At 40.9% G+C, this 124,862-nt stretch overlaps 7 protein-coding genes across 20 annotated transcripts in view; 3 read left to right on the top strand and 4 right to left on the bottom strand.

Moving 5' to 3' along the window:
* Window positions 1-4,525: 4,525 nt before the first annotated feature.
* Window positions 4,526-12,591, bottom strand: zgc:110366 (uncharacterized protein LOC550476 homolog). Of its 7 annotated transcripts, none has more exons than XM_040143912.1 (12): window positions 12,311-12,591; window positions 12,004-12,124; window positions 11,070-11,318; window positions 10,772-10,873; window positions 10,544-10,635; window positions 9,913-10,095; window positions 9,745-9,804; window positions 6,401-8,831; window positions 6,040-6,141; window positions 5,754-5,845; window positions 5,262-5,321; window positions 4,526-5,106 (listed from the first exon to the last, which is right to left on the bottom strand). In XM_040143912.1, the coding sequence occupies exons 1-8, from the start codon at window positions 12,443-12,445 to the stop codon at window positions 8,736-8,738; spliced, it is 1,038 nt and encodes a 345-aa protein (XP_039999846.1). In that variant the 5' UTR covers window positions 12,446-12,591; the 3' UTR covers window positions 4,526-5,106; window positions 5,262-5,321; window positions 5,754-5,845; window positions 6,040-6,141; window positions 6,401-8,735. The 7 variants fall into 7 exon arrangements, with proteins under 7 accessions (XP_039999846.1, XP_039999847.1, XP_039999848.1 ...); XM_040143913.1 differs by having other exon boundaries at window positions 6,040-6,589; window positions 8,715-8,831; XM_040143914.1 differs by having other exon boundaries at window positions 8,715-8,831.
* On the top strand, window positions 12,477-15,809 carry extl2 (exostosin-like glycosyltransferase 2). Of its 4 annotated transcripts, none has more exons than XM_040143909.1 (6): window positions 12,477-12,556; window positions 13,487-13,935; window positions 14,092-14,162; window positions 14,327-14,442; window positions 14,595-15,060; window positions 15,257-15,809. In XM_040143909.1, exons 1-5 carry the CDS (start codon window positions 12,537-12,539, stop codon window positions 14,998-15,000), a joined length of 1,062 nt encoding a protein of 353 aa, XP_039999843.1. In that variant the 5' UTR covers window positions 12,477-12,536; the 3' UTR covers window positions 15,001-15,060; window positions 15,257-15,809. The 4 variants fall into 4 exon arrangements, with proteins under 4 accessions (XP_039999843.1, XP_039999841.1, XP_039999842.1 ...); XM_040143907.1 differs by having other exon boundaries at window positions 12,526-12,613; XM_040143910.1 differs by having other exon boundaries at window positions 12,532-12,840.
* A 690-nt stretch (window positions 15,810-16,499) lies between these two features.
* Window positions 16,500-20,761, bottom strand: parla (presenilin associated, rhomboid-like a). Of its 3 annotated transcripts, none has more exons than XM_040143899.1 (10): window positions 20,583-20,759; window positions 19,810-19,993; window positions 19,565-19,669; window positions 19,329-19,461; window positions 19,093-19,188; window positions 18,789-18,938; window positions 18,574-18,644; window positions 18,349-18,450; window positions 17,936-18,033; window positions 16,500-17,117 (listed from the first exon to the last, which is right to left on the bottom strand). In XM_040143899.1, the coding sequence occupies exons 1-10, from the start codon at window positions 20,660-20,662 to the stop codon at window positions 16,931-16,933; spliced, it is 1,206 nt and encodes a 401-aa protein (XP_039999833.1). In that variant the 5' UTR covers window positions 20,663-20,759; the 3' UTR covers window positions 16,500-16,930. The 3 variants fall into 3 exon arrangements, with proteins under 3 accessions (XP_039999833.1, XP_039999834.1, XP_039999835.1); XM_040143900.1 differs by lacking the exon at window positions 20,583-20,759 and adding an exon at window positions 20,273-20,556; XM_040143901.1 differs by lacking the exon at window positions 16,500-17,117 and adding an exon at window positions 18,134-18,197 and having other exon boundaries at window positions 20,583-20,761.
* An 11,598-nt stretch (window positions 20,762-32,359) lies between these two features.
* Window positions 32,360-61,948, top strand: fgf12a (fibroblast growth factor 12a). Of its 3 annotated transcripts, none has more exons than XM_040143920.1 (5): window positions 32,360-32,450; window positions 43,415-43,525; window positions 47,660-47,763; window positions 57,395-57,593; window positions 59,091-61,948. In XM_040143920.1, exons 1-5 carry the CDS (start codon window positions 32,360-32,362, stop codon window positions 59,204-59,206), a joined length of 621 nt encoding a protein of 206 aa, XP_039999854.1. In that variant the 3' UTR covers window positions 59,207-61,948. The 3 variants fall into 3 exon arrangements, with proteins under 3 accessions (XP_039999854.1, XP_039999853.1, XP_039999855.1); XM_040143919.1 differs by lacking the exon at window positions 32,360-32,450 and adding an exon at window positions 38,221-38,760; XM_040143921.1 differs by lacking the exon at window positions 32,360-32,450 and adding an exon at window positions 42,209-42,290.
* A 10,511-nt stretch (window positions 61,949-72,459) lies between these two features.
* On the bottom strand, window positions 72,460-97,864 carry LOC120799051 (collagen alpha-5(IV) chain-like). Its single transcript, XM_040143892.1, has 52 exons — window positions 97,502-97,864; window positions 95,084-95,137; window positions 93,351-93,440; window positions 93,184-93,228; window positions 92,984-93,028; window positions 92,796-92,858; window positions 92,531-92,584; window positions 92,334-92,360; window positions 90,386-90,454; window positions 90,219-90,281; window positions 90,082-90,117; window positions 89,557-89,601; window positions 89,284-89,367; window positions 88,461-88,514; window positions 88,196-88,261; window positions 87,272-87,316; window positions 86,829-86,882; window positions 86,693-86,734; window positions 86,375-86,459; window positions 86,146-86,181; window positions 85,734-85,910; window positions 84,470-84,559; window positions 84,116-84,199; window positions 83,889-83,959; window positions 83,609-83,797; window positions 83,328-83,499; window positions 83,109-83,198; window positions 82,877-82,984; window positions 82,476-82,570; window positions 81,725-81,875; window positions 81,455-81,565; window positions 81,047-81,211; window positions 80,659-80,745; window positions 80,283-80,423; window positions 79,922-80,020; window positions 79,703-79,801; window positions 79,410-79,549; window positions 79,139-79,265; window positions 78,945-79,025; window positions 78,369-78,467; window positions 78,126-78,173; window positions 77,194-77,376; window positions 76,710-76,840; window positions 76,469-76,541; window positions 76,118-76,192; window positions 75,734-75,859; window positions 75,329-75,424; window positions 74,718-74,933; window positions 74,448-74,625; window positions 74,134-74,248; window positions 73,869-74,041; window positions 72,460-73,470 (listed from the first exon to the last, which is right to left on the bottom strand). The coding sequence occupies exons 1-52, from the start codon at window positions 97,571-97,573 to the stop codon at window positions 73,353-73,355; spliced, it is 5,037 nt and encodes a 1,678-aa protein (XP_039999826.1). The 5' UTR covers window positions 97,574-97,864; the 3' UTR covers window positions 72,460-73,352.
* LOC120799052 (collagen alpha-4(IV) chain-like) lies at window positions 97,610-117,489 on the top strand. Its single transcript, XM_040143894.1, has 48 exons — window positions 97,610-98,016; window positions 98,249-98,341; window positions 99,164-99,206; window positions 99,828-99,899; window positions 100,346-100,480; window positions 100,686-100,730; window positions 101,337-101,453; window positions 103,167-103,232; window positions 103,394-103,429; window positions 103,604-103,666; window positions 103,867-103,902; window positions 104,026-104,067; window positions 104,300-104,383; window positions 104,620-104,664; window positions 104,751-104,822; window positions 104,893-104,937; window positions 105,023-105,076; window positions 105,480-105,543; window positions 106,083-106,187; window positions 106,294-106,443; window positions 106,677-106,685; window positions 106,813-106,902; window positions 106,998-107,149; window positions 107,273-107,345; window positions 107,608-107,714; window positions 107,845-108,028; window positions 108,138-108,209; window positions 108,540-108,647; window positions 108,828-109,046; window positions 109,229-109,393; window positions 109,565-109,732; window positions 110,200-110,343; window positions 110,579-110,686; window positions 110,830-111,008; window positions 111,364-111,427; window positions 111,662-111,736; window positions 111,920-112,027; window positions 112,511-112,615; window positions 112,967-113,038; window positions 113,346-113,474; window positions 113,946-114,053; window positions 114,198-114,353; window positions 114,431-114,538; window positions 114,660-114,797; window positions 114,966-115,082; window positions 115,408-115,596; window positions 115,720-116,003; window positions 116,093-117,489. The coding sequence occupies exons 2-48, from the start codon at window positions 98,301-98,303 to the stop codon at window positions 116,351-116,353; spliced, it is 5,007 nt and encodes a 1,668-aa protein (XP_039999828.1). The 5' UTR covers window positions 97,610-98,016; window positions 98,249-98,300; the 3' UTR covers window positions 116,354-117,489.
* Window positions 117,490-118,968: 1,479 nt separating this feature from the next.
* nyap2b (neuronal tyrosine-phosphorylated phosphoinositide-3-kinase adaptor 2b) overlaps window positions 118,969-124,862 on the bottom strand; it is a 13,950-nt gene continuing 8,056 nt past the window's right edge. Inside the window, exons 4-9 of the mRNA XM_040143896.1 lie at window positions 123,868-124,862; window positions 120,868-120,996; window positions 120,243-120,789; window positions 119,701-120,122; window positions 119,462-119,565; window positions 118,969-119,256 (exon numbers count right to left, since the gene is read on the bottom strand). The exon at window positions 123,868-124,862 is cut by the window's right edge and continues 82 nt beyond it. Coding sequence (XP_039999830.1) covers window positions 118,969-119,256; window positions 119,462-119,565; window positions 119,701-120,122; window positions 120,243-120,789; window positions 120,868-120,996; window positions 123,868-124,862 — 2,485 coding nt within the window. The remainder of the gene's footprint in view (window positions 119,257-119,461; window positions 119,566-119,700; window positions 120,123-120,242; window positions 120,790-120,867; window positions 120,997-123,867) is intronic.

Below are 124,862 nucleotides of genomic sequence, written 5' to 3'. Positions count from 1 at the left end.
GATGTTTTTTTTTTTTTTGTTTTTTTTTTTTTTTAAAGTTTTTCCAACCATACTTCAAGCCTCTGGTTTTTCTTGCTACATTTATTGTTTAGGTACACAGCTCACTTATACATATGAGTATGTATACATACATTAATATACTAAAGCACTATTAACGTGCCACCTCTTATTCTACTCGCTCAGCATTTATATTAAATGATCTCTACTTAGAATCAGCAAAAGTTTTTTTTTTTTTTTTTTTGGTTGGTGTTTGATTTGTTTTCTGTCCACTGGTTGCCAACACAGACTTTATCCTTTCCCAGACGAAGGACTTCTGTGCGCATTGATGTGTGTTCACTTAATCGTTTGTGTTCAAACAAAGATGTTCTTAATAGACTATGCTTCCAAAGAAGACAAAATTCTGTAACTTTGGAAAATTTATGGAGAAGTTTTGTGTGTGCTAGATTGTATTGTAGAAAATGTACCCTGACTTTTTTTTTTTTTTTTGGGTCCCCTCAAAGTGTGCTCTACTGGGTGATAGTGTTGAGGTATTAGAAAAGTGTTGGGGGTTTTTTCCCATCCCCCACCCCAAGGATATTCAGGAAGTCTCCAATGAAAGGTTGGCCTTAAATCCTCTTGCAATGCTCCTTTACCTTGTTTGCTTTAGGAGCATGAGATGACCTCAAAATATACTAACACTGAATTGGCATGATTTAGAGTCATATAGATGGACTCTAGCAGGACCCCCCCCCTTTCAAAATATCATACAAAACAGCAACAACGCAATAATGCAAATCTCTCAAGGTTTGAAGCAAAATGTAATTTTACTGTTTTGGTTTTTTTTTTGTTTTTGTTTTTTTTTTTTTTTAAGGAAATGTTGTCAACATAGCTGGGTTTGTAGTTTTTTCTCTCTCTCTTTTTGTTTGTTTTGTTTTGTTTCTGCAATAGTTGAGTGAATTTACTGACCTGCAAGTCTTACAGTCTTGAATGCATCAACTGACCTGATGTGTAGTCAACAGCGAGTGAGATACAAGAGTATCCGAGTGACAGTCACACAATAGTTTTGTTCCTCTTTGACAACTAATCTCACAAAATTGGCAACCTAGCTTAATTCTGCTGTCATAAACTTTAAGAAACTCAGTATATTGACTTATGAAATAAGGAAATGGGGTTTGGCCATGAATTGTCAATATCGAATGGTGTTAATTCAATATGTTGTTTCTCATTCTCTCTTAAGTGCAAGTCAACCAAAACTATCACAGTGCTGATTCTACCTGATGGGTCTATGCAGGTCTGAATGAGCCCAAAACGCCTTTAGCTTAGCAGAACTGACATACAATGACTTATGGGGTGGTTTACTATCTATTAAGTAGCAAAAACTGTTCATTTCAATCTCCTGTGTGTTTTTGTTTCTGAGTGGAACTGCTGCCTCTAGCCCTCGTTTACATAAACAGTTAACCCCTCCACTCCCACCCTTGACCACTGAACTCTGTTACTGCTGTTTGAGGCTCACATTTTATTCCCTGACTTTCTGGGGAAATTCGCAAAAGGATTTTTTATATGATTACTCCCTTGTAAAATATCTCTTAAATTAAGGTACAGGTTTGATTTCAGCAAGAAAAAAGAAGTTTTTATATGTATATTATACTCCATTAAGGAATGTCTAGAATTATCTTCCTCCAATGTGGATGTAGCCATTATTACGCCATTTTATGACTTTGTAAGAGAATTCACTGTGTGAAAATTGGTTTGCATTTTTGTATAATACAATCTGCTTTTTTTTGTTTGATACAAGAGGGAGGTCAAACTGGAAGTTTGAAGAGAAAAAAATGAACCTGTGAAATTGAGAAAAACAAAATGTAACTTATGTACAACAGTGATTCTAAGCTGAGGGGGAAAGATTAAATGATATTGCTAACTCTGAGTGTTTTTTGTCATTGTTTTATTTTTAACAGAGTTCATGTTAAAGAGCAACTTTAAAGTAGCCGAAAATCTTTTTCCAGCCCCCAGCGGTGAAGTTCTCACATTTCTGCAATGATGTAAAGCGTGCTCAGGGTGTGGTCAGAACATTTGGACATCATGTTGGGTGTGACTACAGGTGCAGCATGAGAGGTCAGAGAAACACTACTTTTCTGTCTTGTCTGCCTGAAGTTACACAAAAGCTACTCAATAACTAGTCGCTTAACACTTAAATTACTACAGAGCTGAATCAACACCTATTTAACCAATTCTCATCAAAAAAAAACTGTCAGTTTATTATTGACCTCAGAAACAGCAGTTGACAGAACAATCTCAACTCATGTCAACTTACTTGTTCTGGAGCTTTTGACCATACCACTGTCTTCACCAGTAGATGGAGTTTGCTAAACTTATTAAAGAACTCTAGGCGTTCAAACATTCCATGATTCTCAGCACCTACAGGACTACCGTCCATGTTGACTTAACTTTTAATGTCTTCCTCTGCTGACAAAGACTGTGCAGTATGGTTGAAAGGTCCAGAACGAGCAAGTAAGGGGACCTTGAGTTGATTGTTTTCTCAAATCATCAAAAACTGTATGCTGAGTGCTACAAAACATTTATGGCAGGGCTTAAATACAAATTAAGTGGAGGAAGACACATAATTTGCTTTAAAAAAACAAAAACAAAAAAACAAAACCTTGACCTGGGAACAAAGGAGAAAATGTGTCTTTCTGCTTTTGGACAGATTCAATTTGGAGAGAGCAAGCGGTTGTGTACAATAGGATTCCTAGTTGCATTGGTTATCTCGTTATCTCGTAAACAGACAGATGTTTTGAAATCACCCATTCAGAACATTACTAAACTTTGAAGGAAATATCTTTGAGAAAGTGCAGTAAGAAATAGAGTAAAGAATAACACCCACTACTCATGGTTTAGCGCTTGTGCGACAGGACTTCGAGAAGCATTGAATCTGTTCTTTGGGAAAGGGTGGCAGTACTCCTTTAAGGGTCTTAATATTTGTATATTGGAAGGTATGTATTTTGTCACTCTGAGCTTTTCTTTTTAGAACAGTGCTGAAGACTTAATGTGAAATATGTCAGAGCCACTACTGTGATACTGATGTAACAGGATCTTTTCTTCAAGTACCCTCAATGGTGTTGTGGGTGATTGTTCTTCCTTCGGCTCACATGTGCTTGAATGTTTGAGCAAATAAGTTCCATAAAATTACAAATATGCAGACCATAAAATAAACTGTACATACACTAACTGAACTGCTCTGTTTAAATAGCCAGGAATCAAAGTCTGTTATGCAAGATCAAGCCCACACTGCCCCTCTCCTTGAGATAGTTTGCAAATCAACTGTTACCACTGGTTGAGTTAAGGTGCGGGCGTCGCTGTACAAAGAGGGGAAAACACCAGAGAAATGCAGCTAACGTAGCAGATTGTTGATGGGAACTGAGCATGGTTGCGAAAGACTTAAGAGGTGGTGGTGAGTTGACAGGAAGTACTTTGCAGGGTATCCCTTGAGAAGAATTATCATATGTACGTTTGACTTTTTTTCATTCCTCTCCTAAACCTGCTGCACGGGTTCTAATCTACAAGACAGATGTAGATGTGTTTAAGACCCGCCTTACCTTAAGGGTGACACCTTCTTCCCACATCATACTGTGCTGTTTGTCATCTGCATGTGCCCCTGAAAAGCCTTTGTTTGGGTTGATTTTCACATTTGGAGAGACAAACACTGTTTTTTGTTTTTTGTCCAGAGTAGGTCCCAGTTTACACTGCTCTCAGTTTTCACTGGAACACAACACCCTTTTGACCTAATCTGGAAGCAAACTGCTCTAGGTTCGGTGCTGGAAATACCGTGATGACCTTTAGCAAGCCCTTGCTTGAAGAACTAAAATGAAACATACACATAGAGTCAGCCTTGGTAGTAAGTATGTACACTGACCCATACACTGGACTTAAGAACAAATTTAGGTTTTCATACTCGAGCATTTCAGTTTGTCATGGAGCACATGTCATGATATCGTTAGGTTTGAAGATTGATACCACTCTAATGGCTGTACAGAAAATATGTAACGTTAGCCTGAACCAGAAGCCAGTTAGCTTAGCTTAGCAAAAAGACTGAAAACGAGGAAACAGTTCATCTTGCTCTGTCCAAAAGTAACAAAACTGTCGTTTGATTAATCCGTATTAAAAACAAATTATAAAAAATGTTATCTGGCATATAATGGGTGGTTATGTGCAGAACAATTTCTTAACAAGGAGCAGTTACCAAGCAACCAGTGGATTTTGACAGAGCCAGGCTAGCTTTTCCCCCTTGTTGCCAGTCTTTGTGCTAAGCTAAGCTAACTGGCTGCTGGCTTTAGCTTTGTATTTATCAGACAGATATGAGTGGTATCAATCTTATCTAACTCTTGGCAAGCAAGTGAAAAAGTATAATTGTAAAAATGTCAAGCAATTGCTATAAATTAAACATCAGAATACTTCTTCCACTACTGACAATCAGTAATAATCATTTTAATTATTATGAATTGCTCAGGCACCAGCCTTGCTCAGCAACACACATGCACCATTTGAGTCAATTATTTGTATTTTCTTTTAAAATACAAGTAAAAAAGCTACATTTGTTCTTTGTTTAGAGATGCCAAAACAACACAGTGCCCAAAGTATGAGAACTTCTTTATGATGGAAGATTTGGCTAAGCTATATTATTAGCATTGAATAAAACTACAAGGTATCTGTGTTACTTTAGTGTCATCCACTAATGAAACATATTCATCCAATCCAGTTGCAAAATTAAATATGCAAAATAAATATGTGCAATTTCATAACCTCCGTAACCCAAGGAAATGAGAATAATAATTGATATGATAGAAAGTAAAATAGTAGAAAAAAAGTTTCTATCATTATTATTCTCTCTTATGCATCCTCACGTGGACATTGAATATACACTACACGTTAAATCAATTGTAGTTTATGCAGGAGTTAATGTTTAGTCTTTAATCTCTCATTGAAGAGTTATCGAGCTGAGGGCATTAGTGAATTTTTCTGCCGCAAGCATTCCTTGTGTCACTCCACATTTGTTGGATCCCAGGGCACATGTCTCCCACCATGCAACTTTATAGCCTCCATGTCTTCCTCCTCCAGCTGGAAGCCAAACACCTAAAAGGGTGTAAATAGCAGGAAAAAACGAGCAGAGGTGGTGCTACAAATTAAAAAAAAAAAAATCAATAGGGTATTGATTGTAAAAAGTACAAGTTGTAAAAGTAATTGATAATTCAAATTTCAAAACTGATCATTTTATTTTTATAACTCACCTGACAGTTTTCAACCACACACCCCTTTTTTGTTGACTTTGGAATTGTAATGACTCCATTCTAAGAGGAATACAAGAATTAATAACACTGCGATGAAAGAAATCTGACCAAAAAGGATTTTTAAAAAGTTGATACTAGCATTCGTTTTCTAAGTGTGTGCCTATATTTTGTACAAATATATATAATTTGACTCCTTCTAAATCTAAATCTGACACTAGTCTAACGCTGTCACAAACTGATACATTTTTCTTCTCCCTAGTACAACTCCTATGGCCAGAGGGCAGTAACCCTGACATGCGATGCCCTCGTGACGGCAGTATTCGATCAGCTTATTGGGCTGCTGGAACGGATGGTACTCCGCTTGATGATGGATGTTATTAGTTTATGTAACAATACTGATAATAATATCAGGCATGTTTTAGGCCAAGGTCGTGTCTTTTTTTTCAAAGGGAAAACATTTTCTTCCTACTATGGGCTTTGTGGAATACTTACTTGGTTAACATGTGGCACCAAGGAGCAGTCTTGCTTTAACTGTTCCAGGTGGTGAATCATAAAGTTGCTAACCCTGATAAAACGACACGACCCTGCAGGAACAGAGAGCGAGAGAGAGATGTTACATAGAGAAAATGAAACGTGTCTCACACAAAGATTTTTGGCCTAGTAATTTTGCAGGTTGAGATGACCATTGTATCCCAAAAAATTAAAACATACATTTCTTACCAACTCTAGTGAATAAATTAACTGCTACAAGTTATGTTGTGTTTCATTGTATTTTTACCCTCTTCTTAAAGTTCTTCCAAGGCCTTCCACGCCTCGGCTCTCAGTTCTCTCTTAGAGCGGCCAGGTTGCATTGACGCTGGCCAGTGCAACGTGTAGAGGTCTGAAATGGACAGGTAATGACTTCATCAGCGGGGGAGGCAATGGCGAGATAAGTTGGAGAAAGAGCAGAAAAATAGACAATAAATAATATCAAAATAGCAATGTTGGTAATAAAGAAGTGAAGTAATTCTGCCAGGAGCTTCCTCCTCATTGCTCTTTTTATAACTTAGGCCCTACCCACCTTAAACCCATATTATCATGATTATGTTATTGATAGGCATCAGTGGCCCTCGGTACTTGCACATACTTTAGGTACATACCTTCAGACAACGGACAGTCAGATCCAGAACAACCTATGCAGTGACAACTCACTTCCCCACCCCCTGAAAATGGTAAAGGATTGGGGGTCATTCCACTGCACAAGTTGTTCTGGGTCTTGTGGTGGCAATTTTCTGTTCAATAAAGCACTTAGAGTCCACTCCGGTCTTTCTGAAAATTTAATTCAGCATCTGCAGATGGTCTCAAGCATACAGAGATCAAAGGTCACACAGCGATAGGCAGTGCATGGCAGTTAGCAAAAAGCACAGGACTTAGTAGAGCATTTATACCCCTTAGTCAGTACGGAAAGGGGGGGTTGCCGTGTAACTGTTCAAAGACATAGAACACACACATGTACTTCACAGTTAATTGGTGAGATAGATTGCAGCTCAGGGATGAAGGAAAACTGTCTGGTACCAACCGCTTCGTTTTATCCCTGAGGGTCAGGCTGCACATTTCAACTGAACAGTGAGCAATCAGTGCATTCCACAGACAATATAACTACAGCTTAACAGGTGAATCGTATTTAAATTTTCCATTACAGTTTGGATCTGGCTCCCTCTTGGAAATTGTATAAGGCACTCTCTTAAGAACTGTCAATAAATAATTGCCTACTATGAATTTCACAAATGTTTTCTTTCAATACCATCACGCTGACTTACAAACTAAAAAAAATCTTACAAACTGTCTTATGGTGCAGATTTATTTTTATTGTCCAAATGTAACTCATTTATTTTATATAAAAAGTTTATAGGAAATATGTTTTATATCTTGCAGGCAAATCAGTAGCTAAAAATCAACAAAATGTTTTCTTAGATGGACCATAGTTCATTTGTTTTACGTTAATATTTTCATAAACACTAAAAGTTTTTCCTATAATAGCTTACAGGGAATATAACCCAATAACTCAAAACCAGTACCAAAATGTATTTACAGCAAGCGTCTTTACATTGGCTTTACAATGCTTTCTCTACCTTATTAAAACACTTTCATGAAAAGTTCCAATTTTTTTCTCAATAGCTTATGTGTCAGTGAATCGGAATCAGAGAAACAATTTTACGCAACAGTTTACAGTCACTTTTATTGGGCCAGATCTGGCATGCTTTTCACTTGAGCCTTTTTCTTTCCTGTGGTTTTTGCCATCCAGCACCACCCTGTTGCTTCAATGAACTGGGCTGACAGTTGAGTGGTGTGACATGCTCGTTAGTAAGCTGAGGAGACAGTGTTATGATAAATTGATAGTCTGGGTCATCCTCATCTGATTTGAAAGATTCTAAGTCCAGCTCATCACTGATTCCTCACAGTCGAACTGCAGCTACTAAGGTAAGTAGCTTTTGAATACCTATAAAGTAGGCTAATCTAAATGCAATAGCGGGCACTCTCTAACATGATTGTAATCAAAGTGTAAACACTACGTAAAACAGCTATCAATTTAGTGACAGCATTTCTTCTGAAATGAAAAATACAGTGTAGATACTTACTGATACTTAAATGTATCAAATGTACAACTTTCTGTCAGTGGGGGGGGGGTTGTATCACAAGATTTTGCAATTAAAAAATGGGCCAACCAAGTAATTTTTACACATGGAAAGTATACTTCTCAGTGCTCTCTAGAGGACAAATTATGTAATGGAGATATTGTTTATAGACTACCTCAAATATATATGTTATATTTCGTACTGGACTGCAACATCTTGTTACTTATCGGCTGACATATAGGCTGACACTGATATATCTGTGATAAGATCGTATCGGCCAGCATATGGGCTCGGCCAATTATTGTCAATCCAAAATCTGTCCTGCTTTTACCCACCGGCCTCATTCAGAAGAACGGAAACAATAATGGTAAATAAAACATAAATGCATCTATGTGCTCTACCCGTTTAGTCTTATCCAATGCAAGTCCTCCGGCAAGGCCTGTGGGTTTCGGATTTAGGTAATCCTGAAAATTTGAAAAGAACTTGAGGGCTCTTGTCGACACAAATTCATGTCCTCAGTGGGCAGCTGTTCTCCAAATGCAAATATTTATTTACAAATTAATCTTTTTACAAAAATGCTCAGAATGACTTTCCTGTATTACCTATGATTTTAACATAGAGTCTCTCTTGCTTTATATAAAATTGTAAGTAGACATTTCTAGAAAGTAAGGCACTTGATAACTCCAGCACTTGTGTCTAGAGATAGCTGAAAAGAATGAACTCCCCATCATAGTAGAGTCTCCTTCCAGGCAAACCTTGACACCCAAAGATAATGATGAATCAATATTAGTTCTTCAGCCAGCTGTTACTGACAAGATTAGTTCCAGGAGAAACACACCTTGTGTTTTCACACATCTTGTTACTCCACATTTGTTGGATCCCAAGTCACGTGTCTTCCATCATGCAATCTTCCTAATACGGCCATGTCCCCCTCCTCCAGCTGGAACCCAAACACCTATGTGTGCAGAGGAAGAGGAGGAGGAAGAGGTAATGGGGGAAATGAGAAAATGAGTGGCTGTGTCAATGCAGATTATAAGTAAGAGTTGGCTTCTGATTGCCTTGCTGCCTGTGTTCTGAGAGAAACCTAGAGTTGTTTATTGCCACTAATTTTCACAAAAAATATTTCAAATTAATTCATACTTTGATACAAATGTAAATCATGCCATAAAACATCTTGCCCTCATAATAATAACTCTCTTTACAATCTACTGGATAATCAGTATTCTGTTAAATATATATTTTTTTAATTCAAACTGCAGTGGAAATTACACATATGATTTTCTTCTGTTACTTTTTTTGACTGATGGCAAATTTACAGAATGTCACCAATGACTGGACTTGTGATGGTGCATTAATTAACACATGGTCACCAGGAACTGATCTCCTCAGGTTGTCAGATAGTCAGTAACCCCCTTTCTGTTGTCAAAAATGAAGAAATGCAGATGTGAAACCGTAATTATACAATTACGTTAGTTACGTTAGTCTGACACTTACAATATTGTTGCCTTAATGGGATCCTACATGGTGAAAGATTTAAACTTTTTAGGAATGAACAAAACTACCTGACCCGTGGATATCTCATTTTACAGTGAACCTCATTAAACCCCTTCTCAAACCTTAAGTTAAATTTTCCATTTATAGTCTGTCTTTGGACCCAGAGTAGCTGCATTTTTTTTTTATTTTTTTTTCCATTGTCTTTAAAGTAAGCTTTTTATGGGAACTTTTACCTTTAAATGTACTCTGTGATGCCATGGCTACTTGCTTGTTCCATCAGAACATAATTATCCTTTCTTAACATTTCTTAATTTGGAAAACTGTCCAGATTTTCTGACACTTGAAAAAAACTGCGCAGTGGACTTTTAACTCACTTGACAGTTCTCGAGTATCCTGTTCTTTCTGATGGACTTTGGTATTGTGACGACTCCGTTCTGAGGAAAATTAAAGATAAAGTTGCAGTAGAAAGGTATTCACAGAAGCATAGTTTATGTGTCAGGCCAAAGATCTTAGGCCAGGAAAAATCTGAACAGTGTGACAACCTGAATACTCCAGCGGATGCAGATCTGAGCAGGTGTGCGTCGGTGCTTTTCTGCTATCTGGAGAACAGTGGGATTGCTGAGGACTTGACCCTTGGCCAGTGGACTGTACCCTTCAAACACAATCTCCTCCTGACGACAGTACTCTATCAGGTGATTGGGCTGATGGAAAGGATGGTACTCCACCTGGTGGGTCAAACCATTTTTAAGATACATCATAGGCAAGTTATTGTATATAGACACTTCGGATTAACGCTGTGGTTTAACAGCACACCAAAGATTCACGTTGTGAAGCATCTCTGAAAGGAGTACATTAATTACATAATTCATCCCCGATCATGTTGGTGAAGTTTTCTCTTTCTATTATTGAACCATTTATTTTTTTATGTTGTCTAAATTGCACGCGAAAAGATTCAGGCACCATATGAATATTATCTGGGCAGGGGGGAGGGAATAATCTCCCAATAAAGTAAATCTCACTATGGAAGGCTCATGTAAAATTTAAATCTGTCTTGAGAAAATGTTAAAAGACCCTCCATTGCTCTCCCGGGGGTCATTTAGACCACCTGTCTTTCAGCAAAAGACAAAAATACACAACCATCGAGTTGAAGACTTTCTGGGGGAAAAAAACTACCTGGTTAACATGTGGCATTACAGTACAGTCTTCCTTTAACTGCTCCAGGTGGTGGACCAGAAAGTTGCTCACTCCAATAGCACGGCAAACCCCTATAGTAACAGACACAGAGTTCTGACCTTTGAAATACCCCAACTCTGTCACTAATGTTTCATAGTGACACTTGCTGTAGCCACTTTTTTGCACACTTTCCAACTGTTCTCTGTCATGTTCTTCCTTGTTCTGTACCTTCTTTATAAAGTTCTTCCAAAGCCTTCCACGTCTCAGCTCTCATCTCCCTGTTAGAGTAACCAGGTTGCAGTGACTCCGGCCAGTGCATCAGGTAGAGATCTGAAAACAGGCAGATATGATTTAGTGAGAGACTTTAATGAACGACTACAAGAGACAGGGAGACAAGAAACTGCATTCTACAATATGTTGGAGAATGAAGACGATCATGATAATACAGACAATGCACTGAAAAAACAGTAGTTTCTGCTATCTTTCTGTTTTTCTTTCCCAATTCTTTATCAATTGCAGGCCATACCAAAAGATTCCACCCCCACCAGTGAGCAGGAGTCAAGGCAGGCCTTCTTTGCAGCTTTGTATCCGTAGTCTCCTGGCCACAGTTTATTGGTGAGCCACAGATCACGTCGTGCTATCCCACTTTCTCGGATGGCTTTACCCAGTTTCTTCTCACAGCCGTAGCGCTTTGCCGTGTCAATGTGACGCACACCACACTCAGTGAGTGCGTACACAATGGCATCATGGGAGTATCCGCCATCATGTGATGTGCCTGGCATTGAGAGAAAATATCAGACAAGGTCTAGGCCTTCAAAAGCAATGTCGATTCATTTCATTTTTTTCCTTTCTTTGGCATTATTGGCATTTTTAGAAAGAGTATTGCCAAACCATTGTATGAATATTGACATAATGTCATAATATACTCAGAAAAGGTAAAAATATAAATACATGCAATATTTAGCAGTTCAGACAAAAAAAGTGAGGAATTTGCAGATTTAACTTTTTTTGAAAATACTAGAAAAATATGCAATATAAGAAAAAAAGGACAGAATTTAGTTTGTGTGTGTGAATATTTGTGAGTTACCAATGGACCCTAATCATCATCTTCATCATTATTTTTTTTTAATAAGTCTGAGGCCTGATGTAGATCAGTCATGCTCATGTGGATTTCATCCTGAAAGCCATTATAAGACTTTCAATAAACCTTGAGTCATGCTATACCTTAGATAACATGTATTTAGCACAGTACATATTTTTTGTGTAAACATATAATGTCTGTATTTGAGGGTTATGTGATGTTTATATAAACATTTCGTCACATTTTTTCAGTAGGATTTCATCCATTTGAAAAAAATCTTTAATAAAAATAAAAGAATAACCGTAAAACATGATGAAATGATTTTGTATTTCGTGTTTTGTATTTGCATTAGTGTTACTATTAGAAAGGCAGGATTTACCGAAGTAAAACGCACCTAATCCAAATATCGGTATCTGCAAACCATTGGAAAGTGGGACAGTAGGACAACTCAGCGCTGGTCCAAACGACATGTCCCCTCTTATTACGCAGTGATGGGCAACCTGAATTACAGAGACGTTTCATTCTTTGTTTTTGTCTCTTCTCTTCGTGGTCTAGTTAATAAAGACAATTTGTGTCCCACTCCTTCACGAATCTGCTAAATTCTACAACTAACCAAAACTTTCCAAGCACAAAATGTTACGAGAACATTCAAGCAAACGAAGCACTGCGCCACTAACGACACGTACCTGAGCTTTGCCGTGAGCAGTATTAGAGTACTTATGAGAGACTTTGGTAACGTGGACTTTAAAGTTAAATGTTTGGATTTTGAAGTTGTTATGAAAGTGTGCGTTTTGTTCTTTCCGATCCAAGGGGGTTAGCATCTCTGTTGACAGCGGAGATACGCCTCCATCGGAAAATCAAATGACATGATGTTCAAGCCTGCGGCCAATCCGTCGGTTTAGTCCAGCAAAGATGGCGTCGGTTTCTAACGGGTAAAAAGTATGCTCAAGTGAATGAAAACTAATGTACGAAACTGTAACTAAGAGAATGTAAGCACACAGACTTAAACGAAGCATGTTTATGGAAGTATTTTGGCAATTTTCCGATTTTGTAACAACACAGCGCTTAATTTTTGAGCTGTGACCGCCAATTCATACTACGTCGGAGCTAATGTTAGCTCGTCACAGCTCTTTTCCTCTCAGGCTCTTTGGTAAGAGTCTGCCAACATGGCGACTAGGTAGAGGGAACGGTTTGTTTGCAGAGCCAACAAAATGAGGTCAGTTCAGAGTTATGGAAACCAATACAACATAGCTTTTACTGAATGGTCAATGTACGGAAATCGCTCTATGATGAGGGAGTTCGGTTAACTCCGGGTATGGCGTGTATTAAAAGAAAAGAAAAAAATACTGGCACACGAATGGTGTATGTTAAACATAAAATAATGGTTTCTTTAAACAATAATGTTTTGTGTAAGCTAACATTTAATTGGATTTGCTCGCAGAACGAATTCAGTACGCGGAGGGATGTAGCCAGTGATTCTGGACCCCTCAAGGAAAACTATTATGGGACTCTTCAGCTGTTCCCCTATAACCAGTAACAGTTTTCATCCTGCTGGCAGCATTGTGTATGGGCGCCAGGCTATTGTTATTTAGTAATTTTCTGATAGACCCAGTGTGTCCAGAAAGCCTAACGTGGACATGCAGTCCTTGGGCTGAATCCAGGGGAGTGTTTCCACAAGTTACAACTCACTCGGGTGTAAAGACATGCCTCGCTCTCATAGCAGGTGTTCATCATAGCCAATTTAAATGTTGGTATTCTGGGAGACCTTGAACTGAGAGAAGAGGGAAAAAAATAAAAATAAACAAGCCTGAAGGGCATTGTATTGTGATGTGTTGCACGTCTCTGTGCCTCCTCTGATGCAGGGTCCTTCGTTTCTGCGCGGGGCTCCGGAGAACATATTTGGTTTGGCCAGTGGTGTTCATCCTCCTGGTTGGCGCAGCCTTGACAGCTCTGCTTCCCCCTGCAGAGGACCAAAGAGGCCTTGACGCCCTGGGAGTGCTACGCAGGGAAACAGAACAGAAAGAGAATCCTGCACAGGGCAACGATGGTGACAGAACAGAGGGGGAGCATGAGTTTACCATCATCATTCAGACATACAATCGCACAGACATTCTGCTCAAACTACTTAACCATTACCAGGCAGTGCCTCATCTTCAGCGGATTATCATAGTCTGGAACAACGTTGGGGAGCAGACACCCCTAAAGTTATGGAACTCCTTGGGGCCTCATCCGGTCCCTTTGGTCTTCAAGGAGCAGACTAGCAATCGAATGCGCAACAGACTACAGTCATTCCCCGAGATTGACACTGATGGTCAGTGTATCTGTCAGCTTGCAAAATGCGCTGTTTGAGCTATTCAAAGATATTTATACAGACCTATAAGTTTTTTCTATGTCATCATTTTTCTCAGTCGAGTGTGTTCGATTTAAAAAAAAAAAAAATTTTTTGGCTCTTTTTTTGGATCTTTAGCTGTGTTGATGCTGGATGACGACACTCTGGTCAGTGTCCCTGACATCAGCTTTGCTTTCTCAGTCTGGAAGGTAATGAGCTTTACAGACAATGTAGATGAGACTGAGCAACATTCTGTACCTAAATATATTTTGGTTTAGCTTGATTTTAAAGTGATCATGTAAATAAAAATGCATCAAAATTATATGGTGCTTTCAACTGCACACATACACATATTTTATCTTTGGCTCCGCAGCAATTTCCAGACCAGATTGTTGGCTTTGTACCCCGAAAACATGTCTCAACACCAGGAGGAGTGTACAGCTATGGCAGCTTTGAACTGCAGGATCCGGAAACAGCGGGAGGTGACAAGTAAGTTGTGCTTTTTATTTTTCATCATAGGGTAAACCTCCTCATACAGTGTACCATCATGCTTTGTATCAGCCAGGACTCTTGTCTTGTTTGGCCTTGTTTTGATGTGAAAGGCCATTTTATGTACTTATATCTCAATCCTCTCACTGCAGATACTCCATGGTGTTAATTGGTGCTGCCTTTTTCCACCACCGCTACCTGCAGCTCTTCCAGGACCAACCCCAAGCAGTGCATGCACTGGTGGACGAAACACAGAACTGTGATGATATTGCCATGAACTTTGCTATAGCACAGTATTTGAAGAAACACTTGAAGTCTATAGGCAGCGTTAACAAACCCTCCGGGGTCTTTGTCAAACCTGTGGACCTTCGCAACCTGGAAAAGGATGCCAGCAGTGGGTACCAGGGTATGTGGCATCGTCCTGAACACCTTCTTCAGAGGTCCTACTGTCTGAACAGGCTGACGCAGATTTATGGCTTCATGCCACTCTGCTTCTCCAACCTGATGGTTTCCCAGTTTGGCTTCCCTAGCTATGCCAACCACAAGAGTAGGGGCTGAAGATGTGCCTCATTGCTGACTGTTTTGGATTGAAAGAAGAAAAACTCAAGTAGCAGTCTGGTAAGTCTGTTTGGTTGATAATACATCGAAAGTCTGAGCTGAGGATTAGGTTACTCACCTGGTGTAGTGCTGATATTGTCATGTTTGTGTGACCGTTTGAGCAGTGAATAGGGTTTGGATAAGAACATTTAGCTTGTCTGCTTAGTATTTTTCAAAGGTGTTTTCTCTATTTTTTGTATTTCATGATACTGGGCAGTTTCACCTTGAAATTAGCAGGACAATGATGGACTTTCCTCCTTTGACCAGAGCAAGAATTGTTACAGAAATTTCTACCCGTGGCCCAGTCTGACGAAGTGTCCATATTTGATAAGGTAATCTATATTGTTGCCAAAGCTGCCTTTCCTTCAGCATTCCTTCAACCCTCTAACTGGATTGTAATGCAGTTACTTTATATTCAGCGGGTGTCAGGCTTAGATCTGCTTTGCCAGTTTGCCTTGTTTGTAACTTGGATTTACTACATTTATCATTTTTATGGAATGTGTCATTTTCTGTAGAGCTTGTGTACAGTCCCTTAAACTTAAGAATAAATGTTAGAAGATATAGGTATATAGTTCTTTGCGGAAAAAAAACACTCCCCAGCAGAATGAGACAGAGAATTATTGCAAGTATTATGTACATTTAAACCTAATCAGTATGTACAGTACTATGTATGCATGGACAATCCATATTTTAAAAATATATGCACATTGTTAAACTTGAAGGACTGTATCATGTGATTCAGTTAAATAAAGCCAACACTATTTCTCTGAACAGAATTTGTGGATGAATTCATAATTATATCAGTAAATAATAGTTAAGTCTGGAAACAGGTGAATACGAGTCAAGATCCTGAGATGAACTGAATGATTCAAGGGTCATGTGATAGAGCCAAATTCAGGAGTTCGTGGTGTCCTTGCTCTAAACTTCAGCAAAAGCGACTGTAGTATCAGGGCTTCCAAGCAAAAGGACTGACATATTGATGCATCCTATTTCTGACAAACAGTATGGCTACTTAACAGCTTTTGTTTTAAGCATATGTTCCTTTGGGTAGAAGTCACCCCCCACACAGGTAAATATATCCTTGACCAAGTGATTAATTGATTGAGAAAATAACTGGAAAATTAACTTAAATAAAGATAATTATTCGTTGCAATCCTAGAATCAGCTTTATGGTACGTGTGAGAAATGTTTACTTAGAAAACATTAATCCACTTTGCAAGAGGTGCAGCCCTTCAGGGTCAGTCTGTCTGTTTCAAACCCCTTTTTAAATCTACACCTTAAGGTATTTTGGCTAACTCAAGGCAACGAGTTGATTTTAATCACTAATGTGTAAAAGTAGTTCCCACTTGTCAGAAATAATGAAGTAAGTTCTTGATTAATCCCCCACTTCATTATATAAAAATAATTGCTGTTGATTTTTGAAACTCCATTTTAAATGGCAACAAAAGACCAGCCCACGGGACTGTATATTACCTTTAATTCAGCAACTGATTTTATCCTCTGATTGGCTCAGCACTCTTAATTTTTCCATCCAGAATAATACAATTTCTTTAACTAATATGACCAGGGAAAAAAAAACTGACATGAAGGCTGAAGGTTAAACATCTTCAGATTATTAAGAGGTAGGAAAGTGATGAGATTTCCATTTTTTAGCTTGAAGGGGTTACTTGTAGGCCAGCAGATGTAATCACTGCACGAGGTAAACATCTGGATTGCAACATCAGGTCTGACTTGTTTTTTCAAATTTCAGGTCTCTGCATACCATTAAATCATCTTATGCTCATTACTAAACTAGAGTGAAAAACTATATTTATTGATAAATGATAACATCCCATTCCATCTCAGTGGATAAAAGTGTCCTTGCATATTTTGAGGTAACTGCAGACTCCAGTTATTTTTTCAAAGAGGGACCTTGCAGTGTTTTATTCTGGTCTGGGTCCCCACCACCACCACCGCTGACCCCAGGACCACCTCTAGGCCTGGATCCACCAGCACCTGGAGAACGCATGTCATGCCACAGCTTCACAAGGGGCTCCCTCTTCCTCCAAATGAGTTTGTGACCGTATGCCACATACCATCTGTAGGACAAGATACAGTATACTGAGACATTTAAAATGTAATGACAGCAGAGCGAGGTACTTCTACCAAACCGCACTTAAAGCCCAAAAGCATCTACATCAGACCTGTTCAAGGATTGAGGCAGCTGTAAGTAGTGTAAAACCTGAGTTCCAACTACAACAATAAGTGTAAAAACATCCAGTAACAATACATGGTATTGTGGCTTAAGTAGCAACAACGTATTTTTACAGCATATAGCTATCTTTGTAGTAATTGATCTGTTTATGAACAGGCTTTTAGAATGTATTTCATTCTCCATCTGGACTGTTAAAAATGCGGTTTTGATTGTTGGGTGTTGGGCTACAAGAAGAACTATAGCATGGAAACAGTAGTTCAACCAAATAATCTTAGCTCTAAGTCCAAAGCTTTTTCAGGAGCTTTCAGCTTCATCAGCGGTTATCACCTGACCCATGTTCCATGCTTATGCCATGTGATGAATATTGAGCCATCGCGTGACGGAGAGAACTGAGCAAAATCCATCTATTTATGAAACCAATGAGAGGGGTTTGAAAGCTCTGGAAAAAGTAAGTAAAGCAGGTTTTGAATCGAGACTATTTTGTTGACCTGCTATTTCACTACATTTCTTACCATTTAATGCTGACACATTTTGAGTGAAAGATAAAAATAAGACTTGAAGACATTTCAACATGAAACACTGATCATTCTGTATTTTTGGCCATGGCCCATCATTTATCAATTATTTGTTCCTTGTTTGGGGAAAAAAAAAAAATTTTTTCTTTTTTGTCAGTCTAAAATGAATGAACACTGTGACACTTACACTCCAAAGAGGGCTCCACCAAGGTGAGCTGCATGGTCCAAGAGCCGCCATCCCAGTATAAGCCCTGCGGTATCTATGGCAATGAGCGCTTTCAGAGCCTAAAGACGGACCATTAACAGGGACCTGAAGTTCCATTCAAAATTACTGAAGCACATCAACAACTGTCTCTTTACCATGCGTTCAGACATGCATACTTACACATTCACTCATTCATACATGGGACTTTGTCCATTTTGCTCATGAACAGATTTACATCTCTTGCCTGCAGTGAAAACAACACGGGAATGTCAACACCCTATTAAATGTACCAAGGCCATGAGTGCACACAAGGAGACACAAAGACACACACACACAAAGACACACACACAAACACACACAGACAGACACAGATACACATGGTGTGCCTCACTTACATTTCCTGCTGTGAAAGTCACCATAGGGAGGAAGATTATGCCTAGTTTGGCCTCTGGCACCTTTGCACAGACTGCGGCCAGGACCGCCATGACAGCACCTGACTATAGATCAAACAGAAAGATAAATCAAAACACTAGAATTATTTTATTATTATATTATTATTATTATTATTATATTATATTATTTTCTTTTAGGCTGTATCAAGATTTTAGCAAATGTCTTACTGCTCCTAATGATGGATAGAGACGTCCAGAGGCTGTTTTACACATGTAGCTAACCATTGTGGAAATCACACCTGAAAATACACACGATAAGTGAGAACGAGATATAACATTTTCTCCCTCCATAGCAAATATATATATTATAAACCTAAATAGATTCAGTAAAGGATACAAACATCTATTAGATTTAACAGATGCAGTAATGATACTTAACTCACCGGCAGACAGGTAGACTGCAAGAAACTGCTCCTTCCCTAAGAGAGAAACGATTCCTGAGGAGAATGTCCACAGGACATACATGTTGGCCACCATGTGGATAATGGAGTAGTGGCTGAAGGAGGACAGGACCATGGGGAGGCACCGCGTTTCTGGTGGAGGAGACAGAAATGGACAAGAACATTAAATGTGTCGCTTGGAACATGCCGGTGACTCCAGCTCCAAATTTTACACTTGCAAGAACACGAATACCCTTATTGTCCTCGTGTAAGCAGTTTGTATTATTTATTACACAGGCATACTCACTGGAGGCTGGGTTGGACGTGAAGTACTTAATCATGCTTCTTTGCATTGAAGGGATCCGCCACAAACCCAGAACCACAGCATTTACTGCAATAATACCTGGAAAACATTCACAAGCAAGGCTCCTGACTACGATGATAGGTGGGATTATATTAAACACGTGCAACTGTTTTCATGCCAGCCATTAAATTTGAAGACACACAGGAACAAAATGAATCTGTGTCTGCAAAATAAGATACCTGTGACCGTCCTCTGTCCCTCTGTGAGGCTGCTCCAGAAGTCATCCACCATGGACATCAGGAGGATGAGCTGTCGCTGGAAGCCTGACAGCTGGTTCCACCAGTCATGCCAGTACGCCATGTCCTGGGACCCCTGGTAATACGTGAATGGTAAAATGATTCACCGGTTACACTGGTAATACAAGCTGACAGCAGGGGAAGAGAGAGACAGCAGTCTGTATCAATTAAAACCTCACCTGTAAGAATTTTTCTGACTCCTCTTCATCTTTTGCAGTCTGAACTCTTGACTTCAGGGTCTCATATTGCAGGATGGCTGCCGCACCAAAGGAGCAGCCTGTAAACTGGCATGGAGTCAGACAACATCCAGCGCCATCACACTGCCCCAAACCTCATCATGGCATGCACGCATGTCCTCACTTTCATTTAAACATCAGAATTAAAGAGAGTTAATCATTCTGGTAGAAAAATGGGGAGGACCTACCCCTACTGTGAACATCAGCGGCTTGAAGAGTGTCGGCCTGGGGATTCTGGGAGGAGGTGGGCGCCCTGGTGTGCCGGCTTCAGGGGCTGAAGGGTTTGTTTCTTGGCTGACATTGCCTTTCTTTGTGTCCGGCCTTTTGGCTTCCCGACGAAAACCACACCTCTGCTGGTTGTAGAGACCAAGTCTGTCAAATAATTTGCAGACAAAAGGAAGGGGTATTAAAACTAAATTTACAGATAGACAGCTTTGGTAAACAGACAGAAAAACAGGAACACTCATTATAACATAAGACAACGAAAAGCAACTAATTCTCATAGTTGAGTGGAACCAGTGAATATTTGGGATTAATTGATTAATCGATTGGTTGAGTATGTAGGTGCTACATTATATTGCAGTGTTACTGCTACAGTGACCAAACCCTTTTGGTTTCCCTGATACTTGAACTCGAGCACCAGCTACTTACTTATGGGGCTCTAGGTTCAATGGGCTAAAGAGTGGGCAGTAGGAAAAGCGGGGCATACTGCTCTTAGCAGCCCAGCCCATTTTTTTGATAACCCGTAAAAGAGGTAACACCAACGGCGCCGGGCTTGCAGATTTTTGCCTGCAAACAGATGGGACGTGGAGCTGTCATCAGCCCCGTGGATCGCCGTACAATGACAGGGGGAACGGTTAGGTAATCCCACGCTGCTGGTCGAGAGGCGCCACACGCATCCCGCCGGCGCTGTTCTCGTCGGGGCGGACACTGTGAGCTGAACGGCTTTCTATTTGCTCACCTGGAGTTCCGTGCGGTCGCGTTGTGGGGTCTGAGGAACTCTGTTTTGGCCCATTTCTTTACGCATCCTCTCCACGCCATGTTTTGTGATGACCTCCCGTTCAAGCCCGTCCCACTGCCAACCCGCAGCCGATGCTGCGTTCAGGGACCCGTCTAAAAGCTCCGACTTCTAAAACCCACCCGGGAGCTCGAACATTTTCTAGTTCGTGAACAAAATGCGAAAATACGGGAAAACATAACATATAAAGTTCCTGTGAATACTAAAATGGCGGGCAATTGCATTAGCAAGCACATACTCTTCATTTATTGTCAAACATAAGTCTAAGCAGATTTTATATAGTCTACTGAGAGCGCCTAGAAACCAATGACTCAAATTCCCCGGTGTGTCTAAATTTACCCGAGGCCGATTCTAATTCTCACATTATAGTATAAGGCACTCGAACGCACCAGAGGGTGTACGTCTCTGTGTTACAGCCACGTAGGTAGCGCTTCACTTCCCTCTAGTGGCGTTTCAAAGTACAGAATTGCGTGGTCACTGATGGACAGGGGTGGAAAGTAATATTTACTCAAGTCATGTCGAGCTCGAGTAGAATTTTGATTCACTTGCACGGTTATCCTTTCATCATTTCAACTGACACACTGTCAGGGCTCCACTGGGGCGCTTGGAGAGAACGGAGACATCATTAATTTTATTAGTAACACCTGGGTTTTTCCTACTTTGACAAGTCAAATGCATCCTGTCAATATGGCCTGTTGCTATAAATCACCAAACTGTATAAAGCAGTTGAAATTACATATTAATTTATCAGTAATAAATATCTTTTACTTTTGATTCTTTATGTATATTTCAATACTTTTGTACGTTTACTTGAGTAAGATTTAAATGCAGCACTTTTACTTGTGACATTGTTTTTTTTCCCGCCATTGTTTTATTGCTACTTTTACTTTAGTAAAGGGACCAAATTCTTCTTCCACCATTGCAGATCAATTTCCAAAATGAGAGAAAGAAAACAGTAAATGATTGCAAAAGCTTCGAGCCTAGAGGAGAATAAGATGGAGAAAGTGTGAGCACTGTAAAACAACATGTGTGTTGATTTATCATATATTCTTTAGAATATCAAAATTATAATAATCTAATAACTTTTTCTTTTTATTCTACTTATTTTAATAAATCATTTGGTAAGCACACTGAAGTTTGTTTTATGAAAACAAAACAAGAGACCGAGTAGTGGAAGCCTTGGACAGTGTAGCTGAGCACCATTAATGGCACTAGGTGTTGCTATTGGCATCTGGACAGGTTCCACAGACTTCTCATAAGCCTGCCAGTGACTCCAGAAATGCGCGAAGAAGGTAGAATTTACCACGAGAAGGCTGCACTGCAGTGTCTGCAGAGTAACCGGGACTCTCCTCCAGTGCAATATCTGCACTTGACATCCTGGGCTACCCTTAGCTGTGGACAATATTGCACCAAAAAAATGCTGTAATAGAGCTCTAACGAAATAAAAGAAGTGTAGGGGTAACTACAGGTAATTAATCAAAACCGAAGCAGACAATGCATCCCGCAGTGACATTATAATACGATCTCACCTCTGCGGGAAAATGATATAGTCGTACAGAAAAGTGGGGGTGGTGATGTTTCAGGGCAAAGATACAGTGTGCAAAGGAAAGAGAGCAATATGCCTTTGTCACTGTAGGGACCCAAGGACACACTGCCAAGTTAGATGATATCCTATGGGTACAGGTCTGGGGCAAGGGAGGACAGGGAGATGTGGGAGAGGATGAAGTAGGAGGAGGAGGGAAGAGGGGAGCAGAGGAAGGAAGGGAGGGAGGGATGACAGTGATGGAAGCAAAGACAGGACAGATTGAGGTGGGGAGGCCAAAGTTAAGAACAGAAAAAGGGAGGGGAGAAGATAAAAAGAGGCTGAGAATCATAAATATTTGAGTAGCAGCCTGAGCTAACTCGGGTAAAAGCTGTGTGTGATTTCGATTTTGGTCAAAGAGCTGTACTGGGCTGCAACCCTGCAATGCAAAAACACAACCCCTCACAAAAACATTCATCTCTCTCTGAATCTGTAGAGGACTTCAAGTTCCTTTGTGATCAATGCAGCGCATTTTTTCCCCAGCAGAGGTGTCCTCTTTCAGGTCCTCTCATCGATTTGCTGTGAACCGACGCCAGCCAGGATTCGCCTGTGTCGGCAGCGGGGCATGCAGGGCCTCGGTCTTGTGACAGGAAGTGTGATGTCTGAAGTCAGAACAACTTGACATTCATCTACGTCCACCATTCATTTCGCTTCAACTATGTACACGAAGAGTGAAAAATTAAAGTCACTCTGATGTTCAAATCTTGTACCCGTGCTGTGGTTTGGATCCACACACATGATGCTGAACGTCATTTGGCCTTGAGGCTTCTATTTCAGCCCAAAGGCTAGAAACATCTTATACCAGCAGCACGGTCTTTTTATACCATCAGAGGAAACTCTAGCTGTTATCATAGCGTCCCATCAGAGTGCTGACAGGAAGCTTTCTGAGACGCTGATCAATGGACCAGCTAGATAATACCAATACTCGTTTTCTGTTTTCTTTTTCCTGCATAGATTTTGAGACTCGGTGGTCGGTGTGTGATTGTGCTATTCAGAAGTCAAGAAGCTGCTTTCCCCAGTCATGCTATGTAAAATGGACACTGAGTGGGATTTCAGATAATGGCAAAGTCCTGATGTTTATTTCACCCAAAAATACCAGAGGATAGTGCACAGCATGACAGCATTAACCTCTCACTACTCTAAATGAATGAGTATTACAAAAAAGGTGCTTTTGTAAAGTTGTTTTTCAAAATTTGGGATTGAAAAAATTATTACAGAATGAGAGGGGCACTTGAATAAATGTGAGAGTGACACACTCTTATGCACACACCGTACCTCTGCGTGCATATCTGCCCTGGCAATCCACACCGACATGATTTGGTTGCACAACACGAGCAAGTTCCTCAAGAGCTTTTTGCACGAACCCATTACACTGGAACAGCCGGCTCCTTCGGAATGCATGTCTTTGTATATACTGACCACAAATGAGCATCAGAATCCTGCCACAGTGTAATCAAATAACACAATAACGAGTCAGATGCTCAGGACGTGACTGTTGATCTGCGATTCACTCATTAAATACTGATGTCTCTCAGCGAAATATCACCTTCCTTTGCTACGACTAAAGCAACATGGTACAGTATGTGGTCAGCAGGTGCCCGAGGACAGAGCTCATCGCTGTAGGCTGGAAGTGGAAATTATTTGTTGTTAATTTAGCAGAAAATGCTTAAAAAAGAAAAAAGATTACATGTAAAAGTGTAACACTGGCACTTGGTCAGTTTGGAATACATAGGAGTACATGATACTGCAATCATGCTCTCACTGGCCTTGCCGGAGCATGTGCTTAAGTATTACACATTTTAATTCCCATCGAGTGGCTCAACAAAACCCTGCAACATTCTGTTGTACAAATATTGGAATGGCCATTCATTTTTTATGTGTCTCAAAAGCCTGGAGAGGAAGGAAAATTTGGATGATTAAATTTGTATTTGCTCAGATTTCTCCAGTGTTATACATGTTTTACGAGCCACTAGTGAATTTTGTGGTAGACACGAAGGTCTGAAAATCTGAAATGTATTTACAGCATTCTGGTTTGTATGAGTTTGTGGTGTCATGTAGGTCCGTGTAGGACTTCATTCATTCATTCATTCATTCATTCAAGTGATGGCACAAAACTGTAACAGCACCCTCCTAAAAACGTCTAAAACCAAATTAAGTTGAGCAAACTTTGAACAGAAATACAGAACTGATCCGGGTCTATCTACATGAAATGGCACATTTTTCTCAGCACAGTCATCGGTAAGAAACTGTGAGCCCGAGGCCTCACTGCCAGTTTGAAAGGAAATAAAAATCTCCTCTGTTTTGCTCCACTTCTTTCGGCACAACGTTGGAAGAACAGCTCCTGACAAAAACAACCCTTCTGCGCTCCTGCATCAAGACACAACGCTCACCCTGCATCCGAACAGCGCTGCAAAACACACACACACACACACGCACGCATGCACACACACACACACACACACACACACACACACACACACACACACACACACACACATACCTCCCTTATTCCCTAACCTGACTCCTCGGTTCACCTTACTCAGAAACTCTTGCAAACACCAGGTGGTATAAGCACGAGCTCACTTAAGAGCTCTGCATCCAGTGTCTCTCCCACGCGCTTCGGTGGGTGGGGGTAGGGGGTGGGGGTGGGGAGGATGGGTGGGGGGTGTCCCAGAAGTAGCTCATTTTACAGTCTATTACCTGAAACCAGCAACTCGCCTCTCCGCTCTCGTTGCCCGGCTGTCCCAGCTGAAGAAGCGAGCGCGCACCGCCTCCAAGCGCATTCCCTCCGACTACGTCGCCGGTATCTTCAACTTCTGCGCCGCAAGGGGACATGGGTGACAAAAACGCCGGTAAGAAACTTCCACGCGCACGCGTATGAATAAGTTATGAGCTCTTTTTGGTTTGGCGTCTAGTTTTAGTTTTAATTTTAGTTTTTTTGTTTGTTTGTGTTTTTGGACCTAGCCTTGCTTACTCGTGTGGACTCTTTGAGCACAAGCCGCGGGACACGAGACGCCTTCTAACTCGGTTACTGTACCGGCGCAGTACACGCGGCACAGCGCTTTCGTAGCCTGAGCCGGGGGACGCCTCCGGTGCGGTGCACGAGCGGCGACCGAGCGCGGATCAGCGCGTGCCTCGGTGCTGCAGCGCGACGCCGCTGCTGTATCCCGGCTGCGTGGCTCGGATAGTTTGGCTCTGTCCCGTGAGCACCGAGCACCTTGCCAGCACGGGCTGAGATCAAGACTTATCCACACTACTAGTCCACGCGTATTGAAGAGCGTCTCAATCTCTTATCAGACACAACCTGTGTAAATATTATTATTACACTGCCCCCGAGTGAACGGCTCTAGTCTCCCTGCCGGAGCTTTCCTTTGCTCTATCAGTGCTGTCAGCTGATTTGGACAAAAGCTGCCTGCTTCCCACTTTATTATTATTATTATTATTATTATTATTATTATTATTATTATTATTTATTTATTTATCAGTGAGATGAATGTGCTGCTTTTCCCCGTGCAGCGTTGTGGCTTCAACGACCAGCAGACGTGTTGTTGTTGACAAAGCTTTTCAACTCTGCCAGTAATGAACTGTAAAGGCTGTTCTTTACATCTGTAAGATACAGAGTCTGCTGCATTAAAAAAAAAAGAAAGAAATAGATGCTGCCCTATGGTTAAAATATGTAACTCCCTCTAAAACTTCCCGTGAAGTCCTGTCGTTGCGTTTTGTATGGATGCATGGGGTTAAAGTACAAAACCAGCGGATTGAAATATATCTGGATGAGGGACGGGCTGCCCGTGTTAAAAGCCACGAGGCAAAAATACAAAAGTCATGGGGCGTGCGGTGCATGTCAAGGTGGCTGGGCAGGGGGCTACTGCCTTGTGTCGAGCTTACGTTTCACTCACATCCTCTGGGCTAGGAACCTGACTTTCACCTCTCTTAAACCCACACTGGGATCTGCGGAGTTTAAGGCCTCGTCCGTTGATCCCACTCAAGGGAAATGAAGCGTCCACTGCCACAAATAATCATAAATGCTTCAAGCCCCACTGTCGTGCATGATGTCTATCCTGCACGGTTGTTAATACTTCCCACCACAACGCAGCGTTTGCATCCTCGTATCGGACCTCGGGACTGGAGGCGGGGGGCACCAGCAGCTTCACGATGCAGGTCATCTCACTGGGTCTTCTGGGTCTTTTTCTTTCACCTCTGTTCGGGTGAACTTTTCTTTTTTTTTTACGCCACACGTGCACTTTAACTGTGGAACCACCAGGACAGTAATAACAATATAAATCAGCTGAATCAGTCACATAGCTTATATCCACTATAACCAGCCAATAATAGCTCGATACAGTACATTCATTCGATCTGGTGAGGTGTCTTCCTTATAGACCAACAGCATCCACTCTCTTGCTGTGACTAACTCAGTGTTTTTGTCTCTCTGGCTCTTGCATGATGACCGCAAGGCTTCTTTATTTACTAAGCCTATTCATTTAATATTTATTTCCTGTTTTATTCATCCTTTTTTAAAGATCATTACTTATTGTAAGCTTTTTATTGACTTTTTAATTGATTAAACTATAGATAAAAATTATTAGTTAGTTTGTGAGTTGTTGTGTTAGTGTCTGCTGTAGGACTTGTGTCTTTTGTTATTTGTAGCACTTTGCACGGGTTACAAAACTAGTTTCCTCTCTGGGGAGTAATAAAATTTTCTAATCTAATCTAAAGGCAGGATTACAGACTGGCAAAGTGGGCAACTGTTCTGGGACCCTAAAAGCCCTCGATTCACTGTGTAAGAATTGGTTTGTGATAATTTGATGAATTCTAATTTTGTTGGGGAATACGGGAATATGCACCACTGAAGCACAATATCAACTGACACAATAAGAGCCTTATGGGTCCTCCTGTATCACCTGATCTCGAGGCCCTGTCTCGAAGCTTGTTTCCAGTTGATGCTGATACTGTTCTTACATGGTGCACATTCACAAATTAATTTGTGTTTGATTAAACACAAGTCAAATGTGGGGTTATGTGATAGTCCAGCATAGGAATACTGCACACAGTGCACTGCGAGAGGGCGGAATGGGGGGTTAATTGGGGCCCAGTAGCTCATAATTGCCCTGGAGCCCTCAAACCAGCTAATCCAGCCAATAGAGACACAGTATACACTTGTACATCATGGCTGGTTAAGTACTGGCATTTTTCTGTTTAAAAAACAGACAAACAAAAAAAAACCCTTCCATGCTGTAAATACACCATAGGTGAAGATAATGCAAATTTCAGTGTGAGTGTGACTGCATTCCACTGATGTGGCGTTTCTCATTGACCCAGGGGTGTCCTGGTCAAATCCCCTCTTTCTGCATCATGCACACGGCAGCAATCTTAACCTCTCATTTCTTACCCCCCATATGTTTGCAGTCTTGACTATCACATGATTTAAAAATCCTCCTTCCCTTCTCTCTTTGTCTTTCTGACTTTCTCTCACTCCCTCTTTCACTGAGAGCTGCAATGTCAGCATTTTGAGTTAATCTGAAGTTTGGGATTGGCTGGTAATTTGCTGTGCTAGTTGTTACTAAAACCTGTCACCAAGAAACAGGGAACACTATAGACACTATTAGTGATTCCCCCACACATCCCCCATGAAAATACACACATAATATACATGTAGCATTCCTTATTGGGCCAGAGGACTACACAGCAATCTAGTTGTGTCTTTGATTTTGAGATGCTCATACGTTATCAGTGACAAGTATCTTGTCGCAGACTGAGTCCCGAACCTCAAGTTTGCACGCTTCTCATTTTGCACGAGATTGTTGGAAGCTTCACTTAGTGCAACCTTTAACGGTTTTTTGCAGTGCCACGCAGACCTTGCCCTCGCTTTGCAGGATACGAGAATGCTTTCTGGCGTTTCAGCCAACGGTAGTTGCCATCAGCAGGGACTCAGTGCTGTTGTAAACGCGATATATTTTACTCCCTTCTACTGATTTAAGCTTCGTCTTCTTCTCTGCAAATTCTGTTGTAGCTGATGTAGAATACTGTACTGATGCAGTACTGATGTAGAATTTAGTGCGACAGATGCCTTGTAAAATTGTAAAATTAAGTACTGCTGTGAGAATATTCTGCATAACATGACTCTCACATGCCAGGTTTTAAACGAGTAAGTGGCTTTTTCATATGTTTTGTAACGATCTGTTTTTCTCCTCCTGCGTGCCCCACTGTGGGCAGCTCTGCTGTAAACACTTACTAATAACTGACTCATCCTAACAGTAATTTTACATTTGGATTAGTTTGTTAACAATTTACCGTGTTCTGTACTTAAATTTTACCTATAAATTTAATGTTAGAAAAAACACCTCTCCACAATATATATATACCGTTTATCGTATTTCTGCTTGTTCTAATACTTTATTGAAGCTATACTAAAATGAGTGAAATATCAGATCTAGTTTGATCACTGCTTGGCTGTACAGCATGAATTTGTAATGATGGAGCCACGAAAGCATTTGCTGGGCTGGATAGTTTGATGTTAAATATTCTTGAAACACAGCAGTTTTGCAGAAACAAACAACTGGCCCTCTTGCGGAGAAGTAGTAAATCAAACTGAACCATTGAACTAAAAGCACGCAGCCCTTTTCTTTCAAATGAAATGGTGTGGAAGAAAAGGACATCTAAATATAAATTCGTAGTTACCTTTCTAAATTGGACATCTTTTTTTGTTATAATTACAGTACATTTCTACATGATACAATGTGATTGCAGTTGCATTCAAAGCTAGTATCATCTTCCAAGGTGAACATTTTAACCTCACTTCCGTTGACATATATAGGAAGGTGAAATGAAAGCTGGCTTGTCTAGTACCTTTCCACAGTGTCATCACAGACAGGTCTGAGTTTGCTCAAATACAGATAGGACAGATCTTTTTTTGGACAAGGTACAGTTACGACACATGTGGCTCTAATGGAGAAGGGTCGAGAAGTGGGGGGTGTTTACATCTTAAATCAGTACTTGATATGGTTCTAATGTAGATATAATCTTCTACTGGGAGAGAAGGATTAATCTTTAATTTCTTATTTTCTGTAGTGTATCTGTAAATCTGTACTGTATAGTTATGCACTATGAGCCTGTCCAAATGAGTAAGTGATTTTTACTTTATTCATCTACCTATTTACTATTTAAAAATGCTGAAGTCTGGTGGTGGATGGTCATATTCTCTTTTTTTCCCCGAACGCAAGGACAATTTGGAAAGTGTTATCGCTCCTTCTAGTGTGGCAATAATTGATCGAATACGTGGGACCTGAGAGGATTTAGCTGGATTTGATTGCATTTTAGTTCCTCACCTTGCACTCTGTGCAATAGCCCTCTTTTCTTCTCCTTTCCTTCTCCTATTCTGTCTATTTGGCTATCCCTGCATGTAGTGGTGATTGGTTCTGCAGCGAGAGAGTACAAAGGGAGCAGACTATACAGCACCATCACCATATCTGTGACTCTGGGTCTAATGCCAGCTCCCTCCCTCCCACCACCCACTCTTTACTCCTCTCTGACCTCTCTTATTTGCATGGAGGCTGTTGTTGAGGTATTTCGCTGACCTAAAATGTCCTTTTATGTACATTGTATATATTATACATTGTCAGGGCATGTTTTCAAGGTAGTGGTTGCCATATAATTTGTTGTCCTTGTGGTGCAAGGTTATGTGAATGCAAGAAACGAGGAATGTTTGACAAAATAATGGTATGATACAAAAAGTCCTTAAATGCAGCAGGGTGTAAAATGATTGCTGCAATAAAGGTTCTGCGGCACGTCTTTGGTCACTACGCAGCCTCAAGAAACACACAACAAAACCAAACATTAGTGTTTTGTCTTCAGTGAATCTGAATACTTTAAAGATTAGAGATGATGCTTTCACTATCTGTCTCCTCTTCTCTCTGTTACATGGTGAAATTTCAGTCTCTCTCCAACTTATTTAAAACTTGGTCCTTTATGTTATGGCTCCCCCTAGAGTAAAAAGTTGCACAATGTCTTGCCTTTAGTCTTGCAACTCAGAGCAGTGCTAGTCATCCTGGGCCAAAATGCATAATGAGATGTTCAATCTTGGTTTTTGGATCCTGAGTCGTTACCAACATATAACATTTAGAGCAAACCGAAAGGTGATTCCATGTTAAATAACATGTGATTGGTGCTATTTCTAGCTCATATTTGTAGCCATTTGTGAGCTGCTAAATCTCGATGGTGGCATTATTCCAAGTGTCTTATTTAGTTTAGCACAACATATTTGACTGTTGCAAGTGTTGTCTGTGATGCTCCCACAGTTCCCAGTCCAAGAAGTGTCCCAAAAGTGATAAGCCATACTGCACATAAACCTAATTTGAAAGGGCAGCTAATGTTGTGGTGAAACAAAGTTGGTCACTTCTGTTTTAGTTCTATGTTGTTGTTCCTCTTCGTGTTACTATCCTGCCTGTTTCCTTGCTTTTAATTTTAAGCACTTCTTGCTTTTATTTTGAAAAGTGCTATTAAAATAATATTTTAGGCTACTTCCTTACTAACTTACTCCAAAATGTCTGTAGTGTAGAGTGGTGGAATGTTACTAAGTACAATTGTCTGTACAATTTTAATGTACTTAATGTACTGCTTCTGTTTTGTACTTATTCCACTGCAAGTGAGATAGAAAAAATTCTTTACTTTTTAATCCACTATAATCATTGGGCAACTTTGGTTACTTTGCAAATTGAGGTCTTACAAGCAAAACATATGACGATGTTTTAAATGTTATTGCATTGTTACCGAATAAACAAATCAACACTATATAAAATAATTAAAGTTAGCTCCACCTTGACCAACAGCAAAAACGAAAAGCCACTTATACATTGATGCATCAGTATTAATAATCTAATGATATAATGTGGAATACAACAACACATTTCTGAGTACATTTACATTTCCTTACTGATACTTAATATTGATAAGTACATTCTGCTAATAATACAATGCGTGTTCTTAATTATGTAGGACTTTCAATGCAGGACTATTACTTGTAATGGAGTACTTCTGCAGTGTGGTATTTCTGCTTACGTGAGGGACCCACCTACATAACTGGCGCTACAGGCCGAGGCTACGCAGCACTGTCAACAAGTGCCAACGACGACTTTTGCCTCGTCCCCCGTGCAGGACAACGTCCCGGTCAACTTCCTTCACGCAAAGTCGTCATGCAGAATCACGTGACGGCTTTATGTAACCCAGCACGCGTGCACCGGCGTTAAGTGTGCACATAGGAAGCCGTAATTCCGTATGATGTTAATGTAGGTTCCCTTTTTCTTTTCTTGCCCTGTTAATACACGTCTGGTGAAGGCGCAGCTGCCGCACTGGTCGGACCCCGGGCTGACCGCTGCTGACACCCGGTCTTCCATGGCCCAGTGACTTGAGTCATAAACTTTCTGGTAGGGATCAGGCGCCGAGGAAAACGCCGTTTGTCCTCAAAGCGGTGGGCCGCAGCCGACGGAGGCTCTGCGTTGTCCGCATGTTCGCCAGGATGGACAGTGAAAAAGAAACAAAGAGAAAAAAACAAACATCTGTGCAGCGCTTGTCGCCTTTTCATTGTCAGCTCCGAATGACCTCACTCGCGGCCGGCCACTTACCCCTGCAGTTCAACTTTGGCTTGAATGCTTTCTCTCTCTCTCTCTCTCTCTCCCTCTCTCTCTCTCTCTCTGCCCCCCCTCGCTCCCTTCCTCCCTCCTTTTCTGCTATTACGTCCGCTGCTGGTAAAGACGCGGAGACAGGGGTTGGGGGGTGGGGGTGCACAATTAAGAGCACATTGTAACGTCCTTGCGTTTGCCTGCCGTGACGGAAGAGGAGTGTGCCGTGAACGCGAATGACCGACAGTGGACAAGAGGAGGATAGACAGAGAGAGAGAGAGAGAGAGAGAGAGAGAGGGCTAGAGAAGGAGAGAGAGAGAGAGAGAGGGGGGGATCACTCAAGATGCCTCGTTTTAGCGTAATTTGTCCTGCAGACAGTGCCCTTCCGGCGTTTTGAGGGCTGCTGAGAGCCTGTAGAGAGAGGCTGGCTGGCTGGCTACGCTATGCTGCCTGACCCTGCTGTGTTGTGATAGCGTTGTCCGATTGTTTGGATTGAGGAAGGCTCCCATCAACCCAAATCAATGAGGATTCTGAGGCCATTCCTTCAGAAAGGAGCGCATATGCTGCAGTGTTTCTGTGGACAACGATCGAAGTCGACCACTATCACCAACGGTGAGAGACAAACATAGCACCATAGCTTTATAGCTACCTTTTGCTTTGCATGCTTTCTCTCTTGAGTGATGAAAAAAGAGAAGGGGGGGGTTCATTGGCCACACGAGTGTGTGAGTAACATCTTCCGAGTCTGCAGTGGAGAGAGCCTCTCCTTGTGCTCCTCGCATCTGTCCCGAGTTTTGTGTGCATTCCTCGGCTGCCGCGGATGAGCTGCTGGCAGTCGGCACCCAGCCGCACTACTCCGGAGAGCAGAGGAGAGGAGAGGAGAGGAGAGGGCTCCGGATACTCTACCAGACCGAGCTATATTTGCAGGCGAGCGGGTTCCAGTGCTGCAGCTGAAGTGGGCCAAAAATGGACAATGCAGGGATCAAGTCATTAAACTTCAGGGGCCTGGAGAGGCAGCCTTGTTTTAGGGCCCCAACCAAGCAGCGCGGCTCAGCACCACGGATAGCGCCATAGGAGAAGGACCCCAGGGCAGAGGCTCCCAAACTTTTCATTAAATCTGTCCCTATAAAACTCAATTTGAACCCCAGTTTGATGACATTTAGTCCACAGAACCCTACCTGACAGCACAGAGTTTAACAGTCGATACTCTTACTGGATAGCTGCAATTTGAAATCAGTTGAAACAGGAACAGTCTCTCCTTTCTTTGCTGATTTCTGTAAGTATGATTAAACTACCCCTTATTTTGGGGGCCTCCTCACAACCTCTCTAGGACCCCTGGAAGACCCCAGACTCCATGAAGTGCATCACAGTGTAGGTTTATAGTTTCGGGGGAAGTTGCATTCCCCCCCCAGCTGTAAATGAACCGTTACTTTTGAAAGTGACTTACTTTGCAATTTGTCCTCTACAAAACATACTACACCTGGTGACGTGGAATCTCAATGACACACACTTGCGTGTGCACACAGACACCCAACAGTCTTTCACAATACGCTTAAGGAGCCTGCCATGTCCTCTAGTCACTTCTCAGCAATTCGCTGCATTGCTGCTCTTCACTCATAACAAAACTACACCTCCTGACACATTTAAACGTACGGATCTCCGGTAGATTCAGCTGGAGCAGCTCTCGAATTCAGGGCAGACAATTAGAAACTCCATCAAGCACAGTTGATTCCTCTGAGGTGGTTGGACCAAAAGCAGCACGCACACTGGGATCTGTAGGACTCGGATATAAAACACTATCAGTCCTTATCCTGCATCTCTGCTCACTGTTAGGTGAACCTCATGACCTCAATCAAAACTTTATGAGTCAGCTCATTTGTGTGGCCAGGAAACGATGCAAAACATGAGTGCATGAGTCTAGTGGAAGCTGTTTGATATGAAGATGTGTCGAGCCGAGACTTTGTAGTTTGTTTCACGTTTGCCAACTTGCTGCTTCATTTGCAAGTTTCATCTTTCTCAATTTGATTCTCTGTTTTTCAATTGTTGTGGTTCCTTTGCTCCTAGAGAGGAGTTCCACTGTGTCTCTGTTGCTCATCTCAGACTAGAACATGTCAAGTCAAAATAGAGACAAAATATGATGACGGCGTGCGTTTTGGATTTAGAACAGACACTACCCTGCTCATGGATGATGAAACAGCCAATTTTAACTAGTATCTGAGCTTGTTGGTCTGTTATATGCCGGCAGTTACCTCATTGGCGTCTCTGATACTTGAAGATAACTCAAGAGTGTTCTCCATAACTGAGCATATTTCACATACACAGGCTCAGTGAATCACTGGTCCAGCAAAGAGGGATCACAAACTTAACTTTCTAGTAGAACGGGCCAAAACCTTGGCTTCCTGCATGGCGGTCTCATTGCATCATTCACTGCTCCACTGTACTTTGGCCCATGCAGGAGCATGTGAAGCAGGAGGAGTAGAAAGTGTTAAGCTCTGCAGATTCAGGCGCTATGCAAAAAAATTACCTCAGAGGGATTTTCGGTCAGAGATGTTTCTGAGTAGGCTTAAATGTTTGCACCTGCTTTCCTTTGTAGTGTCAAGTTTTACACCCGGCTTTCCCTGTATCGAGGTTAAATACAGTAGTTGAGACGTCTGGATCGCAGGGCACTTGTATGATGGGTGACATAATAGAGAAACAACCAGTGGGAAGACCTTGTCCTCATGCGTGGCTATATCCATTTCTCTTAATGGCACCGTAATGCTTTACAGGTGTCATTCTGTCAGTTTTCACGTGACTGTTTAATTCATATAAATCAGTTGTCATTTAAATTACTTTTGGGACTGCTTTGTACTTCTTATAAGGTTTTGTAAAATGAGCTTTGAAACATACAGTATAAGCTTTTGTCCTTGTAGACTGATCTGTGGCACTTTTAGTAGAATAAAACATCCAAATCTTTTCTGCAGATTTGAACACTTTTGTCCTTGTTGTCACACTTTTTGTTTTTATGACTAACTTAATTTTTCTTTATAGTCTTCATCAGCAGTTGGTTATCATTGCTCTGCTTGTGCTTATCTGTTTTTGTGGCACTTTCTGCTCATTAGTAAGACCAACACTAAGATTAGTGGCAAAAGTTGTTGCTAATGTACTGTACACAACAGTAAATGTTGAAAACGATCTTTCTTGCCATGCGTGGATCTTGTCTTTGCCTTACACTTGCTGTGCTAAATGAAACTGAAATGAGAATCACTTTGTTTTATTCATTCATACAACTTTAGCTTGTTGCATTAGTATATACCTATTGAAGTGTTAACAGTAAGCTGTGGTTGTACTAGAAGCGTTGTAATGAGTACCGTGAGCCACAGCGTCGCCATTATTCTCGCACATTTCTGCTCTTTGCCTCCTGTCGAGTTGGCAGGCTGGTTAAGCATTACATTACACAATGAAAACTAGTTCCAGCTATTGTGAGTCAACAAATCTGTGACGTGTCCCAAGGACACAATGAAGTGTCAAACTTCAGAGAAGGGAAACATCCACTAGTTTCTCTCTGAGCACCTGTGGTTAATTCTTCCTCCACAAGGTGGCAGCAGGTATAAGGAAATCGCTCTCCAACAACCAGCTACTCCTGTAGTGGTGGCGCCAAAGGAAGAGCCACAGGGACGCTGGGGCTTTGGTTCAATTCTGTCAGTTTTCACAGATATTTAGTCGCTACTGGTTCCGCTTCCAATGATTAGATCTCGTACACAAGACCTAGCCCAGTCTGATGAAACAAAAACACACTAACTGTACACGCAACACACGCTTGCTTCATTTTTACACAATAATGAGACGTTTTATACGTAAAGGCAAGTAACACAGGTGATACACAACCTTCTCTGAGTCAAAATCATTTCAACTGACAATTCAAATGATTGCAATATGCTATCTGCAGTGCGTTTCATAGCAGCAGTGTTGTATCGCCTGTGGATGTATCTCTGCTGGAATGAAGTGAACAGCAATTGTCTCTGGTAGAGGGAAAAGGCTTAGCAGATCCTCATTAGGGTATACTTTATCTTTTCCTGACAGAGATATATGTCCTACGTCTCTATAGCGCTCTACGACACAACGTCCCTCCCATCTATGAGAAAGCTCACTTCACGTTGCAAACCACCACCAGCTGATTTTTTTTTTTTTCTAAGTAGTGTATATCACACTCCTGCATTTCCACTGGAATGATAAATGCTATTATTGAAGTTGTTATTGATATTTCTTTGTGCTGCAGTGACATACTTATTTGTACCGCTCACTTGCAACTGGCAACTCAATAGGAATACAAAGCTGGATTAAGGGTTTTGATTCAGACTCTCTGACTGACTCAAGCCATTAGTTTCAACACTTCGCCTCTGCTGTCTTTATTCTCTAGGTCTGTCTGTCTTACTCTGATTACATCTGCCCCCCCCCACCTCTGACACACAGGAACATAACCATGTATAAGCACACAAAGGACTACCCAGGGCAGCAGTGCTTCATATTCAACACTTTCATCCATTATATCCAAATCTTACATAAGTAGGGGGTGGAGGGGGTGGGGGGTAGGGGGTGTTCAAAAGAAATTCTTCCTTTCTCTGTTCTCTTCCCCCCTCTCTCGATCTCTCTCCGGATTCAGTTTGGAGAGAGAATGTCAAACCAAAGAAAAAGGCTCTAAATGTTTCATGCTCTTTCATCACAGGGAAGAGAGAGGTTTGCCGTTCTGCTGAAGACTCACGAGTTCTTCCTCCCACAGTGTGTGTGTGTGTGTGTGTGTGTGTGTGTGTGTGTGTGTGTGTGTGTGTGTGTGTGTGTGTGTGTGTGGTGTGTGTGCTCCCCTGCCCATGCTATAATAGACATAAAACCAGAGGCATGGTCACATTAACTCAGACTGGTACACCTTAGGTGACAGTCATCCCCTTATGCAATGTAGAAAGAACTGTTTAAGACTGTGCTGAATACAGCTGCAGTGAAAACAAGCAATTTCTCCCCAGATGTGCTCTGTGACAGAAACACACTTGCTCTCATCAGGGAGCAATGAAAGGGCAGTAGTCTCAGCTTTGGTGTTACACTATTTCTTATATATGACAGGAACTATTGTGCTGTTGTTATTGAAGTTATTCGTAATGTTTTGGTGCGCCACATGGCAGCTCATTTCATTTTCATAAGTCCTAAATCATATTTTTCCATGTTTGGTGTCCATGTGTGGGCTCTGCGGTGTAGCATTGGTGATTAGTGCTCATACCATGTGTGCTGAAACCTGTGGCAGGTAATCCTTTTAATCATATTTAACATTTTCTTTACGGCATGTGTGGCAAAGGGGCTTTAGAAATTAAAAGCCCTACCTATAAGCTATGAGAATGAGAATACTGTGTCGTTTCAGCCAAAACTGATTATGATTTCTCTCTTTATGCCCACTGCTTCCTTAACAGTTTAATCTAGCATTCTTGCTGCCACAAGTGCCCCATTTGAAAACTGGTTTGCATTGTAGGATTTAAAGTGTAGTTCCAAGAGACGTCCGTGAGATCACCCGCCCCCCTGTCAGACGTGCACATTACCCCAAAGGACTAAAAATCACGTGCGCACGCACCCACTTCCCCTCTGCATAAACACCCACGCAGCATTTACCCCCCCCTTTTGTGTTTTACAGATTTTACATTCACATCTTCTTCTTCATAGAGAACATCTGTCTTTCCCTGTGCGACCCCTGAGAATTCCTAATACGAACCTCAATCACGTATGATTGCGTTAGAATAGTTGGAGAGAGAGAGAGAGAGAGAGAGAGAGAGAGAGAGGGAGAGGAGGCTATGGACCGGGACTGTTCGCTCTCGCTGTCGGCGATGTAACACACCTACAGCATCCATTCGGGACGCACTGGAATTAATGCTTAGGGTACTTTATTATTTGTGGGCCACAACAAAACGCACTCTGGCCTGTGTTCGCCTCAACTAATTGTTGCTTTTCGGACTAGAATCCCTCCCCGGTGGGCTGAAATCACATCTCTGCAGCATCCGTGCAGAGTATCCTCTGCTGCCAGTTCAATTTTTCTCCGGCTGCATTTAGAGGGGCCATCGACGGAACCGGAGACTGGGCTCAGACATCTGGGCTCCAGCTCGGCATTCCTGGACCAGCCGCGGACGGTCTCGGTCATCGGAGTGGAGTAAATAATTAGAAAGAAAAAAAGTTCGGCTCGTTTCTCCAGCCTCGCACGAGCGTCCTGTGCATGCATGTAGGTCGATGCAAAGGTTTAAAAGGCGTCAGGGAGCCAGAGGATAGGCTGGTGTGCAGATGAGGATTGGCCGAAATCGGGCTCGTCAGACGCGGCGCTGTTCACCTGGAATACCTGAAGCTCTCCAATGACGCGCAGCTGCATCAACTTATCAACACTGTTGCATGTTTTCACGAGTGATACGTCGGCCCCTGTGGCCTAGTCCGTAGATTAATGCTTCATATAGGCTAAGGTCGGTTGCTGTTGATTCGCAGCCCCGAGTGCCGTAAACGCGCAGCAGCAGATTTACACGCTACGGTCCCCCTCAAGAGGATGCTACCTGAAGCTCAATGATGCACGGAACTCGGAGGATTTCGTGATCAGGATGACATTTGGTTGAAACACTCGTGGGCCGAGACACAGAACAAAACTCTCTTATTTTTTCTGCGGCAAGAAGCTGCTTCAAGATCCGACCTCTGCCGAACTAGACTCTCGGTTTTCAGTCTCGGTTCGGGGAGATGGCCGCGATCGCCAGCTCCCTGATCCGGCAGAAACGCCAGGCGAGGGAGTCGAACAGCGACCGGGTCTCGACTTCGAAACGTCGCCCCAGCCCCAGCAAAGACCCCCGCTCTCTCTGCGAGAGGCATTTCTTGGGGGTCTTCAGCAAAGTCCGTTTCTGCAGTGGCAAGAAAAGACCCGTTCGGCGGCGACCAGGTCAGTGCTGTAGATTCTTTTTACTGATGTGTGTTATGTGTGCGTATGGAAGCGCCCCCCCAACCCCCAACCCCCACACCCCACCCCGCCCCTCTCTGGAGCAGCAGAGGCATTATACTGCAGTCAAGGGCTCCAATCCGAACCGGAGGAGAAGGTAGATTTTTCTCCGCGGTGCGAAAAATCCACCTGTTCCATTAGGTCTTCTTGTTGTCTGTCCATGACACAGCCCCCCCCCCCCCATACCGTAAAGCAGCAGCCTGGTTGTATAGGAAATTATCTATATGCTGTGACGCTACCCCTTTATTTGTGATACTGCTCCGGTCAGAATAATCAATTACCCTGAAGCAAAACTGATGCTACTGTGTCCCAGTCAAAGCTTGAGCAGGTTTTGTTCCGGCAGCCATATAGTATACTTGACACTTCTATTTCGCACACTTAATTTTTGCACCCCCCCCGTCCCCCCACCCCCACCCTCAACCCCCCCCTCACCCTCCAAACACACACATACACACAACTTGAATACAGTGAAATAAAGGCTGCTTTAAATTGTCTCATTCAATATTAATGCAGATTGGGGTACAGGGGAGACAAGTTGCACTGCAGTGCACCAAGGCTCTTTTGAGATGAAATGTTATAATGGTAAATGTTTATTGCAGAGAGGGAGCTTTACTGCAGTGAAGGGAGGTATAGCTTTAGTGATTAAGAGCTACTCTGGCTGTATTGATAGACATAGGCTCCGTGCCTACTACAATCCATGGTGTAGCCTTCCCCTTTTTATTCTCCTGGTTCTGTCCTGGTGCACAGACAACAAGCCAGCGGTGCAAGTCACCCTTCCCTGCATCCAGATAGTTCCGTCGTGTGATGAAACGACAGTCAGGTCCAGTCAGAGTCCTGCAGACAGACTGGTGAGGAGTGAGGCGGGCGGACAGACAGACATCAATTTTTAAGGCAGCGAGGGAGGACAACAGCGGCAGACACGCAGCCAGCCAGACAGACCAAATTGAAACCCTGTCGTTGAGCAGCCTCGTCGGACAGGCAAACAGTCCCAGTGCCAAGACTGGCATAAAATGCCTGAACAGAAATATAAGTAGACAGACAGACAGACAGACAGACAGACAGGCAACAAACCAGTCAGGCCTCCAGACACTTTTGGGCAGGTAGGTAACTCCTTTCAACTGACATACATGGCCAGACAGAAAGGCAGACAGCTGTAGAAATCGCAGCAGAGACAGAGAGATGGTGTATGTCCTCTAATTGATCATCCTTATATTTCCACTGATGCCTTGCCATATATTTGCATATAAACAGCCGATACGCTGGAGAATTTATGAATTCTGCCTGTTTAAAAGACTGTTGTTTTTCCTTCTATTCCCCCCCTTCGTAAGATGCACCCTCGAAACCTCCACAGGTGTCCCATAAGGGCTGCAGGCTAGGTCAGTAGCTCAGCCTCCATCCGTGTGTGCTGTGTTTCTTCTCGTCTCCACCCCATCTCGCGCCCATGTTGATTCCCCCTCGGCCAGGGAGGGGGGTGGGGGGTGGGGGTTGGGGTGTGTGGGATAGTGCTGGGTGGTTGAGCGGGGAGGGACATAGAGGGAGGGAGGGGCTGGGGGCTTCAACACCTGTCTGACAGCCGACGACCCTCTCCCTTGCTGATTTCTTCTTTTTCTTTCATCCCTCCGTCTGTGTGGCTTTCTTGGATTTTTTAAGCTTAATTTCTTACCTGTTTTTTCTCGTAGCTAAAGCTCTCCTATAGCCAGTCGTTTGTTGCTCCTCTGTCTCTTTTCTCTCCTTGTCTTTGGCCCTGCCTCTTCTCATTTTGTTTCTGCCTCATTCTCTTTTGTCAGTCAATGTTGGATCAGTCTTTATCCTCGCTCCTCGTTATATGTCTGTAAATATGTGTCAAGTACTATTGTGTAAGTGTAGTAGAGGTTCTTATTGTAGTGTATATTGATGTATATGGATATGATGTGTTTCTCCTTGTCAAACACTATATCAGAACAGGTGATCATTCACCATTTCATGGTCATGACGCCATTTGTTGACGTACCTAAATGTTTTTGTCCTTCTGTATTGGTATGAAGTAAATTTATTGACATTATTGACATTTTAACGGCCCGTACACACACAGGATGATGATCTCTATGTTGCCACTGAAAGACATTTTTCATGCACAGACACATGTTGGAATCTCTGGAGTTTACCTGGAAGTCTGATTATACCTGCACACACATGAACACACACAGCACGCACACTGTCTGCTAAATGATTGGAACTGATGAGCCGTCAGCAACTGCTCGGGCCCACATTGAAGCCTTAATTTATGGAAGTGCAGTTATCACATGTGATTTATTGATGCGTACACTCCCATGTGCCTTCGCTAAAAACACACACATGAGCAAACGGAGGCACACTCATATTCTCCTCACCCTGCCTGTGATGGATGATGAAGGGCCTTTCCCAGGAATTGATTGGCCCAACCCAGGGGTAGGTGAGTTGGGGATTGATGGTCACGATGATGTACAGTTGAGCAGATGTGAACCTACTCTAGCTGGGGGGTCACTACTTAGCTAAGTCTTTCTATGGGCTGTCTTCTCCACTCACTTGTCTTCTGTATAATGTAAATAGAGCTAATGCACAGGGAATCACAGGCAAAGACTTAACATCTGCTGTTAGTGATGAAGACTGATTTGGATTTGGATATTTTCTGTCTCTCCCGATACCAGGTTTGAAAATGTTTCTTTCTGCCAGATCATTTGGGGGTTTTATGTGCCTGGCTGGACTGCACTGAATTGCATGACCTCCATGTCTTGTTATGACCTTGGAGGACAGTCAGGCTCGTTCGTATTCCTTTATGCCAGTCACATACTGTATATTATTTGTCAGAACATGTTGTGTGCCTGCGAAGCCAGCATTTTTCAGTTAATTAATGATTATTTAGGCAAATAAAATGAAATCGAGCACCAATTCAATTGTGATAAAATGCATAATTTGTTTCCTTTGTCAGGCAGAGAATAAAAAAAGGATTAGTAATATCCAGCATCTGAGTTGCTGTCTGACTTTAATGGAGCTTTCCTCGAAATCTCAGCCGTTGCAGAAACACCATATTACTGTTCAGCAGTAGAGTTTTATTATTCATGCTAAACCTTAAGAAAAATATGACTATTAGTTCAGTCACATATATAGTACATACTCTTTCTTTTCTTAATTTGCAGTTAAAATTACTCTCCAGTATTTGCCTGTCAAAAGCCACAACCCAAGTTTGGTTTACGCTAATGGTGGGGTAATACTGCGTTTACACAAGATCAAAAGACCTGCCGGAGCTGAGACAGACCATGGAACTTGCATGTACATTTTCCCTCAGATAGACTATGTTTTTTTTTTTTTTACATATGTATTTTTTCCTGGCATTGCCTCAGGCCAAGATTCTTTCTTTGCCCTAGCTAATCCTCTTTTCCACCTGCTGCTGGAGTGTTGAGCACGTCAAGCAGCACCCTGGCCAGGCGCCAGATGTCACAGCCTCAGAGTTGGAGGTCGGTTCAGGGTTATTGTAATGAAAAAAACTCCAGAAACTTTAGCTCAGTTCCCCTTAGGTCAAGAATCCTTCCCACTGGAATCCTTCTGTGTGAACCTATTGCCTGTAAAAAGTGCAGAATCTCTTAGTTAAAGAGAGAGTAATTTCATATAATACCAATCATAATAACCCCAAAACGCACAGTTGCTTCATACCAAATAAAGAAACCATTGGCATGTCAGTGTTCAGATGTGATTTTAAAAAGCCGTTCCAAATGATGCAAAATCATTTTTCTGTACCGGATTCAGTAAGACATTATGGGAAAGTAACAACATTATCATTGATTTCCCGTCATGGTGTTCCCATCATAAAGGCCTTCCAGTCAAACTGCTGTTGACCCTTTTTTGGGGATTATGTGGTGCAACAGAACACTCATGACAAACTGTCCATCATAGTTGTATTGATATTCACATGCTGGTAAGAGTTAAGGACTGAAGTACTTCTAGTACTGTAAGTTTAAGTTGTTTATTTGCAGGCAGCTGTGGAGGCCAGATTGTGCCACAAGAATAATAAGACTTTTTCTGTGTTTTTAAAAATGCTTAATTATAATTGAGCATTTAATTGATATATTAATAGATACATTTCTTAGACTGATTAACTCTCTATTTAAAGTATGCAATGCAAAAACAGTTCTTAAATTACATTACTTTACATTAATTTAATATATGAAATGAATACAATGTAAATGTTGTTAAATGCATCAAGTAATTTAAAGAGTGAAAAAGTCTTTAATTATATAATAATTACTATTTTGGTGGAACACTCCATCTTCCACAGCCAACTTGTTTTATTTCAATTATTTTAATTAACTGAACACTGCACATTTTCTGTTTGTGAAACATTTCTTTGTGATAGTTTCAGTGTTTGAAATAGATTGATATGAACACGGGTGAGTGTGCAAACACTTAGCTGAAGGCAGAGGCATTTACTCGTTTGTATGTGTTAATCATGATTATGAGACTGTTATTCTGACATATTCTTGGTGGGGATGGGGCTGTGGCTTGGCCGACGGTTTGTGTGTATTCGTATGTGTCGTGCGTTTGTGTGTGTGTGTGTGTGTGTGCGTGTGTGTGTGTGTTTCAGAGCCGCAGCTGAAAGGCATCGTGACACGACTGTTCAGCCAGCAGGGCTTCTACCTGCAGATGCAGCCGGATGGAACCATTGACGGCAGCAAGGACGAGAACAGCGACAACAGTGAGTGGAGCATTATAGAAGCTACAGCTTCCAGCATAAAACAATTAATGGCAAAAACTCAGTTGGTTATATAATATATATCCACATTTTATATGCTGTGCCTAGTCATTTTTAATTCCTCTATAACTGATGCCATTTGGGCAGCCTAAAGCAATCCAAAATTAGTTTAAGAAGCCCTCACTGATTTGGATTATCCATACAAAAAATGTCCAATTTTAAAGGGAACTGTTCAACAAATTCCACAAGGCAGTGACTATTTATGCAATAGTATACATGGATATAAATTTGTCAAAACCTACTCAAAGAGTTTATGTGTTCTTAATCTGTCTTCTCAAAAGTATACTTTTCACATTGAGTAAATGCAATATTTATGGAGTATCTCGTATTAAAATTTCTATTCCTAAGTAAAATTCATTCCGATATCTCGTATTGCGTTAACCATTTCTACTGTGTACACTGCATGATTGTAAGTGTCACATTGTTTTGATTGATTCAGCTCTAAGAAGTGTTTGATTATCACAGCAGAATTTCCTTCCTGGAAAAACCCATCAACTGACACAACTGTAGCCCCACAGCTTCATTCCTGGTCACAAAGATCCCTCCCGGAGCCACCTCTTTGCAATATCTCACCACCGATTGACTTTCCGTAGTGCACAACCAGTGGATAAATAGTCTCCTGGGCATAGTCCCGTAAAGCGCTCACACCCTTTCCACCCCCATAGGAACAGAGAAGAGGAAGATCAGTAGAGTCTGTAGAGAGTCTTCAATATTAAAACATAGGCTTTTGCAACAGTTTCCTATGGGAAGTGAAGGATCAAGGCAGAGATGTATGTCAGCAGAGAATGGTCGTCAAAGCGATAATGAAGACACTCCCAGTCTGGAATGAGGCCAGACAGAAACTAAATCATGTCTTTCTTTTCTAAAACATCCTGCCAATCTTGAAGGAAGCCAGAGCCAAAGCTGCTGGACTGTAGCAGTCATGTGGTGAAAAGAACGGTCTCTCCCTGTCACTCGTCATTTTATATTTTATGAGGAGATTGATCTTTTGTGAGAACTACTTAAAGCATAAAGGAAGGGTCTTCTGAGCAAAAACGATGAATGCACAAGGGGGAAAAATTATGACATCCACATAATGCATTTTCTTTTTGTAAGACAAACACAACGCTTTTTTTTTTTTCCCTCCATTGCGTCCTAAGATGTTGGCTGATAAGGTTTTTGTTGTATGTGAGGGTTTTCCCACCTTGAGGTAATCCTCTTCCTAAGCCAATGGATGGAGAAATGCAGTGAATAATTCAGCCGGAGGAAACTAAAAATACCACCTTCTCCGTTTGTACCCAATGAATAATTCTCTATTTGAGATGCCTCAAGCTCAGAGACTGTCCGAAGGAAGAGACAGAGAGAGCAGAGGAGAGGAGGAGGTGCAGCAAGATGAAGTGTTTTCAGTAGAAACAAAGAGACCAGAAGAATAAAAGAAAAAGACAGTGATTAAGAGAGAGAAACATGGATGAAGATGATTTGGTATTCTGGTCTTGCACTGAACTATTGATTGCCCGGCTAGATTATTAGAATAATAGATTACCCCCACCCTTAAACCACACCACCCTCTGACCTGCAGTATCCTCAGCAGCGCTACACGGAATACAGTAATTTATTTTCAGGGGGAGGTTCAGTGGAACCGATGGGATAGAGGAGCATGATACCGCCTGCATACAAGGTGCGACCTCAGCCCAGAGTCTGTTTCAATTTCATTTTATATTGTTTGCTTCATCTCTGCACGGAATGACAGCAAGTGCTGAGACATGGACACAACTAAACTCAAAATAGTTTTAGTTGGAGGAATGTATAAAAAAAAAAAAAAAACTGCTTTCTGCTTTGATTAAATCATGGCTTTTTGAATAGTAAAACTTGTTTTGACCCAAAATTTACAGTAACCTATGAAAAGTGGTAGAATAGGTTGTTACAATAGTAGTTGAAACTGATTTAGTGGTAAGCATGGCTGCCCGGCAGAGCTACACTCAACTAACTGCAAGGGCTGTGGAACACCATTCAATTAATTAACATCCATGTTCAGATTTGAGCAGTTATTAATTTGATTGCCATCAGCTGATCGCCTGCAGTTATTACCTGCGCACACTCTAGAAAGATATTGCTGGTTATGAGACATCTGCAGTATCAAGCCTTCACACACCATCTGTCTCGGATTCTCCGCATTTGATGGATGGGATGAAGCAGGACTTTTTTTTTATTATTATTTGAAGACCCAGTCACTAATTTCAATTACTTAATCAACTCTGAAGGCGCAAAGAAGGAGAAGTGTTGGAAAAAATAATATTAGACACTAGCACACATATAAGCACACATACCAACACACCTATACTGTATATACCCACTCTCCCATCTTTGGATTTGCACTACTCTCTGGATCGGGAGATGTGCCCTTGGCATTTTAAGTTTGGCTCAGTGATTCTCTTAACCTCTCCTTCAGGGTTTATTTCCTGCTGCGCCAGTATTCCTCACATCAAATGCACTTCCTTTAGCCGACCTGCAGGATTTGCATGTAGCCGATTACTGCTCCACTGGAAGACTTGCCATTTCAAGGATTTTGCTTTATTAGGTTGTTCGAACCTTTTTTTCGAGACCTTTTGTCATAGAAGATCCCTGGAACTCTCTTAACTCTGTCCCTGCGCCATCCCAGCCTCTACTTTTTTCGTGGTAAAAGATAGAGATTGAGGTTATTAAGGAAGCAGAACAGCCTTCAAAATAGTCATCAGGTACTCTAACAGCAGTCAGTGTGGCTGTAATTATGGAATCCATAAACTTGTGGAGCTGCAAATAGAAAAGCTGGACATTTAGAAGGTAGCTGAATGACAGCTCCTGACGGATATTTAATTATTTGGCAGGCAAATGAGAGCAGGGACGGCAGATCGTAATTATAGCAAAATAGTATACTGGCTCACTATATTTTATGTCTCTTTTCATTCCCACTTTTCAAGCCAGGGCATTAAGGGGAGTCCTTTTGAGGGCCCTACTGCAAGTATGACTTCTCAGAAAAAGATGGATTTGTTTTGATAGGTGGAGGTGCGCTAGGGTGGAACACTCCTGGGCTTTAGTGATACGTGACAGAACTGTGCACGGTGCCTCTGAGAGACACCAGCAGGCATCAGAGCAACAAAGGCAGCAGCCATGAAAGGCAGACAGGCAGAGGACCGAGGGAACAGACCAAGGGGAAGGAGAGAGTTGTAACAGAAAAGACACAGAGGAAAAATCAGAGACTGAGAATCCTGGGAAAACAAGATTTAAGGTGCTAATGGACTAACATTCTGCCTTTATACCCCAAACATCTGGCCCTGGAGGTTATAACTAGCTGCAAGAGTGGTAAGTGTGTATCACCCTCACCAGTGGCCCGGAGGCAGATTGAAACCAATGACAGGTGAAAGCAGCACGTCGATATTTATTGAGTGAAATTGAATCTGCTCAGAGGACAGACCCGTGTTGGCACGTCTCCTCTTGTCCCTGCCAGCTTTATCTGATAGTCCCCATCGCCACTTGCAGAATAATCATCCTAACAATACACAGAGTCTGCAGTACGCAAAGGGTGTCCTCACACATTCATCAAACCAAAGCCCATTAAAGTCACAGTCCAGTCCTCAGATTCAGTTGAACTCACCTACAGAGATGACAGTAGTTCATATCTAGAAGTCATTTCAAACTGGACTTGTTGTTTTCAGAATTGATAAATCCACTTGGACAACTGGCCAAACATCATGTCGAGTTGCTTTCCCCAACTAACTGGACTGTTGTACAAAGATGCTCTGGATGCTTTGCCGTCTTTTTTGTAGACCAAACATCAATTCAGTTACCTGTCAGCAGAAAGTTTAGGAATTTTGCTCTGACATTAATGCTTCTCTGTTAGACTCAGGTGCCTCAGCGTTGCCACTGTCCGTGTCCTGTATTGTTCACTTTACTGCTGACAAAGAACAGCGATCAGAGCCTGTCATATCTACAGGAGTTAAGTGAAAACTCAGTTGTTCTGTCCTTTCTGTCTGATGTCTCTCTATTGTCTCTGTCTCTTTGCATCTGTCTGTCCCTCCCTCCCTCCCTCCCTGCCTCTCCATCACTCTTTCCGCTCTGCAGCCCTGTTTAATCTTATTCCTGTGGGTCTGAGAGTGGTGGCCATCCAGGGGGTGAAGAGTGGCTTCTACATCGCCATGAATGGCGAGGGCATGCTCTACAGCTCAGTAAGATACAACCCTTTGCTCCAGTCACACGGTTAGGTTGTGCATGTGTTTGTGCGTGTGTGTTACCAGCATGTGTATTAGTTCATTTACACATGTTGTGTTTTGTTCTGTTTGTTGTCTCTTTTAATATCCCACTGCAGCCAAGACTCAGCCCTTCCAAACCCTTTCATCTCTGCTTTATTCGAGAGCTCTTCAGATGTGGCTTTGTGTTGCTGTTCAGCACTTATTCTCTCCCTTTGTTGTTGAAGCCGCACCGCGTACGTTTTACATTTAATTTGACATCAAGTTCAGTGCTCAGCCTTTTTAAATTTGCTTCTTCTTCTTTTACTGGCTACTAAAGGAAGCTCATTATGTAGCAGCTATAAACAGAAATTACACTGAATTTTTAACGGTCTTTTGATTTGAATGATGTTGCTTTGTTCAACTTTCTATCCAGGATTCCTGCTGTCATGAAAGGGTACTACACAGCAAAAATATTCTTTTTACATCAATGCAATCTGAGGTGTGAAATGCTTTTACTTGTTTCTGATGTAAGTCTTTGTTCAGCATTTAATTTGAATTAATTTGAGGTCATTTTTTTTACGTTAGCCAAATGTCCATCAAAGTACAGCACATGCCTTGGAAAAATTGGAATTATCTTGCCACATTAGTGGAAATACTCCTACAGGTGAAAAAAAAAAATCAAGCCTCAGTGGGGGAGTAAATATTGTGACGATGGATCTTTTTTTTGCAGTGCAAGATATGAGAAGCATATAGGCTAGTGTGGGTAGCAGATGCACAGGCGGGGGTGGACACAGTCACGGAAGTCAGTTGGAGAAAACATTCAGTCGTAGCTTTTGCATTGTGGATGAAGTCATGCTTCTGGATCACGTTTGTGGAAATGAGTTGCAGAGCTAGAGAAATGGGGTGGGGGCATAGACGGAGATATAGAGACAGGAACATATCCCTAGTTGGCATGGTTATATAACCTCCCGTCTCCCGGTTGCTAATCCAGTTGGAAATAGTGTAACTGAAGAAAGAAAAGTTGAGAGTGCTGCGTTACCCATAAACCTCTGCTTGGGGACTATGAGATGGGAGTCTTACCGGCAGACAACCAATGATGGTTTCTCTCATCCATGATGAATGACTGGCAAGAGCTGGAATTCACAAATTGCCCATCAAACTTTTTTTGTTCTCAAAATACTCATAAAATGAAGGACAGAGTGAAGCCAGTGTGTCTGCTGTGTTGTGACTTACATTCACCGACACGGGAGCCGCTTTACTGCGAGGGTGACAGGAAAACATTTAGGCCGGATAAATCGTGTACTTGATGTATTTTTTAAAATGTGCACTTGAATAATTGCAGAGTCTCATAAATTCAGTGCCATTATTTCAGAAAAAAAGCATTCTCCCTCAGTACAATCTGAGCACAACTCAGCGCCTCGACAGACGTATGAGCACTCACAAGTTCAGAGAAGGACATACAGTAAATGCGCAGGCTGTTGTGACTCATCCAGGTAGTCGGATTCATTCATAACTAAAGGCGCATAAACAAGCGCGCAATTCATAGCCCTACTATGAGGCTAATATAACCCTCCACCCACCTATCTATGTCTAATTAAAGTTTAGTCAGAGAGCAATCTTTTAATTTATTAAATTGACTCAAAGTTGGGACGCTGTATGAACCCCCCCCCCCCACGCACACACACAGACGCACAAACCCTTGATGAAATCCTTATTTGCGTCAGAGTACGTGATTATTATTAATTAAAAGTAGTTCAGTACCTCAGTGTCAGACGGCAGCTCTCAGCCTGACAAAAATGACTCTCCACGCATCATTTTAATCATCATTTTTATGGGCACAGGAACAATTTTGTGACCTTTCTATCACAGGGGGTTTGGGGGGGAGGGGGGCATTTTTGTGGTAACAGTTGAAAGGCCATTTTAATTAAAGCCATGAAATGGATGGACTCTTTGGCTGTATGGAGGAGGTTTGTCTTCTCAGATGTGAAGCATGGGAAATTAGCATGCATTGGTAAGCATAATACGGGTGGTAGGCTGGATCACTCAGCCTTGAAGAGCCACAGAGTACTTACAAAAGACGCTATAATTAACATGCTAACCATTGGATGAAAGCACAGATAGCCTTGGTTTCTCCTTCTAATTCCCATTTTTTACATGTTTAATTGACCAATACAGATTACTGTGTGTATGTGATAGAAAGTGTGAGAACTGTGTTCTCCATTCACACTTTTATGAGAGCTATAAAATAAGTCCCTCACTTTCATTCCTCACGCTTGCTCACGTTTACTTTTATTATTATTTGTCCAGGTCTTTTTCCACACACCCTCTTTCATCTGCTCTGCTCTCTCTCATCCAAGGTCTCCATTGCACTCTTTTCTCTATCCAAACTATAAACAAGCTTTCTTACAGCTTGTTTGGTCACCTTGTTTTTTTCTTCCCAACATCTGAGAGCAGAGATGCACAGTTCCCCTCCGCCACCCTCGGGAGATAATTACTGACGGATATCCTCCTAACTCTCTAACACTCCCTCCCTTTTTCTTTTTCTCTCCCTGCTTCTTTGCGCTGTCTTGTTAGTGAAGGATTGCGACTAGCTTCATCTTCTGTGTGTTTGAGATAAGACGTTGTTGTGTTGCAACTTTGTGAAGCCTTTCTCTCAGACTTTCATCTGTCTGTCAGGTACTTAGCTAATATGTAGTAGTTCATTTAATGTTACTGTTGATCAAGGATGTAGCCATGGAGTCAATATTGCAGGGGACCAAATCTGCAGGGGGGGAGTATCAGGGGATCTCATTTCCTGCCATTCTAAAAGGTTAGAAAATTCACTAGCACACTGGATGAACTTTTTTATTTATCTGTAATTTTTTTTTTTTACAAAAGTAACTAATAGTGCATTGTATTACATTGCTCTGTTTTTTGTTCTCTATTTTTTTACCTTTTCTTGTTTCATTGTATGTAATGGTAAAGATGAGGGATTAATAATGTACAACCATGAGCATAATCATACAAACAGAAATCTATGCATTGTTATATGAAAACAAGTCCAGATATTGTGGCCAAGGTTTAGCAAATTGTTTATTTATTTACATATTTACAAGTAAACTTTGGTGGCAGCAGGGGCGTTTGCTCTGCTCTCCTCTCATTTTCTCCTCTGGTCCTATATTCTCCTTTCTTCTCCAGTCATCTCTTCTCCTTTGCCCTGCTCCCTAGTCATCTCTTCTGCTCAATTCTCATTTTTTGAACTTATTTATTTATTTATTTACTTTATTGTTTTATTAATTAACCCACCATCAACACCCCACGCTGGGGGACTTTATTAGTCGTAATGTTGTTTTCTTCAAATCAGGGCTTTCCTTGTTTGTTGACGCTCTCCAGTCATCTCTTCTTCTCTCCATTGCTAGTTTCCAGGTAACTTAGCTATGTTAGCTAACTTTAGGGACTGTTGATGATTAGCACTCGCAAATTGGCCCATTTGCACCAGAAAAATTTGTTTCCACACCAGGCAATTACTGACACTTTTTAGCAAAATATCATTTATTTCCACAGTTCCAGCGAAAATGACGTTTTGGCGTTAACGTTAACTTTTCATGTATGTCATGGCTGAAGTGAAGTGTGATTATTGATACATTTTTACAGTAGTAAGTGTCCCATCAACAACTGAACATCAACTGATCCTAACTTTACGCAAAACTAGCGAGTGGAATATGCTCGGAATGTATGGGCTGTTCACTAGCTAATGCATTGAATTAGCTAGCTTTAATAACAATTCATAACACTTTCCAAAAACTATCACAATTGACGGTGATATAGCCTACGTAACATTCATATTACATTCTATTTTTCCACTTTTTAATACATGTGAAAGTAATGAAATAGAGAGACAGTACAGTGCTTGACATTGATTGTACCTACCCACAGCAGTCGAGCAACGGCCAGTGTTGCCAACTACTTTCAGTGGAAAGCAGCTAAAGCCTGCAGGCTCCCAGCTGAGCCTGTTGCTGATTGGAAGCTGATGGTAGCCATGGGTGTGCAGGATGATAATGCTTATGTGGAGAGTTTAGCAATGAAGTGCATGGGGGCTGAGCATCTACAATGAAGAGTTCCCTTCCATTATTTATAACACTTCTCAATCTGACCTAGTTTACTGCACAGCAGTAACCACTGTTCTCTCTCTCTCTCTCCTTTTCTCCATCTCTCTCTTTGCTATCTATCTAGCTATCTATCTATCTATCTATCTATCTTTCTATTCTCTGAGCACAGGTGGGTGCATTGCATGAGACATACTGTATCTTTCCACAGACATCTTACTCTTTCTATCAATCGGCTGCTAATTTGACCACTTCTTATTTATGTCACAGAAAAAAACAATTTGTAGCAGTAAATCCCCCCGTAAGGCCCTGAGGGGAAGAGTGAGGGGAAGGCCAGTGAGAGCTTTAAATTTAGCTTCAGTGACAAATGATAATGGGCATTTGTGAGTAGTCTTTTTGCCCCCTTCGCATGTCGTGATCCAAAAATGGTTATGAGGAGTTATTGTTGCTGTTGAATCAGAAACTGACACACTGTGTGTTTTTGGGTGCATCAGGGCTGCAACTAATCTGTAGATAATATTGTTTGATTTAACACTTACTGTAATTGTTTAGTCTATAAAATGTCAGAAAATGGTAGAAAATGTTTGGTGTTTCTGCTTGATAGATGACCTCAACAACTAATCCATTATCAAAATTGTTTGTGAATTATTTTCAGTCAGTATACTAACAGATTATTTAATGAACTGCTTTGGCACCACTGTGCATGCACATTATACAGTTACGTGTATGTGTTGACAGTCCTAATGACAGATAGTGGCAGTGCTCTCTGCAGGGAAAGAGAAAAAATAGAGGAAATTAAAGAGAGGCTGGAAATGAGTAGAAAGAGTAGAGAAAAGGTATTGGCTATTTGGGCATTAGTACGTGTCTGTAATTTGATGTTAGCCATTAGTTATCAATGTCCTCTCTGGAGGAAGGTTTAGAAGGAAAGAACAGAATCTTGTTTCAAAGTGATTGAGTTTCAGAATGAAACAGAGAAGAAGATAAACAGGGAGGGGACGACAGGGATGGAAAAAGTGAGAACAAGCTTTTTTCAGTTTAAGTAATGTCTAGACAATCCCCGACCTGAATCTCTCCCAGAATAATAATGAGCTCCCCGGGAGTTCCGTGGCAGGGATGGGATTCTCACTGAGGCCAAATCTCTCAGATACACCAGTGGCTCAGGCCCATATTTAAATGGAGGTCCTCCCGAAATCCTCCACATCTTTATCCAGAGTCAAAGGATGCCTGTCGGCAGCAGCAGGGCTTTTTAATGCAGCGCCAGGGAGCTGCCTCCCTTCTCGGATGGATACAGTAACTGATTTGAATTCAGGATGCGTTCAACCCAGTTCTGTTGGCAACCCAGTTTTGTATTCCACACCTCTTCTTTTCCTGCTTCATGTTTCATCTAAAATTTCCTACACCCACACCCCCACCTTCCACAACCCCAAAAAATACAAATATGCCTATCACCTCACTCATATCTGTCTGAATTCACGGTATCATCTTCTATTTTGGTTGTTTTTTTTTTTTTGTGTTTGACATTATGCGGCAACCGGCTCCAGGATTAAGATATTTTGCAATCCAGAGAAACAGATGACACCTACTGTTACAAATAATGGCTGACATGAAAATAAAACTCATAATAACTCACTGTAGAACAGCATCACAGTGACCCCCACTGTAAACCATGAGGTTAGTACTATACCATGTAACAACAATGTCCCCTGATCAATTCCATTATTTTTTTGGAAACAAACACAGATTACATTTAGCATTTATCACCAAAATTTATAGTGTCTGTGACTATCAGAGTTCTTGTTCTCCAGCTTCAGCTGGTGCATTGATACATTTTTGGGGCATTAACATCGCAACTATTCATCAGTAGAATAGCCTCCCATATAGCCTCCCTTGATGGCCACAGCCATTTGTTGAGCTTACTGCCAGTTACTGTCACACTGGTTGATTTTATGTGCAGGTTTAGCTAGCAACTGACGTCGCTAAAATTGTCAGCTACTCTTTTCTGCATTTCGTTTCACCTGTTCGTTGGTCTTGTCTCCTTCATGTTTTATGACCTGCATTCACTACATATTTGCATTTCTGCAACAGATCTGTGTATTGCATCACCTGTTTTCCACGTGTGAGCTTGAGAGTAGGAGAATCAAATAAAATGGTAATGGGGTTATAAATTCATTCCCTTAAATACCTTTAAATTACTTCCTTGTGTAAATCTGTGCCTGTGGAATAACATTTCAAATTACCATTTCAAATTATACTTTGTCCCTACTTCTATGGTGTTTGTTCATCAGGTCTCAGGTGGACCTCTTTTACTTTTCTTTAGCTCCCTACTGAAGCCCCTAATGGTAGCATGTGAGCAGTCCCACATGCCCAGTTTCACTAACAAGTTCTTCACGTTTCTCCTTCAGATCACCAAAGAATATAAATAAGTGTCCTTGTATTCAGTTTACCATCACTAAGCACAGCCTGTTACTCCTTGAATGTGGCACGTCTTTTTTTTAATTTTCCTTGTTTTGCAGCGGTAACAACTTTCATTGATTATGTGTTACTGGCAGAGGAAGTGACAGGGCAAACCTGTTTGCGTGCATTTTAATGTGTGACAGCATATGTGTTGCGTTGAGTTGGTGTGTTCATGTGTCCATTCGCCAACATGTATTTCAGTGCATTTCCTTCCCTGTTTGGTTCTGTGGTTTACGTGTGTCCGTTGAGGAGCTCTCATTAATCATGAGAGACTCCGACCCCAACTCTTCAACTCATATTTCCATTTAGTCATCCACAAACAAGGTACTTTGTCAGAGACATCAAAGTCACTTACATTCCACCCCTATCAATTCCCAGCCACGGCCAGGGTGCTTTCTAAACTGCTCCAAGCCTTTTCCTAGACACTAACAGAGTGTCGTCCTTGTGGACAAAGGGGGTTCTACGGTGTGTCAGCAAAGCAAAGTGGCTGATTGTGAAGGGTAGGATAGTAGAGAGCACCTATGAGTTTGTGTGGGTGTGTACGTGCGTGTGCTCGGCCTCATTTGGACTCCAAACAGATGAAGAAGGGACAAAGCCTGCTGGTGTGTAATGTATCACTGTCTCCCCCCTGCCCACATATATTCACACACAAACACTCACGCGGCCAGACAGGCTCGGCATGACCCCCAGTGCCCCAGCAGAGGAAGAGATGTCTGCTGTTTGACAGTGTGTCAGCAGGCCTAGATAAACTCAACCATCTCTCCACAACGCTTGTCCTCTCTCCTGCTGTCCAGCAAGACGTCTCCACACTGCCAACCATGTGACTTCACTTTCCCTGAGTCCTTTATACAGTCTGCTGTGTACTACTGTGTCTTATAACTGAGCAGTCACACACAGTGTGACTTATTTTTCTGAAGAGTGGCATTATGTGCAAGCAAAGACACAGACACACATACTCTTAGAACAGCATTCATTTTGTCAGGGCCTATATTAAAGCTGATCTAATTAATATTTTTACATAAACGATGGATAAAATGACTATGTTTAATGTGAAATGTGTTGCTAGTAGCACAGACCTGACTCTGCAGTTGTCCTCAACTCTACAGAGCTTTTAGTGTCTCCCAATGCATAATTTTGGAGTTTTTACGGCCCACAACTGTGCTGTTTTTATTCAATCTCAGCACGTTCATCAGCCTTGGCTGCGGCCACCGCAGGGAGCTGTTTTCAGCGTAAAAGATCAGATAAATCCACTTTGCGCTACCTGCCCAGCACCACATGTAAGTGAGCATACTGAAATTTCTAGCAGCTATAAGGAGCCAGACATTTTTTCTCAGTGATGGTGGTTCAGGGTTGGTTGAGAACAAAACAGAGCTAAAAGGAGAGTGAATATTGGACTTAAATTTGTCAGGTCGCCAGAAACATGTCTCCAAATGAATGCGTCTGGTGGGCGCGTTGGACTGTTTGGTAACAGGTTTGCCATATCAATTGTGTAAGGTGGTGTAATGTCAATGTTGTGCTTCCAGCTTGTTGCACCAAAACAATGCAGAGAAGATGTCACATATTTTATTGTTGTTTACTGCATGATTTAGGTCCTGCAGAGGGAACAGCTTTTTAGGGTCAGTCAGTCAGAATCACAAAAGGACATATTTCCTCACTCACCGTTTGTGCTATCTAGCCATGTAGATAGATTAGGTTGATTTTAGCCAGGTTTAGAGATATTTTCTATCAGATTTCTTCCTCCAATCCAATACAAGGGAAGGAAATTGAATTTTGTTTGTACGGCTCATAGGTTTGAAAAAACCTGGCTAAATAAAATCAAACTATCTACATAGCTAGATAGTACAATAAGTGACAAAGTTTTTTTTGTTTGTGATTTGTCACCTAACCCTTTAAGATAATTTTTCTCTGCCTCTCCTTCATCCTTTATCCTTCACGCTTTTAAAGGCTCTCCCACTCTCTATCCCTCTCTCTCTCACACACACATGCATACACACACCCAAACACGTAAAGAGTCACCTCCAGCGGGAAGCAGAATTGGGCTGTCAGTCAAATGGACAACCTTAAAAGGGCACAGAGCCTTGCAGGAGATATTAATGAGTGAAATACAGCACACACACACACACACACACACACACACACATACACACACACACACACACAGTGCAAAGCCTGCCTAAACTGAGACGACCCAGCATCTACCAAACCAGCTGTTCTGCATCTGTTCCCTGTCCTTCAAACTGACTGGCATTAGTTTTTAATTTCACCTCTTGCAGTCAGGAAGCGTTCAGACGAGGAGGAGAGCAGGGATGAGGGGTAAGGGTGGTGAGGTTTGGCATCCACCTTGTCATTGCATGTTAATCAGCTCACCTGTTTTATGAATTATAGTTTTTTTTTGAAAAAGTAAAGAAACACATTTCCCTTCCTATTTAGGAGTCAGTGCCACCATTATCTTCATTAAAATTTTTAAGAAATTACCCAAATTACTGCAGTTTAGATCTGTAAGGAATTAGAGAGCCAAAACATTGTTTCCTCTCTTGCATTGCCATGACAATAATCTGGCCCCTGATTTCAGCCCAGACTGTGTATCGCATATCTAGATCTTTCCATTTTTCCTGTCATTCCTCTTGACCTCCTGCGTGTCTCCTTGACTTTCTCCTTGACTTACTGCTTCAGTAATGAAGCCGGGAGATAGCAATCTTCCATTGTTCACCATTATTCTAATAAGACTATCATTCTCATTACTGGGATTCCAATGATACGTGTGTGTGTGTGTGTGTGTGTGTGTGTGTGTGTGTGTGTGTGTGTGTGTGTGTGTGTGAATACAGTATGTTTACTGACCTTGGCAATGTACACATTCTAGTGATGAAAGCCAGTATCAGCAGAGTGAAACGGACACAGTTTTCTTTTTTTTTTCTTTTTCTTAAACGAGACTTCATTAAAGTCATCCGTCTGTCTTGGTGGTGGTTATTACCACATGTGACTTTGATATTTATGTGGATGCAAATAAATTTTCTTGGTGCAGTGATTTATGTTTACTTTATGCCTTCCTTAATTCTTGCATCTGTGTCTTCCACTCAATCTGTTTGCAGGAGATGTTCACACCCGAGTGTAAGTTCAAGGAGTCCGTTTTTGAGAACTACTATGTGATCTACTCGTCCACTGTGTACCGTCAGCAGGAGTCGGGCCGAGCCTGGTTCCTTGGCCTCACCAAGGAGGGGCAAGTCATGAAGGGCAATCGGGTCAAGAAGACTAAGCCCTCATCACACTTTGTGCCCAGGCCCATTGAAGGTATGGGAGAGCTTGTAGAAAAAGGTTTTTGAAACAGGTTTAGTACCCTACCTGTGCATGTTTTATCCCATTAACTATAAATTTTGTGTCCTATCCTGGTAATTATAGGACACACAATTTACCATCTAGTCTACCATGAAATATGTAGGAATGTGGCATAAAAAGCAGTTACTTAGTGCTGCGGTTTCAGCAACTCTATTTGAATTTTAAGGCACAAGAGAGTCAGAATTTCAGAAAAAAACAAGAAGGATAACGAAAAACTGTCTAATTCTTACATTTAAAATGTTGCAGTTTGGCAGATAACTATCTCATGTCAGATATAACAGGATTCTAAACAAATAATCTCGTAAGGATGCTACTGTGAATTTTCTGTAATAGATTACCAATTGTGTCTGAAGCAGTTTAAATATCTTTTAATGGAAAACAGTGGTTGCTCTGAAGGCTAAGAAAACATCTGGTATGTTTTTTTAAACGTTTAATTCATATGTTTAATGTGTAGAGAAATGATCCTGGATTCACATACAGGTTAACAGGATTTGATGAATTATTAAAGGAATAGTTTTGGAAAAACAGTTATTTCCATTCTTAAGAGTTAGATGAGACTTTTGATACCACTCTCATGTCTGAATGTTAAATATGCTAAAACCAGCAACTCATTAGTTTAGCATTGGCATGATGAAGGGAAATGAAACGGAAAGAATCAGTCTGGCTCTGTACAAAGGTAAAAACAAATCCACCAACCTTCTCATTAAATAGCACATTATATCAGATTTGTTTAATCAGTACAGTAATTAAAGTGTAAACAATGGTGGTAAAACCACAGCTGGTCATTTTTACACTTTGATTTTTACACAGATCAAACAAACATTACATAAAGTGTTGATTAGTAAGCTACAGAGCTGCTGGTAGGCAGACCAGCTGTTTCCCCTTGTTCCCAGTCTTTATGCCAAGCTAAGATAAATTCTCGCCGAAACTTCATATTTAATACACACGAGAGTAATATCAGCAGAACCCCCCCCCAAAAAAAACAAAAAAAACAAACAGCAAATTAACATATGTCTTTAAATGTAAATCTACTTTTTAAAGCGTATTGTTTCGCTGGTTTTTCAAGAAACAGGCTCAAGAAGGAAACCCACATTCCTTTTGAATATTTCTTCAGCTGTTGTGGGTACAGGTTTATTTTTAAGTGTCACGTCTAACATGTTTCTAGTGAGAGCAGTGTTTGATAGATATTATCATGAGAACTTGTCAAGCAATGTGATTTAAAAAAAAAAAAAAAGTGCTGACTTGGCCCTAATTCCCTGTCTTATCCCTCCCAGCCTGGTATAATTGTCCCTCCAGCCTCACACCTGACCTTGTCTCTGTCTGCACATCCATCTCTTCAATCTGCTCTTCATTGTCCCCTTTCTGAGCTCCTCCCCTCTTTGTCCCCCCTTCTCCTCTCCTCTCCTCTTCTCTCCTTCCTTCTCCTTTCCTCTCTTTACATTTCCACTACAGTGTGTATGTACAGGGAGCCGTCACTGCATGAGATAGAGGACAAACACCGCTCCAGAAAGAGCTCAGGGACTCCCACCATGAATGGAGGGAAAGCTGTCAATCAGGACTCCACATAGCAGCAAGGGGAGGGGCTGCCAGCAGGGGGCGTGGCCTCATCCTGACTCGGGGGGAGGGGCCATAGGAAAACTCAACGCCCCCATTATACATACCACCATCCCCTCTGAAGAAAAAGAGGGAGTTGTGATGACAACGAGGAGCTATTACTGTACACCCAAGACAACAAAAACAAAAACTGAACTCTTGCCTGTGAAGACCTTTTAGATGAATTAATATGAAACCAGAGGATATATATATATGGAAAAAAAAAAATATTTTCAATCAGGACTTGACCAACATTTTATGCAAAAAAAGAGAAAAAAGCTGTGATAAACAAACAAAGGAATGGTGGTCTCTCTTCACACAAATACAAATATTTACCATTTCCAATTTATGCTGTGAAAAACAAGCTTTAATACATGTTCAATTTTCATACATAGTTTTTTTTTTTTCTAAATGCTATTGCACTGTCACATGCTTTATCGTGTTATTGCTTTCAGTAATAACTATATCATCATCATCATTAGTAATCAGTTGCTCTTATCATCCCAGCCACTATCACGGATATTCTGGCTTTCTTTTGTTTCGGAGACTAAAGAACGTAATTTTTATTTTTCAATTACTCCTATGTTTTTTCTCTCACAGTTTGATCTTGAATGCACTGTCACGCTACCTGCTCTGGTGTGAGGGTGAGACTGAATGTATTTGATTGTTCTCTGTGTTAGACTCCAGGTGAAACAGAGGGTGGGATGTAATTTACTCAGGTGTGTACTGTAAGTTAGACTAATGAGACTAATAGGACAAATAGGGCTGTTTGAAATACTCTGAAAACTCATGAACTCCCCTATGTTATCCTGCTATGACAGGAAAGGACTGATGCAAGCAATATAATAGAGAACAGTCTAGTATGTCTCTAAATAATACTTGTAACAATATGACAACACATCTCTGTGGTTGGTGTGTTTGTCAGTAGAGGAGACTGACAAAGAAAGTTGTATAAGCAGGTCAAAGTCTGAATCAAAGGAAAACTGTTTTGATATAGCTCCGATTTACTCTTAACTTTTGCAAGGATTGTTAGGTTTTAAGTAAAGAGATGTCCAAACTTGTCTGAAATGGCAAAGAATAGTATTCTCTCCAAAAGCTGAGAGGAAAATAATGACCAGCATCAGCACTATGAGCCATGGCCAAAAATGGTCAATTCACATTTGCACCTGAAGAAACACAGACCCCTTTTCTGCTGTTAGCTAGGCTGTAACAGCAACTCTCTAAGTATAACTATATAACAGTAACCATGCTTTTGAACTATATGGACAAATCATATAATAATCCTTGATAGAATACTTCTGTTGTTTTTTTCAAGAGAAAGGATGGAAGTTGTTTTGGTAGGCCTGGCAGTGAAGAGTGAAGAGTTGTGTTGACTGGTTGTCGAGAAGTTAAAGTGATTTCTGGTATTTTTATTGTAAAACATTTGAAATTTCTCAACACTGGTGGACAAGGTGCCTGACTGTTTAATAATCCACTGACTTGACCTGTTGATATTGTCAGTGTAAGGTCACAATCATTAAGACTTTCCCATCACAATGGGAGCAGAGAGCCTCACTGAAGAGCCAGTTCATCTGGACTTAGCCAAGTTTGAGGAAGGATGTCTTACCATCCCAGTGAGAGCATCTCACTGTTTGTTTTCTCTGACATGGTAACCCATACAGTCCCCATCCCTTCTGGCTTTGTGACCCATGAAATGAGCCATTTGCTGCATTGTGAAGGAAAGCTTCTCTTTCATAAATCAACCTGCTGACAGGGCTGTGTAAACAAGGTGAATTGACTGGTACACCGCGCACGCTGTGTACACTGCATAACTCATTCCTAATCCCCAATTAGTTTGTCTAACTCAGGAAGTCCTACCTTTCTTTCGTGAATGGTGCCAGACGTAAAGGCTGGCCTCTCATTGTCCAGCACCCGTTGCACAAAGCCTCGCCACTGGTGTGGTGTTTAAGGAGGTCGGGATGGGGTCAATGGTGTTTTTATCATTTAAGACAGTGTACAGCTAAGCCTAGCCAGGTTAGGAAGGTTGTAAAAGGATTTAGAGGAGGCGAGACAAAGCATGAGCATCGCATGACTATAAAATTTGATGTAATCTTGGTTTTATTTTGGGGGTAAGAGCAACTAAAAGATTGTTTCAAATTTGGGGAGAATAGGTCCAAAACCTTTTTATGCAACATTTTGATCAATATTTTAGCGAGAGTTCATACATCTCTCATATATCTGGTTGGATATCCTATGCTAGGTTGGTGGTATGTACAGTAAATAGCACACATTCAGTTGTACAGAGCAAATCACCGTGATAAATCCTCATGGATCCTGGAGGGTCTTCCACCTGGGGCCCGGATCGATAGCTGGTGCAAGTTAACCCCAAGAGCTAATGGTAGATTAGTTCAACTTCCACAGGACCTACACCATAACAGTGATACATACAGTATATTAGATGTGACACTGAACGTCAACAGGCAAGACCAGCATATATAAATATCTTTTTATAGAGGTTTATATTGGTGCAAATGAGATACATGTGGACTTAAAGCAATGCATGAAATTGGATGTACTCGATGTCAACTGTTGACAGCAGACAATGAGAGGTTTCGAGAAACAGATGAATAAAGCAAGGAAGTAAAAATAGCCACTGTGAGAAAAGCAGTAAAGGAGAGCACTTTTGGTGGGTTTATTGATGTATGAAAGGGTGAGCAAAGGCTTTGATTGTATGTGGTATCAAGGATAATTTATTATTTTTATGTTTGCAGATGGTTTCACTGCATTGGAACATGCTCATATATGCATTATGAATTGTGAGATGAAATTAAAATTATGCATTGATAATAAAAATCAGAATGAAGTTAGTGATTGTTTAAGAATAAAGACTATGTTACCAAAAACTTTCACCTATGCAGTGATTGATTCAGTGTGGTGTTGATCGTGACTGACAGCCGTTCTGTGTATCTTTTTTATTAATGTCACTCTTTGCATCAACAACAGAAGCAGCAGGATAAGCAGACAAACTAAATCCATCAACAGGGGTTTTTAATGCGGTTCAATTCACCAGGAGTGATTTATCTTCTCACTACCCCTTAAATCCGATGTGTCATTTTGGGATGGCGCTCCTTCGCCCTTAATTCTCCTGTTGTCATGGAAACAGACCTTCCGAGCTGTCTGCAAGGAGAATGAGGAGGAGGAAGAGGAGGAGGATGAAGGCTTCCCTGACTTTCAGGACATGGCTTGTCTTCTCTCCTGCGTGATGGCTGCAGCACAGAGAACAGCAGAGTTGGGGAGGAGGGGTAGAGGGTCACTTGTTCTCCTTTTTTCAAATTTATTTTCTATTCTATCAGTTCTTCAGTTGCAGTAAACAGCTGAGCTGAGAGCAGCCCTGCAACCTGGGAGAAATGTAAAAATGTATTGTTTATTGGGAAGAGAACAAAGAAAGAGAATAAAAAGTTAAAGGCAAACAAACCACTGCTACTTTCTAGATGCAGGGGATGATAATTATTTTTTAATAATGATTTTTATTGTCATCTATATACAAATGTGTTTGTATATACATATATTTACATGTATATATATATATGTATATATATGTATATATGTATATATATGTATATATATATATATGTGTGTGTGTGTATATATATATATATATATATGTGTGTGTGTGTATATATATATGTATATATATATGTATATATATATATGTATATATGTATATATATATATATATATTTATGTATATATGTATATACATATATATATGTATATGTATACACACACACACTCACATACACTAAACACATTTTCTTATGTGCAGACATCTTGTCATTCCAATCTTGATTGTAATTTATCTAGTGCATTGTTGATTCATCTTAACATCAGAGTTCTCTTTGCTTCAAAGAAACCTCCAACATATACAGTACATTATTTGAAAAAAAGAGACTTAAGAGTCTAGAGCCACGCTGGTGGCTCTGTGAGGCTGTTCTTAATGCTGATGTGTAGCTGGTTTAATGTTTACCAGGTTCACCATCTTAATTTATAATGTTAGCATGTTAATTTGGACGAAATACAAAAACAACTGTGGCTGAGGGGAATGCCAAGTTTTGCAAGTATTGGACAAATTGAAATTTTCACCAGATGATGGTGGTAGAGGAAAAGTTAAGGGATCACCAAAGTTATTACAATTCATCCTGAGGGAGGCATGAATGTCTAGACCTAATTTCATGGCAATACATGCAATGGTTGTTGGTCATTTCACCCCAAATGACAAATTTGATTTCTGCATGAATGAAATCTGGGTTCATAGTCTGGAAACCACGAATGGCTATACAAAATTTTGTTCAATCCACCCAGTAGATGTTGAGATATTTATTAAAATTTTATTCGAATGAGTGCTTGCGGCACTACAGGAAAAAGTGAGGGGATAACTAAACTCTGTATGGTTGATCTTCAGGATGAATCCTCATCTTCATCCTCTAATAGTTGTCAGAAAATGTCACTAAAAACCAAAAATGTCAGCCTGCCTGAGGTGCTAGTCAGTCAGTAAGATTCATCCTCTTGGGACCACAAATGTCTGTACAAAATTCCATGGCTATCCATCCAATAGTTGTTCATATTTCAGTCTGGACCAAAGTGGTGGACCAACTGACCAACAGACTGATATCCCTAGAGCCATGCTTCTAGTGTAACAAAAAAACTTGCAGAAACTGTAATCACGTGTCCTGATACAGATTAAATCCCAAATTTTTTTGCTATCCACACGTGTGTAATCCCGAAACCACTGAGCAAAAAGAACTCCTGTATTATCACAATCGGTTTGCCCTCCTGTTCACTGCATCCACCTCTGTAATTAACTTTCACTAAGAACAGAAACAAGTCAATTTCAGCTATTTAGACACCCATGGGAGTCGGTATTCTAAACAGGGTCATCTGTTTAGATACATGTAGGGAGGGCAAGGGCTGCAAACAGCTGGAAGGCCCCTCTCGTCTCCTTTCCGCTCTTCTCCAGCTACAGATCTCTCTGTGGCCACTGCTACTCCTCTCACATCCACCTGCCCCCCCACTTTCCCTCATTTCCTCTCGTGTGGAAAAGGCAACCTTGGACATGATGGCAGCATTGAAATCTCTCTCCTGGTGTCCAAATGTACTGATGGTCATAATAACCATAATATCACTGAAGTACCTCGAAGTATCACTTTACTCACATGTATTATTCTAGTTCATTAACATGTTCATAGCACATAAGCAACTAATTAGAATCTGCATATTAAAACAGTGAATCTCCCACAACAAGAACTTCCAAATGTTTAACTTTTTCAGCTCTTTTCTTTATTGAAATTATTTTCTTCTGTTTCACTGTGTGATAAGATGGCAGAAAATGTATTAAATGAATCACATTGTAAAACATATATTTGTCAAATCTTATAGACTGGGATGAGAACACTGCAGCTTCAAAAACAATGGCAAATGATTTAGTGTCACATTTATCTCAATTTCAAATGACATTTTTCAAAAAAAGGCCCTAGCAACATCCAAATACTCTTTGTGAAGTAAAGCTTGACAATGCAGTTTTTTGCATAGGAGATATGCCTAAATCAAAATAACCTTGGTTTCAACGACAGATATATGACCACGTAGCCAGGAATCATTTTAGCCAGCAAGCTGGCCCCTCCCCAAAGCTTCACACCAAACTGGACATACAGGACACACAAATTATGAGATGTGAAATATGTTAACATCACGTCAGAATACAGTTGGTTGGATTTGGATGCAGGGAAATTGTATTAGAATCTTATAGACTGATAATTCAGAACAACCCATTAAGAGTGCAATATTTTATGTGTAGTTGGGTTTGGTGTATGACCTCTCCTCTCCTAACAAATTAATGGATCTGGTCTGATTTACTTTTTCACAAATTTGTCATATATAAATGAAATTCCAGCAGCAATGTCAGCCCATTTTTCTGTCCAATGCACCATTTGCTCTAAAGTTCACCAACATTATCCATGGTGTGATATCTCAACAAGACTAAGAGTACACTGCCATTTACTCGTACTGGCACAGGGGTGCCTTGTGTTACTTGCCAATGTTAGCATGCTACCATGTTCACAGTGAGAATGCCAACATGCTAATGTTCAGCAGGAAGTGTTTATCATGTTCACCATTTTAGCACAAACAGAAAAACCACTGAGGCTGATGCAGGTATGTGGTCATAAACCAAGGTGTTGGACAAATGGAAATGTAGACCATCATAATTGCACTAGATGAAAAGTCAGAGATTCACAAGTTATTACAATTCATCCTGAGGAGATCCTGAGAACATGAGTGTCTCATTGGCCGATACATTAGCTGTGAAATTTGATTATCCTAACAGCTTGCCTGCGAATACTGTTAACACACCGTGCACCTGTTATAAATCAGATACTTTAATCTCTTATAATAGTCATTTAACAGACAAAACAGGTGGTGGTTTTAAAACCACACTAAATTCGTTTTTTACTGGTTAAATACTATCCTGTGTATTTTCCAAACTTCTCATCTCATGGTCCCCCATAATTTCACTCTCCCCTCTTTCCTCTCAAACCATTTGGGTCAACATTTGGCAGATTTGTGGCAGAAGACTGAATGGCTTCCATTGCATTTTAAAGGTCACAGCTGGCACAGTTTACAACTTCTCTGCAATACAAAAATCCCTTTGCCAGGATTATGTCAAATTACATTTTGTGTTGTGAGTTTCATAAATTATATTTTCTGTGTTACTGGTATCTGTCAATTTGTAAATGTTCTTTTGGCTATGGACAATACTGCAATGCCTGCAATAAGTATTTAATGAAGAATTTGACTATAATAAAGACATAGGTTTTGCAATTAGCTGGGTCAACAAAACAGACATCTATTTATGGCCTGTAAAGTTATTTATACAGGGCTGTGCATGACTTGGTTTGTCTTTTGGAGACTTGCGAGCACACAGAGTAGAAATAGTCGTGATCTTTAATCCCCAGGCATCTCTCTTCACTCTCTGTCTACCTCTTTTGGGCCTGTTGTTTTTGAACGGGCCTGTGCCACTGGGACTCCACTTGTTTCTCTTCTCTCATCCTCCCAAGGAGAGAATGTGGGAACTCCTACTCAGAAGTGGGGCGTTCAGTTCTACTCATTAAAAATAATTGGTCTCTGTTCAATTAAGGCTCAGTGATGCTCCTTTGATCCAGGCGGCTCAGTCTTTTTTATCTGCATCTTTTACATCCAAATCAACTGCCGAGAGTTGGCACAAGTATTGGATAATTGGTTCTAATGTGTTTACTTCCAGAAGACAGAAGGCGGAAAGAGGATCTACTTGGTAATCTTTATAAATGTTTGAATGAAATGAGCTCTGATGGTTAAAAAGACTGAATTCAAACCTTCCAGTCTCTGCTGCAGCACCTTATGAGACGGATCACTTTACCTCCTCTCTGCCTCCCTTACTCTGTGATTTGCTGCTTTTGGCTTCTCCTGTTTGCAGATGAATACTGTCAGGGATAATGCAAACAAACACACTGATACTTAAGAGACATAAGACACATAAAAGTTCATGCAGAGTGTGCACATGCACCCACATACATTGTAAACCCACTCACCCGGCTGCCCGCCCACACATCCACTTACATACTTTATATTTCTTACTCTCACACACTGTACCACTTTATAGAAGAAGCTCTGCAGTATGAGCATGTTAATGTGCTGGAGTGTTTCCTGTTACAGAGAGAAGCTGATCTGTTGAATCCCAATAGCCCAGGGACAGAAAGGATACTAAGCCAAGCTTTGACTGCAGTTATGCTTCAACACTGCTTCTTTAATAATTTTCTCTCTCATCCCCTTGCTTATCCTCTTTGCACCTCTCTTTCCCTCCTTTCCTCTACTTTCTCATGTTCCTAATCTTGATTCCCTCTCCACCCTTCTCTACATTCTCGTCATTCTAGCCTTCCTTTTCAGCACACTACGTTTAGTCTACTTCTCTCTTTTCTCCTCGTGTTCCACCTACAGTCTTCTTTACCTGTTTGAGGTTAATGAGTTTCGTTAATTCTCACCAAATTTGCCTCTCTGTTCTACATGCATGCATAATACTGTGCTTACAGGACATACACAGTGGAGAGCAAAGCATTTTTTAACAGAAAGGCCTCTCGGATAATTGCCGCAGAGCTACCTAAATGCGTGATCATCGGTGAAATAAGGTATGATGTCACTAGACATATGTTACGCACATTAGCACACATAGGCATGTATCAGGAAGTATGTAAAAGCAATATAGGAATTGTGTACCCACACAGACGCATGCACAAATACTACACACATCTTTTGCCTCAATGTAGATTACACGGCAAAGCTATAATACATTTAAAAAGGAAAAAATATGCTTCAATCAATGGTATAACAACTTAAGGATCATCAAAGACAGAGACGATGAATAGTTGGCTGTAAAGCTTTTGGTTTATTGCTTTGCTGGCCTACCATGAAGATCACTTGGAAACATCAAACACACTGCAGACATTTATTCCATTTAAAGCCGGTCTGGCTTTAACCCACAGAAGAACAGCCTCCTCTGCTGGAGTGAAAAAAATGTGGCAGAGCAGAAAAATACTAACAAAAGAGGGTCCACAAAGAAATAAAAACTTCGATGTGTTTGATGAATGTGAGTGATCTTGTTTGATCTAGAAGAAAAAAGATGAACACTCAAATACATCACTCATTTCCTCATGCCAGTGGAGCACAGTTGGTTGTCAAGGGAGCCGGCTGAGTTTTTCAGCTCTCTGCAGGGCTCATTTAACTACTTCTCTTTGACTAGCAGGGCATGTAGGGTTTTGCAGCAGCTTTTCCACTGCAACTGTTCATTTACAGATCATTAAATATTCAGCGACAACTTCATTGTCTACACCTCCTCCAGGCTGTCATGGTACTTCAAGTAATCCAGGCATTAAGCATCAGGATGGTCACCTATTGCTCAACTAAACGAAACAATGAAACGTGGCTGAGGTGCTTTTAAACAGATATGAATGTTGGCACATACCATGTAACTTTTGCTGTGACATTTACAGGATAAAGATAAATGCTTAAAACATAGTGTAAAAGTAGCACAACTAGAGTAGAGTCATAACATCTGAAAACTGACTCAGTAATGTCAGTGACCCAGTAATATTATTAAAAACATTGTTAACATTAAGCTACTAGTCATACCAGACCAAGTAAGACTGTACCAGCAACAGCCCTGAGAGAAGTGAACTGAGAAAGTTTATGTTTTATTGTTTATGAATTAAACTTTTTATTTGTAAGAGGAAGGATGTATTAAGTCTTCAAAAGTTCCATAATCTCGCTTTAAAATAACAGTCAACGATCTGTGCAGAAGCTGTCCTGTTCATTGTCTTGTTGAAGTCATGCCTCAAAAATTCAGCCTCTAGTGGTTATGTATACAGTACAGAAGAAAATGAAACCTAATTTCTATAGTAATCATATACATCCATTCATAGTTTGAAGCAGTGTTATGTTGTTTTGATATTCTCAGGCATCCTGTTTACAAAGAAACATTTGTGTTAGTCCATATTTTCCTTCAGCGTACGACTTAACTCACTTGAATGATTGTATAATAATATGGGACATGAGTATGAGAGTATGTAAAGAGCAGAACTAGATCTAAGCTGTAAAACGGACTTGAGATATCCATTTCATGGTTTGGCGCTTGAGTTAGGACAAAATTAGCAGGTAGTCCAGGATTTCCAGAAGAAGACTATGCAGCTGGCTCTGCGGGTCTGAGTTGTGCTGCCATTACCCAGTCCACGTCGATTCTTCTCCTCTTTCTCTGTGTCTTTGGGTCCTTGGAGGATGATTCCATTTTCGGATTTGAAAAATTTATAAACTAAGTCTAGAAAGTTCTGTGTCTTCGTCAATTCCTATGGAAGAAAATATTGACATAATGTATAGAATTCTTAACATTACACACAAAATATTAGAAAATGTGAACATTTTTACCTCACTATGTTTGTATGCTATTCCTAGAAAACAAATCAGTTTATCATATGTTACAGAACTTATGCATTTGTTGATCATAGCCAGAAAGGGAAATGCAAGGTTGTGTTAGTGCTCTATCTTTAATCTGCAATTTCATGGAGTGCAGCTCTGACGATAATAAAATGACAGAAATCTGGCTGGTAGCTAAGACACCATCCAGATTTCTTTCTAAAAGTAAAATTACATTTTTAACAGATCAAGAAAGAATCAAATATGAGTGCACAAGCACAAACTTTACAAATGGAAAGTCTGTAGACTGCAGTGTAATCATAGCTGTGACACAGGGCCTGGTTTTATCCACTGGGACGAAGGATGGGTTTTTGTGTTGCACTAAGTATTAGGGACATACGGAGAAGGGTATCAAGGAAACTTACCTGTTTGTCCTGTAATTTCTTGAGCCATGACAACGAGTCTTTCTGAAGTTGCAGGTCTCTCAATCCCTGCTCAGTCTCTGCATTTTCCGCAAGACATGATGCAAAAAACAAAAGTGCCAACATGCAGGCGATATGGGCCATCTTTGGTTGGAAAATCTTGCTCGGGTGCTTCTTGTTGAGAGAATTTTTCTTGGTAAGACACCACAGCATCCGCTGATGTGAACAGTACAGTGCAACAGAACAACACTGTGACATGTCTGTTTTATAAGTAGTACCCAGGCCCAAAAAGGGAGGAGTATACACGTTATCCGCCTGAAGACCCTGCTCAATTCTGTGTGTGCCCCCATCAGTGCACTGAGGCATGTGCTATGTAATTTACAGCAGTCATTAGGTGTGAGACAAGAGGTCTAAATAAGGACATTTTCACCATCCTGATCTTTCCTGGTGTCATCATTTACAGAAACACACTTGAATCGGGTTGAATATAAAAAGGTCATCCTGATGCTGTCTTTGATGTAACTTGCAATGTGAAAGATCCCTTCTGCTTCCTTGTTTAAAAGCAAATCCCTGTAAGTGAAGTGCTATGTGCACTCATATGAAATAAAACATTAATGACGCTGACATGGGGGAAACAATGACTTCATTAACACTGCTGTACCATAGAGTTGAATCAACGGGTAACGTGGAGACACTGGGATATCCAGAGGCCATAAAGGTCAACTTATCATTTGTTACACCCTTGTGAGTTTGGTCTGTGCATCTCTGTAATTAGATTTCTGCTCTGTTTAACTTAACAGTCCTACTGCATCTAAATTAAGGAGTCTTTGAGGCAGGCTGTAAAGATTTTGTAATGGAACATGCTGTAAATGTGCAACGGCATTACATGGACTGAATATTTAGTAACCATTAATGTTTTAATGTTTATCAGGCAAATGCAGGGGTTATTACATTACAATGTTTTTTATTCAAATCGATGTAAAGGCAAATTGGATCAATAGACTTAAGATTGTGAATTGTAAATTCGATTTGAAGAAAAATGGGAAAACAAATGTATATATGCTCCATTTCTCGATCTGTTACCACCAGCAGAAGTTTATCTGAAATGGTCAGATTCACAAGCCAAAGATGGACGTTGTGACAGTGATGACAGCACTGAATGGTTCAACCCAGGTAATTTTAATAAACTCTTTTCAAGTGGGTACAATGGTAACTGGTAAATATTTAAGAAAAAAATTCTTATAGAATGTTTTTTATTTATCATTTGCAAATAAATCTGGGCTAGCCTCGTATCGATCAGTATTAGGTAAAGTTTCTCTATGAAGATGCAGCTTAATTCCCCATAAGGATTAATGATTGTATTAAACGTGTACAAACAAAATCCCATCCCATCATAACTTGTGACAACTACAATAACTGACTTGAAATGATTAGTAATACCAGTTGTTCCTTCCCAAGAATCTATCTATTACATATAGAGGTATAAAAATTACTGTATTTTTCTCATAAATTCGTAGTAAATCCAGTTTTTCTGTAGTTTGCCTAAAAAATTGCCTCATAAAACTGCAATGAAATCTTCATAATGGGAAGTTTCAAAAAATCCCAGTAATGGACCTCACCTTTTGTCATTCAAGATTGAGAACTGGGGGAAAAAGTCTGCATATAATGGAGCCTAAATCTATTTAATAAATTTTTGTAACGCACTTTTTTTTTTAAATGTACAGTTTGATACTATTCAAAGATACAGAATCCTTCAATATGTGAAGCTAATTTTTAAATGTATAGAGAGAAATGTCTTCCTAGCCCATGTAAAGCGTGTGTGGAGAAAACTAAAAGGACGTGTCCTTCTAAAAATGGGAGACAACCTTGAAGCGCATCAACCTCTCAAGAAATCCCCATTCTAACCCAATTAGAGAGGTGTAGAAGCGTAATATGGCTGCCTAAACAATTAGTAACTGCACTGTCGGGAGCAGCATAATCCTGTTAAGAAGGCTACAGAGAGCACTTTACAGCAAGAGTTTTTCTAACCATGCTGACAACTGTCTGCACCAGGCCACATAAGACTTATTTCATCCAAGGTGGCATTCAAGCAGCGGCTGCTTGTTATATCAAGACTTTCAGGTGTGTTGGCACTAGAGTTTTAATGAGGTGAGATTCTGCTGCAAAGATGTCAAAAAGTAATTAGATATTTAGTGTGAAACTTCATGACAGGTTTTTTAAATTCACACGAGGGTTCAGCTCTTCTTCAGCTGTTACTTGTGATAGCTACCTTTGTTACATAAGCCTATGAGGCTTGTTTGTTATTTCTGACTCCGAGCGATCGATAGCTTGGAACATCTGCGTGCCAAAAAGAAACAGTATTCTGACCAGTGTTATTTGTGGACATCTTTGTGCCTTTTTGAATCAAGCTATACTAGGAATTCTGGATCTACTGATCACAATGGCAGATATGGATGATCGAGTTTGAATAGCTGTTCCTTTGGGGTGTATTGCTCCAGTGATAGTTTTGCTGAGTGAACGGTGTGGGGTATTAATATGCTGAAATCACAAGAGGGATATGGTTTTTCAGGATGGGAAATTACACATTTATTAAGCTTTTGATAATGGCTTCTTTCAAATCATGCGTTACATTGGGGATCAATGGACAGATTGTATGTATCATAAAAACCACAAAAGAGAGAGATGGTATATAAAAAATGTCATTCAACAATATCTTCTCTCAAGATCTTAATGTGCATTTTTCATCCGAAAGCCAGACACAGCAGCTGCGGTTTGATTGCAGCGATTCCCCCTGACAGTTAATTTAGAAATGGATTGGAAAAAGTTGCAGGCAGCATGAGTCATAAAGTTTAATCTTTTCCATGCACCAATTAACATGCTGACATACAAAGAAATGCTTTTAGAGTGTAGGGCACAAATGATTCGATATTACAGTGTGAAAACACGATGTTACAATTTCAAACCAGGAGCAAGTCACAGTCACAACAAGCTTCCTCTCCAGATGTCATAGGAACATGTTTGTCATTTGTCTTGCCCTAATACTTCTGACGTCATTCATTGACTGGACTGCACTAGTCTTCTGTCTGTCAATGACATTGCTGTATAGATGGGTTCATTATTTCTCAGTAGCATGCTGGTTGTCATGTGCACAAATCAGGACATTTGGTGTCCGTTTTTTGTTTCTTAAGCTAGAAGACCCTGTGATCTTACATGGTGTTACATGGCATTATGTAAATTAAGGTACTCATAGTGTAGGTCTGTCAAGGTCACAGATGTTTTCCATATTTCACTGTGTTATTTACAATATAACATCAGAGGAAAATTGCCAAAAAAAAAAAAAAGGGATGTAGGGTGAAGTATTTAAAGTAAAACACCCTAAATAAAAGTTAAAGCATTTACAATCCAGAAAAGACTGTATGTAAAAACTGAATTGGAAACAGTACTGCTGTTGCTACTAGTACCTTCATCACTACTATTATTTGCTGAGGCTCAAGAATAATTACACTCTGATGACACACTACAGCCTCCATAAGATATAATGGATCACTAAATGTTTCATTAATTTTAATTGTCACCATTATCAGAGCTTACATAACTGCCATTAAAGATGATTGGCAAACACCAGTTCACCAAGCAGATATGCACACTATACACGAACAAGACCGTTTCCACTCAGATTTATTGTATTTTCATATTTCAAATGACACTGAAAAAAGGTTTACTCATATTAAATATCGTCCCCACATCTGTCACATGAGCCAAGCTGCCATTGTTTCCTACAGACCTGACAACGGCTGATGACACTTTGCAGAGAAGGTCCCTTCACTGTCCTAGGAGCAGGTTTACTGTAGTGGAGAACAAAACACACACAGACACAATGTAACATATGCAGTTATAAACCTTAATATCATTATGTAGTGGAGTTTTGAATTGCAGATGTGTAATTGCTTAGTTTAAACTAATATGTTTACCAACATTAAGTTATCAAAATAAAAATAAAAAAATGGGCTGTTGCAAGAGCAAATATCAGTAGTATTCAACTCTAAGCAGAGTGGATAAGGATCTGAAACAGCACTGATATCAGTAATGTGACAAATCAAATGCTTAAGGAATTGTTTGGGGGTTAGCAGCTGTTTATGAAGGAAAACCTCATCCTGAAATTGATTTAATTCCAACTGTGTAAGAAGGCATACACTATGGCATGCATCAACCACTGCTTAAACAAGAAAAGTGAACAGTCTACCTGAACATGTTGTTGGGGTTGATGGACGCCAGCCAGTAGCTATACGAATCAGGGTAGTAGTTACATGTTCCCCTGCCATGACATTCAATGAAGGGTACCTGGCGGAAACTTTCCAGACATGAGCCAGGTGAAACCAGAGGCTGGGAGGAACCCTCCGCACCAGTACCTGATTGCTAAAACGAAGAAACAAAGGAAGAAAATTACTTTGAAAATGGCATATGAGAAGATCCAAGGATTCAAAAGAAAGAAACTGTGCTTTCTTTACCATGACAAATGAGTATCCAGTCCATAAGGACTCCCAACCTTGGGGGCACTGAGGTATTAGAGGTGTCTGGCTATGGACGGCTATGACATTGGAGGTGGTTTCACACACTGAGCACCTTAAATGTATACAGACAAGCTTATTAATACTTTCCCAAGTTATGTTAAATAGAAGACAAGATTTACAGTTAATGAAAATCAAACTGAACGGAACCAAATTCATATTTCAATTAACAGAAAATGTATTTTATTTTCTATTTACTTAGGAAATATACAATAATATACATGGATCTGTGTACAGATCCAGGTGTCCTCCACCTGCTAATGTAGGAGGCCAGCTTGTCCCCTGTGATAGCGACCATGTCGGTTGGCATCGGAGTGTCAGTTGACAACCAGTATGAGTAGTCATTACGAGAAGCATAGCGACAGTGACTTTCTGTGTCACAGAACAGGAAAGGCATGGTGGAGAAATGAGGGAGACAGCTTCCCATGGTGCCTGTGAGATTGAAGTGTTAGAACAACGTCATAAAATGACTAAAGCAAAGCAGCAAGTTTTTATTAAGTTCATGAAGGTTTCCATGCTCTTACCGAGGTCCTGACCATGAGCTCTCTCATTTCCATTGATGAAGAGGAGGGAGTAACCAGAGTAGATGAGCGTAGAACCATGAGGGCAGTCAGGCAAATGGATACTCTGACTGTGTCTAGCTATCACAAAACTGTCGAAATTACCTGAACAACCTCTTCCTCTACCTGGCAACCCTGGAAGACCCTTGCGCCCTGGGTCTCCAGGTCTACCTTCTGGACCTGCAGAGTAAATACATCATTAATGAAGAACAAAATGAAGTATCAAGTGATATCATGTGGGCAGTTTTGTTTGAGGATTTTTTTTTTGGGGGGGGGGTGCTACAGTCTTTGTCAATTCTAACTCTCACTGCTGGACTGAGTTGTGTGTGTTAAATATGTAATTCATAACTAGCAAGGAACCTCACCAGGACATAAAACAAGGTTCACATTTTCTCACTAAATCCCTCTCTGGCTTCCCACCCATGCATACAAGTGCATTTAATGTAAGCCATTGTACCACTCATGTGTCCCGTGATGTGGCTACATAGTATAGAAAGGCATTTGAACAAATTCCTATTAAATTGGTATCCACATCACACACAAACACATCTTTCAGCCCACACCGATGCACATACCAGGGAGTCCTGCACTTCCTTTATCTCCTTTGTGGCCAGTAAATCCAGGCTGGCCGAGTGGGCTTGAACCGCGCACTCCTTTGAGGCCTGCCTGGCCTGAGACAGAAAGATCAAGTGTCATATAATGCAATGAAGACCAGATCTGTGGAGGTGGCAGAATTTGAAAATACTATTCATCACACAACTCTCCAGCTTCTCATTTTCATGATATTATTTTAATAAGCAAGAGATAAATAATCCATTTAGCAAAGTCATTACAGTACATTTAAACTTTATTGAGTGTCAATTTATTTGTTAATGGTAAAGGTATTTGCAATATTTTTGGCTTTGATGAGTATGAGTGACTAATAGGTAGTAGCACATATTTAAAAAGTGCAGAGATTGAACTGAGATAAAATTTTGAACCTGGATGGCCTGGAGGTCCTGATGGTCCAGTGCGACCTGGGGCTCCTCGATTTCCAGGGGGACCAAGTGAACCAGGAAGTCCTGGTTCATATTGTACCTTGCCAAATAGTGTTTCACCTTTGGAGCCTGTAGGTATACGGAGATACGGAAATTAAATCCAAAAATGTATAATATCTGTGTTTTTCTGGAATGTCTAGAAACTGTAAATGTCAGTAGCACTAGACAAGTTATTTAACAGTGATGCGTTGGAAGGATTGCATCTCTCCTTCCAGTCATAGCTGACTGACTGATAAGATGGAGAAGTAGTTTAAATCTGGAGGATTAATAGGGCTCATTGTTGTTTCTGGTTATTGTGAACAATAGTAAGACAGACTTTTTCCGCACCAGGTCGCCCAGGAAAACCTTTGGTTCCAGGTGGACCAGGCAGGCCTGGGATGGATCCAGGGTCTCCCTTGTCACCTAAAATACACAGGTCATAAATAGATTGCAAATAACTTAGCTTGTCTTCACGCCCTATTTCATTAATTCCATTTAATGCTGTATCTCAGGAAAAAAGTGAAATTAATCCTCATAAATCTTATTTTATTCCCCGTCCCATTTGTATTTCATCTCAGTTTTAGGAACATAAATCAATCGTAGACTATTAATCTTCTGTAGTGAAAGATCTGGCCTTTGTCTGGGGAGGAATTCAAAGGTGCACCTAATCTATACACAAAAATTGAAATGATAGATTACCGGGGGGCCCTTGGATTCCTGGAGGACCAGAATCACCTTTTGGCCCTGGGTGTCCAGGTCTGCCTCTTGCACCCTAGGGAGGCAAATGAAACAATAAAAGGTCGAAGATTAGACTTTTAGTATTGCGGTGAGATTTTGAAGACTCGGCATTAAAGGTATCAGTAACAGATGTGATGTAACTGCAGGTGATACTTAAAAGGAAGGAAGGAATCATCAGAAAATAAATGTCGAGGTCACTTACAGGTGGTCCTTGAGGGCCTGGATCTCCTGGGAGTCCCTTATAGCCTGGGCTTCCTGTAAGACCTATTTCCCCTTTGTCTCCTTTAAACCCAGGCACACTGGGACCCGGAGGGCCACGTAAGCCAGGATATCCTATACAGTAGGGAAGAGAGAGAGTGATGATTGCTGAGAGCCAATTTAGCTTAATGAAAGTACATATGTGACAACTGAGAACTGAGGAAAGCAAATAAGGATCCAATGCGTCAAAGTATCTTTTGGACTTAAAACACCTTTAAGAGCAGTGTTGTTTGTATATTATGCAGAAAAAAGCTACACCAGAACAGGTTCTCAGGCTATATCACTTCTTAATGCTTATACCATCTTAATACCTAAGAAGTGCTGTACAATGCAGAATAAGCTAATCAGTCCTATGATTTTGTTTCTATTTAGTGTCACTTATAGAAAAGGTATGTGAGATCTTAAATCCTCCAGCAGGACATCCTCACCTGGTCTACCAGGATTGCCAGGACGGCCACGGCCTCCTTTTAACCCAGGAACACATGCCCCATCTCTTCCTGGTAGCCCCCTTGGACCAGAAACCCCACGAAAACCTGTCAGTCCTCTGTCTCCTGTCGGTCCAGGACTTGCTGTAACGGAAACGCCAGGGGGACCAGGGTTCCCAAGGGGGCCTACAATACAGAAAGAACAGTCCTCTGATGTCAACAGAAGTGCAAATCAGTCGTAAAGAAAACAGCAGTTTTGTACAGTTCATTTTGAACACAGGATCTCTATGTCATTGTCTCTGTCTTTATAACAAATTTCATCTCAGAATTTCATTATTATTTATTTGGGCACATCACAATGATAAATCTAGGGATGAACAGGATTTATAAATGAGTAGGTGGCATGTCACCTTCAAATTTTAAAAGATTAATGCAGGCATTGATTAGAATCACTGTAGACCCGGTAGTGGCCCAGTAGTCCAACACTATGGGTACATTACAGTGCAAAACTCTGCCACTGTTTGATATTAAATGATTATATTAACAAATTAAGTACCTCTTTAAGGATTACATTTAATAATGCTTAAAGAAGCAACATGTGTTGAACCAATCCAATTATTTGACCTGTAGCATGTGGAATGTATTGCTTTAATATCTGGTGAGTACTGCATTTGGATCTGGTTGAGTGGAAATCCCAGACCATTTTTCTGAGTTGACTGCTTTCCTGGAATGCTCCAAGGTTTGAGAAAAACTTTCACCAGCTACACAGAACTTTAGAAAGCAAGGCAAACCCTTTTGGGTCTGAAAATAATTCAGAAAATTCTCCAAATGGGTTAAGTGTGAAAATAAAAATGGGTTATCAAAACAAAGGAAATTGACACAAGTGTATGTTTTTAGAAGTGTTGAAAAGGATAATTAATTTACCTGTGACTCACCTGGCTGACCTGTGTCACCACGTCTTCCAGGTGTCCCTCCAATTATGACTTCAGAGAGGAGATAAAAGGATAGGTGAGCTTTGGCTACAGCCATGATTTTGAAGGTACTGTTTGCTTAAAAAGAGACAACTGTTCAATAAAAATAAGATCAAACAAAGTAAAAATACTCATAGGTTTGTAATATGCAGGGTGTGCATGAGTTCATAGAGCCATACAGGACTTTTAATGCAGTATTTCTCTTACTAGTGTCCCCTTTCAGCCCTTGTATACCAGGGATCCCACCACGGCCCTCGTCGCCTTTAGGACCTGGACAACCAAGGACACCTGGTGGACCTGGGCCACCTGAGGCAAACAGATATGAATAAAAGTAACAGGCACAAATAAAATATAACACTGAAAAGTACAATACTTGACCTATTAAAGTATTTTCTATAGTAAAGTTTACACAGTTGGTTGCACCTTTGAAATATGTTGTTCACTGACTTTGTTTTTTTTTTTTTTTTAATGGATTTGTTCAATTCAATTAATTTTTATTTATATAGTGTCAAATCATAACAGAGGTGATGTAATCATAATAGAGGTTATCTCAGGGCACTTTTCAATAGAGCAGGTCTAGACTGTACTCTTCATAGTTACAGTTACAGAGATCCAACATTTCCCCCATGAGAAAACACAAGGAGAAACTCCCTTTTAACAGGTAGAAACCTTGAAAAGAACCTGGCTTATGGTGTGTGGCCGTCTGCCTTGACCGGCTGGGTTGAGAAAGAAAGAGAGAGTGGGAAAAAGAGAGTATAAAACAATTATTTCAAAGGACTTTGCCTGGCAGTCCATGAGGTCCGGGGTGTCCCTTGCTTCCTGGAGGCCCATCTGAACCCTCAGGCCCTTGATGGCCTGGTAAGCCTGGAATAGCCAGTGGGGACATGAGTGGGGTGGGGTGGAGAGGTAAATAAAGTGTGAGTAAAAAAATACAAGCAACCAGAAACTGCCTAATTGTCATGATCAGTGGTAGTAACCATTTTCTCCAACAGGTCCTGGGTTTCCTCTGGCTCCAAAGCTTCCTGGCACACCTACTAGTCCACTGAAACCAGGCTCTCCTTTCTGACCCTTCATCATGTTAGTATTGCTTGATCCTGCTTCACCCTGAGGACAGGAAAAATAATAAATAGAAAAAGAGAGAAATCATCATTACTTATAATGATATAACACATACTGTAATTTTTTTTGAATCCATACACATGCTCTGCTGCATCAGTCACAAAAATGTTTTAGGTCAGTCATCACTACCTTTTGTCCTACTGGTCCGGGCAATCCATATCCATGGTAGTTTGGTTCGCCATTAACGCCTTTGTAACCAGTTGGACCTGGTGCACCATCTGGACCTGGCCTTCCGCGGATTCCTCGATCTCCTATTATCCCTTTTAGGCCTGTGAGGATTAAAACAATTATTTTAGGTAAGATACATAGAAGAGACCTTTGTATCTACAACTGCACAACTCTTGTTTGTGTATTTGTAAAAGTAAAGAAAGCTAGGGTACAGTTAAACTTAACTGTAGACCTTAAACTTTTTTAGGTCTTACCTGGAGGCCCTCTGACTCCTGGGTCTCCTGGGTCTCCAGCAGGTCCTTGACTTCCTTTTGAGAACATTAGTCCATCAATACCTGGATCACCTGGAGGACCTGGATGAAGATATGCACATGGCACAAATACAGTTTCAAAAACTGTTTATATAGCCAGGTTGATTTGGTGAACCAAATCACTCATACTTTATTTTGACAAATGTTAAACGAATTTCAAACCTTTTTGTCCATGACCCCCTGGTGCACCCGTTAGCCCTGTCTGCCCTTTTGGTCCAGTACTTCCAGCATCTCCAGGGGGACCAGCTAGACCACGGTAACCTTAATAAGTACAGTTAGAATTAGAATATTATCACCATTTAATTTACTATACTATAGAGTATAACAGTAAGACTGCATTTATGACTTCATATGCACTCTTGCAATAGGAAATGCCCTGTGCTACCTAACTCTAAAGCTCATTTCAACCTCAAAAAATTAAACATTTTTTCTATAGAAACTTGTAATTTGTGAAACAATTCCATCTTACAGTAAATGGTTATGGAGCGATATTTTTATGAGAAGAATTTACTGTAAAGCTTACCCGAATTGCCAAGGTCTCCCGGTGGCCCTATAATGTATGTTGGTATTGGTGATTCAACCCCTGGATGACCTCTGAGACCTGGGTCTCCATTCATGCCTGGTGGACCCATGGAACCTCTGGCTCCCTTTGGGCCAGGGGAACCTGTGTGGGTAACAGTCAGGGGGGCATTAACTCGATCATACTGTAATTGTGAACCACATATACAAATACAATGAATCACCAACAACAGGAAGAGGCAGAAAACCCCAAATTGTATCAGAAATAAGATTTTGTATCTTTATTAATTCATGTGTATTTTTTAAATGTGTTTAATAGATACACAGTGATTTACTTGTGTATCTGTGAAGGTGTGTGATTGTTTGTATTTATGTGTTACCTATTTGGCCTGGCGGTCCTACAATTCCAGGTAATCCTTCTGGTCCATATCCTCGTAACCCATCTGGTCCAGGGTCTCCTCTCAGTCCTGAAGAAATCCGAGTGGAACATTTAAAGTCAAGCTCTAAATACACTCATATAAATATACAGTAATCTCTAATTACGGAGTCTGTACATTCTCACATTGGCATTACATAATTAATGCTAAAGTATTTTTGATATGCACTGTGACTGGACGTAATGTTTTCTTTTACGGTACATGGTTAAGACAGGGGATACTAAATCGTATACAAAGTTGTTTAAAAAGTTGAAAACTGACTTCACATCTATTGTGTAATGAAACATTAAACATCATCAAAATACTGTATTGGCCTGAAACAACGCCATACCTGGTTGACCAGGCAGGCCTTTTTGTCCTTTGATACCCTTTTGTCCAGGAAGCCCACGTGAACCCGGCACTGATGGTCCAGGGGAACCAGGCTCACCAGTCGGGCCTGGATGACCAGATCCTGGCAAACCGGGATTTCCCTTCTCACCAAGCAAGCCATTAGATCCTGGGATAGGGCAGACAGAGAGATAGAAAAAAATGGTGGTTGGGAGCAGACGAAAATATGAAGGGAAGATAATGGTGAAAAAGCACTTATTCCTTATATGAAGAAACTGTTTAAATTTGTTGGAGGGTGATTAACAGAGATAAGAGTCAACATCTGGTCTACTTTTATCTTTCACCTTTCAGCTTTCAGTGTCTTTCTGGAGCCAACAGTAAAGTACATCACATGACTTCAATATACACTGACCTGGATGTCCTAGATAACCATTTGGTCCTGGTGGTCCCCCTGGTCCAGGTAAACCTTTACATGAATCCTTGCTACCAGGTAGTCCTGGGGGCCCTACAGAGCCTTTACTTCCTGTATGCATCGTTGAATAAAACAATTAATAGATGAACATGTGATTGTTTCAATATATATGCATGAATGTATGTGTTTTTGGATGAGCCATAAATTATTATCTAATATTGTTTTTCTGCCTGTCTGCGAGCTACTGTTTTCTATTTGGTGTATGACTACCTTTTTCTCCTGGGTAACCAGCGTTGCCAATTAGCCCTGGGTTCCCAGGTAGACCGGGGGTCCCAGGATCTCCTAAAGGCCCCAGAGCTCCATTTTCTCCTGGAAGCCCTGGGAGGCCTGGGAGGCCAGGGTTTCCAGGGCCACCTTCACCCTGACAATGAAATATAAACAGAGCTTTATTTATTTATTCATATTTACACATTTCGGTGTGCTTGCAGTAAACCATTGTACTAGTGCTTACCATTGCTAGTGCTGTGACAGTTATCTCTCAGGACTTTTCAGTTAACAGTAAAAGACTCAGAGACACTAATATCTACATAGCGGTCAGAAGGAGCTGTCTGGGGCACTGAAACAGCTGAAGCATCCTTTACTATTTACACAGTTCAGTTCTTCTTAGCAGTGAACTCTCATTATACTTTTTACAGACTTTATGACAGCAAGAAAGTGCTTCAAAGACCAAAAAATTATTTTACAGACCCAGTAAAATGGACCTTATTCTACACTGTGTAATCTCCTACCCCAACAGAAATAACATCCCATTAGGACAGCAATGCTGCCATTTCATGGAACTAATTTTTACTGCATCTTCATCTGTATTATACAGAGTAAACCCTGGAATAGAGGCTTAAGACTGGATACCTACAGTTTTATCTTTAATTTTGCTTTCACATAATGGGAAGTAAATACTATACAGAGTATACTATATGTACATGTCTACTACTGCATAGCAAATTTTGTTTGTGTCCCTGACCTTCTGTCCTGGAGGACCATGAGGGCCTTGTGAACCTCGCTGACCAGGCAAGCCCCTACCTGGAAAACCTGGTTGACCTGGCTGCCCTTTGTCACCTGAATGACACACAAACACACACACACACACACACACACACACACACACACACACACACACACACACACACACACACACACACACACACACACACACACACACACACACACACACAGTGATAGAAACAAGTATGGTACATTAATGACACTTAGCCGTTACTCATTCTCTTATAGAGGTATCAAAAGAAATTCAACAGTAACTTGCATTGTAATACTGACAACATACCTATCTACAGGGCAAGAATGTGGCTTTTTCTTTCTTTCTTTTTTTTTTTTTTAACTTGATCTCAATAACCCATGGATTACCTTTCTGTCCTGGGATCCCCTGTCTCCCAGGAGATGGCACATCACCTCTTTCTCCCTTCTGTCCTGGAAAACCTGTTGTTCCTGGGGCACCTGACACTCCTTGGTAACCTGGATGTTTGTTGGTAGGTATGAGAGATGCTTCCATCATCTGTACAGAGTGTCCATCCATCCATCCATCCATCCATCCATCCATCTATCCATACATCCATCACTATCATAAAGCCATTCTTACCTGGGCTTCCAGGTGAACCAGGCAAACCTTTAAATCCAGGTGGTCCAGGAAGTCCTCTGCTCTGGATGTAGCTAGGTTCCCCTTTCTGGCCTACAAATGAAGATGGGCAGAAAGAAAGGCCATACAATGGATGTCAGTCCTTTCCTCTGCCTGACTACTTGTGTATTTTTGTATAAATGTCATTGTCAAATTGTATGTTTGTCAGTGTGTTTTCTTTACCTGGAAGTCCAGGCTGTCCTGGCAAGCCAGGTACCCCAATATCCCCCTTACTACCTGGAAGTCCAGCAGGCCCATATCCCACTGGCCCAGGGAAGCCAACTGGTCCTGGGCTTCCTAAGGGCCCTGGTGCACCTTGAAAACCACGGTCTCCCTCCACACCAGGGAAGCGATACTAGAGAGGGGACGGAAAACTGTGAAGAACTTTCAAGCATCAAAATGTGATGTAAGATGGCAAAGACTCAGTTGTTACCATTAACCCAAGTCAGTCAAAACTTTCTCACCAAATCCCCTGAAGGACCTTGACTGCCTTTACGACCTGGTAACCCAGGAAGCCCGGGGGGGCCATCTGCACCTGTCCTGCCAGGCTGTCCTGAGTCTCCTATCTCTCCCTTTATCGCTGGGGTGTTGTAGGAATATGAGTCTCCTTTTTGTCCTGGAAGGCCTGGAAATCCTTTTTCTCCAACAGGACCCTTCAGGTAATAATGAATGTTTACAAGTGATTGTAAAAAACTAACAAAAACAACAACAATAAACTACTTTTTTAAAGACATGCTTTCTTACCGGTCTTCCAACTAAACCTCTAGGTCCTTGGAAACCTATATCACCTTTGGCACCTGGTCCTTGATTGTAGCCTGAGCAACAGAAACATATGTTTTTCTGATGAATGTCTGTTTCCATTTTGAACATCTTTTAGTCTACATTTTACAAGTAAAATGTAAACATGCATTTGAATGTAGGAGGACAGAGTTGGTAGAAACTGTGTGATTTCATGCAATGAATGGTTTTACCAGGGGTGCCAGGTGGACCACGGGCACCCGGTGGTCCTGGGAGTCCTAGTCTAAAACACTCATAACAGGGCTCCCCTTTCTCTCCTGTGAAAACATAAAAATGGGAATATTTTTTGTGAGTCTCATTTTCATTAAACAGTATTGTATTTTCCTTATCATAACTTTTTCTTATTTTACTCTTTCCACTCCTGAATGTTGCAAGGATTGAACACTTGTAATAAATACTAACTTATAATACATAAACTGCTATGCATCTTATTTATGCCTACGAGTAAGCAGGTCAGAAGAGATGTCAAACCAATTTGAAGCAAACGAAATGGTAACTATTAATTTATGAATAACACTTTTTCCCACCTTTCATTCCAAATGTCCCATCATAACCCATACCTCCAGGGATACCCTTAATTCCCTTCAATCCTGGGAGCCCTTTGGTAATCCTGTTAGCTACAAGCAACACAAAAAACAATGTTCATCAGTTTACTAATTAATGTTTTCCAGTATTTGCCACATTTATACCAAAAAAATGTTTTTCTCTTCATCATTGGTGCATTTGTTGGTATTTGAAAAATCCAAATGACCAAGCCATGACCGACTGATCAAAAATGTGCCTACCATACACCGTAACTGTAACAGTTTGAATTTGAGTCCAACCTCGAACATTGATGCTTGCGTATCACTATGTTTTTTATCTTTTCTTGTTCGTTTCTTTCTTTTTTTTTAACCATGTAGTCTCTGATATAAGTTCGGTCATTTACTAAACACAAAAAGCCTGGCATGAAATCAAATATCTGCTATAAAAGAGTAGTTGTAAGATCACAGGCAGAACAATTTATCCTACAACTCCACAGGTCACTGAAGTCTTAGGTAATGAGGAAGAGAGTTGTTATTTGGCTGAACAGGCTTACCTTGGCTGACTGAACACAAGCATGCAAATTTCCATGGTTTAAAATGTTCAAATGAGTGGCTAAGCCTCTACAGTTTTGTACGCACAGAAACAATCCATTATTTTCCTGTCAAAAAAGGTTTTCGTCCAAATCAAAAATGCAATAAAAATTAATGTAACATTTCACGATTATGACGCTTTTCTCTATTACATAAAGCTAATGTTTCGTGCATTACGGAAAAGGAATTGCAGACATTTTATCACTACATAATAGAAAAGAGAAGAAAGTAAGTGAGCTTTGAGAAGATATCCAATGATATAAATGCTCTCTCCTAATGTAAGATTTAAGAAAAAATCTACAGAGGGACCATATAAAAGTGGAAAGTAGTACAGTATAAATGCCCCTTAGATTGGTTACAAGTCCTTTTATCCTGTGGCTAATTATATCAGTTTAATAAATCCATGTTGACATTATTATCTAATAACTGCCCCTGTCCTTTAAATTTACTATAAAACAGTAGAAGCCTATAGAATAAAAGACATCAAAAAGGAAAGGTTTACTGAAAATATACAGTACTATCACTCATGCAAGAAGTTTGTTGAGTTAATCAAGATATTTGAAAGAACTAGTGGTTATGTTACTAGTGGTAATGTTATTATGTATAATAGCAGAAGTAGCAGTAGTTATAGTGTTTAGATGAAATAACTTTTTAGAAGGAAGACATTTACACATACTTCTGTCTTCCGGAGGTCCAGGTGGGCCCTGATCCCCTGGAGGCCCTTGATCACCAGGATCCCCATCTAGACCTGGCAGTCCGGTGTGAATATCCCCAGGCTCCCCAGGGTCCCCTTTTGGACCTGGAAGGCCACTGGAACCTGGAGGGCCTGGCACATACATCCCAGCTGCATTGCCTGTGTAATGTAAAGTGAGAAACTGAGACCTATATATTTAGACAAAACAAAAGTCATACCTCTTTATTCTGTGGCTTTTAAATACAACTTAATTTAAAAACTATCAATATCTATCCAACGATAGATAGATAGATAGATAGATAGATAGATAGATAGATAGATAGATAGATAGATAGATAGATAGATAGATAGATAGTTAGATAGATAGGATGAGAACAGCCTCTTTTCTGCACACCTGGAGGTCCATCAGGTCCAGGAAATCCCACAACACCTGAGAGGAGAATAGTAACTTGTGTTATTGTTATATTTGCCAGTCTTGTGACTTTATAGAGTTATAACCACTGCTACTACAACAGTAGAATTTGTTACACTGTCTACTACACTGACTTTAGACTTTGTTGTACTGATCTATTTCTTTCATCTCACCTCCTGTCAGTTTGATTATCATACAGCTGTTGATCTACCTTGAAGCCCAGGAAGCCCAGGTGGTCCGGTGGGACCAGGATCTCCACGGTATCCTTTGAGTGGCTCATGCACAGGCCCAAATAACTGCAAACAAGACCACAGTGGTCAGGTAGTGAAATCATGGTGGGACATCAGGGATAGCTGTTGTCACTTATACTATAAGAACTCACTTAAAATGCACAACAATAATTTCTAACCTTCAATCTCTGGTCAGCTCATGTTTCAAAATAAAACAGTAACACACCAGTTCGTTTACTGGATCTCTCCATAGGCTTGCATAACACTGAAAATGAAAATACTAACAATAATAAACTCACATCTCCAGGTGGACCAGGTGGACCTCTATTTCCCTTTTCACCCTAAAGTTAGAGAGTTTACAAACAAAACATAAAACAAAGCATATCAACCCACCAACAGACTGCATATTGTTTTTGGCACTAACAGCTCACTAACCAACCCTCCTGGTGTCCCTGGATATCCTGGATCACCTCTGGGGCCAGACCTTCCCTAAAGAAAAATATATTGTCTTTAAAAGCCACACAGTGAGTACACACGCAAAAACACACGCACGCACGCACGCACGCGCACACACACACACACACACACACACACACACACACACACACACACACACACACGTTTACTTTTGTCACTTTTGGGGAAATTACATAGACATGCATTAATTTCCTTGAGACTTACACTAACCTTAACCACTGACCCAAAAATCATCTTTTACGACGGATAAGCCGTCCCCAATTAAGTTGTCTTTAGTCTGATATTTGTACTGAAAAAATTTGTCCTGACAAATTTCAGACTGTAGTGACTGTAGTGTAGTATGTAGTGTGACTCTGCACACTACATACTACATACACACCCGTAGAACAGTAGAACAGTACCATATATCCAGATTGTCCAGGGTCACCATCCTTCCCTGGCGTTCCCTGTAAGGACAATTAGGAACAACAGTGAGCATTCAATAGGTCCTGCTCTCTATAAATGAAATAGTTTACCATGGGCCTCAAGCGTACTTTATTTTTATCCCATTATGCCACTGTTCAGGTTTAAATCACAAACCCTTAAAATAATAAAAACAAAACAACAGCTTTGAGTTTGTAGATGTCCTTGTTGTTTTCATGTTAAATTATGTGTCTGTGTAAAGGCAAGGCACATGGTACACAACTACACTGGCTTTCCAGGATTAAACATGATAATTTCAAGTCAAGCTCAGATTTTATGGTCTCAGTCATGTTGGGTGGCTTTGATGCACTGATTCCTAAAAAATATCAGATACAAGGGAGTCAGATTGACCACAGCTATGGATGACAGTGACCATTTTAAGACCCTCTTAAATATGTAATATTTTCAAGGCATTGCAAAGCTGTATCCACCAAAGTGTGGAGTCTGCGGTTGCCCATCCAAAAGGGGTATTGGTAAAACTGTGCAGTTTACCTTGGAAGCTATTTTCTAGCAACAGCATTTTGATGGAATGGTGTAGATCAATAGATCAATGATAAGGGTCTGTTTTCTTTTCTTTCCCTTCCTTCTCCTGTTCAATGGCAAATAACATTGAGTTTAATGTTGCATCACTGCCCTCTGCTGTTCATCTTTTTTCTTGAAATATTCCCAAAGTGTTATTGGAGGCCTTTCAACGCAAAGTGAAGTGATGAAAAAAATCATCTCTGTTTGGAGGAGCAAAGATATGGTGCAATGGTCAAATAACAAATTTTTGCTTTGGGGACATAAATACATGTCATAAGCACAGTCAGATGAGGAGGATCAAAGGTGAGGGTTAATGGAAGAAATGGGGAGTAGTAACTTACTTCTGGACCCTGCTGTCCTTTGCCTCCCTTTTGTCCTTTGGTGTAAAAGCCAAAACCAAGGTCTCCCTGAGAACAGATTTAAATAGGCACAGGAGTCACAGAGAGAAATACACAACACTAACAAGGCAGATTAAGTATCAGGGAGTGGCATCTTTGGAGATTTTAAAAATCAAAAAAGGGCATTAATTTTGAAATGTAATGTAATTTTGAAAAGTGTAATGCCAGGTCAGAGTATCATTGTTGCGAATTTTAAAGAGAAACTTACTGGTTCGCCCTTGCAGCCTTTTTGTCCAACATCTCCTTTATCTCCTTTTAGACCCTGAATAAGAAACAAACCTCATGTCACAGTGTGGCTCAGTAGTTGCAAACACTTGCCTGGTAGTCTGTTTGTCCCACACTTTGGTCCCACAGAGTGCAAGATATTTTGAAAACTACTGGCTGCGCTGCCATAAAATTTAGTGTGGACATTCGTAGTCCCTAGATATTGAATCCCAATATTTTTAGTGACCCTGTGACCTTTCCTTTAGTGCCACCATCAGGCAACAATTTCCAGTTCTACACCAGAAATATCAAATTATAATAACCTGTAGTGGTCATTATAGGTGGGGATACCAAGCATCATTATCGTGAAATTTCCCTCTTAACTGTTTTTTTCCTTTTCCCTCCTTTTACTTTTTCTATTTACTAAGAGAAAGTGCAATATTTGATCCAGCCTTTTGTTTTGAGCCTTGACATTGTGTGAAATGTTCAATCAACCACTGCAAAATTTGGAAACGCTGTGACACCACTGGGCTTATGCTTAATTTTGATGTGTGAAACTACAAGCATGGTTTGAAAATGTGTTGCCTCAGTTGCACCAGCTATGCTTCAAAATGACTTTATTGGCACTGTCATTTAAGGAAATTGCAACGCCCCCCTTCAAAAACAATGACAAGCTGATTAACCACAATAAATACGACAGTCATTTATTGTATATATTGTACACACACACACACACACATATATATATATATATATATATATATATATATATATATGTATACACACACAACACTCCGTAGAATATTTAATTATCACAGTGATCTGACCTCAATCTGTTGCTGTGTGTCTGACACCAAAAACTCTCTGATCCGACCCGGTGGCCCTGGTGGTCCTGGTGGTCCTGTTATCCCCTACATCAAACAAATTGAGATCATCCCCATTTAGAAATAAGACATAATGCACGCAGATAATGTTATGACCATTTAACTGAAATGGTCAGAAAAAAAGGACATGGTGCAATGTCATGCTATCTATTCAATATCTTCTCTTTAATTGAAAGTAACATTGTTACTACCACAGTGTATTAAAAAAGATATTACCTTTGGTCCACGAGGTCCTGGGATACCACCTATACCCTCTTGACCCTGTACGATGGGAAAGCATTTAAACTTCTTTGTATAAATGACAATGTCTCACAATCCTTTTCTCATAGGCATTTCCCACGTTTACCATCTTTGTTGCTGCAACTCCAACTAATGGGAACAGAATGTCATGTCCCTTCTCTGATACTAATCATGTTATAACCATTTACAACTGCCTGAGAGGAGTTTCACAGAAAGCTGGGAGACCGCAACCCGTCTTCAACCCACGTTCACAAGATGTTCTAAAATATTGCCTTACTGATTAACAAGTGTTGTGGCTAATCACTCGCAACAGCCAGGATATGTTTACACTTTCGCAGGTGGTGTGAATACTGACAGTTAAGATTAGTGGATAACCTAGCCAAAACAAAAACCCTGCAGCTAATGTTTTCAAGTGGTTTTCCTCACGCTCATCATCACATGTATAAGCTGTCAAATACTGTATGTAACAAAAATATACAAAGAAATATTCATTAGCATTACCTTAGATCCTGGAGCCCCTGCACGGCCAGGAAATCCCTGTTCATAGAGAAAGCAGGAAGCAACATCAAGCATTATATAATAATTTTCTATAGTGCCAAATGTACTCTGTGCAAAGCAAAAAACCCAACTTCACTCACAACAGGGCCCCTTGGTCCAGGGTCCCCAGATGGTCCAGTATCTCCAAGGAGACCTCGAACTCCCTGAAATACAAAGCAAGCCATGTCATGTAAAGTGTCTTTGACTATCATTTAGAATACTGTATTAACAAAAACTGTATTATTGCTAATGCAATCTAAATAGTTACCAGCTCTCCGAACTTCCCAGGTGGCCCAGGTGGCCCTGGTATTGAATTTGCTGTCACCCAAGATTCACCCTATAAAATGGTGGAAGTAAGTTTGTTTAACATTTGAGTTGATGAAACTACTGAATTTAGTGTTCAAATACCTGATCATCACTGGTATAAAGTAATACAATATGGAGGATGTAATAATACTTAATAGTTACGTTTGGTAATTTAGTTGTCATTTGGACTCTGTAGGTTTCATCACTCATGTTTATGTATCTGTGCACTTGACATGCATGCATCTGCTCAGAATTGCAATGACCACATTCAAAGTCATGGAGGTTGCCTCTACTTCTCATTCTTTATGTCTTCAGCAACTAGTGGAAGAGCAGCATCAACATTTAGAGAGTTTTAGCTGTGTTCATAGAACAAGGGTTAAAAATGACAGCCTGTTTCACGTAGGCTTCGCCTTCTAAAGGGTTTCAACAGGCTTAAGGGGCTAAGCATCCACCACCATGACAGACATGACAACAAAGAAATAGAAATATAAGTGGCCACGAGTGGACTCTGACATAGTATTCTCTAACACTCAGTCTTTTCAAAGTGTTGAGCATGGGCCTGAGTAGAAACCCAAGCACATTGCCAATGAGTCTACATTGCGAATGTTGACCTCATTTTGGAGGCTCTACCTACATACAGTCTGTGAGCACTTCCTTACTCTAAGTATCTATTCTGCCAGGGAGGATCTAAGTCTAAACGTCCAAAAACAGTTTATGATGTCACAGGTCGAGCTTTGTTCCAGTTTATAGTGAACCCTATTTGTGTCTGACACCTAAGTGGATAGTATGTACCTCTGCACTTGCCTTTAGTTTTATGTCATCCGGTAAGAAAATCTCAGCACTGCAGCAGTTTTACCGATGTGTCCACACAGTGAAACGGAGTGGGGACTAGGGAGTAGCCAGACAGTAACGTGCTGTACTTCGTTACTCCTTGAAAAGTGAAGAACTTCACTGCCACACTAATTCACTTATTGGGAGAGCAGGCACTTTCGTAGGCTATGTGTTTTTTCACATGGTCTTCATCATAGCTTTTTAAACTGGAAATTATGGAGATGTAAAAGTGTCTCTCAGGTCTCTCATGGTGGTGACTCTGTTCCACTAGTTTCTTTAGAGTAAACATGTGGAATGGTTTCTGCCTATGTATATATTGGGTGCAGGTTTGGGAGATGTCTCATGCCCATTGTTTTTGTATTTTTCAATGACCAGGGGTGGTAGCCCAGTCAAAGCAATCTGTCCATTTGCCCTGTTAGAACACTACTACTAAAAGGCCTCTAATAGATGGCTAATAGTCTGAAAGACTGCAGGCTTTCGCCAACCTTAGCTAAGACATGTTTTTGCCACCATCACATGAAATATACATGAGGGCAGGATCATGCAAATTATCAGTCCACAGATACACAAAGATGACTGGCTCTATGGAGTCAATAGATCCAGACCGGAGGCCTAAGCCTGTGATAGAAAATCAGCATGATTGATGATGACGATGCTAAAAAAAAAAAACTGCTTTCTGATGCTGTTAGGAGGTCTATAATCTTGTTTCTAGTAACACTTAGTGCAAGGATTCTTGTGCATGCAATTAAACATGAACTGTTCCCAGTAGTTCCTAGCCTTGAGAACTAACACACTTTTGTTGCAGATAAAAGTTTAAGGCCGGACTTGACAGAAGAATAAAAACAAAGAAAATCTTTAAACAAGTTATTGGTCTCACATGGACTAGATACAACATGAGCTTTGGGAGCTTGAGGAGGCGGAGAAGGCACTTGATACTGCAGTGTCATGTTTTCTTTTTTTTCCCGCCAATAAACTTCTTAAAAGGCAGTCATTGCTGAACAATTCTGCCGTCTCACCATTTCTAAATAGAAAAACTACTTGATAATGAGCCCTGGGTGGCACAGCATACATTTCATTACCTTAGGTCCAGGCAGACCTGGTAGACCCTGTAAAGTAAAGACAAAGCTGAAACACATTTTGGACAGAAAACATACTCTCCGATGGTTCATTTTTCATCACTATACAATAAAAGATTGAAGTGATTAGAGGTGTAGCAAGCTAAAACACTGTATTTGCGTACAACATAGTGACAAATTGTTTTGATTTTGCTTCTTACTGGATGTCCATTAATACCATGAGCCCCAGAAATACCAGGAGGTCCATCATCTCCCTAAAAGAAGGTAATGTGTTCAAAACATGCAAAGGTTCAAGTATCACAAACACATTTAAGTATAAATACATTTGTTTGAGACGAGAAACAGTGTGATTAAAAAGCTATGGAATCTCTTTGTAATATAATTTCTGGTAAGGCTCTATTCATTGAGTCACAAATAAACCAAAACTATTACAGATACCACTGTTAATAAGTAATATTATCCTACATCAGTTCCATTGCATCCTGGAGCCCCTGGGGAGCCTGGGGGCCCTTGTAAACCTGGGATACCCTGTTAGAGAATATCAGCAGAAGTTCAAAAAAGTAACAGGCATCTCTAGAAATATGCAGGAACATGCATTTACACAAGACATAAATCAGATGATGAACACGGATGTATAAGAGAAGACACCTCACCGGTAAACCATGAGACCCAGCAAATCCTTCTTTACCTTCGTGTCCCTGTATTGAGAGTAACAAAACCAGTATACCTTTAAAAAGGAAGACAGGTGCAACATATTACACACTAGTATATTCAATTTTCACTTGGTGAGACATCAAATAAACACCCAACAAACAACCAAACAGAAACGACTTGGATAACACAGTTATGTTACCAGATTGCCTTTTGATCCCACAGGTCCATCAGGCCCAGTGTTGCCCTGTCAAAGACAGGAACCTATAATTAATCTTAGTGATCTAGTGTGATGCAGTGTTAGAACAACTAAAAGTGAGCGCAGGAGCGAAGAACAAAGGAGCCATAAGAGACAGGCTGAAATTCTACCTTTGGTCCCATAGGCCCAGCATGACCATCTGATCCTGGACGGCCCACTGGCCCTGGGGGACCTGCAACTCCTGGTAAACCTTTGTCTCCCTGTGTGTGTGTGAGTGTATTTGTGTGTGAGAGAGAAAAAGAGACAAGGAGACAGACAAACCACAAATGAAAGAAAACAACAGAGATGTAATTTGAAAATTTACAAATTTCCATTTGTCAGCAATGTGTAAGTAGAGTTGTTGCAGAATTTAGAGATCCCTGAATGTTTGTTGAAATACTGCTGCACGCTCAGATACTACTATGACGTTGATGCTTATTAAATACCTGCTGCTGAATAACATAACACTGTGTCACATGTCATCAATGAGGGTCAATTCCCACATTAATTTATTTTGATTTGCAGATGTAACATCACCATTTTCTGTGTTTTTGTAGCTGATCATGGTTTGGAAAATCTAAGCCTTTTTTACTCATCTGTTTCCAAATATTACTAGTGTGAACAAATCTACAACAGCAGGAGAAAACATTCATAATATAGTTCAAGTTGTTGTCAAGTGTTAGTCTCTGTACGGGTCAATGATTTGTTGAGTGCTAGCAAGTTCTTTTGAATTTTGATGGTGGGCTAACACTTTTTGACAGTAAGACTGGTGTTTAGAGAAGCACAAATTAAAACTATTTACTTATCAATCACAGTTGAAGGTTAATAGAATAACTGAGAAAACATTACATATAGTAATACACTATGAATGTGTTTACTTGCATGTCTTCAAATATAGCTGGATAGATGCGAACAGACACATTCATTCATTTTAATTTGATGTGCATTTTGAATGGGTGGATTTAAAATGTCCCTCATGATTACATTTTGCATACTTTGTTGACTAGTTTATGCTAAGCTGAAATATTAGTCAACACAGAAATTATTGGAATGTATACAGTCGTAGCATTTTTGTTAGACCATTGCTGAGTCTGATCTGTTACACTAAAGAGGTTTCATGTGCTCTTTCTCTGCTTGGAGCCCACGGCAAATTGAGTTAAACTGAAACTGCTGGTCTAACCAAAATAATTATGGAGGATGTTAAAACAATCTTGAAGCAGTTTATGCTTTTTCAGCCAAGGCTCTCCTTTAGGCTCTGCACCTGATTTGTCTCGTGTATCACTGGACAAATGCACCTGAAACGCTTTGGCATTGTGAATGTGAAAATTGCTGTATATTGCACAGATAAATAAGGAAATGAATGATGGCTGAATTCCATTTAGCACCTCCAGATTCAAGGTCGTGTTATTGCTCATGCTGGCTCACTGTCAAACTGTCATGACGTACTACTTACTTGGACATTTATATAGAGCTGAGCCATTGGTGGCGTGTTTGTCAACATTATTAGTAACATCTGTGCTTTTCCTACCATGACAATTGTCTGCCGTGAATTTGTTTGTGTAATTACTGGTGATGAAGTGACACATTTAGGTTTATGAATAGAGTAATAAGAACATTTGTGATAGCTGAATAAAAAATATTCATGGCAGGTGTTACTACATCATCAGACAGGATAATGTCAAGAGTTTATACATTTAATTTTTATTACAAAAAACATTGCGCTTGCACTTTCATACTATGCTAAAATTGTGGTTTCTCTGTTTTATCTACAGCACATGGCTACAAATTACTAGAAATATAAAACTATTTTATAGAAAGTTATGTAAAAAGACTGTTTTACACAGACAATTGATGATCCACTCACCCTGCTGCCTTTCACTCCTTTACAGTGGCACCTTGATTTCCCACTGCACACACACTAAAAAGAAATTGTAAAATTGTTAACTATGTATTGTGTAAATAGAAAACATAGTCCAATTACTTTATTTTCGTTCTAGTTTAGACTGCAATGATTTTTAATGTTTTCTGTCATGCCCCAGTTTAAAATCAAAAAGATCTTCCCTGTATCACTGTAAGCCAATTTAATTTCTATCAAACATTAACCATATTGTGTAAACAGTTAACAAAACTAGTCAAGTTGAACATGAAATACTTGAGTCATTTCACCTGAATCTAGATAGCCATCGCTGCCATGACAGCTCTCTTATTTTTCTCTCTTGTTGAATCAGATTCACTCAGCTGCGGTTCCCTTCACCATTTTCCCACCACGGTCATGTGCAAACCGCCGTAATGGTTAATGTCCACCCCACATCTTGGAAACCACCACAGCTACTGAAGGGAGTCTACTGATTTGGGTGATTCAAATTGTTGCCTGATCAAGTGCAACGTTTACAGACATTATGTTGATAAATAATCTGTTATTCGCACAGTGGTCGCTTTGGGAGGATTTTTGGAAGCAATTTGCCCAGGTAAAATCTATTACTCTCCAGTGTTAAGGGCCTACAAATCTCCTTTGTTTCTGTTCAAAACAGCGGCTTTTAATTTAAAGGCTGTAAACATTACTGCTTATCAGCAGAGAAATGGGTCTCTTGAAGCTAAAAAGGAAGAGCTACAGTGATAAAAAAAAAAATAGTAAGATGCACAGTGGGCTGTCTTTAGGATAAATAATAGGTCAGCTATTATCTCCTGACATAATGAATCATTGTCAGTTAACATGACGTTATTTCAAATGCATTTGATTTCTAATTCACCTTAGCCTTGTGGCGATCCAGCAACTAAAGTGCCCGGCTCCTGGGCAAAAAGGGGGAACACTGGGTCTGATACCATCTCTCTTATACCTTAAAACTGGCTCATTTAATGGAAGCATTATTTTTGTAATGAATTAAATTTCCCTGTGCAGATGAAATGATAATTAGGCACGAAATCAACTGGACATTATTATCTTTCTGTTATAAGGAAGGAGATGCATTTTTTGCCATCGCTATAACAGCAACTGGGCTGTGACATCAAGAAAATGGATATTTAATCATCATTTGTGATGTTTAGACCTAACAACTGATACTCCATCGTTTTATAATTACTTTCTTATGTTGAATATAGTGATGTACAGAGGATATTTTTATAGAAACAATTGAAAAATAGAACTACTACCTGCGTTTATTATAAGCATTATGGTGGGGAAAACTTTATAAACAAGCCAAGTTGGACCTCTCATATTTTTTCTGACACCTGTGTAAGATATCGTCCTCCCCTGATCCTAAACTTCTTTTGAGTTCCTAAACTTTGTCAGTTCAATTTGACAGCCTCTCATATCATTTTTCTCTGATATCAAGCCACACATTTACTTATGTGCAACATCCGTCTTCTACCTTTGTCCACATTGGCCAGTCCTCTCGTCACCATATTTAATCAATATACTTAACTTACATGTTTTTCCTCTGCTGCTTAATGCATGTTTTGCTTTTATTTTTTAGATATCTTTCAATTTTCCTTCCTCTATATTCAATTCTTTTTCCATGACCTCCCATAAAGTGACCCACAACACACTGAACTAAATGTGCAAACACACCGCAAGCAAACCCATGTCTTCATGGCACAAGATGTTTGCAGATAAGTATAGACACCACAGCTACAAACACAGCACAGTGTTGTATATCAAAGTTAAAGCAGAGGAGAATGAACGGTGCTCATATTATATACAACAGGAAATAAACAAGGAACATAGTGTTACCGAATGATGGTAATCTCCCATAAACAGTGATTTAGTGGATTTTTGTAAGGGATCTGGGAGAGCAGGTTATAGCAAGAGAAAGGTAAGTTAGCAACAGTATTAATAATTATCTAAAAAAGTTAAAATGTAACACATTGCTTAAAAGGTCAAAAGAAAAACATTTACAGAGAATGTCAGTGTTGAATCTGCTATGATAAAAGCTCAGTGGAAAACAAGGATTTGATTTGTTATATGTCGATTCGGGTTGTGATGCAGTGCAATGTAGTTTTCTCTTGAACAAAGCTCACCAATCAACCACTGTAGCTCATCATCTAAACCCAGTCTCTTAAGTCTGCTTATAAAGAAATAACAAGCAGCACTATGATCCTGGGATGAACACGAATAGGACTGTCCCATGTGTGTACAGTATGAAATAAAAGGATAAATGAAAAAGACAGTCAGTACAATGTTTGCATTTAAATACCTGTGCAGATGGGAATCTATGCTGTTGGCAAAATGAAATCAGATTCTTCTACAATGTTCTGTCAGTAATGAAAAAAAGAAACATCTTACATTTTTGGCCTCAGTGCCCATCAGCATCACAGCAAACAGGATCAGAGGAACTACGAACACTGGCTTTCCCATGGCTTTTCTTGGTCCACTTACATCAGAAGCTCAGGAGTAGTCACAGACCCCCCAGAGGTGATATGCATGTCTTTTTGAGCATCCTCCTCAGCAACTAGTCTTTACAGTACAGCCATCAGTGCTGTGCTCTGAGTGATCTTAAGTCAGGGTTCATTTAGATCAAAGTTCTCCATCTGGCTTTCCGTGCCTTGATAGATAGGACAGCCCAGAGAAGTTGTTTAACTTGATCCCGAAGACGGAGGCGGTCTGAAGTTACTGATCCAGTCAACCCCAATCATCATCCTTGTCCTCATCTCACTCCTGGCACTAACAAACACTGGCAGTTACTCCTTTTGGTTTTTACTGATACGGAGACAGGAGATTAGTTTGAATCTTCTCAGAGATTACCCTGCTTGGAATGTCCTAAAGCCTTCATGAAGATTATTTCCAGCTTCTGAATCTGGGTGAGTTATGAACATTGTTTTATGTGCGTGATGGACTGTTACCTATAGACTACATGAGGTGAAAATGTAATGCACCAACAATCTTAATCCGTAACAAATTTAATTTTTCAAAAATATCATAATCGTGTGTACTACATTTTATCTTAAAGAAAGTCATTCTCTTTATAATGTTAACTGGCCCATGTCTCGCAAGCGTCTTGGGTAGTTCATGCTTTCTTTCATCCACCACAAGGGGCAGCACTGAAACCAACACTCACCTGTTAAGCAGACTAACGAGATGAGAGATGAGATCCTCACTTACTGTTGTGACTTTGTGCCCCCTCAGGTGAGTCCCACTGCAACAATACAAATATTAAATTATTAACAATTATTATAATTCTGGTATCTGTAGCAGCACCCATATCTGATGATGATAATCAATGGTAACTTTTTGGGACTGAACTGTTTTGTATCTGTTGTACCGGCCGATGTTCTGAACTCTTTTGATATCCTAATCCGAAAATGTAGACCGACGTATCTTTTCAGCATTCAAAATTTGATTTTGTCTTCTACAAATAACGATTCCGGACCATTTTTATCAGAAAAATAAAAGTTTGGGATGACAAGAGGGCTTTTGTCACAACTTCTGTAAGCATGTACATTTCACTGAACCCTGTTACAGTGAAAATTATTTACATTACTGTAAACATTTGTAAGGTATGTCTCGTAAAGTTTGATGAAATTCACATCCCCTACTCAGTAAGTCTATTTACCAGAAGACAAACCTCTTCATGCCTGTTTACCCGGAAACTCAACACATCTGCATTCTTTCTGCATGCATTTCAAGATGCAGACTCTGTATAAAAACCGACCTCCACAGATTCAACGTTGCACTAACACAGACTTTAGTGTCACCCACAGTGTGGTGAGAATTCGAGTAGACAACATTCTCGCTGCTCTCCCGCTCCAAGGGTGGCACATTAGTTCTTCTGCACACAACAGCAACAAATCATGAGCTAATTTAAAACAATTTAGGCTGCACTGCTCACTAATTGGGTATCTTCCTGTCAAAACGTTTATGTGAAAGTCATTTGTGGTTCTGTAAAGGCATCCAGTAGCTGGGGCTAAATGAAACTACAGCTAATCTACCACCATTGTCTATTCACAGATGGATCCTTGTACTGATCATCTTTGTGCAGCAGCTCCATGCAGTAAGTCTTTCCCTCTAGATCTTCTAGATACACAAACCAAATAAAAACCTTGTAGTTAATCATTTCAATATAAGTTATTTGCAAAAATACACTACAGATAAAATCCTATATACTGTACTATATGACACACACACACACACAGGCACACACACACACACACACACACACACACACACTCACATATACACACTAACATCTGTGGGGATACTTGACATCTGGAGGTGTGGACTCACAGAAGGGTTTTCCAATAGGTTATCAGTGCGATAGGAGAATGACGAGGCTCTGTGAGCTTTCTTTCTCATCAAGGTCAGAGCAACCATTATTTATCCACGTAAATGGGAGAACACTGACTTGTGTAAAACTTGCCCAGTCTCCACAGGGAAATGTGTGAATGCTCAAGGCTGATTCTGAAAGATGTTAAATATTCAGGAATGGCAGATATGCCCAAAACCACAACCTTATCTAGTACACCTGATGATATGAATTTGACCCCTTACTGTCAGCTGCTCTGCTCAGGCACACAGATACTCACACAACCTCAGCCAGTCTGCTTCTCAAATGTGGTAATGGTCAGTACAACTGCATTTAAGGCCTATGATTTGTCTCTGTTTGACGTTTCAGGGGGGGGTTGTGGGTCCATGTCAAGGTAGAGACTGCTCTGTATGTCAGTGCCATCCTGCCAAAGGTGCACGGGTATGATATCTTTCTTCTCATGTTGCTATATATTGGCAAGCTATCCTCACTCTCCCAATAGTAGGGTTGATATTTTTAATTTTTGTTGATTCAGTTGAAAGGTATTAAGCTGTTGCCCTTTAATTCTCATAAAATTGTTTTATATGTTACATGTCTTAATTAGCAATGCCTAGCAGGACTAGCAGCAGAAAAATTAAAACAAAAGGAATAAAATTGGAAAAATAGGAATAAAAAATGACTGATTTCCATGATTTGATAGATATTGTATTTACTATCTTTCCTTAATTACCACTACAGAAAAATGCAGTTGTGCATGCAACATTATTGTGCTTACATTCAACTATCCAGGCATAGTGACTAAAATCAAAAAATTGAATGAAAAAGCAGCAGCCAATTCCTAACAGTCTAAGCTAAAAGTTTTATACACATGACCTTTTTCTTTGTAGGGAGCTCCAGGGAAGCCAGGGGACCAAGGCCCCCAGGGAACAATGGGACCATGGGGACGTGAAGGGCCACCTGGAGAGAAAGGCAGGAGGGGAGCAGAGGGATCACATGGCCCAGAGGGTCCCAAAGGAGACCGTGTTAGTACAAATGCCCATGTGCATGTTGTATTTGTGTGTTGTGTCGAAGGCAGAATATGCATGTAACTGACCATCAAGCGTACTTTAGTAAACCTATGAAAAATAGAGTGCCAATGATGAAAAAGAAGGGGTGGGGTAGAGAGTGAATAATGTAATCTAACCCAATAATGAATGACTAATGCCCAAATTTATTTTTACATTTCAGGGCAAGACTGGTGTTCCTGGTTTTCCTGGTAATAATGGCTTATTAGTGAGTACACCACTGTAAATTTATCTATAAATCAGAAAAAGACACATACTGTTCACACTGGCGAAAATAATCCCTTTGAGGTGAGCAACCCTCTGAGGGAATTACACCAATTTTCCAAACCTTGTACAGCTCAACATGGAGTTAACATACTTCTCGCTTATTTTCCCATAATCCCTCCAAAGGAATTTAAAACACACCTGTGATAACAATTATCAGACACTCTTCCATTTGTAAATATGTCCTTTAGTGTTATCAATAGTGTAACTGCCCAGATCACACATTCAAGATAAAATATTTGAGACACGACAGTAGATGGTGCAGTTATTTGAAGCATGTGTCTGGTATGCCCTCTAGTGGACACATCAAGGTATACTGTAGATCAGGGCCTGGTTCTCTTCATGGTCTAACGTAGCTGCCCTTTCATGATTCAAGTCTTTGTATTTAATAAAAACTTGTGTTGTTCAACTTAACCACTATATAATTATGAAAATATTACAGAAGAAAGAAAGCATTTTTAAACATTCTCAACTAGAGTCATAATTGTGAACACCCTAACTTTAATACTCTGCAATTATACTTCACCACCATAACTACAATATTGCTCAGGGTCACCCTGGAGCAGGTGGCGAACCTGGTTTGCCAGGAGTGGATGGCTGTAATGGAACAAGGGGTCGACCAGGAGTCCCTGGTATTCCTGGTTCAGATGGTCCCTTTGGGCAGCCGGTGAGTAGAAGTCCTGTTCTGGTGTTTCTCTTAGCCTTTATGTAGTCCGAAATGAGGCATTCAAATGTCCTTCGCTAGCCTTCTGACAAAATGTAGGGTTTTTAACCAAGTTATGCAGCAAAGTAAAGTAAATAAAAGACTAAAACATGCAAAATCAGTAGTTATATTCATTTTGGACACTTCTGCAGCATTCGATTTACATCTAGTGCCAGCATTCATTGGCAATGCAGGATGTCCACTCACTATGCACTTTAATAGGAAAACCTGTGCACCTGCTTTTTCATGCAATTATCCAATCCACCAATCAAGCAGCAGTGCAATACATAAAATCATGCAAATACAGGTCAGGAAATTCAGTTAATGTTCACATCAAACATCAGAATGGGGAAAAAATGTGATCTCAGTGACTTTGACCACGGCATGACTGTTGGTGCCAGATGGGCTGGTTTGAGTATTTCTGAGACTGCTGATTTCCTGGGATTTTCACTCACAGCCACAGTAAAGATGGACCAATAGTCTCTAGAGTCTACTCAGGCAGTTCTGCGGAAGGAAACTCCTTGTTGATGAGAGAGGTCAGAGGAGAATGGCCAGACTGGTTTGAGCTGACAGAAAGGCTATGGTAACTCAAATAACCACTCTTTATAGTTACGGTGAGCAGAAACGCATCTCAGGATGCAAAATGCCTTGAGGTGGATGAGCTAGAAAGACTAGAAAAACAAAGCCTGGTCTGATAAATCTGGATTTCTGCTGAGGCACACAGATGGTAGGGTCAGAATTTGGCATCAACAGCATGAATCCATGGACCCAACCTGCCTAGTGTCAACAGTCCAGGCTGGTGGTGGATGTGTAATGGTGCGGGGGATGTTTTCTTGGCACACTTTTGGCCCCTTAACACCAATCAATCATCATTGAATGTCGCAGCTTACCTGAGTATTGTTCCTGAGCATGTGGATCCCTTTACGGCCACTAATTACTATCTTATAATGGCTACTTCCATCATGATAATGCTCCATGACACAGAGCAAAAGTCGTCTCAAACTGGTTCCATGAACATGATAATGAGTTCAGGGAACTTCAGTGGCCTCCCCAGTCACCAGATCTCAATCCAGTAGAACAACTTCGGGCTGTGGTAGAGCAGGAGATCGGCAGCATCAATGGGCAGCTGACAGATCTGCAGAAATGATGTGACGCAGACATGTCAACGTGGACCAGAGTGTTTCCAACATGTTGTGGAATCAAAGCCATGAAGAACTGAGGCTGTTTTGAGAGCAAAGGGAGGCTCTACCCAGTATTAGTATGGTGTTCCTAATAAAATGCTTGATGAGTGACATTCAGATAGAGGAGTGAGAAGGTTTGGATGGTGGTTGGACATGTACTTCAGGGGCCTGACTTTTTGTCCTGGGTCCGGCAGTCAGCTTTTTTAAGGATTATTTTTAACCATGATGAGATTTCCCTAAAGGGCCATAGTTGTCTGATACAGCCGATGCAATCATCATATCGTAATCAATTATACTGATAATTAAATAATTAAATAAATTCATTTCATTGAATAATCAATTAAATACTACAACCATCCCCACCGGATGTTGACAGACATTCCCCCTGAGCCTAATTCAAGGTTTTGCCACATTGTCAAGTACCAACTTTCTGTTGGAAAGTTTATATCCATTTATAATGTGTCTAATGTCAGCATTTATGGTCTGTTCTTGTCAGGGATTACCTGGACCTAAAGGAATTAAAGGAGAACCTTTGTATGGCGCTACCCTTCCAGGACTTCCTGTAGGTGCTCCTGAACTAGAAAAACTCAGATTATTGTGGGTTGGCTTTTACCAAGTTTAAAATCCCTTTCTATTTGTGCAGTTCTACAATTAATTAAAATTTAACATGTCTCTAAAAATTCTCATTTTCATGTCTCATCTTCCATTCTTTTCATTTTACAGGGGGAGCGTGGGAGAGATGGAGACTTTGGCTTACCTGTATGTTTTTTAGATTAATAGTTCTCTGTGCTATTATTCTAATAAATAAAGGACAGATTAATTGTTTTAAATATTCTACTCTCTGCTTATGGTTAAGTTGACTCATCTTTATGTTTATTCTTTTTAACATACGATTGTGTTTTGTTTTTTGTTTTGTTTTTTTTTTAAACTAAGGGAAGACGAGGAGACCCTGGGCCTAAAGGCCACATTGGCCTTACTGGTTTTCCTGGACCTGAGGTAAAAAATTCTCACTTTTTAAATTAAGTAGGTTATGACTTAACTCAAAGATTGTATATTACTGTACATTATTTCACATTACTGCACATGCATAGTATGCAGCAATTTATTAGACTACTAATATTCATGATCTACATCACAAGAAGAAATGCAGTGCTTTATGTGACAAGGTGTGTGTATGTATATGTGATTCTATTTAGGGCCTAGAAGGTCCTAAAGGTGTCAGAGGACTACCAGTAAGTCACCTGCGTCACAATCTTTGGCTTGCATGGTGTAACAAAAAATCCTTGCATGCATACACACAGACTGTGTGTCCACATAAACACAAAACCTTACTAAGCTTTTGGTTTGTCTTGTAGGGCAGCCCTGGAGGATCACTGGCAGGCGATAAAGGTGACAATGTAAGAAACCATTTTGGCCTTGGCAGCTATGAACTGAGGCTTTGCACTGTGTGTTTATGTGTGTGTGTGTGTGTGTGTGTGTGTGTGTGTGTGTGTGTGTGTGTTTGTGTGTGGGGGAGAGAGAGAGATGGAGAGAGAGACATGTGTCTGCTTATGGCTGCATGCATATATATGGATTCATCCAACTTACAACCCCAGCCAATGTCTTCACCTCTTTAATTCCATATTCCAGGGTGAGCAAGGCCCACCTGGCCCCCAAGGAACAGAAGAAGTCATAGCATTTCTTACAGACTTTCTTCCACCTAAAGGTTACAAGGTGAAGGCGAAGTCCTCTTTTGTATTTATAAAAGACTGCTCATTTTTAAATCCTACATAGACTTATAAATGGACAAATCCAACTTAATTCATGTCTTACAGGGTTTTATGGCAACCCATTCATTTTAATCAGTCCAAATAGCATTATCATGTCGCATCATAATTTAAAGTTTCAAATCAAACTCTGCCTTCTCCATGCTGTATTTTTTTCATTATTTTCTCTTTTCTTCTCCTCAGGGAGACAGAGGTCTTCCTGGAACATGTGGACCAAAGGGCAAAATGGTGAGTTTTATCCTATATGTTAGCATAAATGTATGTCTGAGAGAGATAGAAATGCATTTTATTTATTTTTATTTTTTTCTTACCAGAGTGACTTAGGAGACTATAACAGAGAAGAAATGAAAGGAGAGCAAGGAATCCTTGGAATTCCTGGACTTCGGGTAGATGACTTTAATCAGACTGGTACATTCATATAGATACAATATTTTAACCCCACTGTTTCTGCTCTAGGGTCCTCCAGGATTTCCTGGTAAAGATGGACCAACAGGACGTGAGGTACACCTGTCATATTATTAAGCCTTCCCTCGTGATACTATATTCAGACATTTTTTTCAGGTTAAATACAATGATGCCTTTTCAGGGTTTCCATGGAGAGAAAGGACTTCCAGGTCTCATTGGAAGAACTGGATCAAAGGTGAGCTTTGCAAAAGCATTTAAGCAATCTGCATAACTATTTGTATAACACGTGGGTAAGGTGCTAACAGAAGCCAGGTTTCTGTAAAAACAGTGGAAACTAGGGGGGCAAGCTTATAGGATATAGCAATGGATCTATATTCTCCAGCAGGATAATTGTTTGTCAGCATCTTTGCTATACCTTTTGCTCCCTTTACAACTAGAGGAGTTCTGGAAATGTAAGAAGAAAGTGAAGAAAAACAGTCTCTCCTTGTCTGCTGCCCTCTTGTGGTTGCTCAGTGGGACAGTCCCATTTATTGGACCAGACCAGTTACTCCTGATAACTCTTCTCATCTTTGTAGCTATTACATTGGTGGCATTTTCTGTTTAAGACTATGGTTTGTCCCTGTCCTTGCATCCAACAGGGTTATCCAGGAGATCCCGGTTTCCCCGGACCCCTGTACTTTCATAATGGAAGTCATGCCAGAGGTTAGACCATTGTAGTAACTACACTCTCCGCATTTGTTGAGCTGAGTGTGGCCAATGGTAGAACTGTCCTATTATAATTTTTTTATTTGTAATATAATAATGAAATATTTTCTTGAATTAAATTCTAATAGTTTACAACCTTGGTCTTACTGTTGTGGCTAAAATAACTTTAGTATATTGACAAAACAATGTTCTCATCACTGTCACTGTAGAGACTGCCGACTTGCGCTTCACTGGAAATAGCTCTACTGTCCAGTAGGGTGCTTAAAGTATACTGCAGTCAGAATCTATACACTGAGTGTCAAACTCTCACTGACTGGAGGGTTGAAAGCTTGCCGTGAAAAGTTTTTAGTTTCAAGCTCAGTTACCACAGATTACATTAAAATGTATTAAAGGTATGGACTAAAGAAACTTCTCAAACCACTCTTGCAGCATAATCCACTTCTTCACTGTCTATCTGTTTCACCAAAATATGGTTAAACACGCTGCTTTTTGTAGAATCAATTAAATTAAATGAAATCTGTATCTGTATGTTTCAGGTGCTAAAGGTGAGCGTGGGTATCCAGGAACGTCTGGACTCCAAGGTGACCCTGGGTACATGGGCATGCATGGACCTCCTGGCCCGTCAGGGTTAACAATACCAGGTTAGGGTTTAGCCTTTGTCATTGTTCTCTAACTTTCAGGTTACTTGTATCTTTAAGTACTATATATCTCTCATATCCTGTGTTATCTCTCACACCTTTCTAAAAGTGCCAGGCCTGCAAGGTCGACAAGGGCCCCCTGGTCCAAAGGGCTACAAGGGAGAGCCAGGGAGTTATAACAAATTTGAAATCCCAGGACCAAAGGGAACTAAAGGACTCCCCGGAGCTAAAGGTGTCAGAGGCCTTCCTGGTCGTCCAGGTATATCTGCTCTCACTGCTTCTTAAACACAGCACATGAGTTTTTTGTATGTGTAACTTAATCTCACAAATATAATTTCATCATAGTTGTTAGCTTGTCAAATGTTTTCTGTGTGAGCTCATTTGAATTAGGACTTACCTTCTGGTGTGTGTGTGTGTGTGTGTGTGTTCATGTGTGTGTGTTTGCACATGTGTGTGTTTATGGTATGGCATACTTGATCTTGATCTGATTAGGATGTGGAGGTAAGTTTTTCATTTATTTGTTTGTATTTTTCAAAGAAGTTTGATAATACACAAATCTGCATTCAAATGACCTGCAGATTTTTTAAAACTTATGTTGGTCAATATTTGTGGCTGGTTGATCCTGTAGATTACTACTGTGAGCCTGGTTACCCAGGTGACCCTGGTGACCCAGGATCTAGAGGATCTGCTGGAAACAAAGGGCTCAAAGGAATTAAAGGTGATCTATGACTGTTTGTGTGCATTAGCCGATCCCACAAGTGCTGCATCATAGTCATACATTTTTGCCATCCCTGTCTCCTGTTAATTACCCAGGTTGTCAAGGCGAATGTAAATGTATATCTGGTGGGGGAAGCGTAGGGCTCCCTGGCACACCTGGTTATCCGGGACATCCAGGGTTACCTGGAACTCAAGGACTCAAGGGGGAACCAGGACCGAGAGGAGATGAGGGCCCAGAAGGACCAAAAGTAAAGACATCAGGAATCTAGCTATTTAATTAATTGCCATTTCTTAAAACATGTTTAAAAGTCTGTTCTTTGTAATAACCACAAAAAACATAGTTTTGTGTTTGACTTTGTGTTTTCTTCTAGGGCTTTCAAGGAATTCCTGGTTTAAAAGGACAGAAGGGTCAGAAAGGTGACTCTTTTGCGGTAGGTGGTAAAGGTGAGCACCTGTTAAATCCAAAACTCTACTATGCACTGTATTATTATACAAGCAAAGTTTTGTGTTATAAGTTTATACTGGTAAACATCGGCTCTACTTTTTCAGTACAATAGTAAATTTAAATAAAAAGTTGTATTTATCTGTTGGTAACTTTGTGCTTGTGGTCAAATAAAAAAATAGACCTCTTTTTAAAAAATGTCTATACCAAGGTTTATTAAACGTTTACAGCCTAATATCTAATGTTTCTTTTTGTTGTTGAAAGGTGCCAAGGGTGACCAAGGAGTGCCTGGTCAATCTGGCCCTCCTGGAGCAACAGGTAGGCCAGGACAGGATGGCCCCCCTGGCCCTTCAGGAGACCCAGGACCACCAGTGAGTGTGTACATTTCAAATACTGTAAATGTAATTTATGGAAGAAATGGTATGATTAGTCTTTAAGTTGTTCCTGTTTAACTACATAGGGGAAAAAAAAGTTCCACTTTGTTACTATCAATTTTTGTAGGGCGCTGGATATGTAGGATTACCTGGTCCCAAAGGTGACCCTGGTGTTGCTGGACCCAAAGGCTTTCCAGGGATTGTAGGCCCTACAGGTCCTGGTTTTCCAGGCTCTACAGGGCCACCTGGACCTAAAGGAAATCAGGGACATTCTGGCCCCCCAGGAATTCCTGGACGACCAGGGCCTCCAGGTCAGAGACTGGATTAAATTCAGAGATTTTCAGATGGTTATAACACACCCTTTCCCACATTAAGCCAGGTGTAATGGGCTCAAAAAGCATGTTTTATTTGTGTCAACAGGTGAAATTGAGAAATGCTGTCATGAAGATGAGGTTGGATCACCTGGTCCTAAGGGTCAGCCAGGTTCCCCAGGTAAGTCTCACAGATGATACCTTTAAAAAATCATCAAAATCATCGTGATTGCTACATTGTAGTCCAGTGTCCTGTCTATTGATCTAACCTTTCTAAAGTTTGAAGAAAAATTGCATCTCACTGCTGTTTTCCCATGTTTTAAGAGTTAACTGGAATGGGCTGTAAAGTTACTACTACAAATGATGTTTGTAAGCCATTAGCTCGAAAGTTGATGAGAGAATTGGTTTGCCTTACTAAGCAACGTGTCATGAAAGAAACATGGTTTATGACTCTTGAAACATTGTCAGTCCATGTTGCAATTCAACTTACTTTTTATTCTGGGCTTTATAGGGATTCCAGGTGATCCAGGAAGAGATGGTTTCCCTGGAATTCTGGGACAACCAGGCCCTAAAGGCATGAAAGGAGATGACGGCGATACTTTAGGGATTGGACTGCAAGGTAATTTCTCTCTAAAATGTTGTAAAATGAAAATGATAGATTACAGATTTTTAAAGATCTTTCTTCTTTGGAGGACCCAGGTTCAAGCCCGTGAATCATCAAGCATCCAATTAATAATTAATTAATTACTCAATTAGGAGGATTGTTTGTATGCTTATAGGTCTCTCATATTTGTAAAAGGACCTCCAGGTTTCAATGGGGATCCAGGTGACCCTGGTCCCTGTGGGATTAGCCTCGATGGCCCTCCAGGCCCTCCTGGGTTACTAGGACTCCCAGGCAGGAAGGGTGCCCCAGGAGATGTCCTCTCTTCCAGTCCAGGTGCTACTGGCCCACCTGGCCACCCTGGGGCTATGGGGACAAAAGGACCTCGTGGCTTTCCTGGAAACCCAGGGTCTCCAGGTAAATTTCATTTATATTTAGGTGAACACAAACAAATCAATCCACATCTTAGGCTTTAGTTAATGTGGCCTGTATCACAGAAAAACCAGTGTGCTTAGAGTACACGGTAAGTGCTTGGGGTGTACTTCCCATTCTTTACTTTACATTGGAATCGGTTGACCATTGGTGCTTTCGAATCACAGGCATAAAAGGCCAGCCTGGACGACCAGGCCGTAAAGGAGAGCCAGGAGTCTATGGTGACCCTGGTGCTACTGGTCTCCCAGGCCTACCTTGTACTGTGTGTGACCTGAATGGATCTTCAGGACCTCCAGGTCCTCCAGGAAACCCTGGACAGATGGGCGTACCAGGTGATCACACAGCAGCAAGCAAAATTATGGATGTGATGCTGTCACTCTAGGTTTCGCTATAAAAATTTTGTCAAGACTAATACTATTGGTACATTCATGCATATTCTGCTGTGTAGGCATCTAACCATCCATGAACATATTTCTCTCATTGACTTTTATAATGTTGCATAGGCTACCTTGGTGAGAAGGGCTTGAAGGGAGATATAGGTCCACCTGGTCACGGACAGAAGGGTACTCAAGGTTCCCCTGGCCTTCCTGGTGTCCCAGGCCCACTTGGACCAAGAGGCACCGCTGGCCTGCCAGGGGATCCTGGGTTTGATGGCAAGCTAGGACTGAAAGGTGAACCAATGTTCTGTCTTAAAAAAATGTTTGTTAAAAGCCTTATCATTTTACTTGATCATTTAAATCATGTAAACTCTTTTCAGTATAAAATCAAGAAAAAACAGGTGCTTTTGTTTACATATTGCAGTCAGTTAAGCCTTAAGCTGCATTGCCTGTCAAATTCAAACTAGTCAGCTTGCTTTTATTAACCCAGTCAGTTGCGCCTGTGCCTGTGTAGTCTATCTCCAGACCCTGACAGTGATCCCAATATCTGACCAGAATGTTTCCCATCACCACCAGCTCCACACTCCAAACTGGTGGTGTTTCTGACCTACTGACCTATTATAGAGTTCATCCCGAAATTCAATAATTAGGTTCTCAAAAAAGTCTACACTGAAATATAGTCTGCATTTGATCAACAATGCTTTATATATGTAAACTAGTCTGTCCTGATTGAAATTAGATTTTCCTTTCAATTCATCTAGGTGAAATGGGCTACCCTGGCAGGGCTGGGGCAAAAGGTTTACTAGGTCGTCCTGGACCTCCAGGACCCAGAGGTAAACAGGGAGAGAGAGGCTTTAATGGTCGACCAGGTGACACAGGAGACCCAGGACTGCCTGGTAATAAGGGTAAGTGTCTGTTGCACTCCACTTGGCCTTGACTAGATTGTCCACCACACTTCTAAAACAGACAGCCTGTATAAAACTGCAGTAGTGGTATACAGCTAAAACAATAGCTAAGGATGATTGAGGAAGGCAATAAGACAACCATACAACAAAACATTCAAGGTATTAAATTTCACTTTCAGTGTACTTTATGAAGCAGACTGGCATGCATTTCATTTCAACTTTGTGATCTATCCAGGTTTACGTGGTCTCCCAGGGTTACCAGGCCCTAGCTTTGTGAATGTGACAAAAGGCCCAGAGGGACTTCTAGGAAGGAGGGGACAACCAGGCCAACAAGGACTTGCAGGCAATGGAGCTGTCATTTAATTTGTACATCTTTTTTAAATTGGATGATTATTTGAGTTCCAGCTAGTATGTCACTTCACTAGATTGACATACAGATTGTGAAAAACAGTGTAAGTACTATATAATTTGTTTTGTCCCTTACAGGCTCAAAGGGTGTAAGGGGAATACCAGGTGACTCAGGGCCTGATGGATGGCCTGGTCCGCCAGGGTATAAGGGCAGCATTGGTGCTCCAGGCAGGCCAGGAATACCTGGGATTCCTGGGAACCCTGGAATCAATGGTTTCCTTGGTCCGAGGGGTTATCATGGGCCTACTGGAGATCTGGTACACAATTAACCCATTTTATTGTATTTATATTTCAGTAACAGGTGTCTGTGCTTAGTTTTTAGTATCTTTCCAGTCTATACCCAAATCATGTACTAACACTATAACAAAATTACACACTAAACATGACACAAGCTGCATATCATTTCTGATAATTCTAGCTGTCTGTAATGCACAGCCGTGTGGTGCCAAGTCAGCTTCGGTGGGGACTCCAGCATGGATTAAGTTTTTGGCTAGTCCTAGATAGTTTATATTGTCTTTCTACTCTCGAATGTAGCTTTAATGTACATAATTGATTATATTTCAGACTCAAAAGTGATGTTAAAGTAGTTCAATGTGTTCATGTCTCTTGCAGGGAGATCCAGGGCCTACAGGACATAATGGTATACCAGGGCTACCAGGATTTCCCGGTGCCAAAGGTGAGTAATAAGACAGGGTAATGTGTTTTATTATACTGGTATATATATCTGATTTCATGTCAGAGGGGAAAAATAATACAACAGGATCAAAAACAGTTAGATATATTGTTATAATAAATGCAAAAAAGAAAAAAAAATGCCCACCAGACATATAAAAGAATCAAGTATAAGGATTTCATACATGTTTCATTCAGTTGGACTGAACCTGATGACACCTGTCTAAATCTGTTCCAGGTGAGCCAGGCAAGTCTTATGGACAACCTGGTCCACCTGGACCCAAAGGATTGCCAGGGGAGGATGGACCCAGTGGTGAGTAAAGAAAATGTCACAATGAACAGAAGAGCTACTTAGAAATTACTTCAAATGTTGAAGAGGAAGTAGAAAATCTTAGTTAAACATGTCCAGAAGGAGGTCTGTCAGTTTCCTACACTATGTACAGTAAATGGATATATAACTGGGAAAAATTTGTATCAACAAAATCATTTCCTTCAGCACACAGAGGGAGTCCAGGAGATCCAGGTGACCGAGGACCCAGGGGAAGGCCAGGAAAGCCTGGACAACCAGGCATTCCGGGGGAACCAGGAACACAGGGAGGAACAGGTGATTTCCTGTGAAATTTGAATCAGAGAACTCCTGTAATGCAACTATAATTTAAAAGTGGATAAATTAAGGAAAATTGCTGAGGTTTATCTTTGTACATAGGAAGGTTGACTTATGGTCAGATTCAGGAGAAGCACCCTTTCCCGAGATATCACACTGCTGTATATCATCAGGAAAATAAATAAATAAATAAAGTAACATCATTATGCCAGTAACCAGGATCATTTGTTCTCATATGATATAAAGCTCACCTACATTTAGATTTAAATATACGTAAAGTGTCCTTCATGGGTAATAAATGAGGTCCAGTTTCCACTATCATGTTTAGAATTTTGAATCTTACAAATTCTCCTTTACACCTATAGCAATTAAAACTATATGACCCACTTCTTACAGTTCTGTTTATTCCCTCAAGTAATTTGAATTTTGTGGTTTAGGTATACATGTTGTTTTGTGTAATTTTATGTATGTGTGTCTCTGCAGGCTTACCTGGGCCCCGTGGCCCATCAGGCCGTCCAGGTCTTCCAGGTATTCCAGGTGATCGTGGAGTTCTGGGACCACCGGGTCCACCTGGTACTGGTCCTCCAGGTACTAACATAATATCCATTGTATCTCTCATTTGTGGATAGACAGGGCACAAACACACATACACAGTAACGTTCACTATATCACTTGATTTGGCTTGTATTGGCTATCATCTTTCTTAGTCTGTATCAAAGGGGTTTTCAGATGTGGCTGCCAAAAAGAAAGTCAGAAATGATGGCTGTACTTATCTCATTTTGCTTTCAAGTAACATTTCTGAAGACACATGGAGAAATGGAAACGATTTAACCTTCAAATTAAGAAGTAAATATTGGGCGTTGTGCTAAAGGGAAAATGGTTTGAGTGATGAAGATACCAACAAGATTATTCTTATGTTGTATTGTGATCTTATGTCAGGGCCCCCTGGACCACCAGGTCTGCCTGGACTGAATGGGCTTAGAGGTCCAAAAGGGATGAAGGGAGCAAGTGGTAAGAAGGATTAAAAAAAAAAAAAGTTTAGCAATAATTTCTTTGCTTGTCTTTTATGGTGCTTGTACTATTGGCATTGATTCTGCTTCATACAATATAAAGTAAAAATGTCTGTTTAGGATTCACAAATTGCCTTAAATATGAACACTGAAGTTAAGTGTCAGTTCACCCTGTTCATTATTTACTGTTAACTTCATCCTAAAAAGTGTAATTAGAGTGTCATTATGTTTACTCCATATATGAGTAAATGTTAGTACATGCTACAGTGTAATACTGTGTCTTAAACATACTCATTTATCACTTCAAGGCAAAGATATCCCTGGCCCTCCGGGACCAGACGGTTGTCCGGGAGTCAAAGGTCTGAAGGGCCGCCAAGGGGCTCCAGGAGCCACTTTTCCTGGGCCTAAAGGCCTGAACGGCCCACCTGGTGACACAGGTAATATATCTATCATTATCAATAGTTCATCTGCTGCACCAGTCTATAAGGATGATGGGCAATACACATTTAGTTAAGTCAATTTTATATCCTGGATTTACTTTTACCATAGATATTGCCTGAAAATATAAAAGAAATGAACACTTGAAGACAAACATTTTTAAACAAGTTTACATTATGAATAGTGTTTGTCTCACACAGGCGTACAATTTACAAAACATACAGTTTGACAGATTTTAAGATATTGTATCTTCACAGTACCACCAGTGTAAGTCCAATAAAAATATTACAATGATTTCTTTCCATGCAATATTCTTTTATGATTTCCCAGATTGTATTGTCTTTTTGTTATCATTTCACGGCGCTTTATTTGCTGTTTATCACTCTCCATTTTTTGAGTGTGGTTACTGTTCCATTCCTCTATATATTCTGTCAGAGAAGGAAATAAACTTTCTGTATTTCTTCCCTCAGGTCTTCCAGGCTTGCCAGGCAAACCTGGTTACCCTGGCAAAGAATGCTACACACCTTCACCGGGACCTGACGGAGATATAGGATATGAAGGACCTTCAGGACCCCCAGGTGTGTGTGTGTGTGTCTATTTATGTTCATGTTATGTCTCCATATTTGTGTGGCCACATTAAGGAAAGAACATTGTGCAGACTTTTCTGCACATGTCCTTTTTATCTGTCTGTCCACATCTTGGATTTTGTATTGGGTTATTAGGTCCTCCTGGGGAACAGGGCCCTCCGGGCAATGAAATATTGTTCAAAGGAGACCCAGGACCAGATGGCCTCCATGGATTACCAGGCTGTAAGGGAGATAGGGGCTTCCCAGGACCTCCTGGATCTCAGAACTATGCAGGCTTTGTCGGTACAAAAGGTACATTACAGTGCAAGACTGCTGCCATCACTTGCCATACATTTGAATGCACTCTAAATGTTGCTGCTTGTTGACAGGTGAGAGAGGTCCCACTGGTCTGAGTGGTGCTCTAGGACCCAAAGGTCAGCAAGGTCTCCCTGGGCCCCAGGGCCGCAAGGGAGAAACTGGCCCAGTTGGAGATATGGGTGAGTGGCAGTGTAGCAAAGAGATACACCAATATATATTCTTTTAATTTTACTTCAACACAACTGAAATGTTGGGGTTGCAACAGTATATCTGGTAATCATTGTTATATGGTTTGACCAGGTGTCAAAGGTGCTCCTGGTGATTCCATCAGTGGATGTTCATTGTCGGCTCCCCCTGGACTTCCAGGACCTCGTGGTTACCCAGGATCTAAGGGATTCCCTGGTGATGTGGGTCCTCCTGGGAATTCAGGACGTAAAGGCAAGATAGTGTAATATTTTCTCAGTGTATATATATATATGTACACTTTTTAGTCTGTGTCTGAATTGATTTGTGTTGTGTGTTTTTATTTTATTTTTATTATCCTCAGCTGTCGCTGTGTGTCTGTGTATATATTTGTCCTTATATGTTTGTATCTGTGCATTCCAGGAGAGAAAGGTTCTAAAGGGTCTGTGGGCCTCCCTGGTCTACCAGGTCCTGCTGGTCCTAATGGTCTTGTTGGAGACCCAGGAGAAGGTGGTCAGCGAGGATTTATTGGACCTCAAGGTGAATAATCAGAAACAGTCATGTAAAAATCTCAGCCTTTGTACTGCTTAATCCAGTGGCAGGATGGCAAAAATGAAAGACATCTGCTATAAACAAGAAACTCCACAAAGCTGATAACTGCCAGAGGTGTCATTGTCTCTTTAAGCAAGACACTGTTTATGTAGCAGTTCTTAATAAAAATGTGGCCATTCACTCAAGGCCACAGATAAAAATGATCGTCAGCCTCTAGTAAATAGCTCATTTAATCTCCCCTTTGTCTCTTCCTCACTTTTATGTTCCCTCCATGTCACCAACTTGCTACTTGCTCAACCCCTCCATCCTCCAGGCATCCCAGGTTCACCTGGTGATCCAGGTGAGCCAGGCCATAGGGGGGCATCGAGATCAGGCTTCCTTTTGGTTATCCACAGCCAATCAGTGCAGGTGCCATTTTGCCCTGAAGGCAGCAGTCAGCTTTGGCTGGGCTACAGTCTGGTGTACCTTGAGGGACAAGAGAGGGCTCACACACAAGACCTGGGTAAGGGTCTGCATAAAGTTATATTGTTGTTGATGTCTTGAAATGAGTTTATTCATACAAAAAACCCCATTCTTCCTGTTTCTTTTAAGCTTCTCTCTCATCTTTTACCTCCTCTCCCTGTAGGCCAGGCTGGCTCCTGCCTCCCTGTTTTCTCCACAATGCCTTTCTCCTACTGCAACAAAGCTGCTTGTCATTACTCCAGTCGCAATGACAAATCCTATTGGCTCTCCACCACTGCTCCCATACCCATGATGCCTCTGCTTGGCCAGGAGATTAGCTCCCACATCAGCCGCTGTGTAGTGTGTGAGACAGTTTCGCCCGCAACAGCTTTTCACAGCCAGGATCACACAGTTCCCGCATGCCCACCTGGCTGGAGGAGTCTGTGGACCGGATACTCTTTCCTCATGGTGAGTGCGATAAAGAGCTTGATTGTGTGGATGAATAAAAAAAGCTATCAACTCCCCTGAATGTCTACTTGGTGCCTTCCTGTCTTCAGCACACTGGGGCCGGTGACGAAGGTGGTGGCCAGTCTCTGACCTCTTCTGGTAGCTGCCTTAAGGATTTCAGAACTCATCCCCTCATAGAGTGCCAGGGTAGGCATGGCTCCTGTCACTATTTTGCCAACCTCTACAGTTTTTGGCTGACTACTGTGAGTCAGACAGAGCAGTTTATCACCCCGCGGCCCAGCACCATCAAAGCAGCTGACCAACAGCGACGCAGGGCCAGTCAGTGTCATGTCTGCTACAGAGAGCAATAAAGGTCCTCTCGTCACTTTTAGTTGTAGCTTTAAGCCATTCCATTTTCAAAACCTGATTCTGATTACCACTCAGGGCCATATTTAGATTATATTTGGTGAAAAAAAATGTGGTTTTACAATTTATACACTGTTACCTTTATCTGAAAAGCTTTTTTTTATGCAATACTGCTTTCACTGTATCTTTTCTGTCATTACTTTAATGAGGTGCTATTTCTAATGATAAAAAATGTTTTAATAATTGGTCAATCATCTGACTGCTGTACCTTAAGATTACGTGTTCACCCACTTTTTCATATCAGTGTTGAAATCCTAACTAAATCATCCTTTAGGAGAGATATTCAAAATACCTTTCCTTCTTTATCTACATTTTGCGCCTCAGTTAAAATGTTTAAAAAAAGTTTTAACATTCATTCATTCAGAGTTCAATGGCTATGACAGCTGAAAAAAAATAGAGAAAATAAAAAATTTCAACAGGATACGGTTTTTCCATAGAAGGTTTCAAGTTCATATTTATTTATTTCTCTTAACAGAACCCAAGTGACAATCAGAATACAGTACTTTTTTCCTCAAACATGTTTTTTCCTTTTCTTTTTTATTACGCAAAACAAGAGAACACTCAGTGCAATAGGACAGAGGACTCTGACAGTGCGGTGCTCTCTACCTTTTCACAGTGCACGTTTATACACACAAAAAGATTGTACATCGTCATTATTACATTTCCAACCTCGACCCACCAACATCATGGATAGGGCAAAGTGAATGTCTTAAAACAATCATTTTTAAAGATTCAGCTTGCATACAGTGTAGCTTGGCACACACACACAAACATGCACAGCTCTCTCCCTCAAACACACACACACACACACACACACACACACACAACACACACACACACACACACACACACAGGTACAACATGGAGGGACCTCTGTAGCATTGATTCTCACCAGAGAGGGGGTACTGCACTTGCACTCTGAGGGCTAGCTCATTTTACTATTTTGGCATTGTTGACATTGCATTTTAATGTGCAAAGAGAACCAATTCAGATGATGTAAGCAGGAGGCTGAGGTAGAGGGAGAGAGCTGGGGGAGAAGGAGATGTATGTAACCAGCCTGATTAAATGTGATGGAAAATGATGGGTAGTGCAGTTTTGTTGTTGTTGTTGTTGTTGTTGTTGTTTTTTTTGTTTTGTTTTGTTTTTTTTAAACAAAGCCTCAATTATTTATAGGCCCCTTGTGCAACCCCTGTCCTTTTGACTGGGTAGAGCTGTTGCCATGTGATAGGTCCTTAAAAGATTTGATCTTTAAAACTGTTGCCAGCCAATTGAATTGGGAATATTGTCAGAGACCACCAATCGTAGATGTCTGTATGTCCCATACAGCCAGTCTCCTGAGGCTTTACCTCCCAGCCAATAAATTAAAACTTACATGGCACAGCTCTCTACTCCTAACATTTTTAAAAATATATATAATCTAAGCATAATCTTGAAAGTTATTTCTTAAGCAAGTGCATATGGCTATTATAATCTGCAGTAAAATTAAATGTTCTAAAAGCTCAGGTGTTGATTGTACGGGCTGGTCGTTGGCATCAAGTATTTACACTGTGTCATGGTTCTCGCAGTGTGCATGTCAAAGTAAAGGTGCTGGTACTCGCCAGCTATTGCCAACGACCCAATTCAAACAACCAAACATCCCAGGTGCAACCACACCAACATCTCGCTTTTACAGGCTTTGGCTGGTTTTGTAAATTATACCGTTTATAATGTATGTTCTAATTTACTACCTCCCCATCCCACCCTCATAGTGTATCTTAGAATACAGCAGAAACATTTTTTCACTTTCTCTGTCATCTACAACATGCCAACCAACAGGTTTACCTATAAAACGATTCAACTGCATCAAAAGGCTTTGACGTAGTGACTACACAGCTTCTTACTGTAATATACAAACTGAAGCACACAAAGTTTCCCATCTCTGTTCTAGGACCAACTGTTGTACATTCTACAACATACTGGACCAGGCATGGAGGGCACTGGGATCTAAAGCACGTTGACGTTAACTCCTCAACTTACAATACAACAGTGAAAATGTAAAGTATATATAGACAGAATTGAATAGTCCATTGACTTGAGTGCTTTTAAGCACGAAAAGAGTTGGGCATAAGAAAATTATGCTACTACAGTACAAGTATTGATAGATTATGTTTTCAAATGTAAAATAACAGAAACAAAAATAACTTAAAAACAAACATTAGATTGCATCTACATCTACTATACATAATTTAAGATGCTTTTTAATCCCCATCTCATTTAAAAAATATCTATTCATCAAATATCTATTCTACTAATTATATTACAAGAATCCAGTCACAGGAAATACAAAAATATCAAATATCACCAATGATGATAAGAAAAGATGACAACCTGAACGAGCAGAAATATTGCTATGGTAACCACCATTGTCCTTTGACATCAGCAAGTATCATCCCCCTGGTGCTCTTTTTGGCTGTCCTGACGCCTCTGATGTTGCAGGGAGGAATAAGCACAACCCAGAGTAAAGAGAGGGAGTGGGTACATGGGGGTTGTGTGGCAGGGAGGTGTAAGTGTGTGGTCACTGTCAGATGGCTGTGTCCCAAAAAACGGTTGTCTGTGTGGGGTAAGGGGGAGGACGGATCTTTTTGGCCCCGCTGCTTTTCCCCCAGCTTGGGAGGACAGAAGCACTTTCTTGCTTGCACTGATTCCGCTCCTGGGACCTGTCCTCGTTCCTGTCCAGAGGAGGAGGCCTCTCCAGAGATCTCTGCAGGTGTGGATGCTGTCTGGAGCGGATCTCCGTGCAGAGGGTGCGTTTCCTCTCAATCTGCTCTAGCATGGTGGTGTCCCCACATATCCATGGCATCTGGGGCATCTGAGGGACAGAGTCAATGCATTAAGTGAAGTGAATGCAGCTCAATTCTGAGTTAGTTGCACACTTAAAACCCACCAACTCTGAGATTTTGAATAAAATCTTACTAAATCTTGATTGGTGCACATAACAGGCTGATTCAGAAAGTATGTTTTCAGGACCTACTACAGTCTAAAAATATGAGGAAAGAAAAAACGAATCTGCATACCTGGCTCTGATGTGTCTCTGCTGCTCTCCTTTGTGGAGTTCCCATTGGTGAGGGGTTAGCAGGCGTAGAAGGTGAGCGGCCATACCTTGGTGCTGCTTTCAGATCTACAAAGTAAAATTGTGAGATTTGTCATATTTAATAAAAATAGTTAGATGCATTTTATTCAGCTGGAACCTTAATGTTGCAACATATACTACAATTTAATGATCAATATTAAATTCTGAATTTGAGGTCTTAACCCTTACCATTTCCTGTTCCCATGGTCATTGGTGGGCTGCCAGATGATCTCCCGTGGTGAGTAGGTGTCGTGGATGAATGCTGCCCTGACATTGTGCCGCCATTCCTCTCTTGTGCTTTTGATTGGTCCATGCTGTAATTTGCTCTGTTATCTCGTCGGGGCGTGCCATCTGATCTGTATCCTCTCTCTTTGCTATCACACCCATACTCCATTCTAGTGGGGCTCTTGGTGTTCTTCACATCACAGTGAGGCTCTGAGCCATTCAGACTTCTGTCTTTGCTGTCCCGTCTCACCTCGAGGCCAGTTTTGCTCAGGTCTTTACTGTCCTGCCTGGTTAGATGAGGCGGAGGAAGATCTCCATTGTGGGAGCTCCGCTCTCTCGCCTCATGCTTGGATTCAGAGTTGTAGCCAACTCTGTCCCTGCTGTTGCTGCTTCTGGATGTTTCTTGTCGGGGCAGGATCTCAGGTGGCTGGTCTATTCTACCTTCATGCCTATGTTCCATGTCACTCCTTACTCTCTCTTTGCTATCCTGTCGAGGTAACAAATCAGGACGATGGTCTTTGCTATCATGCCTATATTCTGCTCCAGTTCTAGCTCTGTCTTTGCTCTCCTGTCGGGGTACAAGCTCAGGTGGCCTGTCTCTGCTTTCATACTTTGAGTCGACACCGTTCCTGGCTCTCTCTTTGCTATCCTGTCGGGGTAAGAGCTCAGGTGGCTGATCCAGCAGTCTCTCTCTGCTTTCATGTCTAGAGTCTATACCATTTCGTGCCCTTTCCTTGCTGTCTTGTCTAGGTAACAGCTCAGGTGGCTGATCTAACAGTCTGTCCTTGCTGTCCTGTCTAAGCAGAGACTCCATTCCATGTCCCCCACCCCGATCTTTACTGTCTCTCCTTGGCATCAAGTCACCATTGCTGATCCCTCTGTCCTTGGAGTCTCTTCTTATCAAAGAGATGGGTTCTAAGGAGCTGCAGCCCCTGTCTTTGGAGTCCCGTCTTACAGGAATGGGCTCTACACTGCTGCAGCCCTGGTCCCTGCTATCCCTGCGAACAGGTGTTGCTTCTACACCACTACAAGTACGGTCTTTACTGTTGCGTCTGTGGGGCAGTTGCTCTACATTGCTGCTCCCTCTGTCTTTGTCTTTGTCTTTGTCTCTGTCTTTGTCTCTGTCTCTTCGGTGAGAAGACTCTTTGATGTGGCGCTCTTTGGAGTCTCGCTTGGACTCCTTGCTGTGACTGTGGCTGTGCCGTTCCTTGCCTTCACGCTTGGAATCACTGTGAGATTTGCTTTTGGACTCAGCTGTAAATTAAGAGGAAACAAAATTCAGAAGACAAACACTTAAATTATTATAACATCCAAACTTACTCTGCTCTGATAATGCATTAGAAAATATTGGCTAATAATTCGCTATCACATAATTTCATTTATTCACAATACGGTATTAAACTGGAAAAACTGTTTAAATATAAATTGTCAACGGCATATTGTCTGTGTTTTTCTGCCACAAGTTTCTGCACTACCTTCAAATATCCTCTAGGTGACACTCAGTACTCAGTGAGGCAGCTGCAGCAGACCACTGGAGTTAGATGAGTCAATATGTTGGGGCTCGCAGACATCTGAATTGTGTTTATTCCGTTGCACACTAATTATAGTGTGTAATGATACAGTGTCAATGACACACACTATCATTAGATGTTTTTTGAATTCAATTAAAATCTGCAGTTCATATTGTATGTTGTCGCTGTACTTCTCTTTGACCTTATCTACAAAATATACACATATCAAGTAATTATAATTACCAATACTAAAACATTTCAAAACCACTATACACTGCCTTTAGATACCTCTGTTACCTATGTTTACATGTTTTCTGATTTCTTCATGCAAAACTACAATGTTTTACTCTTCTTTAGCGTGTATACTGTACATACAATATTCTAGCTTGTTTGTGTAGCAAATATTAGAAGAAAAACAAATGTGTGCCACTGATTCAAGCATCAATAAAGACATTATAGATCATTGCTGGACAAATAAAAAATGTATGTGCATGAATGATATCCACGTAGGCTCTGCCTCTATATAGTTTCTATATGGGCTTTAACATACAGTACCATACATAAGCATCCCCTGTCATGCCTATGTGTGTCATACATGGCTTTTTTGTAGTGTGCGAATGCATGTGTATGTGTGTATGAGTATGGCGATTAACCGGCTGGTAACTGGGTCAGGCTAGCTGTTGCTCTCTCTATCATGTAAAAACGGGAGAGAAAAAAAATGAACGTCCATTCACCGTGTTAGATTTGTGTGCTCATCACACTGTGTGTGCTTGTAGCCAGTCACAAAGCAACACACACAGCCTGTCAGTGCTTTAGCCCCGTGTAACACCGATGTTAGGATCAAAAATAAATAATTTTTTATAAGGCTTGTCAACACAGCCCACTATAGATGTATAGAGAACATATGCAAAGTGTTTTCAAACCATATGGGTCAATGGGCTCATTAGTGAGACATCACTGGGAATTCCTGGCATCTGAATGCAACACTTGACTGTCTAAAAATCACTTAATTTAAGTTAGTTATTCAGCAGATGAAATTTAGACAATGCATAGAAATCACAGGATTAGCAAGACATCATAAATTTTCTCAGCTTCCACCATCCCCATCTGCATAGCTGCCCCAGCTTCCTGATTGGCTTAATCATGAGTAGAGTATGTGCTGATTGGACAGACAAGAGAATTTGAAATCAGGTGTACATTTTAGATCAGAGCCATAGCTATCCCCATTAGGAGCTCGTTGCTCTGTTGTAGACCAACATGCCCTGAGCTGTGATTGGCTGCATTAACCATGGGGGGGGGATCTGCAAATAAGAAACGGGGATTCTCCTCCTTCCACTGTTGCTATGTCGTAGTTGCTAAGAGCGTTGAGTAAGGATGGATGTGTGGACTCTTTGTAGTTCTCCAATGATTTATGTACAAAACGCACTTCTCACTTAAATCTCTACCATGGAGAATTTACTAATCATCCAGTTTTTAAAATCCTCCAGATTGTACATCTCACCTCTTAAGATGGACATTATATGTCAAATATGGGGTTAAATTTCATGTCAAACCCTCACTCTACATCATTAGATACTCTATACTAATTTATTAGTGACCCAAGTAATAATGCATGACATGCCTCTATGTGAACTATAGTATCCTTCATGCATTTAAGAAACACTCTCTTGCTTATTTAGTTTGGTTTAATGCCTGCAGTCATCAATTTTTATATATTTACATTAAGTACATTAGATTTCAAAACATTCAAGCTTAACATGACTATTTTAAGAAAAAATAAGGGCTGCATTATGTATGAAAACGAGAATTTGTGACTGACTGATAATGCTGGTGGCACCAAACCCACCATATGACAGAAAATGTGAGCATAAGTGAATACCTGTTTTTAGGTCTTTTTCTGTAAACTTTTAGGCAATTTGTGCACCTTAAATCGTTATCAGCAGATTTTGTTTTCCTTCACAGTTGCATTGAAGGTGTCAGTCTCTTGAGTGTGGCACGGCTATCTGTATTTAAACATGATGTTTACATATTTAAACGTAATGCTGCCTGATGGCCTAATGCCATGACTAGGTTTGAGGGACCTGCTGTCCGCTTTAGTCTCTAATCTCCTCAGATTAAATCATACGATCGGTATCAGACTTGGCTCACGGGGCCTAGATTAAATGGATGGAAGGTTGTGGAGAGCACCACAAACACGGTACTGCAAAAGTGATGCATTCCCTGCACAGCCTCCTAATTTAGATGGGTTAAACTTGTTAACAAATTACACTATCACTGATTAGGGAACTGAAGACTACATTTAGACACTGACACCTCCTACGTCATCTATGGACACTTTGGGATGTTATTTTTACCCTCCAGTTTGTTTTGTCCAGTTTGCTTTAAAGGTCCTCTGTAGTGGTTGTAGGTTTGCTTTCTTGTTAACTCTCCTAACTACGTCTCTCTAAAGAAATGAATATATGTGCATAGAATGAAGATATCTGCAAAGAGATGCAGTTATAGGTTGTCTACACTCTTCAGGTATCTGATACATAAATAAATATGAGGACACGTGTCTGTGCCCTTTGCTTTACTATAAACCAAAATAATAAGACAAATGTGTGAAATGACTCACTTTCTCCAGGCTCTTTAGACTTTCTGCCACTGGTGTTTTTCTTCAGCATGTTCCTGCCTGTGGTGAACAGGTTGGTTAATTCGTCCAGTGGGCTGGTGGGTGTCCGTGATCGCCCTGTTGACACATTCTGCATAGAGCCGTGGAGTCGACTCACACCATCTTGAGGTGGTGAGCCTTTGCCATGAGGGGTGGCAGAGGCGCTCCGTGGCAGACCTCCGGGGAATGGCATTGTAGCGTCAAAAGGAGGTGTACGCATGAGGCTCAGAGGGGTTAGACAGCGGCCCATGCTGACAGGCGATGGGCAAGCAGAGTGGCTGCGCTGATAGGAGGATGAGGAGGAGGATTTGTAGAGGGTACATGGTAGAGGAGGTGCAGAGGAGCGCCCAGAGACGGTGAGGGTTGGGGTGGCAGTGAGCTCCCTGCGAATGTGTGCAGAGGAGGGTGGCTCAGTGGAGGATGTTGGGGATTTGCTGTAGGATTGGTTCTCCAGCATGGGCAATTTGGTTACATCTAGAGGGGTGAGGGGAGACTCATCTGAGTTGGGTGAACACTGGGCTGGTGCTGGTGGGAAGACTAACAGCGGAGGGCGATGGGTGAGTAAATTGGGAAAAGGTGCAGGAATGTCACAAAGGGGAATGTTTCTAGGTGTGGAGCAGCGACTGAGAGGTTCAGGGTCATAGGGTGCTGGGGTGGGGCATGCAGAGCGGCATCCCACGGGGTCAGTGCGGTACTCCATATCATCCAGAACTGGGTACTTCATTTCCTCGTACACGGACTCTCCCGGCTCCTCATCCTCACTCTTCAGGGGTTCTCGTGCTCCGACATCGAACCCGCCCATCTCTATGTAGACAGGCTCATCTTCACAGTCATCTGTAGGGCTCTCATCACTCTGTGGAGGCGAGGAGTTGTGTTCGCAGGGGGAGGTGACATGATGGAGGGGTTTTGAGGGGCAGACCCCGCTGCCCCCGTGACTCTTGATGTAGGACTCATCAAAG

This window comes from Xiphias gladius, chromosome 14, assembly GCF_016859285.1.
Source record: "Xiphias gladius isolate SHS-SW01 ecotype Sanya breed wild chromosome 14, ASM1685928v1, whole genome shotgun sequence".
NCBI classification, from domain to species: domain Eukaryota; kingdom Metazoa; phylum Chordata; class Actinopteri; order Istiophoriformes; family Xiphiidae; genus Xiphias; species Xiphias gladius.
Note: the sequence above shows the minus strand (reverse complement) of the source record. Positions and strands in the feature narration are given on the sequence as shown.

What these genes read in the sequence shown, in the direction of transcription:
- zgc:110366 (XM_040143911.1), bottom strand. Translation starts at nt 12,445, where the DNA reads ATGCTAACCCCCTTGGATCGGAAAGAACAAAACGCACACTTTCATAAC. An exon ending in ATTAGGTGCGTTTTACTTCG is followed by an intron (nt 11,319 to 12,003) that starts GTAAATCCTGCC and finishes TCTCAATGCCAG; the next exon opens with GCACATCACATGATGGCGGA. An exon ending in GGTGGGGGTGGAATCTTTTG is followed by an intron (nt 10,874 to 11,069) that starts GTATGGCCTGCA and finishes GCCTGTTTTCAG; the next exon opens with ATCTCTACCTGATGCACTGG.
- extl2 (XM_040143907.1), top strand. Translation starts at nt 12,588, where the DNA reads ATGTACGAAACTGTAACTAAGAGAAT. An exon ending in CCCCGAGATTGACACTGATG is followed by an intron (nt 13,936 to 14,091) that starts GTCAGTGTATCT and finishes TTGGATCTTTAG; the next exon opens with CTGTGTTGATGCTGGATGAC. An exon ending in TTGCTTTCTCAGTCTGGAAG is followed by an intron (nt 14,163 to 14,326) that starts GTAATGAGCTTT and finishes TTGGCTCCGCAG; the next exon opens with CAATTTCCAGACCAGATTGT.
- parla (XM_040143899.1), bottom strand. Translation starts at nt 20,662, where the DNA reads ATGGCGTGGAGAGGATGCGTAAAGAAATGGGCCAAAACAGAGTTCCTC. An exon ending in GCGACCGCACGGAACTCCAG is followed by an intron (nt 19,994 to 20,582) that starts GTGAGCAAATAG and finishes ATTATTTGACAG; the next exon opens with ACTTGGTCTCTACAACCAGC. An exon ending in GGGACAGAGGACGGTCACAG is followed by an intron (nt 19,189 to 19,328) that starts GTATCTTATTTT and finishes AATGTTTTCCAG; the next exon opens with GTATTATTGCAGTAAATGCT.
- fgf12a (XM_040143919.1), top strand. Translation starts at nt 38,565, where the DNA reads ATGGCCGCGATCGCCAGCTCCCTGATCCGGCAGAAACGCCAGGCGAGG. An exon ending in AGGGCATGCTCTACAGCTCA is followed by an intron (nt 47,764 to 57,394) that starts GTAAGATACAAC and finishes ATCTGTTTGCAG; the next exon opens with GAGATGTTCACACCCGAGTG. An exon ending in TGTGCCCAGGCCCATTGAAG is followed by an intron (nt 57,594 to 59,090) that starts GTATGGGAGAGC and finishes TTTCCACTACAG; the next exon opens with TGTGTATGTACAGGGAGCCG.
- LOC120799051 (XM_040143892.1), bottom strand. Translation starts at nt 97,573, where the DNA reads ATGGGAAAGCCAGTGTTCGTAGTTCCTCTGATCCTGTTTGCTGTGATG. An exon ending in AAGGAGTGAAAGGCAGCAGG is followed by an intron (nt 93,441 to 95,083) that starts GTGAGTGGATCA and finishes ACACACACACAG; the next exon opens with GGAGACAAAGGTTTACCAGG. An exon ending in CAGGTCTGCCTGGACCTAAG is followed by an intron (nt 90,455 to 92,333) that starts GTAATGAAATGT and finishes ACCATTTTATAG; the next exon opens with GGTGAATCTTGGGTGACAGC.
- LOC120799052 (XM_040143894.1), top strand. Translation starts at nt 98,301, where the DNA reads ATGAGATCCTCACTTACTGTTGTGACTTTGTGCCCCCTCAG. An exon ending in ACCTGGTACTGGTCCTCCAG is followed by an intron (nt 112,616 to 112,966) that starts GTACTAACATAA and finishes ATCTTATGTCAG; the next exon opens with GGCCCCCTGGACCACCAGGT. An exon ending in AGGACCTTCAGGACCCCCAG is followed by an intron (nt 114,054 to 114,197) that starts GTGTGTGTGTGT and finishes TTGGGTTATTAG; the next exon opens with GTCCTCCTGGGGAACAGGGC.